This window comes from Petromyzon marinus, unplaced genomic scaffold, assembly GCF_048934315.1.
Source record: "Petromyzon marinus isolate PM22_M1 ecotype Great Lakes invasive population unplaced genomic scaffold, UKy_Petmar_22M1.pri1.0 PM_G_Scaffold_59, whole genome shotgun sequence".
Lineage (NCBI taxonomy): Eukaryota > Metazoa > Chordata > Hyperoartia > Petromyzontiformes > Petromyzontidae > Petromyzon > Petromyzon marinus.
This window is the reverse complement of record NW_027423012.1, coordinates 220,860-365,038: the sequence shown is the minus strand read 5'-3', so window position 1 is coordinate 365,038 and position 144,179 is coordinate 220,860. Positions and strand designations below refer to the sequence as shown.

General features: G+C 50.9%; 3 protein-coding genes across 3 annotated transcripts in view; all 3 read left to right on the top strand.

The window, feature by feature from the left end:
- The first annotated feature begins 37,021 nt into the window (after positions 1-37,021).
- On the top strand, positions 37,022-70,244 carry LOC142918264 (uncharacterized). Its single transcript, XM_076062404.1, has 8 exons — positions 37,022-37,170; positions 39,169-39,254; positions 43,616-43,823; positions 47,984-49,170; positions 54,950-55,142; positions 63,694-63,890; positions 65,727-66,275; positions 69,172-70,244. The coding sequence occupies exons 2-8, from the start codon at positions 39,177-39,179 to the stop codon at positions 69,244-69,246; spliced, it is 2,487 nt and encodes an 828-aa protein (XP_075918519.1). The 5' UTR covers positions 37,022-37,170; positions 39,169-39,176; the 3' UTR covers positions 69,247-70,244.
- Positions 70,245-99,114: 28,870 nt separating this feature from the next.
- Positions 99,115-109,772, top strand: LOC142918263 (uncharacterized). Its single transcript, XM_076062403.1, has 4 exons — positions 99,115-99,605; positions 106,197-106,260; positions 107,716-108,049; positions 109,735-109,772. The coding sequence occupies exons 1-4, from the start codon at positions 99,121-99,123 to the stop codon at positions 109,770-109,772; spliced, it is 921 nt and encodes a 306-aa protein (XP_075918518.1). The 5' UTR covers positions 99,115-99,120.
- A 31,539-nt stretch (positions 109,773-141,311) lies between these two features.
- LOC142918252 (gap junction gamma-1 protein-like) overlaps positions 141,312-144,179 on the top strand; it is a 5,525-nt gene continuing 2,657 nt past the window's right edge. Inside the window, exons 1-2 of the mRNA XM_076062382.1 lie at positions 141,312-141,639; positions 143,079-143,543. Coding sequence (XP_075918497.1) covers positions 141,338-141,639; positions 143,079-143,543 — 767 coding nt within the window. The 5' untranslated portion in view covers positions 141,312-141,337. The remainder of the gene's footprint in view (positions 141,640-143,078; positions 143,544-144,179) is intronic.

Sequence of the window (144,179 nt, the reverse complement as noted above, 5' to 3'; positions counted from 1 at the left end):
TCTGTGTGTCCTGTGTGTGTACAGCGTGTGTCTCTCTGTGTCTGTGTCCTGTGTGTGTACAGCACGTGTCTCTCTGTGTCTGTGTCCTGTGTGTGTACAGCGTGTGTCTCTCTGTGTCTGTCCTGTGCGTGTACAGCGTGTGTCTCTCTGTGTCTGTCCTGTGTGTGTACAGCGTGTGTCTCTCTGTGTCTGTGTCCTGTGTGTGTACAGCGTGTGTCTCTCTGTGTCTGTGTCCTGTGTGTGTACAGCGTGTGTCTCTCTGTCTGTGTCCTGTGTGTGTACAGCGTGTGTCTCTCTGTGTCTGTGTCCTGTGTGTGTACAGCGTGTGTCTCTCTGTGTCTGTGTCCTGTGTGTGTACAGCACGTGTCTCTCTGTGTCTGTGTCCTGTGTGTGTACAGCGTGTGTCTCTCTGTGTCTGTCCTGTGCGTGTACAGCGTGTGTCTCTGTGTCTGTGTCCTATGTGTGTACAGCGTGTGTCTCTCTGTGTGTCCTGTGTGTGTAGAGCGTGTCTCTCTGTGTGTCCTGTGTGTGTACAGCGTGTGTCTCTCTGTGTCTGTGTCCTGTGTGTGTACAGCGTGTGTCTCTCTGTGTCTGTGTCCTGTGTGTGTACAGCGTGTGTCTCTCTGTTTCTGTGTCCTGTGTGTGTACAGCACGTGTCTCTCTGTGTCTGTGTCCTGTGTGTGTACAGCGTGTGTCTCTCTGTGTCTGTGTCCTATGTGTGTACAGCGTGTGTCTCTCTGTGTGTCCTGTGTGTGTCTCTCTATGTCTGTGTCCTGTGTGTGTACAGCGTGTGTCTCTCTGTGTCTGTGTCCTGTGTGTGTACAGCATGTCTCTCTGTGTCCTGTGTGTACAGCACGTGTCTCTCTGTGTCTGTGTCCTGTGTGTCTACAGCGTGTGTCTCTCTGTGTCTGTCCTGTGCGTGTACAGCGTGTGTCTCTCTGTGTCTGTGTCCTGTGGGTGTACAGCGTGTGTCTTTCTGTGTCTGTCCTGTGTGTGTACAGCGTGTGTCTCTCTGTGTCCTGTGTGTGTACAGCGTGTGTCTCTCTGTTTCTGTGTCCTGTGTGTGTACAGCGTGTGTCTCTCTGTGTCCTGTGTGTGTACAGCGTGTGTCTCTCTGTTTCTGTGTCCTGTGTGTGTACAGCGTGTGTCTGTGTCCTGTGTGTGTGCAGCGTGTGTCTCTCTGTGTCCTGTGTGTGTACAGCGTGTGTCTCTCTGTGTCTGTGTCCTGTGCGTGTACAGCGTTTGTCTCTCTGTGTCTGTGTCCTGTGCGTGTACAGCGTGGGTCTCTCTGTGTCTGTGTCCTGTGTGTGTACAGCGTGTGTCTCTGTGTCCTGTGTGTACAGCGTGTGTCTCTTTGTGTCTGTGTCCTGTGTGTGTACAGCGTGTGTCTCTCTGTGTCTGTGTTCTGTGTGTGTACAGCATGTGTCTCTCTGTGTACGTGTGTGTACAGCGTGTGTCTCTCTGTGTCTGTGTCCTGTGTGTGTACAGTGTGTGTCTCTCTGTGTCTGTGTCCTGTGTGTGTACAGCGTTTGTCTCTCTGTTTCCTGTGTGTGTACAGCATGTGTCTCTCTGTCTGTGTCCTGTGTGTGTACAGTGTGTGTCTCTCTGTGTCTGTGTCCTGTGTGTGTACAGCGTGTGTCTCTCTGTGTCTTGTGTGGGTACAGCGTGTGTCTCTCTGTGTGTGTGTGTGTATATACAGCGTGTCTCTCTGTGTCTGTGTCCTGTGTGTGTACAGCGTGTGTCTCTCTGTGTCATGTGTGTGTACAGCGTGTGTCTTTCTGTGTCTGTGTCCTGTGTGTGTACAGCGTGTGTCTCTCTGTATCCTGTGTGTGTACAGCATGTGTCTCTCTGTCTGTGTCCTGTGTGTGTCCAGCGTGTCTCTCTGTGTCTGTGTCCTGTGCGTGTACCGCGTGTGTCTCTCTGTGTCCGGTGTGTGTACAGCGTGTGTCTCTGTGTCTGTGTCCTGTGTGTGTACAGCGTGTGTCTCTCTGTGTCATGTGTGTGTACAGCGTGTGTCTCTCTGTGTCTGTGTCCTGTGTGTGTACAGCACGTGTCTCTCTGTGTCTGTGTCCTGTGTGTGTAGAGCGTGTGTCTCTCTGTGTCTGTCCTGTGCGTGTACAGCGTGTGTCTCTCTGTGTCTGTGTCCTATGTGTGTACAGCGTGTGTCTCTCTGTGTGTCCTGTGTGTGTACAGCGTGTCTCTCTGTCTGTGTCCTGTGTGTGTACAGCACGTGTCTCTCTGTGTCTGTGTCCTGTGTGTGTACAGCGTGTGTCTCTCTGTGTCTGTCCTGTGTGTGTACAGCGTGTGTCTCTCTGTGTCTGTGTCCTGTGTGTGTACAGCGTGTCTCTCTGTCTGTGTCCTGTGTGTGTACAGCACGTGTCTCTCTGTGTCTGTGTCCTGTGTATGTACAGCGTGTGTCTCTCTGTGTCTGTCCTGTGCGTGTACAGCGTGTGTCTCTCTGTGTCTGTCCTGTGTGTGTACAGCGTGTGTCTCTCTGTGTCTGTGTCCTGTGTGTGTACAGCGTGTGTCTCTCTGTCTGTGTCCTGTGTGTGTACAGCGTGTGTCTCTCTGTGTCTGTGTCCTGTGTGTGTACAGCGTGTGTCTCTATGTGTCTGTGTCCTGTGTGTGTACAGCGTGTGTCTCTCTGTGTCTGTGTCCTGTGTGTGTACAGCGTGTGTCTCTCTGTGTCTGTGTCCTATGTGTGTACAGCGTGTGTCTCTCTGTGTGTCCTGTGTGTGTCTCTCTATGTCTGTGTCCTGTGTGTGTACAGCGTGTGTCTCTCTGTGTCTGTGTCCTGTGTGTGTACAGCGTGTCTCTCTGTGTCCTATGTGTACAGCACGTGTCTCTCTGTGTCTGTGTCCTGTGTGTGTACAGCGTGTGTCTCTCTGTGTCTGTCCTGTGCGTGTACAACGTGTGTCTCTCTGTGTCTGTGTCCTGTGGGTGTACAGCGTGTGTCTTTCTGTGTCTGTCCTGTGTGTGTACAGTGTGTGTCTCTCTGTGTCCTGTGTGTGTACAGCGTGTGTCTCTCTGTTTCTGTGTCCTGTGTGTGTACAGCGTGTGTCTCTCTGTGTCCTGTGTGTGTACAGCGTATGTCTCTCTGTTTTTGTGTCCTGTGTGTGTACAGCGTGTGTCTGTGTCCTGTGTGTGTGCAGCGTGTGTCTCTCTGTGTCCTGTGTGTGTACAGCGTGTGTCTCTCTGTGTCTGTGTCCTGTGCGTGTACAGCGTTTGTCTCTCTGTGTCTGTTTCCTGTGCGTGTACAGCGTGGGTCTCTCTGTGTCTGTGTCCTGTGTGTGTACAGCGTGTGTCTCTGTGTCCTGTGTGTACAGCGTGTGTCTCTCTGTGTCTGTGTCCTGTGTGTGTACAGCGTGTGTCTCTCTGTGTCTGTGTCCTGTGTGTGTACAGCATGTGTCTCTCTGTGTACGTGTGTGTACAGCGTGTGTCTCTCTGTGTCTGTGTCCTGTGTGTGTACAGCGTGTGTCTCTCTGTGTCTGTGTCCTGTGTGTGTACAGCGTGTGTCTCTCTGTGTCTGTGTCCTGTGTGTGTACAGCGTGTGTCTCTCTGTGTCTGTGTCCTGTGTGCGTACAGCGTGTGTCTCTCTGTGTCCTGTGTGTGTACAGCATGTGTCTCTCTGTCTGTGTCCTGTGCGTGTACAGCGTGTCTCTCTGTCTGTGTCCTTTGTGTGTACAGCGTGTGTCTCTCTGTGTCTGTGTCCTGTGCGTGTACAGCGTGTCTCTCTGTGTCTGTGTCCTGTGTGTGTACAGCGTGTGTCTGTCTGTGTCTTGTGTGGGTACAGCGTGTGTCTCTCTGTGTGTGTGTGTGTGTGTACAGCGTGTCTCTCTGTGTCTGTGTCCTGTGTGTGTACAGCGTGTGTCTCTCTGTGTCATGTGTGTGTACAGCGTGTGTCTCTCTGTGTCTGTGTCCTGTGTGTGTACAGCGTGTGTCTCTCTGTATCCTGTGTGTGTACAGCATGTGTCTCTCTGTCTGTGTCCTGTGTGTGTCCAGCGTGTCTCTCTGTGTCTGTGTCCTGTGCGTGTACCGCGTGTGTCTCTCTGTGTCCGGTGTGTGTACAGCGTGTGTCTCTGTGTCCTGTGTGTGTACAGCGTGTGTCTCTCTGTGTCATGTGTGTGTACAGCGTGTGTCTCTCTGTGTCTGTGTCCTGTGTGTGTACAGCACGTGTCTCTCTGTGTCTGTGTCCTGTGTGTGTACAGCGTGTGTCTCTCTGTGTCTGTCCTGTGCGTGTACAGCGTGTGTCTCTCTGTGTCTGTGTCCTATGTGTGTACAGCGTGTGTCTCTCTGTGTGTCCTGTGTGTGTAGAGCGTGTCTCTCTGTGTGTCCTGTGTGTGTACAGCGTGTGTCTCTCTGTGTGTCCTGTGTGTGTACAGCGTGTGTCTCTCTGTGTCTGTGTCCTGTGTGTGTACAGCGTGTGTCTCTCTGTGTCTGTGTCCTGTGTGTGTACAGCGTGTCTCTCTGTCTGTGTCCTGTGTGTGTACAGCACGTGTCTCTCTGTGTCTGTGTCCTGTGTGTGTACAGCGTGTGTCTCTCTGTGTCTGTCCTGTGCGTGTACAGCGTGTGTCTCTCTGTGTCTGTCCTGTGTGTGTACAGCGTGTGTCTCTCTGTGTCTGTGTCCTGTGTGTGTACAGCGTGTGTCTCTCTGTGTCTGTGTCCTGTGTGTGTACAGCGTGTGTCTCTCTGTCTGTGTCCTGTGTGTGTACAGCGTGTGTCTCTCTGTGTCTGTGTCCTGTGTGTGTACAGCGTGTGTCTCTCTGTGTCTGTGTCCTGTGTGTGTACAGCACGTGTCTCTCTGTGTCTGTGTCCTGTGTGTGTACAGCGTGTGTCTCTCTGTGTCTGTCCTGTGCGTGTACAGCGTGTGTCTCTGTGTCTGTGTCCTATGTGTGTACAGCGTGTGTCTCTCTGTGTGTCCTGTGTGTGTAGAGCGTGTCTCTCTGTGTGTCCTGTGTGTGTACAGCGTGTGTCTCTCTGTGTGTCCTGTGTGTGTACAGCGTGTGTCTCTCTGTGTCTGTGTCCTGTGTGTGTACAGCGTGTGTCTCTCTGTGTCTGTGTCCTGTGTGTGTACAGCGTGTCTCTCTGTCTGTGTCCTGTGTGTGTACAGCACGTGTCTCTCTGTGTCTGTGTCCTGTGTGTGTACAGCGTGTGTCTCTCTGTGTCTGTCCTGTGCGTGTACAGCGTGTGTCTCTCTGTCTGTGTCCTGTGTGTGTACAGCGTGTGTCTCTCTGTGTCTGTGTCCTGTGTGTGTACAGCGTGTGTCTCTCTGTGTCTGTGTCCTATGTGTGTACAGCGTGTGTCTCTCTGTGTGTCCTGTGTGTGTCTCTCTATGTCTGTGTCCTGTGTGTGTACAGCGTGTGTCTCTCTGTGTCTGTGTCCTGTGTGTGTACAGCGTGTCTCTCTGTCTGTGTCCTGTGTGTACAGCACGTGTCTCTCTGTGTCTGTGTCCTGTGTGTGTACAGCGTGTGTCTCTCTGTGTCTGTCCTGTGCGTGTACAGCGTGTGTCTCTCTGTTTCTGTGTCCTGTGTGTGTACAGCGTGTGTCTCTCTGTGTCTGTCCTGTGCGTGTACAGCGTGTGTCTCTCTGTGTCTGTGTCCTGTGGGTGTACAGCGTGTGTCTTTCTGTGTCTGTCCTGTGTGTGTACAGCGTGTGTCTCTGTATGTCCTGTGTGTGTGTGCAGCGTGTGTCTCTCTGTGTCCTGTGTGTGTACAGCGTGTGTCTCTCTGTGTCTGTGTCCTGTGCGTGTACAGCGTTTGTCTCTCTGTGTCTGTGTCCTGTGCGTGTACAGCGTGGATCTCTCTGTGTCTGTGTCCTGTGTGTGTACAGCGTGTGTCTCTGTGTCCTGTGTGTACAGCGTGTGTCTCTCTGTGTCTGTGTCCTGTGTGTGTACAGCGTGTGTCTCTCTGTGTCTGTGTCCTGTGTGTGTACAGCATGTGTCTCTCTGTGTACGTGTGTGTACAGCGTGTGTCTCTCTGTGTATGTGTCCTGTGTGTGTACAGCGTGTGTCTCTCTGTGTATGTGTCCTGTGTGTGTACAGCGTGTGTCTCTCTGTGTCCTGTGTGTGTACAGCGTGTGTCTCTCTGTGTCCTGTGTGTGTACAGCATGTGTCTCTCTGTCTGTGTCCTGTGCGTGTACAGCGTGTCTCTCTGTCTGTGTCCTGTGTGTGTACAGCGTGTGTCTCTCTGTGTCTGTGTCCTGTGCGTGTACAGCGTGTGTCTCTGTGTCTGTGTTCTGTGTGTGTACAGTGTGTGTCTCTCTGTGTCTGTGTCCTGTGTGTGTACAGCGTGTGTCTCTCTGTGGCTGTGTCTTGTGTGGGTACAGCGTGTGTCTCTCTGTGTCATGTGTGTGTACAGCGTGTGTCTCTCTGTGTCTGTGTCCTGTGTGTGTACAGCGTGTGTCTCTCTGTATCCTGTGTGTGTACAGCATGTGTCTCTCTGTCTGTGTCCTGTGTGTGTCCAGCGTGTCTCTCTGTGTCTGTGTCCTGTGCGTGTACCGCGTGTGTCTCTCTGTGTCCGGTGTGTGTACAGCGTGTGTCTCTGTGTAAATGTCCTGTGTGTGTACAGCGTGTGTCTCTCTGTGTCATGTGTGTGTACAGCGTGTGTCTCTCTGTGTCTGTGTCCTGTGTGTGTACAGCACGTGTCTCTCTGTGTCTGTGTCCTGTGTGTGTACAGCGTGTGTCTCTCTGTGTCTGTCCTGTGCGTGTACAGCGTGTGTCTCTCTGTGTCTGTGTCCTATGTGTGTACAGCGTGTGTCTCTCTGTGTGTCCTGTGTGTGTAGAGCGTGTCTCTCTGTGTGTCCTGTGTGTGTACAGCGTGTGTCTCTCTGTGTGTCCTGTGTGTGTACAGCGTGTGTCTCTCTGTGTCTGTGTCCTGTGTGTGTACAGCGTGTGTCTCTCTGTGTCTGTGTCCTGTGTGTGTACAGCGTGTCTCTCTGTCTGTGTCCTGTGTGTGTACAGCACGTGTCTCTCTGTATCTGTGTCCTGTGTGTGTACAGTGTGTGTCTCTCTGTGTCTGTCCTGTGCGTGTACAGCGTGTGTCTCTCTGTGTCTGTCCTGTGTGTGTACAGCGTGTGCATCTCTGTGTCTGTGTCCTGTGTGTGTACAGCGTGTGTCTCTCTGTCTGTGTCCTGTGTGTGTACAGCGTGTGTCTCTCTGTGTCTGTGTCCTGTGTGTGTACAGCGTGTGTCTCTATGTGTCTGTGTCCTGTGTGTGTACAGCGTGTGTCTCTCTGTGTCTGTGTCCTGTGTGTGTACAGCGTGTGTCTCTCTGTGTCTGTGTGTGTACAGCGTGTGTCTCTCTGTGTCCTGTGTGTGTACAGCGTGTGTCTCTGTGTCTGTGTCCTGTGTGTGTGCAGCGTGTGTCTCTCTGTGTCCTGTGTGTGTACAGCATGTCTCTCTGTGTCTGTGTCCTGTGCGTGTACAGCGTGTCTCTCTGTCTGTGTCCTGTGCGTGTACAGCGTGTGTCTCTCTGTGTCTGTGTCCTGTGCGTGTACAGCGTGTGTCTCTCTGTGTCTGTGTCCTGTGTGTGTACAGCGTGTGTCTCTCTGTGTCTGTGTCCTGTGTGTGTACAGCGTGTGTCTCTCTGTGTCTGTGTCTTGTGTGTGTACAGCGTGTGTCTCTCTGTGTCTGTGTCCTGTGCGTGTACAGCGTGTGTCTCTCTGTGTCCTGTGCGTGTACAGCGTGTGTCTCTCTGTGTCCTGTGTGTGTACAGCGTGTGTCTCTGTGTCTGTGTCCTGTGTGTGTACAGCGTGTGTCTCTCTGTGTCTGTGTCTTGTGTGTGTACAGCGTGTGTCTCTGTGTCATGTGTGTGTACAGCGTGTGTCTCTCTGTGTCTGTGTCCTGTGTGTGTACAGCGTGTCTCTCTGTGTCTGTGTCCTGTGTGTGTACAGCACGTGTCTCTCTGTGTCTGTGTCCTGTGTGTGTACAGCGTGTGTCTCTCTGTGTGTCCTGTGTGTGTACAGCGTGTGTCTCTCTATGTCTGTGTCCTGTGTGTGTACAGCGTGTGTCTCTCTGTGTCTGTGTCCTGTGTGTGTACAGCGTGTCTCTCTGTCTGTGTCCTGTGTGTACAGCACGTGTCTCTCTGTGTCTGTGTCCTGTGTGTGTACAGCGTGTGTCTCTCTGTGTCTGTGTCCTGTGGCTGTACAGCGTGTGTCTTTCTGTGTCTGTGTCCTGTGGGTGTACAGCGTGTGTCTTTCTGTGTCTGTCCTGTGTGTGTACAGCGTGTGTCTCTCTGTGTCCTGTGTGTGTACAGCGTTTGTCTCTCTGTTTCTGTGTCCTGTGTGTGTACAGCGTGTGTCTGTGTCCTGTGTGTGTACAGCGTGTGTCTCTCTGTGTCTGTGTCCTGTGCGTGTACAGCGTTTGTCTCTCTGTGTCTGTGTCCTGTGCGTGTACAGCGTGTCTCTCTCTGTGTCTGTGTCCTGTGTGTGTACAGCGTGTGTCTCTCTGTGTCTGTGTGTGTACAGCGTGTGTCTCTCTGTGTCTGTGTCCTGTGTGTGTACAGCGTGTGTCTCTCTGTGTATGTGTGTGTACAGCGTGTGTCTCTCTGTGTCTGTGTCCTGTGTGTGTACAGCGTGTGTCTCTCTGTGTCCGTGTCCTGTGTCCGGCAAAACAACCCCCTACCTCCTCGCGGTGCCGGACGGGCAACTCTGTCGTGGACAGCGCTGTGGGGGGAGATCCAATTTTGATTGGCTCCTCCCCTCATGGCATATGTGTCCACCACAGGGGCTAAACGGGGGCTCTGGACGGGTGCGAGGGGCTGGTAACCCCTCCACCTTCAATTAATTACCACGAAACTACGAATTAAACTGAAATATGTAACAACTAAGCTTGTGCCGGAGGCCCCGGGGGGCCAGGCGTCTATGACGTCTCCTGGCCAAACCCCAATTGGCGGAGCCAGGAGATTGAATACCTACCCTCGGGGCTACTCCAGAAACAACGAAAAGCCACTACGGTTGGCCACGTGGAATGTTCGAACGCTCACTGCAGAGGAGAGGCTGCCACTCCTCTGTCGGGAGCTGGACCGGTACCGCCTGGATCTATGCGGCATTCAGGAGGTCCGGTGGACCGGCTCTGGCTCCTGCCACCATGAGGGGTGGACAGTCCTCTACTCGGGGCAGCAGACTGCCAAACAACAGGGTGTGGGTCTTCTTTTGAACAAAAGAATGAAGGGGGCGTGGGAGCGTGGCGGTGAGGTGTGGGAAGCTGTAAGCCCCAGGCTACTTTGGGCTCGCCTTCCCATCAACCGGAGGCGAGGAGTGGTGGTCGTGGTTACTTATGCCCCCACCGAAGATGAACATCCGTGGAGGGATGCAGGCAAAGCCGATGAGTCAGATGCCTTCTATGACCTCCTGTCACAGGTGCTGGCTAAAGTGGCCCCTCGGGATAGAGTCATCATGTTGGGTGACTTCAATGCCCGAGTTGGTCATGATACTGGCACCTGGTCTGGAGTGATTGGAGGGCATGGGCCAGATCAGCTCAATAACAACGGTAGGAGGCTGCTAGATTTTTGTGCAGCCCATGGGCTTGTAATTACCAACACGCTGTTCCGGCATCGGCGCATCCACACAACATCATGGATGCATGCCGGGTCCAAGCAAGAACATCTGCTGGACTACATAGTGACGGACCAGCGAATGCGAGCCCATGTCCTTGACACCAGGACCTACCGTGGAGCTGATCTGCCCTCTGACCATCGACTAGTCATCTGTAAGATGCGCCTGCCATTCTTCCACTCCGGTGGTGGGTGTACACCCAGGACCCCATTCCAACCTAAAGTGGCCTGGTCTCAGTTATCTGATGAAAGTTGCAAGCGAGAATTTCATCATCGCTTGCGGCTGGGATTGGCATCGTCCCCGACTCCTCCTGATGTCGAGGGTAAATGGGCGAGGTTTAGGACTGTGACTCATGCAGCTGCAATGGCTGCTTTGGGTACGCGGTCCAGACCTCCCCAGACACCCTGGATGACAGAGGAGTTGTTCAGGATGGTTGAGAAAAAGCGACAGGCCCACTGTCATCGGCTACAGAATCCCACGTCAGAGAATGAGGAGGCTTACCGCAGCCTTCGCTCGGAGGTTCGGAGAGCCGTGAGGCGCTGCAAGGATGGGTGGTGGTCGCGGGTTGCTGAGGAGATGGAGTCTGCCTCAGTGGCCCGTGATCACAAATCTCTATTTAACTCCATCAAAAAAGTAACCTGCAGCGCCACACCTATTACTATCATTAGGGGAAAAAACGGTGATCCAATTTCCGACCCCCAGGAACAGGTTCGCAGATTTGCTGAGCATTTCTGTGAGGTCCTGGGGGAGGGAAAATCCCTCAGCCAGGAAAACATCGTGGCACAAAGTGAGGATGACCCTGCTGAGGCTGCGGTGCCTCAAATATTGGATGAAGTCACCCCCTGTGAGTGGCTGGCTGAGGTGCCATCTGCTGAGGAAGTATTGAAGGCGATCCGGAGTCTGAGACCAGGAAAGGCAGCGGGCAGAGATGATCTCCCAAGCGAAATGCTGAGGGAGGGTGGCGTTTCTGCACAGACTGCCCTATATGACATCATAACAACAGTCTGGACCACTGGACGGGTTCCGCAGGATTGGAAGGATGCCCTGGTGGTCCCCCTTTTTAAGAAGGGGGACCGCACAGACTGTAACAACTACAGGGGCATCTCACTCCTCAGTGTGCCGGGAAAGGTCCTGGCAAGGATTATTCAGCATCGCCTTGCCAGGCATGCTGAGGAGAGGCTTGCGGAGCCCCAATGCGGTTTCAGGAAAGGGCGGTCCTGCACAGATGCATATTTTCTGTCCGTCTGCTACAGCAGAGGTGTAGGGAATTCCAACAAGACCTACATCTCTGCTTTATTGACCTGGTCAAGGCCTATGATACCATCAGTAGGCCTGGGCTCTGGGTCGTTCTTCGTGCTTTTGGAGTACCTGACCCTCTGCTCACGATCATTAAGGACCTTCATGATGGTGAGCGGGCCCGGGTAAAACTACGTGGCCGGGAGTCAGAGCCATTCCCTGTACACCTTGGGGTGCGACAGGGATGTCCTCTGGCTCCCACATTATTTAACATCTATTTTGACCACGTAGTTCGTGAAGCCTTCAATAGCTGTACCGGGGGAATCTCCATATGGTACAGATATAATGGGAGGCTAATCGATGCCCGGGTGCGGTCAAGGGATGGCTCCCTATTGCTCAACCACGTTATGTATGCTGATGACTTGGTAATAGCTGCTCAGTCAGAGGAGGAGTTGGAGACGCTGCTGCTGAGACTGGAGCGTGCCACTAAGAGGTGGGGCCTTACCATCAGCCCCACCAAAACTAAGCACCTGCCTGGGTATTTTGTACCATCGGACACTCCACCCCCACAACTCCCAATCGGTGATGGGGCAGTTGTGGAGAGAGTGGAGAGTTTCCCATACCTGGGCAGTGTGCTTATGACTGGCTCCAGTTTAACAGCAGAGGTCTCACTCCGAATCAGTCGAGCGGCAATATCTTTTCATCGGTTGCGTAACGCTGTGTGGAAGCTACCTGGTCTGTCGCTCCGCACTAAGCTTCAGGTCTTCTCGGCCACGGTCATTCCCTCCCTTCTCTACGCTTGCGAAACGTGGACCCCCCTAATGGAACATCTTCGCCGGTTAGAAACATTTAGGCTGGCCTGCCTACGATCCATCCTGGGTTTAACCAGACTGGATTGTGTGAGGAGCTCACAAATCCTTGAAAGATCTGGGCAGGGTCCCATCGGTGAGCTCCTCCGGCAGGCAAGGCTGCGATGGCTGGGTCATGTAGCCCGCATGCCCAGCCACCGCATGCCGAAACAGCTTTTGTTTGGCCGGATTGAGGGGGCTAAGCGGGCGCGGCATGGGCTAGATAAGAGATGGAGTGATGTGGTACAGGAGGACGTGGAGCTGAGTGGACTTGCCGATGACTGGTACCAGCGGTGTCAAGATCGGCCTCTGTGGAGGAGGCTCGTGAAGGACGCTACTGGGCAGTTGGAGGCAGTCGCCCTCCAACAACAACGGAGGACGGAGGAGCACAGCAGGTTGGCACAGTAGGGGGCACAGGTGGTGCATCAGCCACTCATCTCAGTCAGTCGACCCGTGGCACCTGGGTCTGCCCCGTGACCTCCTGCCAGCGGGCGTTCGACACTTCACGTGGCCTCAAGGTGCACATAGCCTGGCACAAGCGTCGTGGTGACGTCACCGCCACTTAGTGGCGAATGGCGGTTGTTGTTGTTGTGTCCTGTGTGTGTACAGCGTGTGTCTCTCTGTGTCCTGTGTGTGTACAGCATGTGTCTGTCTGTGTCCTGTGTGTGTACAGCGTGTGTCTCGCTGTGTCTATGTCCTGTGCATGTACAGCGTGTGTCTCTGTGTCTGTGTCCTGTGTGTGTACAGCGTGTGTCTCTCTGTGTCTGTGTCCTGTGTGTGTACAGCGTGTGTCTCTCTGTGTCTGTGTCTTGTGTGTGTACAGCGTGTGTCTCTCTGTGTGTGTATGTTTGTGTACAGCGTGTGTCTCTCTGTGTCTGTGTCCTGTGCGTGTACCGCGTGTGTCTCTCTGTGTCCGGTGTGTGTACAGCGTGTGTCTCTGTGTCTGTGTCCTGTGTGTGTACAGCGTGTGTCTCTCTGTGTCATGTGTGTGTACAGCGTGTGTCTCTCTGTGTCTGTGTCCTGTGTGTGTACAGCACGTGTCTCTCTGTGTCTGTGTCCTGTCTGTGTACAGCGTGTGTCTCTCTGTGTCTGTCCTGTGCGTGTACAGCGTGTGTCTCTCTGTGTCTGTGTCCTATGTGTGTACAGCGTGTGTCTCTCTGTGTGTCCTGTGTGTGTAGAGCGTGTCTCTCTGTGTGTCCTGTGTGTGTACAGCGTGTGTCTCTCTGTGTGTCCTGTGTGTGTACAGCGTGTGTCTCTCTGTGTCTGTGTCCTGTGTGTGTACAGCGTGTGTCTCTCTGTGTCTGTGTCCTGTGTGTGTACAGCGTGTGTCTCTCTGTGTCCTGTGTGTGTACAGCATGTGTCTCTCTGTGTCCTGTGTGTGTACAGCGTGTGTCTCTCTGTTTCTGTGTCCTGTGTGTGTACAGCGTGTGTCTGTGTCCTGTGTGTGTACAGCGTGTGTCTCGCTGTGTCCTGTGTGTGTACAGCGTGTCTCTCTGTGTCCTGTGTGTGTACAGCGTGTGTCTCTCTGTGTCTGTGTCCTGTGCGTGTACAGCGTTTGTCTCTCTCTGTCTGTGTCCTGTGCATGTACAGCGTGTGTCTCTGTGTCCTGTGTGTGTACAGCATGTGTCTCTGTGTCCTGTGTGTGTACAGCATGTCTCTCTGTGTCTGTGTCCTGTGTGTGTACAGCGTGTGTCTCTCTGTGTCTGTGTCCTGTGTGTGTACAGCGTGTGTCTCTCTGTCTGTGTCCGGTGTGTGTACAGCGTGTGTCTCTCTGTGTCTGTGTCCTGTGTGTGTACAGCGTGTGTCTCTCTGTGTCATGTGTGTGTACAGCGTGTGTCTCTCTGTGTCTGTGTCCTGTGTGTGTACAGCACGTGTCTCTCTGTGTCTGTGTCCTGTGTGTGTACAGCGTGTGTCTCTCTGTGTCTGTCCTGTGCGTGTACAGCGTGTGTCTCTCTGTGTCTGTGTCCTATGTGTGTACAGCGTGTGTCTCTCTGTGTGTCCTGTGTGTGTAGAGCGTGTCTCTCTGTGTGTCCTGTGTGTGTACAGCGTGTGTCTCTCTGTGTGTCCTGTGTGTGTACAGCGTGTGTCTCTCTGTGTCTGTGTCCTGTGTGTGTACAGCGTGTGTCTCTCTGTGTCTGTGTCCTGTGTGTGTACAGCGTGTGTCTCTCTGTGTCCTGTGTGTGTACAGCGTGTGTCTCTCTGTGTCCTGTGTGTGTACAGCGTGTGTCTCTCTGTTTCTGTGTCCTGTGTGTGTACAGCGTGTGTCTGTGTCCTGTGTGTGTACAGCGTGTGTCTCGCTGTGTCCTGTGTGTGTACAGCGTGTCTCTCTGTGTCCTGTGTGTGTACAGCGTGTGTCTCTCTGTGTCTGTGTCCTGTGCGTGTACAGCGTTTGTCTCTCTGTGTCTGTGTCCTGTGCGTGTACAGCGTGTGTCTCTGTGTCTGTGTCCTGTGTGTGTACAGCATGTGTCTCTGTGTCCTGTGTGTGTACAGCACGTGTCTCTCTGTGTCTGTGTCCTGTGTGTGTACAGCGTGTGTCTCTCTGTGTCTGTGTCCTGTGTGTGTACAGCGTGTGTCTCTCTGTGTCTGTGTCCTATGTGTGTACAGCGTGTGTCTCTCTGTGTCTGTGTCCTGTGCGTATACAGCGTGTGTCTCTCTGTGTCTGTGTCCTGTGTGTGTACAGCGTGTCTCTCTGTGTCTGTGTGTGTACAGCGTCTGTCTCTCTGTGTCTGTGTCCTGTGTGTGTACAGCGTGTGTCTCTCTGTGTCTGTGTGTGTACAGCCTGTGTCTCTCTGTGTCTGTGTCGTGTGTGTGTACAGCGTGTGTCTCTTTGTGTCCTGTGTGTACAGCGTGTGTCTCTCTGTGTCTGTGTCCTGTGTGTGTACAGCGTGTGTCTCTCTGTGTCTGTGTCCTGTGCGTGTACAGCGTGTCTCTCTCTGTGTCTGTGTCCTGTGCGTGTACAGCGTGTGTCTCTCTGTGTCTGTGTCCTGTGTGTGTACAGCGTGTGTCTCTCTGTCTGTGTCCTGGGTCGAACACATTGACGGCCTTCAGGCCAGGAAAGTCACAACGTTTGCACACGAAGGACGCATTCACGCAAGTACCCCATGCTCCGTTTTGAAGTTTTAAAATGAAACATCTTTGAATTGTGTTTTGAATTAGATGATTTTATTTCTTCATTAAAAGCTTGTATCAATTTACATGTGGAAGACTTCATTGAAAAGGACATTTTTTGTGAATTTTCTCTCAACGTTAAGTAGATGGCCTTGCCGGGGGTTCGGTTCGATGCGGACTTTCACCTGTTTGGGATTGCGGGATCGAGATAAGGTGACACGGAGCTGCTGGCCGTGCGAGAAGACCGCCGTCTGCAGATCGATTCCAACGTAATCGAACGTCTGTCCCTGTGCCTCCATCGTCCATGCAGGGGGTGTGTAGGTTTGCAGCGCCCCCTGCATGAAAACAACGGAAAGTGCTGCGCTCATCACAGATAGATAAAGTTGTGCGCTTATATTTAAAATGTTATTTTATAAAGTGATGTTGAAATCGAAAAGTGTTTGGCCAGTTCATGATTGCAATCAGATTGATTCACTTATTATGAACCACATATTTGAGCTTTTGTGGTCCTGTTGAGTTAAAGTTGGAAAAAGTCCGTGACTATAACTTCGCTCAATATTGTAAACGTGTTTCTATTATTTAGTTATTGTTTAATACAAACTACTTCAGATAATGGGTTTCAAGATGTACTGGAATGGCACGTTCGTTGTTCCGGTGTTTAATGGCTTGGAGGTCATGGCAAATGGTGTATGACGTCACAAAGCAGTCCTTACAAGGGCCTCAATGCACGTTGGTGTGTGACGTCTCAAAGCAGTCTTTACAAGGGCCTCAATGCACGTTGGTGTATGACGTCACAAAGCAGTCCTTATAAGGGCCTCAATGCACGTTGGTGTATGACGTCACAAAGCAGTCCTTACAAGGGCCTCAATGCACGTTGGTGTATGACGTCGCAAAGCAGTCCTTATAAGGGCCTCAATGCACGTTAGTGTATGACGTCACAAAGCAGTCCTTATAAGGGCCTCAATGCACGTTGGTGTAGGACGTCACAAAGCAGTCCTTACAAGGGCCTCAATGCACGTTGGTGTATGACGTCACAAAGCAGTCCTTATAAGGGCCTCAATGCACGTTGGTGTATGACGTCACAAAGCAGTCACGAAGCCGTCCCACAGCGCGACAAATGCGGTTTCCTCCTCCACCCCCCTCCCCACCGAAATCTTTGGCCTTTCCGCGGTGAGAGCGTGGAGCGGTTTTGCAATTTTTGCAAAATTTGGGCACAAAGCGGTGGTAATACGACAAAGCTGCAAACGTCACTCACCGACGTGGGGGTTGGCCATGTTGCGCACGCACGCAGTTTTGTTGGGGTCCGTGGCTATCCCGGACTCGCTGACGATGTGCCCCAAGTAGCGAACCGATGTCTGCAGGAGATGACACTCCTGTGGTTTAAACGTAAGATTGGCCGCCCGAACGTTTACCAAACACCGATCGCGACCGCTGCAGCTGCTCCTGGAACATGCATCCGAAGATGATCACGTGGTCCAAATAAATAAGGCACGAGTCCCATTGGAGGCCTGCTAGGACCAGCTGCGTGAGTCGCTGGAACGTGACCGGAGCCGAGTGGAGTCCCATCGGGAGACAATTAAACTGGAACAGAGCCCGAGGTGTTCAGAACGCAGGATTTGGTTTAGAGCTCTCATCAAGAGGCAACTGCCAACACCCCGACGACAAGTCAAGTGTGGTAGAAAACCCACACGGCCGACACGGCATCCAATGAATCATCCATCCGTGGGAGCGGGTGTGCATCTGCCACGGAGACCCTGTTCAATTGGTGGAAATCCACGCGAAGCCGCAGACTCCCATCGTGTTTCTTAACGGGAACAACGAGAGCTCCCCTCGTCGACCGCAGTGGCGAACGTGGTCCTCCTCCTGACGACTGAGCCCGTGTGAATTCTGGCGTACGGAAGCGGCGTTGCCCGTGCCAATGCGGTGCTGCCATCAGGGACGTGCGGCCAAAGTGTCATATTTACCCTGACTGAAAATGTTTTGAAAATTCGCCCCGCCGCTCGCCGGATAAAATCGGAATTCTTGCAGCGCAGCGCGTCCATCCATGATTCGTCCGGCTCGCTCCTCCGCTTCACCGTGGCCACGAGACATCTGTGGTCGCCTCGCCGGCCTCCCCACGACACGCGGCCACTGTGTGGGCCAGAACGGTGCCCGCCTGGATGACCGCAGCACCCAGGCCGACGTTGAACACTCTGAATGGCTACGTATGCATAGTCACACCGTTAGTGTCAGTAGCATAACTCTCAACCACTTATCAGTGCCCTACCTTATTACAGACCAACTCAGACTTTACTGATCACCCCGTGGCCCTTATAAATCTCAACGTTCATCCTATACATTATACTACACTATACACTACACAGCTGTCAACCCCTTATCGGTGCTCTGCCTTATTACAGACCAATTCAGACCTTGTCGATCACCCCGTGCCCCTTATAAATCTCAACGTTCATCCTATACATTATACTACACTATACACTACACAGCTGTCAACCCCTTATCAGTGCCCTAGCTTATTACAGACCAATTTCAGACCTTACTGATCACCCCGTGCCCCTTATAAATCTCAACGTTCATCCTATACATTATACTACACTATACACTACACAGCTGTCAACCCCTTATCAGTGCCCTACCTTATTACAGACCAATTCAGACCTTACTGATCACCCCGTGCCCCTTATAAATCTCAACGTTCATCCTATACATTATACTACACTATACACTACACAGCTGTCAACCCCTTATCAGTGCCCTACCGTATTACAGACCAATTCAGACCTTACTGATCACCCCGTGCCCCTTATAAATATCAACGTTCATCCTATACATTATACTACACTATACACTACACAGCTGTCAACCCCTTATCAGTGCCCTACCGTATTACAGACCAATTCAGACCTTACTGATCACCCCGTGCCCCTTATAAATATCAACGTTCATCCTATACATTATACTACACTATACACTACACAGCTGTCAACCCCTTATCAGTGCCCTACCTTATTACAGACCAATTCAGACCTGACTAATCACCCCGTGCCCCTTATAAATCTCAACGTTAATCCTACAAAGTCCCATCACAAGGAAGAAACACAAACAAATCGACACGGATTTGTATTGTTGTTTGCCCATATTGAAACGGCTGTACGCCCGTACGGGCCTGAGAACTCACTTTGCCTGCGCAAAGACCACGACGGGGTAAAAGCGTGATGGGCTTCTACAGCTCCGCAATAGTCGAGTGTGAATAGTCGCCTAATAGTCGCTATTGGCTATCAGAGGTTCTCCCCCACAACCAGTCAAACAACGTGTGGGCGGTCATCTTGGGTAAGGTGGTGTGTGGTGGCTTCTCCCTTACCAAGATGGCAACCCCCCTCCCACCACGAGTGACGTGGTGTTGATATTTTGTGGGTGTTTTTTAATTGGTCAGCTCCATTGCACGTGACATTGAACTTTATTTCATAGCCCGGATTAAGGCCCATGGTAAATAGCATAGACTAGATAAGGCGCTGCTGCGTTTCAGACTATACCAAGCATAGCCCGGAAGAGGGGGAGGGGCATGAAAAGCATAAAAACTCAAGACGCGCTGAATAAATGTAGCGAATTTGTTTGATGTTTAATTATTTCATCCATAGCGACAAGAAGCAAGAGGGGCTCGCTAGCGTTAGTGAAAGGTGGAGTTTGCTGTGTACCCCCCTAAATTAAAACAATTTAAGTTCGCCGGTTACATTCACCCCTCCCTCGCCCGCTGCCCGTGTTGGTTTCGCCCACACGACCCTCTCCCTCCACCACCAAAGTGTCGCGTTTTGGCGGGAGAAGGCGGCTGTGTGTTCTGAGGAGACTAACAACCACCACCACAACATCTATAATCATAAGTATAACTACTATAATAACAACAACATCTACAATCATAACTATAACACTAATAATAACATCAACAACTTACAACAGCAATAATATAAACAATAATAATATCAACAACTTACAACAGCAATAATATAAACAATTACAATAGTAATAAAAACATGAACTGCTATAATAACTAATACTGTAACATCAACAACTACGACTATAATAAAACAAAAACGTGAACGAGAGCGGGCGACACAACAAGGAGGGCGGTGAGTGAGAGAGTGGAGCCGACCTCTCGCCCTCACAGCCTGAGGCCCACAAAGACGCGCGGGCTCTGTCAGCCTCACGCAGCCCGTCAGGGAGGCTACACGGGGAGACATTTGTGTTGTGTCTGTGTTTCTCTGTGTGTGTGTCTCTGTGTGTCTCTGTCTGTGTCTCTGTGTGTGTCTGTGTGTGTGTCTCTGTGTGTGTGTGTGTCTCTGTGTGTGTGTCTCTGTGTGTGTGTCTCTGTGTGTGTCTCTGTCTGTGTCTCTGTGTGTGTGTGTGTGTCTCTGTCTGTGTGTGTGTCTGTGTGTATCTGTGTGTGTGTCTCTGTGTGTTGTCTGTGTGTGTGTCTCTGTGTGTGTGTGCTGGACTACATAGTGACGGACCAGCGGATGCGAGCCCATGTCCTTGACACCAGGACCTACCGTGGAGCTGATCTGCCCTCTGACCATCGACTAGTCATCTGTAAGATGCGCCTGCCATTCTTCCACTCCGGTGGTGGGTGTACACCCAGGACCCCATTCCGACCTAAAGTGGCCTGGTCTCAGTTATCTGATGAAAGTTGCAAGCAAAAATTTCATCATCGCTTGCGGCTGGGATTGGCATCGTCCCCGACTCCTCCTGATGTCGAGGGTAAATGGGCGAGGTTTAGGACTGTGACTCATGCAGCTGCAATGGCTGCTTTGGGTACACGGTCCAGACCTCCCCAGAGCCCCTGGCTGACAGAGGAGGTGTTCAGGATGGTTGAGAAAAAGCGACAGGCCCACTGCCATCGGCTACAGAATCCCACGTCAGAGAATGAGGAGGCTTACCGCAGCCTTCGCTCGGAGGTTCGGAGAGCCGTGAGGCGCTGCAAGGATGGGTGGTGGTCGCGGGTTGCTGAGGAGATGGAGTCTGCCTCAGTGGCCCGTGATCACAAATCTCTATTTAACTCCATCAAAAAAGTAACCTGCAGCGCCACACCTATTACCATCATTAGGGGAAAAAATGGTGATCCAATCTCCGACCCCCAGGAACAGGTTTGCAGATTTGCTGAGCATTTCTGTGAGGTTCTGGGGGAGGGAAAATCCCTCAGCCAGGAAAACATCGTGGCACAAAGTGAGGATGACCCTGCTGAGGCTGCGGTGCCTCAAATATTGGAAGAAGTCACCCCCTGTGAGTGGCTGGCTGAGGTGCCATCTGTTGAGGAAGTACTGAAGGCGATCCGGAGTCTGAGACCAGGAAAGACAGCGGGCAGAGATGATCTCCCAAGCGAAATGCTGAGGGAGGGTGGCGTTTGTGCACAGACTGCCCTATATGACATCATAACAACAGTCTGGACCACTGGACGGGTTCCGCAGGATTGGAAGGATGCCCTGGTGGTCCCCCTTTTTAAGAAGGGGGACCGCACAAACTGTAACAACTATAGGGGCATCTCACTCCTCAGTGTGCCAGGAAAGGTCCTGGCAAGGATTATTCAGCATCGCCTTGCCAGGCACGCTGAGGAGAGGCTTGCGGAGCCCCAATGCGGTTTCAGGATGGGGCGGTCCTGCACAGATGCCATATTTTCTGTCCGTCTGCTACAGCAGAGGTGTAGGGAATTCCAACAAGACCTACATCTCTGCTTTATTGACCTGGTGAAGGCCTATGATACCATCAGTAGGCCTGGGCTCTGGGTCGTTCTTCGTGCTTTTGGAGTACCTGACCCTCTGCTCACGATCATTAAGGACCTTCATGATGGTGAGCAGGCCCGGGTAAAACTACGTGGCCGGGAGTCAGAGCCATTCCCTGTACACCTTGGGGTGCGACAGGGATGTCCTCTGGCTCCCACATTATTTAACATCTATTTTGACCACGTAGTTCGTGAAGCCTTCAATAGCTGTACCGGGGGAATCTCCATATGGTACAGATATAATGGGAGGCTGATCGATGCCCGGGTGCGGTCAAGGGATGGCTCCCTATTGCTCAACCACGTTATGTATGCTGATGATTTGGTAATAGCTGCTCAGTCAGAGGAGGAGTTGGAGACGCTGCTGCTGAGACTGGAGCGTGCCACTAAGAGGTGGGGCCTTACCATCAGCCCCACCAAAACTAAGCACCTGCCTGGGTATTTTGTACCATCGGACACTCCACCCGCACAACTCCCGATCGGTGATGGGGCAGTTGTGGAGAGAGTGGAGAGTTTCCCATACCTGGGCAGTGTGCTTATGACTGGCTCCAGTTTAACAGCAGAGGTCTCACTCCAAATCAGTCGAGCGGCAATATCTTTTCATCGGTAGCGTAACGCTGTGTGGAAGCTACCTGGTCTGTCGCTCCGCACTAAGCTTCAGGTTTTCTCGGCCATGGTCATTCCCTCCCTTCTCTACGCTTGCGAAACGTGGACCCCCCTAATGGAACATCTTCGCCGGTTAGAAACATTTAGGCTGGCCTGCCTACGATCCATCCTGGGTTTAACCAGACTGGATTGTGTGAGGAGCTCACAAATCCTTGAAAGATCTGGGCAAGGTCCCATCGGTGAGCTCCTCCGGTGGGCAAGGCTGCAATGGCTGGGTCATGTAGCCCGCATGCCCAGCCACCGCATGCTGAAACAGCTTTTGTTCGGCCGGATTGAGGGGGCAAAGCGGGCGTGGCACGGGCTAGAGAAGAGATGGAGTGATGTGGTACAGGAGGACGTGGAGCTGAGTGGACTTGCCGATGACTGGTACCAGCGGTGTCAAGATCGGCCTCTGTGGAGGAGGCTTGTGAAGGATGCTACTGGGCAGTTGGAGGTAGTCGCCCTCCAACAACAACGGAGGGCGGAGGAGCGACGCTCAGAACAACGAGCGGAGCGCCGGGTGGCTAAAGCACAGCAGGTTGGCACAGTAGGGGGCACAGGTGGTGCATCAGCCAGTCATCTCAGTCAGTCGACCCGTGGCACCTGGGTCTGCCCTGTGACCTCCTGCCAGCGGGCGTTCGACACTTCACGTGGCCTCAGGGTGCACATAGCCTGGCACAAGCGTCGTGGTGATGTCACCGCCACTTAGTGGCGAATTGTGGTTGTTGTGTGTCTCTGTGTGTGTTGTGTCTGTGTCTCTGTGTGTGTCTCTGTGTGTGTGTCTGTGTGTGTGTCTCTGTGTGTGCACCACCAGCAGCAGGTGGCACGTGTCCACAGCAGGTGGCACGTGTCCACAGCAGGTGGTGTCACGTGTCCACAGCAGGTGTCACGTGTCCACAGCAGCAGGTGTCACGTGTCCACAGCAGGTGGTGTCACGTGTCCACAGCCCGTGTCTCACCCAGCCTCCCTGGCGCATGACCCAGGCCCTCCTGCTACTCCCAGTGGCCACCAGGAAAGCGGCGGCCGTCGGCGGAGGTCGGAGTCGCCTCATGGAATCGCGACGGTCGATTCAGCGACGGTCGTAAATCGCCGCGTGCGGGACGTAGAATCTCTTCGGCGATTGGTCGATTTCTCATCAAGCAGGATTCGACGGGGAGGAATCGCGCCGACTTTAGATGTCGAGGAATCGATGCGGCGATTGGCTTGCGACGGCAAGCGTCAGCTCAGTGCGTTTCCCGGCAAAACCAAAACCACGAAACCACGTGGTCCAGGTACAGAGAGTCCAGTCCGGGGTACAGAGAGTCCAGTCCGGGGCACAGCGAGTCCAGTCCGTGTACAGTGAGTCCAGTCCGTGCACAGTGAGTCCAGTCCCTGCACAGTGAGTCCAGTCCGGGTACAGTGAGTCCAGTCCGGGTACAATGAGTCCATCACAGACACAGTGAGTCCATCACAGACACAGTGAGTCCATCACAGACACAGTGAGTCCATCACAGACACAGTGAGTCCATCACAGACACAGTGAGTCCATCACAGACACAGCGAGTCCATCACAGACACAGTGAGCCCATCACAGACACAGTGAGTCCATCACAGACACAGCGAGTCCATCACAGACAGTGAGTCCATCACAGACACAGTGAGTCCATCACAGACACAGTGAGTCCAGTCCGGGTACAGTGAGTCCATCACAGACACAGTGAGTCCATCACAGACACAGTGAGTCCAGTCCGGGCACAGTGAGTCCAGTCCGGGGTACAGTGAGTCCATCACAGACACAGTGAGTACAGTCCGGGCATAATGAGTCCAGTCCGTGCACAGTGAGTCCATCACAGACACAGTGAGTCCATCACAGACACAGCGAGTCCAGTCCGGGCACAGTGAGTCCAGTCCGGGCACAGTGAGTCCATCACAGACACAGTGAGTCCAGTCCGGGCACAGTCAGTCCAGTCCAGGCACAGTGAGTCCAGTCCGGGGTACAGTGAGTCCATCAGAGTCACAGTGAGTACAGTCCGGGCACAGTGAGTACAGTCCGTGCACAGTGAGTCCATCACAGACACAGTGAGTCCATCACAGACAAAGTGAGTACAGTCCGGGCATAATGAGTCCAGTCCGTGCACAGTGAGTCCATCACAGACACAGTGAGTACAGTCCGGGCATAATGAGTCCAGTCCGTGCACAGTGAGTCCATCACAGACACAGTGAGTCCATCACAGACACAGCGAGTCCAGTCCGGGCACAGTGAGTCCAGTCCGGGCGCAGTGAGTCCATCACAGACACAGTGAGTCCAGTCCGGGCACAGTCAGTCCAGTCCAGGCACAGTGAGTCCAGTCCGGGGTACAGTGAGTCCATCAGAGTCACAGTGAGTACAGTCCGGGCACAGTGAGTACAGTCCGTGCACAGTGAGTCCAGTTTGGGTACAGTGAGTCCATCACAGACACAGTGAGTACAGTCCGGGCATAATGAGTCCAGTCCGTGCACAGTGAGTCCAGTCCGGGCACAGTGAGTACAGTCCGTGCACAGTGATTATCCGTCGGTATTTAAAATCCGGCGCATCCACACGCCCCACGAAGCTGTCGGAATATCATTATCGATGATCGACCGCACGTCTACGTTGAACTTCTTTTGCACCGTACGTAGCCAACCGCGATAATCGGAGGTGCGGGGGTGGGAGGAAGGACAAACAAGCTAGACACAGCAGAAGCACTTCTAAAGAAATGATACTCGGTTCTATTCGGTAAAGTCACGTAGGTAAAAAATAAAACAACAAAAATCACGACGTTTCAGCCACAACACAAGCGGCCTTCATCAGGTGAAGGGACCAGGCTGTCTCGAAGACTGCGCTGGAGTGAAAGTCTTCGAGACAGTCTGGTCCCTTCACCTGATGAAGGCCGCTTGTGTTGTGGCCGAAACGTCGTGATTTTTGTTTTATTTTTTACCTACGTGACTTTACCGAATAGAACCAAAGAGTATGGATCCTTGCAGTCACGAAAGCTTCAAATCTAGAACTAGAGAAACGAGTTTGTCAATCGAGATGAATTAACAAGTGGCATAGCTCCGGTGGCTTCCTGACGTCGGAAGGGAAGAGCGTTCCAGACGGCCGCAGAAGCGCAGTCCGGAGCGCGTCGCTTGCCGTCGTCATCTGGAAGTTGCGACTCGAATACCGCAAAAGCGTTGCCGCCAGTTTTAATACGAAACGCGCCGAGGTTATTTTGATTTAAAGCTTTCGTGACTGCAGTAATTCATATTCTTGGCTCTTTCGGTAAAGTCACGTTGAAGGGAATGAAATGGTCGTGGTTTTTTTTTGTTTGCCTTTTAAGGGACGGTGTGACCCACCGTCAACTTTGAGCCGAACGAGCCGACTGACGAGAGGTCCCATTTGCCTTTCCCAAATCAGGTCCCGTGACCATGAATGTCCCTCGCACTGCGAGACGCCGCCTGAACCACTGGGCGGGAGAAGACCTGTTCCCCGCCGGGCACGCCTGCACCTCGGACGGCCTCCTCGGCGGCGGCGGGCCGCCGACTTTGCCGGCGGCGGGGGAACAGGCTCGCCAGGGCCGAGCGCGGCGCCCGAAGGATGTTGACGGCACCGTGTCCGGAGAACAGGCGGCGGCGGAGGCGGCGGCGGCGGCGCGTGGAGCCCGGCCGGAACGAGGCGCCGGCGTCGTCGTTGGCCGCAAGTACCCCGAGGGAGCCGCCGCCGCCGCCGCCGCCGGTGCCGCGCGAGACGACTCCGCGGGGTCCCCTCGCGAGTCGGAGAGGCGCGCGGGCGGCGTGGGCGTTGAGGAGCTGGCGACGGGGGCGAGGCGCTCGCGGGGCGAGGAGGACGCGGCCGCCTTGAGGCGGGACGGCGGAGGGAGGAGGAAGGACGACGACGACGTGGCGCGGGTTCACGGGCCGAAGCCCGCGCCGAGCGCGTCGGAAGCGGCCGGGGGCGAGCCGAGGGCTCGCTGCGAGTGCCTGCAGAACGACCTGAGGGTGGGTTTGGCCGCTCGGCACGAGGCGGACGGGCGGGCGACGCGCTGCCGGAAGCTCGAGCGTGAGGTGCAGCAGCTAGAGAAGTCGCTTGGAGCCCTGCAGGAGGTGAGAGGAAGCACGGTAACGTCATCTATCGTGTTGCTCTCTCCTCGCCCGATGTGTTTTGACGGAACTGAATGGTCTAAGTAGGATGTGTGACTGAATATGCCCATAATGCGCCCGATTTTGTCATATCTAAGAAGCTAAGCGGGTTGAGTGTGGATTGTGCCAAGGACTCACGGCGGGGCTGCTCGCTGCATCCCACGTCCATGCTCCTCGCCTTCAGAAAGTCTCGTTGACCATTCTTGCGAAGTATGGTCAAATAACCCCGCACGAACTCCGTGGCGTGGACAGGGCCTCATCCATCCAGTAGATTGACGAAGCGCTTTGCGTGCATTTCCTTTCCGTAAAAAACTAAAATTTAAATTCTGCCTGTTACCAAATCACACTAAATGTACCTGATCTCATCGGATTTCAGAGGCTAAGCAGGGGCGAACGCGGTTAGTACTTGAATTCTAAAACCTTTAGCGGTTCAGAATATGGTGGTGTTTAGTGTGACACTTTTGTACTTGTGGGGTTTCTCTGCGTGCTGTCATTTTTGTTTCCCCACACAGAGCCCAAACACTTGTTGGTGTCGGCAAAGAAGAATTGCAAAGCGGCACGCTCCAGAAAAAGTCTCCAGACTCAGTGTGGGGGGCTTTGTTGAGCGCTATTTCACGCACGTAATTAACATCGTGGTATCCGGGGACTCCTCTACTTACAAACATTCTACTTACGAACTTTCAGCGATAAGAACAAACCCCTGTCCGTATGTCCAGTCGGCCTGTTCGGACCGAGATTCGTAAGTTCAACCTCCCAAGTTGGCATCTACATCTACAGGAGATTACACAACTTGTAAACCCATTCCCCGTGTTGAGTGTACACGCCGTACAACACGTTGGGAATCGACAGGAGTAATGTTTGACTTTTGAACAAATCGACTTACGAACAGACCTCGGGAATCTAACTCGTGTGTAAGTAGAAGAGGCCCTGTAGACTGAAGTAAGGTTAAATATGGGAAAATAATTTTATATATAAGTATGTTGAACGTCTTTTGCGCCGTACGTAGGCAACCGTGCGAATCAGAATATAAAACATACTTAGTGAAGGTTAGTATCTCAAAGCATCAACATAGATAGGTTGGTTTGCAAACGTTAATGCTTGGGGAATTTTCGCGTTAATCTGCTCACAACTGTAACGCAAGGTTGCTTGCTTGTGAATGTTGTGAGTGTAACCCAGGTTGTTTGCTTGTGAAGGTTGTGAGTGTAACGCGGGTTGTGTTTGCTTGTGAAGGTTGTGAGTGTGACGCAGGTTGTGTTTGCTTGTGAAGGTTGCGAGTGTAACGCGGGTTGTGTTTGCTTGTGAAGGTTGTGAGTGTAACGCAGGTTGTGTTTGCTTGTGAAGGTTGTGAGTGTAGTGCAGGTTGTGTTTTGCTAGTGAAGGTTGTGAGTGTAACGCAGGTTGTGTTTGCTTGTGAAGGTTGTGAGTGTAACGCAGGTTGTGTTTGCTTGTGAAGGTTGTGAGTGTAGTGCAGGTTGTGTTTGCTTGTGAAGGTTGTGAGTGTAACGCGGGTTGTGTTTGCTTGTGAAGGTTGTGAGTGTAACGCAGGTTGTGTTTGCTTGTGAAGGTTGCGAGTGTAACGCAGGTTGTGTTTGCTTGTGAAGGTTGTGAGTGTAACCCAGGTTGTTAGCTTGTGAAGGTTGTGAGTGTAACGCAGGTTGTGTTTGCTTGTGAAGGTTGTGAGTGCAACCCAGCGCCAGGCGTCACGGTGCCGCAGGGACCTTCACTCGGCGTGGCTGCGGCAGCGGCAGCAGCTGAGGGCGCTGGAACAGGAAGTGAAGTCTCAGGAGTCTTTGCTGAAGGAGGAGGCCCTGCACGGGAAGATGGGGCTGCGCTACAAATGCGCGCTGGCTGAACTGCAGGCCGGACTCTGGTGGACGCGCGACGAGCTGCAGAGGGAGCGGCAGGCGTCCATGGAGTTGCTTCGACGGCACTTTGTCAACCTGCGGGCTTCCCGGGGTCGATGACTGCGTGGAGATTGTCCGTTGGTAACGTTGTAAGTAAGCGCACGTTAACGTGAAGACGTGTCCCTCGGTCACAGGTAAGTCAGCGGTTCCGGTCGCGTCACGTGGACAGGTTGGTAAAACGCAATGTTTAATTTTAACAGGGCTTATCGTTGTAATAATCTCAAACGAGTGTTGGCGGAGCTCACAAATTGTCGTGAAACGCCCCGTTGCGGTGGCACGGCATTGTGGTGTCGTGCGATGTTGGTGCGGTGTTGTGTAATGGTGTCGGGCGGTGTGCTTCGTGGTGTGGGTACGGTCTGATAGGGTTTCGGTGTGACGGTGTACCGCATAGAGTTGGGTATTTAGATGACCCCGGAATGTGCCCGATCTCGCAAGTGAAGCAGGCCTCGGCCTGGATCTTGGGCAGACGTCCACCACACATGGGCGTGCTATAGGCTGTTGGGCTGACCTTGTGGGTGGCAGTGTAGCAATAACCATTGTTGCACTCTACTCAAACACCTAGCAGTGTATTTCTTACCCGTGTAGTCAATTTTTCAAAGGTAATTTTTTAAATATTTCAACCACTTTATTTCAGAAAAAGACGTTAACAGGAGACCCAAGCGTGCCACTTTTCCCATGATTCCCCATTACGACTCGTTCCACACTCTGCCTCCCCTTAACCTCCATTAGCCCATTCTATTTCAAGCAGCAGCAACAGCAGAAATGATGCAATTCAAGAAACGACGCATTCAGAGATGAGAACGAGCGCTTGTTTGGTTTTGTAGCGAGCGAGATGATGAAACTCGAGCTACAGTTAAATTGTCGATTTAAAGCTTTCGTGACTGCAAGGATAATAAATTGATAAAATAACACAATAATATTCTCACGACGTTTCGGCCACAACACAAGCGGCCTTCATCAGGTGAAGGGACGAGACTGTCTGGAGGACAGTGCTGGAGCGAACACGTGTTCGCTCCAGCGCTGTCCTCGTGTTCACTGCAGCGCTGTCCTCCAGACAGTCTCGTCCCTTCACCTGATGAAGGCCGCTTGTGTTGTGGCCGAAACGTTGTGAGAATTTTTACTGTGTTATTTTATTTTATCAATTTATTATTTTATTCTCATTCTACGTGGTGGTGACTTTACCGAAAGGACCAAAGAAGATCGAGCAGCTACGGTTGTTACTTTCAGGTGGCGGCGTCAAACCCCCCCCCCCCCGACGGGTGACATTCACTTCTTGTTGAGACGGTGGGAACTCGCCACCTCTTGCTCATTGTGTCCCACCCCTTCCCGTCCCGCTGTTGGCGATGGAGACATCGGCATGCTTGCACAACGAGGAGAAAGGAAGATTGTCCAACACTATGAGACCTCCTTTGCCAGTAACAAGATATAATAATAGGTTTTACCCATTTAACTGGCACAAAAAACTGACACCTTTATTCAAGGCATCATGTCTGCAATAACCACAACACAAGCAGTCAAAATGCAAACAAAAAAGACAACTCTGATAATAATATTCACTGTCCTTGAATTTGATTGGTCCACACCCGAGACGGCTTTCTTTAGAGCCTAGTCTCCACTGGTGTTGTACAGCTTTTGGCGTCTTCTGGTCCAACATCAGTGGAGACTAGGCTCTAAGAAAAGCCGTCTCGGGTGTGGACCAATCAAATTCAAGGACAGTGCCAATATTATTATCAGAGTTGTCTTTTTTTTGCATTTTGACTGCTTGTGTTGTGGTTATTGCAGACATGATGCCTTGTATAAAGGTGTCAGTTTTTTGTGCCAGTTAAAAGGGTAAAACCTATTACTATTGTCCAACACGCACACCGGGGCCAGTTACGGCTTGCAGCAACGTCCTGAGGGTGTTAGTCATGGACCTGCTGTGTCAGGTGGGATGTGTGAACAATAGAATATTGTTAGACCACTACTACTACTTGTGGGTTCTTTCAGTCACCTTAAAGGGAAATAATACAATAATAAAAATACAACTTTATAAAATATTATATTTTATTACTTTATAAAACATAATAAAATATTATTTTATTTTGTTTTATTTTTATTATTTTATAAAACGATAAAAATATTATTTTATTTTGTTTTAACTTTATTATTTCCCTTCTACGTAAAAAATAAAAATAAAACATAATAAAATATTATTTTATCTTGTTTTATTTTTATTAATTTATAAAACAATAAAAATATTTTATTTTGTTTTCATTTTATTATTTCCCTTCTACATAAGTAATACAAATAAAAAATAATAAAATATTATTATTTTATTATTTCCCTTCTACATAAGTAATACATATAAAACATAATAAAAGATGATTTAGTTTTTATTATTTTATTAATTCCCTTCTATGTAAATAATACAAATAAAACATAATAAAATATTATTTTTATTTTATTATTTCCCTTCTACGTGGTGACTTTACCGAAATAATCCAAGAAGATGAATCCCTGCAGTCACGAAAACGATTTAATCGATAAATTGTGAGACTTGTGTAGACCTTGGCAGTCGAGCTTGGGTGAAGTCCAGTAAAGTGAACATGGATGGGATTTGACAGGGTAGGCTGAGTAAAAGTTGTCAATAGGTAACTTGAGACTGCACGTGTGGCATAGACTCTGACCCTAGGATTCAACGCACAACACGCTCGTATTTTTGTTCAGAAAAACAAAATATGCATTAAATTTTGATTTAAAGCTTTCGTGACTGCAGGGATTCATATTCTTGGTTCTTTCGGTAAAGTCACCATGTAGAAGGGAAACAATAAAATAATAAAAATATAAAACAATAAAATTCTCACGACGTTTCGACTGCAACACAAGAAGCAATCATCATCAGGTGTGAAAACCACAGCAAGAACAATTTGAAATTTTCTTGCTGTGGTTTTCAAATTTTAAATTTTCTTGCTGTGGTTTTCAAATTTATTCCTGTGGTTTTCACACCTGATGATGATTGCTTCTTGTGTTGCAGTCGAAACGTCGTGATACATTTTATTGTTTTAGATTTTTATTATTTTATTGTTTCCCTTCTACGTGGTGACTTTACCGAAAGAACCAAGAATAAAAATACGCATTGTAAATAATTTCTGTCAATGTTGAGTCAAAGTCTAGGCCCCAGCCAAAGTGTAATGACAAGCTGCCACAGGGCATAACGTCACGAGGTATGATGATGCAGTGCGGTTGGTTCACGACGTTTCCCCCATCGCTGCTGTTTGCTCATTGTGGGAGGTCGTTATGGTACCGATGACATCCGACAGTGCCACAATTTCTGCACTCACAGACAAGGACATCAAAAGACACAGAACCAGAGCCACGCGTACAAACAAAGAACACAACAACAACAAGAACCGCCATTCGCCACTAAGTGGCAGTGACGTCACCACGGCGCTTGTGCCAGGCTATGTGCACGTTGAGGCCACGTGAAGTGAAACCACAAAGGACATCCATAGACGCACACGGTCACACATTTGCACACTGCACGTTTGATGTCACACCAAAAAAAATTGTTATTTCTAACATTGTTTGTACTGAAAAACTGTATAATACATACACATTGAATGTATTGTCAAAAAGTGTCACTCATTGGAGAGTTAACCTGTATTATGGACATTTCTTTGCTGATGAAAAACTTCTCCTTTGAAAAGGCGTTCATTACAAATTGACAGTTTTTTTGCAGCTGTTAAGACTTTGTGCATATGTGGGATAAATAAATCTACGTCCTTTGTGTGTCAAACCATCCCCCCAACTGGTGTCCTACCCCCCCCCCCCCCCCCCTTGGCTAGAAATTATTTTCACGCCTTAAGATGTCGAGACATGCACGGTCAGGGTAGAGGGCGACGCGGTGCGTGTCTCAGCATCTGTCAGCGTCTCTCAGGATCGATGCACGGTCAGGGTATAGGGCGACGCGGTGCGTGTCTCAGCATCTCTCAGGATCGATGCACGGACAGGGTAGAGGACGACGCGGTGTGTGTCTCAGCATCTGCCAACGTCTCTCAGGATCGCTCCGCACCGCCCTGGAGTCAAGAAACACCAAACTCAGGAACGGGTGGCACTGCCCATTGTTTAACAAAAAATCTTTAATTTTACGAATGAAGTGAAAAGGATTGTACGTTAACAATCGCCAGGGGCAGCCGGGGCTGCCGTTCGGGGCCCTGGATTTTGAGTGGTCCACAAAACATCTCCTGCTTTATACCGGTTAACAATTCTGTTGCGCGAGCAGGTCAGCGGTGGCCAATGCGTGGATCGTGATTCATGGGTGGATCGCTAAATATTTTTTGTTTGTGGATCTCGGGATAAGTCGGCACGTTACGCTGTCATAAGCAGACGGAAATTGTCGTGATTGCTGATGGCCCAAAAAAAGTCCCCAAGAATTCACGTTTTAAAACAGCATAATTTCTATCAATATATGGTGCGAGTGCTTGGTATGCCCATGCATGTGGAGTATATTACCATACAGGGTTAAATCCATCGGGGTAATTGTCGGCCGTGGCTGTCCCGCTTGCTGCCCACCTCCAAGCCGATGGATCGTGCCTTTGCTCGCTAGACTTGACCCCAATCATCGACCCGTAACTGCCTCCCGAACGAGCCAGAATCCAGAACCGGCCGTGGCTGCTGCTGACAGACCGTCGCCTTCAGCGCCCTCATAGCGGCTAGCTTCTGGCGTCGACAGAAAACCGGCACGGCGACGACCGGCCTCTCCGCTGCTGCCTTTCACGCTCCTTGGCATCGCGGCCTGCTGCTGAAGTCCGTTCCACTGTGAAGATAATCGACGCGATGTTTTCTACGTGCGGAGGGAAAAACCGGAGGAGCCGGAGAAAAAATCCACGCAACCAGGCGGAGAGAGAGGCCTGCAAAACTCCAAATACGCAGGCCTCGGGATCGCACCGCGAGCTGCGTAACGGGCGAGGTGTGGTTAACACCCCGGCCACTGCGGCGTGCACGCGGCCTGACGCACGTGCCGCTGGACAGTTCCCGCGCGCGTGGAGCCTCCGCGGCGAGCGCGGCCACGAGCGAGCGCGGCCACGAGCGAGCGCGGGGCTGTGGGGGGACCAGGCGGCGTCCAGCGCAGCCTGACCGCCGCACCGCAGGGTGGGCACGGGGGGACGTCGGGTCCACCCTCCCACAGCCGCACGCTCCCGTCGGAGGAGCCGCTCGGGAAGACTCCCGGCTCGAAGGGAGGCCGCGGCACGCGGTAGACTGGGCCCTGTGCCGCACGGACGACGCGCAGCGATTTAGCCGACCGCACCTCTGGTTAGCGCGGTTGGCTGCATACGGTGCAAAAGAAGTTCAACGTACGTACGTACAAGTTTGTCTCCATTAACGCACGTTTTTAAGCCGCGTCTAACGTGACAGACGGTTATTTTAGGTTGACAGGTTTATACTCTTTGTGGTTGCCCGACTCGCTGAGAGAAGGCATCCAAATGCACACATAAGTTCAGCCTCATGGAATCAAGCAACGTTTCTTTAAAGAGATTTGAAGCTTTCGTGACTGCAGGGATCCATACTCTTTGGTTCTATTCGGTAAAGTCACGTAGGTAAAAAATAAAACAACAAAAATCACGACGTTTTGGCCACAACCTTTAAGCTGTGTGCGAGGAAACAAGGTGCCTTGACAAAGGAATTAGCATAAAAATTAGCATTTGATTGGCCGACTTAGCATAGAGGTGTTGTACGTGCGGGTGCACATGCCGGTTGGCGCGGGGGAGGGAGGGTGAGTTTACCTATTGATGGTGTGAAAAGGGAATTTTTAAGAGCTGCGAAAGTTTGGGGTACCATTACTTGAAAAATATACTGTACCATTGAAAATTAGTTTATTGTTTGGTTCGATTTAGAGCAACTTTCCAATGGTTGCTTAATTTGAAACCATTTTGTCGGTTGAAATTGTGTCTGTTTGTAGATCTGAATTGCCTCGTGAACAAATCTGTGATAAAAACCCGTGGGTTTGCAAAGAACCTTGGTATCTAGAATTGACAGGTTTACTTTATTACACACCGGGGGGAAACCCCTGTTGAGACCACAGCTGGTGATAATGCAGGCCAGTTCAGACACGAACGCACAGTCGCAAATCACAAATTCCCACGAAAGTCCGCGAGCTCTGCCCGAGTAAATTTCGGCTCATCATTTCACGGGCCGCATGGCTCACTTCGCCAACGCCGGTGGGCTCCAGCCACTCTGAGCGGGGCCCGACCCTCGGAAAGCCTCGTGGCTTCACGGCGAAGATGCGCGTTTGCTAACGGCGTCTGTCGCTTTATGTCGCCTCACGGATCCGCGTTTTCAACGTTCAAAGAAGTGAATGCGGAAAAATCTCGAAAGCGACGTATAAAAACGAAAACTTGCGGGGGGGGGGGGTAACACCGGCTAACCCCAAACATGCATTGAACCTTCAATTCTGATCACTTCTCCGCCGTGATGGCGAGGAGGGGGGCGGAAGGGAGGGGTCAAGCCAGTGGCCCGGGGGAGAAAACCGAGCTAGGCATGGCCTTCTCAGGAACGGATCTGCACGGCTTGGGTCTGATTGCTTCATGCCCGGAGAAATGCAGCTCGTCATTTTATTACTACTACTACTGCACTTGTGTTCACCGAGTGTCGTGTGACTTGCATAGGAAGATCCTGCCAAGTTGTAATAATAATAGGGGTTTTTCCCCTTTTTTCTGGCAACAAAACTGAAACCTTTTTACAAGGATTCATGTCACTGCATTAACCACAATACCTGCAGTCAAAATGCAAACAAAACTGTTGTATATGTGCCTTTTCCAAAATTGATATTAACAATAATATTTGCGTTATATATATATTTGTAACAAACAAAAAAATAATCAATAAAACCCGTAAGCCAGGCACACGAAAAACCAGATGTCGATCATAAACAGACCATTAAAAAATAAAGAGATAATAAAACTCTCCAGGCGAGGATGTTAGCAGCTATCTGCGAAGATCTCCAGATGAACAAGAGTTTGATGTGCCCTAAGGGAGGTCACGCAGAGGGAAGCCCTCCGCAAGCCAGAAACGAGGACGCCCACGGGTTAAACCATATATATTTTTTTCCTTTGTGATTAAGACAACGGTTCAAATTTAAAATGCAATAACAAGAATAAGCTAAAGTTAGCGGTCCTCGCGCTCACTCCAATCAAGACCAGGCCACCAGATACATCAGTGAATTATTATCCAATAATGAATTCGCTATCAAATGATTTTCACCTTTAATACTTTTACTGTTAAAACAAAGCTTGGAGACAAAATACCGAGTCACATCAAAGGTTATCGAGAAGGAATGAGGCGAACGGGCAAACTTACGAAAGAGTTTAAACAATATCCCAAGCAACCCCGACCACCTTTGTCTCTCTCACAGCGCGGAGAAGCAGGAATTACACCTTATCACAAGGGGCCATCTGGAAAAGCCAGCCGGGTTTGATGAGGAGACACACCCCACCCCACACACGGCAACCAGGCAAACAAAGTTTTAAAGAAAATTGCAATATAATATTAATAATAACAACGTGTTAACCTTAAACGATATTCCATTATAGAACCTTACAGAACCAAGGGATATGGATTCCAACAATCTGGAAACGGACCTCTTAAACTCAGGATGAAAATTATTTTTCTTTCTAATAACTCCATCATATCAATGCGAACCTCGGTAACCCGAGAGGGGTGTCGGGAGGACGTAGTTACAAACACGAGTCTTGGCGAACATGGGACCAAATGGTATTTGAGAAATATAAAGTCGAAAGTATAAAGAGATAGGTACTCCCTACCACCGTTGTCTCTCCCGAAGAGCGCGAGAGAGGAATTTCACGCCAGGGTAAACATCGTTATCGCAGGAGCCATCTGTACACACACGAACTCACACACACAGACCCCGCCCCCCCCCCTTTTCCACTGCGCAGAGAGAATTGTCTTTGAATATAGCGGTCAGCCGCATTTTCAAAAGAGTGAAGTTAAGTCAAGAGTCAAGACAGATCAGCGAGTCAAGACGTCCACGGGACGAGCAGTCGCATGGAGCGGCTGGCTCCGAGCCTCGCTGAGTAGCGAGGATCGCTGAGTCGCGATGTATCAACAAAAGTGAGTCATACAGCAGTGGAGGAAACCTGCTGTCAGCGAACCAGCACGGGCGCGTTCGCGCATCTTCAAGGAGAAAGAGCGTGGCCAGCAACGCCAAGCAAGAGCGTGCAGCAGCTCAGCCAGCAGTGGAGAGAAACTGCTATCAGCGAACCAGCACGGGCGCGTTCGCGCATCTTCAAGGAGAGGGAGCGCGCGCCACCAGCGTGCCATCAGCACCAGCATCAGCACCAGCGCGTGCCAACAGCGCGCCACCAGCGTGCCACCAGCACCAGCGCGTGCCAACAGCGTGCCACCAGCGTGCTACAGCACGCAACTTCGCGTCACCAGGGCTGAGAGGGCAGCGGCCCCGCACTCAACACCCATCGGCGCGACGACGGCGAGCATCGTGCTGACTCATCCAGCCAGCGGTGGACAGAAACTGGCAGTCGTTCGTATGCCCCTCCCCCACACTCCCTTCTCACTCCCCCACTGCTACACAACGAATAAACATTTTTTTTGACAAGGAAATCAACCTAGGTGTTTGCTCAACGCAAGAAATCAACAACCCTCCCATTAAACATACAAGACTCATGATAACTGCGTCAACTATTAGCTGATAACGAAAAACATCGCCACCCATTGAGTTACGTTGATGAGGCAATCAGAATTATTTCAGTCGAACGCTTTAATTGCATAATCGTTGATGAATCAATGAACGAACATCGCCGTGGTACTGTGCTGATGATTTCAAGCATAATAATTTCGCATATCAGAATGTGTTAAGGATTGGATACGAATCAAAGACCGAGTGCCGTGCTGTGTAATCATTCAAGAATACGAGTTTGCATATTATAAGGTTAAGGTTTTGATAGAATAGTTCGCTTGTTTTTAATCTCTCTCTCAACAACTGATCGATTGCGTTACGCGTCGGGAATTAACCACAGGTGCCGCTATCGAGGTGAAACAACGCAATCGTGATGGTATCATGTTAACGCTGTGTTGAAATTCCAACATCCCGAGATTGAGTTTTCATATTATCCAAAAATTAAAGTTAGCTAGAAAATAAAATTGATCAAAGCAGAAGGTTTGTGTGTGATTCTTCCTGAAATTCTGCATAATATTGTTCTGTGTATGAGATCTGAATCCTGGGGACCTATCATAAGCACACTATCACCACACATAATCCATAACACACATAATTCATAATGTTCAATCGAGAGTAATCGTATCCTTATCGATAATACGGAATTAAAGAGCAGAGTTGAATCGACTCTCTCTCATTCACGCTCACAATGCCTGCGTCACTGCATACGATTAATTGCATTATTCCAATTCATAACACAATCCTCGTCACCGAGGCTCGACCTTATAATCCATAATGACCTGCATTATCATAACCACGCCCACTCGCATAAATTAATACGATTATCTCTCGAATCAGCATAATTTATGCGCATAATTACACAATTAACATAATTTCGGATAAATTATGCTGATTTCAAATTTCATTTAATTCTCATTATTTTCATCAATTTTCATAACACCTATATATACAACAGGGGGATGACGTGACTCCCCCCTCCCCCCATCCCCAACGGCCAGAGCGCTCCTAACGGCCGCAAAGAGGATTCGATTGGATGAGTGGGATGATGTCACATGACCCAGGGGGGTTGGGGGGCGGGGTTAAGGGGCTTGCTACATATATAAGTGTGGTGCAGGAGGGAGAATTTGTGGCAGAGTCCTTCTGGAGCGGCGGCAGTGGAGAGAGAGAGGAGCTAGCCGTCCTCAGGGTCCGCGCTCGGGACGCCTGCAGGGTGGAGCTGAGAGCGATCGACGACACAGTCCCCCAAGGCGAGAGAGAGAAACATCTCCCTCGGTCCCGTCGGGCAGCGGCGGCAGCGGCCGCAGAGGTGAGCGGCGGACACGGACAAAGGAGGTCAGTTCGGTCGGCTCGGGCTCAGGCGGTGGACGCACTCTGAGACGGGTAGGTGAGAGAGGAGGAAGGGCTGCTGCTGGCTGGAGGGGGACATACACGGGAAATAAATCTTAGCGCAGACTACTGACTTTGTGACGCATGTGTGTGCGTGTGTGCGTGTGTGTGTGAAGAGCGGTGGGACAGCGATCGGCGTACGACGGTGTGCGTGTGTGTGCATGTGTGAAGAGCGGTTACGGCCTTCATAGGTGCTGCTCCCTAACAGCACTTGCCCCTACAGTCTGTTAAGGTTATATGGGGGATCTTTGTGAAGAGCGGTGGGACAGCGATCGGCGTACCACGCTGTGCGTGTGTGTGGGTGGCTTTAATCAGCATAGGCACCCGTAAATAAATAATTAAACAGAGGGACGTTTGACTTTCACCGCAAGCGAGCGCGCAGAGATTAATTAATTAATTGCTTACCGAGCGCGTGCAGAGATTAATTAATTAATTGCTTACCGAGCGCGCGCAGAGATTAATTAATTAATTGCTTACCCAGCGCGTGCATATTAAACTACCCTACTACGGCTGCCCGCACCCACGCGCCGTGGGTGGTCGCGCGCGTGGGTGGGGGGGTCACGTGGGTGGGGGAGGGCCGTCCAGCGCCCGTTGGCTGTTGACACAACGGCTTAGTATAAATAATAATTAACTCTGAGCAGCCGCCAGCGGCGAGTGGGGGGGGTGGAGGGGTGCTGATGTCACCCCACCCGCTCGCGGGGGAGGGGGGAGGGGAAGATCAGCCCCCCCCACCTAGTGGGGAGTGGGGAGGGGGAGATCAGTCCCCCCCCACCTAATGGGGAGTGTGGAGGGGGGCACTAGCCCCCCACAGATGGAACCAGGGGGGTCGGTGTGTAAATGAGTGGCTGTGTGTGTGTAGTGTGAGGCTGTGTGTGTACTGTGAGGCTGTGTGTAGTGTGAGGCTGTGTGTGTGGTGTGAGGCGTGTGTTGCCCTGGCTTGCCCTGGCTTGCCCCGGCAACGTCACGTGGTGTGCCTCGTCACTGCTGCTGCTGCCACCACAACACGCTTAGAGCTTTAAGGCTTTTCTGTTTATTATTAATCTGTCATTTTCCATGATTAGTCTGTGGTTTTCATTATTAATCTGTCATTGTTGATTATGAGTCTGTCATTAATATGTCATTTTTCATTATTAACCTAATTTGTGTGTATTATTAATCTGTCATTTTTCATTATTAACCTAATTTTTGTTTATTATTAATCTGTCATTTTACGACGGCAAAAACGTGGTAGTCACGGCGACATTTGTCATCAGTGTTGTGAGTAGCCCGCACTGAGAGCACGACTACACACACACAGACATACACAGACACGCAGGTTGTGTGTCTGTGTGTGTGTGGGGTGAGGTTGCACAAGAGACACACACACAGACACACACAGACACACAGAGACACACACACAGGTTGTGTGTGTGTTTGGGGTGAGGTTGCACAAGAGACACACACAGACACACAGAGACACACACAGACACACAGGTTGTGTGTGTGGGGTGAGGTTGCACAAGAGACACAGACACACAGAGGTGGTTGTGTGTGTGGGGTGAGGTTGCACCAGAGACACACACACACAGACACACACACACAGACACACAGAGAGACAGACACATAGAGGTTGTTGTGTGTGTGTGTGGGGTGAGGTTGCACCAGAGACACACACACAGACACACACACAGACACACACACAGACACACACAGACACACACAGACACACAGACACACACACAGACACACACAGGTTATTGTGTGTGTATGTGTGGGGTAAGGTTGCACCAAAGACACACACAGACACACACACATAGAGACACAGGTTGTTGTGTGTCTGTGTGTATCTGTGTGTGTGTCTCTGTGTGTGTCTGTGTGTGTGTGTATGTGTGTGTGTCTCTGTGTGTCTGTATGTGTCTGTCTCTGTGTGTGTGTTAAGGTTGCACCATGTCGAGCCCATTGAAGCTGATCGTGAGCGCCGATTCCAACCGTGGGGGGCAGCGCTACATGGAGGACATCACAGAGGTGGGCGGAGTCTCTGTGTCTGTGTGTCTGTGTGTGTGTGTCTGTGTGTGTGTGTGTCTGTGTGTCTCTGTGTGTGTCTGTGTGTGTCTGTGTGTGTCTCTGTGTGTGTGTCTGTGTGTGTGTCTCTGTGTGCCGGACAGGCAACTCTGTCGTGGACAGTGCTGTGGGGGGAGATCCAATTTTGATTGGCTCCTCCCCTCATGGCATATGTGTCCACCACAGGGGCTAAACGGGGGCTCTGGACGGGTGCGAGGGGCTGGTAACCCCTCCACCTTCAATTAATTACCACGAATTAAACTGAAATATGTAACTAATAAGCTTGTGCCGGAGGCCCCGGGGGGCCAGGCGTCTATGACGTCTCCTGGCCAAACCCCAATTGGCAGAGCCAGGAGATTGAATACCTACCCTCGGGGCTACTCCAGAAACAACTAAAAGCCACTACGGGTGGCCACGTGGAATGTTCGAACGCTCACTGCAGAGGAGAGGCTGCCACTCCTCTGTCGGGAGCTGGACCGGTAATGCCTGGATCTATATGGCATTCAGGAGGTTCGGTGGACCGGCTCTGGCTCCTGCCACCATGAGGGGTGGACAGTCCTCTACACGGGGCAGCAGACTGCCAAACAACAGGGTGTGGGTCTTCTTTTGAACAAAAGAATGAAGGGGGCATGGGAGTGTAGCGGTGAGGTCTGGGAAGCTGTAAGCCCCAGGCTACTTTGGGCTCGCCTTCCCATCAACCGGAGGCGAGGAATGGTGGTCGTGGTTACTTATGCCCGCACCGAAGATGAACATCCGTGGAGTGATGCAGGCAAAGCCGATGAGTCAGATGCCTTCTATGACCTCCTGTCACAGGTGCTGGCTAAAGTGGCCCCTCGGGATAGAGTCATCATGTTGGGTGACTTCAATGCCCGAGTTGGTCATGATACTGGCACCTGGTCTGGAGTGATTGGAGGGCATGGGCCAGATCAGCTCAATAACAACGGTAGGAGGCTGCTAGATTTTTGTAAAGCCCATGGGCTTGTAATTACCAACACGCAGTTCCGGCATCGGCGCATCCACACAACATCATGGATGCATGCCGGGTCCAAGCAAGAACATCTACTGGACTACATAGTGACAGACCAGCGAATGCGAGCCCATGTCCTTGACACCAGGACCTACCGTGGAGCTGATCTGCCCTCTGACCATCGACTAGTCATCTGTAAGATGCGCCTGCCATTCTTCCACTCCGGTGGTGGGTGTACACCCAGGACCCCATTCCAACATAAAGTGGCCTGGTCTCAGTTATCTGATGAAAGTTGCAAGCGAGAATTTCATCATCGCTTGCGGCTGGGATTGGCATCGTCCCCGACTCCTCCTGATGTCGAGGGTAAATGGGCGAGGTTTAGGACTGTGACTCATGCAGCTTCAATGGCTGCTTTGGGTACGCGGTCCAGACCTCCCCAGAGACCCTGGCTGACAGAGGAGGTGTTCAGGATGGTTGAGAAAAAGCGACAGGCCCACTGTCATCGGCTACAGAATCCCACGTCAGAGAATGAGGCTTACAGCAGCCTTCGCTCGGAGGTTCGGAGAGCCGTGAGGCACTGCAAGGATGGCTGGTGGTCGCAGGTTGCTGAGGAGATGGAGTCTGCCTCAGTGGCCCGTGATCACAAATCTCTATTTAACTCCATCAAAAAAGTAACCTGCAGCGCCACACCTATTACCATCATTAGGGGAAAAAACGGTGATCCAATCTCCGACCCCCAGGAACAGGTTTGCAGATTTGCTGAGCATTTCTGTGAGGTCCTGGGGGAGGGAAAATCCCTCAGCCAGGAAAACATCGTGGCACAAAGTGAGGATGACCCTGCTGAGGCTGCGGTGCCTCAAATATTGGAAGAAGTCACCCCCTGTGAGTGGCTGGCTGAGGTGCCATCTGCTTGCCAGGCACGCTGAGGAGAGGCTTGCGGAGCCCCAATCCGGTTTCAGGAAAGGGCGGTCCTGCACAGATGCCATATTTTCTGTCCGTCTGCTACAGCAGAGGTGTAGGGAATTCCAACAAGACCTACATCTCTGCTTTATTGTCCTGGTCAAGGCCTATGATACCATCAGTAGGCCTGGGTTCTGGGTCGTTCTTCGTGCTTTTGGAGTACCTGACCCTCTGCTCACGATCATTAAGGACCTTCATGATGGTGAGCGGGCCCGGGTAAAACTACGTGGCCGGGAGTCAGAGCCATTCCCTGTACACCTTGGGGTGTGACAGGGATGTCCTCTGGCTCCCACATTATTTAACATCTATTTTGACCACGTAGTTCGTGAAGCCTTCAATAGCTGTACCGGGGGAATCTCCATATGGTACAGATATAATGGGAGGCTAATCGATGCCCGGGTGCGGTCAAGGGATGGCTCCCTATTGCTCAACCACGTTATGTATGCTGATGATTTGGTAATAGCTGCTCAGTCAGAGGAGGAGTTGGAGACGCTGCTGCTGCTGAGACTGGAGCGTGCCACTAAGAGGTGGGGCCTTACCATCAGCCCCACCAAAACTAAGCACCTGCCTGGGTATTGCGTATCATCGGACACTCCACCCCCAGAACTCCCAATCGGTGATGGGGCAGTTGTGGAGAGAGTGGAGAGTTTCCCATACCTGGGCAGTGTGCTTATGACTGGCTGCAGTTTAACAGCAGAGGTCTCACTCCGAATCAGTCGAGCGGCAATATCTTTTCATCGGTTGCGTAACGCTGTGTGGAAGCTACCTGGTCTGTCGCTCCACACTAAGCTTCAGGTCTTCTCGTCCACGGTCATTCCCTCCCTTCTCTACGCTTGCGAAACGTGGACCCCCCTAATGGAACATCTTCGCCGGTTAGAAACATTTAGGCTGGCCTGCCTACGATCCATCCTGGGTTTAACCAGACTGGATTGTGTGAGGAGCTCACAAATCCTTGAAAGATCTGTTCAGGATCCCATCGGTGAGCTCCTCCGGCAGGCAAGGCTGCGATGGCTGGGTCATGTAGCCCGCATGCCCAGCCACCGCATGCCGAAACAGCTTTTGTTTGGCCGGATTGAGGGGTCTAAGCGGGCGCGGCACGGGCTAGAGAAGAGATGGAGTGATGTGGTACAGGAGGACGTGGAGCTGAGTGGACTTGCCGATGACTGGTACCAGCGGTGTCAAGATCGGCCTCTGTGGAGGAGGCTCGTGAAGGATGCTACTGGGCAGTTGGAGGCAGTCGCCCTCCAACAACAACGGAGGGCGGAGGAGCGACGCTCAGAACAACGAGCGGAGCTCCGGGTGGCTAAAGCACAGCAGGTTGGCACAGTAGGGGGCACAGGTGGTGCATCAGCCAGTCATCTCAGTCAGTCGACCCGTGGCACCTGGGTCTGCCCCGTGACCTCCTGCCAGCGGGCGTTCGACACTTCACGTGGCCTCACGGTGCACATAGCCTGGCACAAGCATCGTGGTGACGTCACCGCCACTTAGTGGTGAATGGCGGTTGTTGTTGTTGTCTCTGTGTGTGTGTGTCTCTGTGTGTGTGTCTGTGAGTGTCTCTGTGTGTCTCTGTGTTTGTCTCTGTGTGTGTGTCTGTGTGTGTGTCTCTGTGTGTGTGTGTGTCTCTGTGTGTGTCTCTGTGTGTGTGTCTGTGTGTGTGTCTGTGTGTGTGTCTCTGTGTGTGTCTGTGTGTGTGTGTGTGTCTGTGTGTGTGTCTCTGTGTGTGTTTCTGTGTGTGTGTCTCTGTGTGTGTGTCTGTGTGTGTGTGTGTCTGTGTGTGTGTCTCTGTGTGTGTGTCTGTGTGTGTCTCTGTGTGTCTCTGTGTGTGTCTGTGTGTGTGTCTGTGTGTCTCTGTGTGTGTCTGTGTCTGTGTGTGTCTCTGTGTGTGTCTGTGTGTGTGTCTGTGTGTCTCTGTGTGTGTGTCTCTGTGTGTCTCTGTGTGTGTCTGTGTGTGTGTGTCTCTGTGTCTCTGTGTGTGTCTCTGTGTGTGTCTCTGTGTGTGTGGGGAGCGATAGTGTAGCGGTTAGCGCGCTGCACTATGAACCTGGCGACCCGGGTTCGATTTCCGCTCACGGCCAACGCCCAGTGACGATTATCTCAACCGGTCCTGGGCCTCCCCCTAGGTCGATTCGGCCTCAAACGAGTACCTGGTGCGGTGCGTGAACATCGCCACTGGGGAGACAAAGGCGGCCGGGCGTGGTGCCGGCCACCCACCCCCTCGTGTGCCCTCGCGGCCATCGCGGGCGCCGCTCGCTAACGGCACTTGCCTCCACGGTCCGCTAAGGCTGCACGGGGGATCTTTGTCCTCTTTGTCCGCCGGGTCGCCGGTCGAGGCCTAGGACCGACCCACAATGCACCGCTCGCGTCACGTGACGTTCCCCTCGCCGCCCCGTGCCCACAGGTCTCCACCGAGGGCGACGGGGATGCCATCTTCCTGGCCGTGTTCGACGGCCACGGCGGCCCCCAGGCCGCTCGATTCGCCCGCCGCTGCCTCTGGCCCTCGATCCGCGCCCAGCCCGGGCTGTGGGGCGCCGCCGACCCCGCGGGAGTTTGCCACGCCATCCGTGACGGCTTCCTGGCGTGCCAGCGCGCCATGTGGGAGGAGCTGGGTGGGTCTCACGTGCGCTGCGCTATACACTACACTATACACTACTTTACTATATACTACACTATACACTACTATACACTACTATATACACTACACTATACACTACTATACTATACACTACACTACTATACACTACTATATACACTACACTATACACTACACTATACACTACACTATACACTACTATACACTACACTATACACTACTATACACTACACTATACACTACACTATACACTACACTACTATACACTACTGTACACTACACTATACACTACACTATACACTACACTACTATACACTACACTATATACTACACTATACACTACTATACATTACTATACACTACACTATACACTACACTACTATACACTACTATACACTACACTATACACTACTATACACTACTATACACTACACTACTATACACCACACTATACACTACTATACACTACTATACGCTACACTACTATACACTACACTACTATACACTACACTACTATACACTACACTATACGCTACACTATACACTACACTATAGACTACTATACACTACTATACACTACACTATACACTACACTATACACTACTATACACTACACTACACTATATACTACACACTACTATACACTACACTATACACTACACTATACACTACACTACGATACACTACTATACACTACACTATACACTACTATACACTACTATACACTACACTATACACTACTATACGCTACACTACTATACACTACACTATACACTACTATACACTACTATACACTACACTATACACTACTATACGCTACACTACTATACACTACTATACACTACTATACACTACACTACTATACACTACACTACTATACACTACACTATACACTACACTATAGACTACTATACACTACTATACACTACACTATACACTACACTATACACTACTATACACTACACACTACACTACACACTACATTACACTATACACTACACTAAATTAACGTTTTGTTCCACCATTTGAACCTCGTTTGCCTGTAGCACAAAATGATAAAAAAAAATTAACCCTTTCATCTGGCAACAAAACTGACACCAATGTTTTTCGTGTACAAGGAGTCATTGTTTGTGCATTGAGCACAATAGCTGCGGTCGGAATGCAAACAAAAAACAGGCAGCTCTGATAATGTATTGGCGGTGGAATTGATAAGTCCACACCCGAGACAGCTTCCCTTAGAGCCTCGTCTCACACGCGGTGTTAGACCAGGTGATGATGATGACGTCTCACACTTGCGGTGTTAGACCAGATGATGATGACGTCTCACACTTGCGGTGTTAGACCAGGTGATGATGACGTCTCACACTTGCGGTGTTAGACTAGATGATGATGACGTCTCACACTTGCGGTGTTAGACCAGGTGATGATGACGTCTCAGACTTGCGGTGTTAGAGCAGGTGATGATGACGTCTCACACTTGCGGTGTTAGACCAGACGATGATGACGTCACACACGCGGCGTTAGACCAGGTGATGATGACGTCTCACACTTGTGGTGTTAGACCAGGTGATGATGATGACGTCTCACACTTGCGGTGTTAGACCAGATGATGATGACGTCTCACACTTGCGGTGTTAGACCAGGCGATGATGATGACGTCTCACACTTGCGGTGTTAGACCAGATGATGATGATGACGTCTCACACTTCTGATGTTAGACCAGATGATGATGACGTCTCACACTTGCAGCGTTAGACCAGGTGATGATGATGACGTCTCACACTTGCGGTGTTAGACCAGGTGATGATGACGTCTCACACTTGCGGTGTTAGACCAGGTAATGATGACGTCTCACACACGCAGTGTTAGACCAGATGATGATGATGTCTCACACTTGCGGTGTTATACCAGGTGATGATGACGTCTCACACACGCAGTGTTAGACCAGGTGATGATGACGTCTCACACAGGCGGTGTTAGACCAGGTAATGATGACGTCTCACGCTTGCGGTATTAGACCAGATGATGATGATGACGTCTCACACTTGCGGTGTTAGACCAGGTGATGATGACGTCTCACACTTGCGGTGTTAGACCAGGTGATGATGACGTCACACACACGGTGTTAGACCATATGATGATGACGTCTCACACTTGCGGTGTTAGACCAGGTGATGATGACGTCTCACACTTGCGGTGTTAGACCAGATGATGATGACGTCTCACACTTGCGGTGTTAGACCAGGTGATGATGACGCCAAAAGGCGCAACATTTTGTCGCGTGATTGGGGCCAAATGTAGCTGATAGAGGCAAAATAAACATTGAAATTGGTTTAATTTGTTGATCAGGGAAGGCTCTAAGAAAAGCCGTCTCGGGTGTGGACCAATAAAATTCAAGGACAGTGCCAATATTATTATCAGAGTTGTCTCTTTTGTTTGCATTTTGACTGCTTGTGTTGTGGTTATTGCAAACATGATGCCTTCAATAAAGGTGTCAGTTTTTCTGCCAGTTAAAAGGGTAAAACCTATTACTATATCTTGTTACTGGCAAATGAGGTCTCATAATGAATTTGATCTTCTCCGATGGATGCTGCTTGATTGCGGAGAGTCAAGAAACGTGAGTGTGCCTGATGCTGTCTGAAGTTACTTAGGAAATAACGAAGAGCAAAGAGAAGTGGTAGAGTTACCAATAAATTGATCAGAGTCTAATTTTATTTTGTCTCAATGTAATGGCAGGGAATATTGACAGAAATAATGTCATCAAACACTTCGCTGCATTTCACTGTAGCACTGCATTAATGGCAGTGAATGTTGCACAATACATTTATTTCACCCATGGCTAATGTGTAAGAGATTCTCGCAACATTTTTCATATTTGATATATTTTTGTTCAATAACATTGAAAATTGTAAAACGTTTCAAAATACAAAAAAAAACTTTTACAATTTAATTTTTGTTATAACAAATTTAATAACATAAAATTCCGAGCAACAATTGTCCATCTTACCTTCCAGAGATTTTTTTGGCACACCACCCACCCACTCAATCACTGACCCACCCACCCACTCACACAGTCACTCACCCACTCAGTCACTCACACAGTCACTCACCCACTCAGTCACTAACCCACCCACACAGTCACTCACCCACCCACTCACACAGTCACTCACCCACTCAGTCACTCACCCACCCACACAGTCACTCACCCACTCAGTCACTAATCCACCCACACAGTCACTCACCCACCCACTCAATCACTCACCCACCCACCCACCCACTCACACAGTCACTCACCCACTCAGTCACTCATCCACCCACACAGTCACTCACCCACTCAGTCACTCACCCACCCACCCACACAGTCACTCACCCACTCAGTTACCCACCCACCCACCCACACAGTCACTCACCCACCCACCCAATTACACAGTCACTCACCCACTCAGTCACTCACCCACCCACTCACTCACACAGTCACTCACCCACTCAGTCACTCACCCACCCACCCACTCAATCACTCACCCACCCACCCACACAGTCACTAACCCACTCAGTCACTCACCCACCCACTCAGTCACTCACCCATCCACCCACCCACTCACACAGTCACTCACCCACTAATTCACCCACCCACTCAATCACTCACCCACCCACTCACTCACACAGTCACTCACCCACTCAATCACTCACCCACCCACACAGTCACTCACCCACCCACCCAATTACACAGTCACTCACCCACTCAGTCACTCACCCACCCACTCACTCACACAGTCACTCACTCACTCATCCACCCACCCACTCAATCACTCACCCACCCACCCACACAGTCACTAACCCACTCAGTCACTCACCCACCCACTCAATCACTCACCCACCCACTCACACAGTCACTCACCCACCCACCCACCCACTCAATCACTCACCCACCCACCCACTCAGTCACTAACCCACTCAGTCACTCACTCACCTACTCAGTCACTCACCCACCCACCCACTCACACAGTCACTCACCCACTAAATCACTCACCCACCCACACAGTCACTCACCCACTCAGTCACTCACCCACCCACTCAATTACTCACCCACCCACTCACACAGTCACTCAATCACCCACCTACCCACCCACTCAGTCACTCACCCACACCTCTGTCTAACCCCCCCCCCCCCCACAGTTAACTGGCCGCGCACACCGCAGGGTCATCCCAGCACGGCAGGCACCACGGCTTGCTGCTGCCTCATCAGGGGCGGTGACGAGCTCTACGTCGCCCACGTGGGAGACTCGCGAGCCGTCATCGCCCAGCGGCACCCCCGGGGAGGGGGCACCCCCGCAGACGGACCTCCCCCCCCTTCAACGCACCCCGTCTATTCATTGGCCCCCCCTTCCTCACTGCGACCCATTTATTCAGCGGGCCCCCCTTCTTCCTTGCGCCCCATTTATTCAGCGGACCCCCCTTCGGACATGGGCCCCCCTTCTGTGAAGGCCCACCTAGCCTGGGACGGAACCCCACCTACGCATGGCCAAGTCGTGGCGGACTTCATAGCGGCCATCGGCCAAGCCGTGGCAACACCGCAACCACCGCCACTGTCACAACCACCACAACTACAACCACAACCACCACTGTCACAACCACCACAACCACCACCACCACTGTCACAACCACCACCACCACTGTCACAACCACCACCACCACTGTCACAACCACCACCACTGTCACAACCACCACCACCACGGCCACCACTGTCACAACCACCACCACCACTGTCACAACCATCACCACCACGGCCACCACCACTGTCACAACCACCACCACCACTGTCACAACCACCACCACTGTCACAACCACCACCACCACGGCCACCACCACTGTCACAACCACCACTGTCACAACCACCACCACCACTGTCACAACCACCACCACTGTCACAACCACCACCACGGCCACCACTGTCACAACCACCACCACCACCACTGTCACAATCACCACCACGGCCACCACCACTGTCACAACCACCACCACCACCACGGCCACCACCTCTGTCACAACCACCACCACCACTGTCACAACCACCACCACCACCACTGTCACAACCACCATCACCACCGCCACCACCACCACTGTCACAACCACCACCACCACCACTACAACCACCGCCACGGCCACCACTGTCACAACCACCGCCACCACCATGGCCACCACTGTCACAACCACCACCGCCCCGGCAGGAGGTGGACAAGGAGGAGGTGGTGGACGAGGTGGAGGAGGAGGTGGACGAGGTGGTGGATGAGATGGAAGAGGAGGAGGTGGACAAGGAGGTGGTGGTGGACAAGGAGATGGACAAGGTGGTGGAGGTGGACGAGGTGGTGGATGAGGAGGTGGACGAGGTGGAGGAGGAGGTGGTGGACGAGGTGGTGCCGCTACTTGCCGTGGCGTTGACGCGCGACCACAAGCCGGAGGATCCAGTGGAGATGGAACGCATCGAGAGGCTGGGCGGGCGGTAAGACATTCGTGTGTATGTGTGTGTGTGCCTATGATACCATCAGTTTAATTCGTGGTTTCGTGGTAATTAATTGAAGGTGGAGGGGTTACCAGCCCCTCGCACCCGTCCAGAGCCCCCGTTTAGCCCCTGTGGTGGACACATATGCCATGAGGGGAGGAGCCAATCAAAATTGGATCTCCCCCCACAGCGCTGTCCATGACAGAGTTGCCCGTCCGGCACCGCGAGGAGGTAGGGGGTTGTTTTGCCATCAGCCAGTCATCTCAGTCAGTCGACCCGTGGCACCTGGGTCTGCCCCATGACCTCCTGCCAGCGGGCGTTCGACACTTCACGTGGCCTCAGGGTGCACATAGCCTGGCACAAGCGTCGTGGTGACGTCACCGCCACTTAGTGGCGAATGGCGGTTGTTGTTGTTGATGATACCATCAGTAGGCCTGGGCTCTGGGTCGTTCTTTGTGCTTTTGGAGTACCTGACCCTCTGCTCACGATCATTAAGGACCTTCATGATGGTGAGCGGGCCCGGGTAAAACTACGTGGCCGGGAGTCAGAGCCATTCCCTGTACACCTTGGGGTGCGACAGGGATGTCCTCTGGCTCCCACATTATTTAACATCTATTTTGACCGCGTAGTTCGTGAAGCCTTCAATAGCTGTACCGGGGGAAACTCCATATGGTACAGATATAATGGGAGGCTGATCGATGCCCGGGTGCGGTCAAGGGATGGCTCCCTATTGCTCAACCACGTTATGTATGCTGATGATTTGGTAATAGCTGCTCATTCAGAGGAGGAATTGGAGACGCTGCTGCTGAGACTGGAGCGTGCCACTAAGAGGTGGGGCCTTACCATCAGCCCCACCAAAACTAAGCACCTGCCTGGGTATTTTGTACCATCAGACACTCCACCCCCACAACTCCCAATCGGTGATGGGGCAGTTGTGGAGAGAGTGGAGAGTTTCCCATACCTGTGCAGTGTGCTTATGACTGGCTCCAGTTTAACAGCAGAGGTCTCACTCCGAATCAGTCGAGCGGCAATATCTTTTCATCGGTTGCGTAACGTTGTGTGGAAGCTACCTGGTCTGTCGCTCCACACTAAGCTTCAGGTCTTCTCGGCCACGGTCATTCCCTCCCTTCTCTACGCTTGCGAAACGTGGACCCCCCTAATGAAACATATTCGCCGGTTAGAAACATTTAGGCTGGCCTGCCTACGATCCATCCTGGGTTTAACCAGACTGGATTGTGTGAGGAGCTCACAAATCCTTGAAAGATCTGGGAAAGGTCCCATCGGTGAGCTCCTCCGGCGGGCAAGGCTGCGATGGCTGGGTCATGTAGCCCGCATGCCCAGCCAACGCATGCAGAAACAGCTTTTGTTCGGCCGGATTGAGGGGGCTAAGCGGGCGCGGCACGGGCTAGAGAAGAGATGGAGTGATGTGGTACAGGAGGACGTGGAGCTGAGTGGACTTGCCGATGACTGGTACCAGCGGTGTCAAGATCGGCCTCTGTGGAGGAGGCTCGTGAAGGATGCTACTGGGCAGTTGGAGGCAGTCGCCCTCCAACAACAACGGAGGGCGGAGGAGCGACGCTCAGAACAACGAGCGGAGCGCCGGGTGGCTAAAGCACAGCAGGTTGGCACAGTAGGGGGCACAGGTGGTGCATCAGCCAGTCATCTCAGTCAGTCGACCCGTGGCACCTGGGTCTGCCCCGTGACCTCCTGCCAGCGGGCGTTCGACACTTCACGTGGCCTCAGGGTGCACATAGCCTGGCACAAGCGTCGTGATGACGTCACCGCCACTTAGTGGCGAATGGCGGTTGTTGTTGTTGTGTGTATGTGGAGCCAGGAGATTGAATATCTACCCTCGGGGCTCCTCCAGAAACAACGAAAAACCACTACGGGTGGCCACGTGGAATGTTCGAACGCTCACTGCGGAGGAGAGGCTGCCACTCCTCTGTCGGGAGCTGGACCGGTACCGCCTGGATCTATGTGGCATTCAGGAGATCCGGTGGACCGGCTCTAGCTCCTGCCACCATGAGGGGTGGACAGTCCTATACTCGGGGCAGCAGACTGCCAAACAACAGGGTGTGGCTCTTCTTTTGAACAAAATAATGAAGGGGGCGTGGGAGCGTGGCGGTGAGGTGTGAGAAGCTGTAAGCCCCAGGCTACTTTGGGCTCGCCTTCCCATCAACCGGAGGCGAGGAATGGTGGTCGTGGTTACTTATGCCCCCACCGAAGATGAACATCCGTGGAGGGATGCAGGCAAAGCCGATGAGTCAGATGCCTTCTCGGACCTGTCACAGGTGCTGGCTAAAGTGGGCCCTCGGGATAGAGTCATGATGTTGGGTGACTTCAATGCCCGAGTTGGTCATGATACTGGCACCTGGTCTGGAGTGATTGGAGAGCATGGGCCAGATCAGCTCAATAACAACGGTAGGAGGCTACTAGATTTTTGTGCAGCCCATGGGCTTGTAATTTCCAACACGCTGTTCCGGCATCGGCGCATCCACACAACATCATGGATGCATGCCGGGTCCAAGCAAGAACATCTGCTTGACTACCTAGTGACGGACCAGCAGATGCGAGCCCATGTCCTTGACACCAGGACCTACCATGGAGCTGATCTGCCCTCTGACCATCGACTAGTCATCTGTAAGAAGCGCCTGCCATTCTTCCACTCCGGTGGTGGGTGTACACCCAGGACCCCATTCCAACCTAAAGTGGCCTGGTCTCAGTTATCTGATGAAAGTTGCAAGCGAGAATTTCATCATCGCTTGCGGCTGGGATTGGCATCATCCCCGACTCCTCCTGATGTCGAGGGTAAATGGGCGAGGTTTAGGACTGTGGCTCATGTAGCTGCAATGGCTGCTTTGGGTACGCGGTCCAGACCTCCCCAGAGACCCTGGCTGACAGAGGAGGTGTTCAGGATGGTTGAGAAAAAGCGACAGGCCCACTGTCATCGGCTACAGAATCCCACGTCAGAGAATGAGGAGGCTTACCGCAGCCTTCGCTAAGAAGTTCGGAGAGCCGTGAGGCGCTGCAAGGATGGGTGGTGGTCGCGGGTTGCTGAGGAGATGGAGTCTGCCTCAGTGGCCCGTGATCACAAATCTCTATTTAACTCCATCAAAAAAGTAACCTGCAGCGCCACACCTATTACCATCATTAGGGGAAAAAACGGTGATACAATCTCCCACCCCCAGGAACAGGTTTACAGATTTGCTGAGCATTTCTGTGAGGTCTTGGGGGAGGGAAAATCCCTCAGCCAGGAAAACATCGTGGCACAAAGGGAGGATGACCCTGCTGAGGCTGCGGTGCCTCAAATATTGGAAGAAGTCACCCCCTGTGAGTGGCTGGCTGAGGTGCCATCTGTTGAGGAAGTACTGAAGGCGATCCAGAGTCTGAGACCAGGAAAGGCAGTGGGCAGAGATGATCTCCCAAGCGAAATGCTGAGGGAGGGTGGCGTTTGCGCACAGACTGCCCTATATGACATCATAACAACAGTCTGGACCACTGGACGGGTTCCGCAGGATTGGAAGGATGCCCTGGTGGTCCCCCTTTTTAAGAAGAGGGACAGCACAGACTGTAACAACTACAGGGGCATCTCACTCCTCAGTGTTCCGGGAAAGGTCCTGGCAAGGATTATTCAACATCGCCTTTCCAGGCACGCTGAGGAGTGGCTTGCGGAGCCCCAATGCGGTTTCAGGAAAGGGCAGTCCTGCACAGATGCCATATTTTCTTTCCGTCTGCTACAGCAGAGGTGTAGGGAATTCCAAAAAGACCTACTTTTTTGCTTTCTTGACCTGGTCAAGGCCTATGATACCATCAGTAGGCCTGGGCTCTGGGTCGTTCTTCGTGCTTTTGGAGTACCTGACCCTCTGCTCAAGATCATTAAGGACCTTCATGATGGTGAGCGGGCCCGGGTAAAACTATGTGGCCGGGAGTCAGAGCCATTCCCTGTACACCTTGGGGTGCGACAGGGATGTCCTCTGGCTCCCACATTATTTAACATCTATTTTGACCACGTAGTTCGTGAAGCCTTCAATAGCTGTACCGGGGGAATCTCCATATGGTACAGATATAATGGGAGGCTGATCGATGCCCGGGTGCGGTCAAGGGATGGCTCCCTATTGCTCAACCACGTTATGTCTGCTGATTTGGTAATAGCTGCTCATTCAGAGGAGGAGTTGGAGACGCTGCTGCTGAGACTGGAGCGTGCCACTAAGAGGTGGGGCCTTACCATCAGCCCCACCAAAACTAAGCACCTGCCTGGGTATTTTGTACCATCGGACACTCCACCCCCACAACTCCCAATCGGTGATGGGGCAGTTGTGGAGAGAGTGGAGAGGTTCCCATACCTGGGCAGCGTGCTTATGACCGGCTCCAGTTTAACAGCAGAGGTCTCACTCCGAATCAGTCGAGCAGCAATATCTTTTCATCGGTTGTGTAACGCTGTGTGGAAGCTACCTGGTCTGTCGCTCCACAGTAAGCTTCAGGTCTTCTCGGCCACGGTCATTCCCTCCCTTCTCTACGCTTGCAAAAAGTGGACCCCCCTAATGGAACATCTTCGCCGGTGTGAAACATTTAGGCTGGCCTGCCTACGATCCATCCTGGGTTTAACCAGGCTGGATTGTGTGAGGAGCTCACAAATCCTTGAAAGATCTGGGCAAGGCACCATCGGTGAGCTCCTCCGGCAGGCAAGGCTGCGATGGCTGGGTCATGTAGCCCGCATGCCCAGCCACCGCATGCCGAAACAGCTTTTGTTCGGCCGGATTGAGGGGGCTAAACGAGCGCGGCATGGGCTAGAGAAGAGATGGAGTGATGTGGTACAGGAGGACGTGGAGCTGAGTGGACTTGCCGATGACTGGTGCCAGCGGTGTCAAGATCGGCCTCTGTGGAGGAGGCTTGTGAAGGACGCTTCTGGGCAGTTGGAGGCAGTCGCCCTCCAACAACAACGGAGGGCGGAGGAGCGACGCTCACAACAACGAGCGGAACGCCGGGTGGCTAAAGCACAGCAGGTTGCTACAGTAGGGGGCACAGGTGGTGCATCAGCCAGTCGTCTCAATCAGTCGACCCGTGGCACCTGGGTCTGCCCAGTGACCTCCTGCCCGCGGGCGTTCGACACTTCACGTGGCCTCAGGGTGCACATAGCCTGGCACAAGCGTCGTGGTGACGTCACCGCCACTTAGTGGCGAATGGCGGTTGTTGTTGTGTGTGTGTATATATGTGGGTGTATGTGTGTGTGTATGTGTGTGTGTATGGGTGTATGGGGAGGAGTAGTTTAGTGGTTAGCGCGCTGTGCTACGAACCTGATGACCCGGGTTCGATTCCCGCTCACAGCCAACACCAGTCACGATTATCTGAACCGGTCCAGGGCCTCCCCTAGGTCGACTAAGCCTCAAATGAATACCTGGTACGGTGTGTAAACATCGCCACTAGGGAAACAAAGGCGGCCGGGCGTGGTGCTGGGCACCCACCCCCTCGTGTACCGTTCTGGCCTCCGTAGGTGCTGCTCGCTAACAGCACTTGCCCCTACAGTCTGTTACAGGCTACACGGGGGATCTTTGTCTTTGTGTGTGCTCGCTAACAGCACTTGCCCCTACAGTCTGTTACAGGCTACACGGGGGATCTTTGTCTTTGTGTGTGCTCGCTAACAGCACTTGCCCGTACAGTCTGTTAAGGCTACACGGGGGATCTTTGTCTTTGTGTGTCTGCCCACCAGGGTGATGGGGAAGCCAGGGGGGCCTTGCCGTGTGGCCTGGAGGAGGCCCCTTGTGGCTCACTGCGGCCCTGGGCAGCAAAGCTCAGCCACGGAGGACATCCCCTTCCTGGCCGTGTCACGCTCCCTCGGTACACACACACACACCTACACACACACCTATACACACCTACACACATACACCTACACACACACCTACACACACACACACACACCTACACACACACACACCTACACACACCTACACACACACCTATACACACCTACACACCTACACACACACACACACACCTACACACACACACACACACCTACACACACACCTACACACACCTACACACACACCTATACACACACCTACACACACCTACACACACCTACACACACACCTACACACACACCTACACACACACCTACACAACAACAACAACAACCGCCATTCGCCACTAAGTGGCGGTGACGTCACCACGACGCTTGTGCCAGGCTATGTGCACCCTGAGGCCACGTGAAGTGTCGAACGCCCGCTGGCAGGAGGTCACGGGGCAGACCCAGGTGCCACGGGTCGACTGACTGAGATGACTGGCTGATGCACCACCTGTGCCCCCTACTGTGCCAACCTGCTGTGCTTTAGCCACCCGGCGCTCCGCTCGTTGTTCTGAGCGTCGCTCCTCCGCCCTCCATTGTTGTTGGAGGGCGACTACCTCCAACTGCCCAGTAGCATCCTTCAAGAGCCTCCTCCACAGAGGCCGATCTTGACACCGCTGGTACCAGTCATCGGCAAGTCCACTCAGCTCCACCTCCTCCTGTACCACATCACTCCATCTCTTCTCTAGCCCGTGCCGCGCTCGTTTAGCCCCCTCAATCCGGCCGAACAAAAGCTGTTTCGGCATGCGTTGGCTGGGCATGCGGGCTACATGACCCAGCCATCGCAGCCTTGCCCGCCGGAGGAGCTCACCGATGGTGCCTTGCCCAGATCTTTCAAGGATTTGTGAGCTCCTCACAAAATCCAGCCTGGTTAAACCCAGGATGGATCGTAGGCAGGCCAGCCTAAATGTTTCACACCAGCGAAGATGTTCCATTAGGGGGGTCCACGTTTCGCAAGCGTAGAGAAGGGAGGGAATGACCGTGGCCGAGAAGACTTGACGCTTAGTGCGGAGCGACAGACTAGGTAGCTTCCACACAGCGTTACGCAACCGATGAAAAGATATTGCCGCTCGACTGATTCGGAGTGAGACCTCTGCTGTTAAACTGGAGCCGGTCATAAGCACACTGCCCAGGTATGGGAAACTCTCCACTCTCTCCACAACTGCCCCATCACCGATTGGGAGTTGTGGGGGTGGAGTGTCCGCTGGTACAAAATACCCAGGCAGGTGCTTAGTTTTGGTGGGGCTGATGGTAAAGCCCCACCTCTTAGTGGCACGCTCCAGTCTCAGCAGCAGCGTCTCCAACTCCTCCTCTGAATGAGCAGCTATTACCAAATCATCAGCATACATGACGTGGTTGAGCAATAAGGAGCCATCCCTTGACCGCACCCGGGCATCGATCAGCCTACCATTATATATGTACCATATGGAGATTCCCCCGGTACAGCTATTGAAGGCTTCACGAACTACATGGTCAAAATAGATGTTAAATAATGTGGGAGCCAGAGGACATCCCCGTCGCACCCCAAGGTGTACAGGGAATGGCTCTGACTCCCGGCCACGTAGTTTTACCCGGGCCCGCTCACCATCATGAAGGTCCTTAATGATCATGAGCAGAGGGTCAGGTACTCCAAAAGCATGAAGAACAACCCAGAGCCCAGGTCTACTGATGGTATCATAGGCCTTGACCAGGTCAAGAAAGCAGATATGTAGGTCTTTTTGGAATTCCCTACACCTCTGCTGTAGCAGACGGACAGAAAATATGGCATCTTTGCAGGACCGCCCTTTCCTGAAACCGCATTGGGGCTCCGCAAGCCTCTCCTCAGCGTGCCTGGCAAGGCGATGTTGAATAATCCTTGCCAGGACCTTTCCCGGCACACTGAGGAGTGAGATGCCCCTGTAGTTGTTACAGTCTGTGCGGTCCCACTTCTTAAAAAGGGGGACCACCAGGGCATCCTTCCAATCCTGCGGAACCCGTCCAGTGGTCCAGACTGTTGTTATGATGTCATATAGGGCAGTCTGTGCACAAACGCCGCCCTCCCTCAGCATTTCGCTTGGGAGATCATCTCTGCCCGCTGTCTTTCCTAGTCTCAGACTCCGGATCGCCTTCAGTACTTCCTCAACAGATGGCACCTTAGCCAGCCACTCACAGGGGGTGACTTCTTCCAATATTTGAGGCACCGCAGCCTCAGCAGGGTCATCCTCACTTTGTGCCACGATGTTTTCCCGATTGAGGGATTTTCCCTCCCCCAGGACCTCACAGAAATGCTCAGCAAATCTGCAAACCTGTTCCTGGGGGTCGAAGATTGGGTCACCGTTTTTTCCCCTAATGATGGTAATAGGTGTGGCGCTGCAGATTACTTTTTTGATGGAGTTAAATAGAGGTTTGTGATCACGGGCCACTGAGGCAGACTCCATCTCCTCAGAAACCCGCGACCACCACCCATCCTTGCAGCACCTCATGGCTCTCCGAACCTCCGAGCGAAGGCTGCGGTAAGCCTCCTCATTCTCTGACATGGGATTCTGTAACTGATGACAGTGGGCCTGTCGTTTTTTCTCAACCATCCTGAACACCTCCTCTGTCAGCCAGGGTCTCTGGGGAGGTCTGGACCGCGTACCCAAAGCAGCCATTGCAGCTGCATGAGTCACAGTCCTAAACCTCGCCCATTTACTCTCGACATCAGGAGGAGTCAGGGACGATGCCAATCCCAGCCGCAAGCAATGATGAAATTCTCGCTTGCAACTTTCATCAGATAACTGAGACCAGGCCACTTTAGGTTGGAATGGGGTCCTGGGTGTACACCCACCACGGGAGTTGAAGAATAGCAGGCACATCTTACAGATGACTAGTCGGATGGTCAGAAGGCAGATCAGCTCCACGGTAGGTCCTGGTGTCAAGGACATGGGCTCGCATCCGCTGGTCCGTCACTATCTAGTCCAGCAGATGTTCTTGCTTGGACCCGGCATGCATCCATGATGTTGTGTGGATGCGCCGATGCCGGAACAGCGTGTTGGTAATTACTAGCCCATGGGCTGCACAAAAATCTAGCAGCCTTCTACCGTTGTTATTGAGCTGATCTGGCCCATGCCCTCCAATCACTCCAGACCAGGTGCCAGTATCATGACCAACTCGGGCATTGAAGTCACCCAACATGATGACTCTATCCCGAGGGGCCACTTTAGCCAGCACCTGTGACAGGAGGTCATAGAAGTCATCTGACTCATCGGCTTTGCCTGCATCCCTCCACGGATGTTCATCTTCGGTGGGGGCATAAGTAACCACGACCACCATTCCTCGCCTCCAGTTGATGGGAAGGCGAGCCCAAAGTAGCCTGGGACTTACAGCTTCCCACACCTCACCGCCATGTTCCCACGCCCCTTTATTCTTTTGTTCAAAAGAAGAGCCACACCCTGTTGTTTGGCAGTCTGCTGCCCCGAGTAGAGGACTGTCCACCCCTCATAGTGGCAGGAGCCAGAGCCGGTCCACCGGACCTCCTGAATGCCACATAGATCCAGGCGGTACCGGTCCAGCTCCCGACAGAGGAGTGGCAGCCTCTCCTCCGCAGTGAGTGTTCGAACATTCCACGTGGCCACCCGTAGTGGTTTTTCATTGTTTCTGGAGGAGCCTCGAGGGTAGATATTCAATCTCCTGGCTCCGCCAATTGGGGTTTGGCCAGGAGACGTCATAGACGCCTGGCCTCCCAGGGCCTCCGGCACAAGCTTATTAGTTATATATTCTTAATTCGTGGTTTAGTGGTAATTAATTGAAGGTGGAGGGGTTACCAGCCCCTCGCATCCATCCAGAGCCCCCGTTTAGCCCCTGTGTGTGTATGTAGAGGAGCCAATCAAAATTGGACCTCCCCCCACAGCACTGTCCACGACAGAGTTGCCCGTCCGGCACACACACCTACACACACACCTACACACACCTACACACACACCTATACACACACCTACACACACCTACACACACCTACACACACACCTACACACACACCTACACACACCTACAACAACAACAACAACAACCGCCATTCGCCACTAAGTGGCGGTGACGTCACCACGACGCTTGTGCCAGGCTATGTGCACGCTGAGGCCACGTGAAGTGTCGAACGCCCGCTGGCAGGAGGTCACGGGGCAGACCCAGGTGCCACGGGTCGACTGACTGAGATGACTGGCTGATGCACCACCTGTGCCCCCTACTGTGCCAACCTGCTGTGCTTTAGCCACCCGGCGCTCCGCTCGCTGTTGTGAGCGTCGCTCCTCCGCCCTCCGTTGTTGTTGGAGGGCGACTGCCTCCAACTGCCCAGTAGCATCCTTCACGAGCCTCCTCCACAGAGGCCGATCTTGACACCGCTGGTACCAGTCATGGGCAAGTCCACTCAGCTCCACGTCCTCCTGTACCACATCACTCCATCTCTTCTCTAGCCCGTGCCGCGCCCGCTTAGCCCCCTCAATCCGGCCAAACAAAAGCTGTTTCGGCATGCGGTGGCTGGGCATGCGGGCTACATGACCCAGCCATCGCAGCCTTGCCTGCCGGAGGAGCTCACCGATGGGACCCTGCCCAGATCTTTCAAGGATTTGTGAGCTCCTCACACAATCCAGTCTGGTTAAACCCAGGATGGATCGTAGGCAGGCCAGCCTAAATGTTTCTAACCGGCGAAGATGTTCCATTAGGGGGGTCCACGTTTCGCAAGCGTAGAGAAGGGAGGGAATGACCTTGGCCGAGAAGACCTGAAGCTTAGTGCGGAGCGACAGACCAGGTAGCTTCCACACAGCGTTACGCAACCGATGAAAAGATATTGCCGCTCGACTGATTCGAAGTGAGACCTCTGCTGTTAAACTGGAGCTAGTCATAAGCACACTGCCCAGGTATGGGAAACTCTCGACTCTCTCCACAACTGCCCCATCACCGATTGGGAGTTGTGGGGGTGGAGTGTCCGATGGTACAAAATACCCAGGCAGGTGCTTAGTTTTGGTGGGGCTGATGGTAAGGCCCCACCTCTTAGTGGCACGCTCCAGTCTCAGCAGCAGCGTCTCCAACTCCTCCTCTGACAGAGCAGCTATTACCAAGTCATCAGCATACATAACGTGGTTGAGCAATAGGGAGCCATCCCTTGACCGCACCCAGGCATCGATTAGCCTCCCATTATATCTGTACCATATGGAGATTCCCCCGGTACAGCTATTGAAGGCTTCACGAACTACGTGGTCAAAATAGATGTTAAATAATGTGGGAGCCAGAGGACATCCCTGTCGCACCCCAAGGTGTACAGGGAATGGCTCTGACTCCCGGCCACGTAGTTTTACCCGGGCCCGCTCACCATCATGAAGGTCCTTAATGATCGTGAGCAGAGGGTCAGGTACTCCAAAAGCACGAAGAACGACCCAGAGCCCAGGCCTACTGATGGTATCATAGGCCTTGACCAGGTCAATAAAGCAGAGATGTAGGTCTTGTTGGAATTCCCTACACCTCTGCTGTAGCAGACGGACAGAAAATATGGCATCTGTGCAGGACCGCCCTTTCCTGAAACCGCATTGGGGCTCCGCAAGCCTCTCCTCAGCGTGCCTGGCAAGGCGATACTGAATAATCCTTGCCAGGACCTTTCCCGGCACACTGAGGAGTGAGATGCCCCTGTAGTTGTTACAGTCTGTGCTGTCCCCCTTCTTAAAAAGGGGGACCACCAGGGCATCCTTCCAATCCTGCGGAACCCGTCCAGTGGTCCAGACTGTTGTTATGATGTCATATAGGGCAGTCTGTGCACAAACGCCACCCTCCCTCAGCATTTCGCTTGGGAGATCATCTCTGCCCGCTGCCTTTCCTGGTCTCAGACTCCGGATCGCCTTCAATACTTCCTCAGCAGATGGCACCTCAGCCAGCCACTCACAGGGGGTGACTTCATCCAATATTTGAGGCACCGCAGCCTCAGCAGGGTCATCCTCACTTTGTGCCACGATGTTTTCCTGGCTGAGGGATTTTCCCTCCCCCAGGACCTCACAGAAATGCTCAGCAAATCTGCGAACCTGTTCCTGGGGGTCGGAAATCGGATCACCGTTTTTTCCCCTAATGATGGTAATAGGTGTGGCGCTGCAGGTTACTTTTTTGATGGAGTTAAATAGAGATTTGTGATCACGGGCCACTGAGGCAGACTCCATCTCCTCAGCAACCCGCGACCACCACCCATCCTTGCAGCGCCTCACGGCTCTCCGAACCTCCGAGCGAAGGCTGCAGTAAGCCTCCTCATTCTCTGACGTGGGATTCTGTAGCCGATGACAGTGGGCCTGTCGCTTTTTCTCAACCATCGTGAACAACTCCTCTGTCATCCAGGGTGTCTGGGGAGGTCTGGACCGCGTACCCAAAGCAGCCATTGCAGCTGCATGAGTCACAGTCCTAAACCTCGCCCATTTACCCTCGACATCAGGAGGAGTCGGGGACGATGCCAATCCCAGCCGCAAGCGATGATGAAATTCTCGCTTGCAACTTTCATCAGATAACTGAGACCAGGCCACTTTAGGTTGGAATGGGGTCCTGGGTGTACACCCACCACCGGAGTGGAAGAATGGCAGGCGCATCTTACAGATGACTAGTCGATGGTCAGAGGGCAGATCAGCTCCACGGTAGGTCCTGGTGTCAAGGACATGGGCTCGCATTCGCTGGTCCGTCACTATGTAGTCGAGCAGATGTTCTTGCTTGGACCCGGCATGCATCCATGATGTTGTGTGGATGCGCCGATGCCGGAACAGCGTGTTGGTAATTACAAGCCCATGGGCTGCACAAAAATCTAGCAGCCTCCTACCGTTGTTATTGAGCTGATCTGGCCCATGCCCTCCAATCACTCCAGACCAGGTGCCAGTATCATGACCAACTCGGGCATTGAAGTCACCCAACATGATGACTCTATCCCGAGGGGCCACTTTAGCCAGCACCTGTGACAGGAGGTCATAGAAGGCATCTGACTCATCGGCTTTGCCTGCATCCCTCCACGGATGTTCATCTTCGGTGGGGGCATAAGTAACCACGACCACCATTCCTCGCCTCCGGTTGATGGGAAGGCGAGCCCAAAGTAGCCTGGGGCTTACAGCTTCCCACACCTCACCGCCACGCTCCCACGCCCCCTTCATTCTTTTGTTCAAAAGAAGACCCACACCCTGTTGTTTGGCAGTCTGCTGCCCCGAGTAGAGGACTGTCCACCCCTCATGGTGGCAGGAGCCAGAGCCGGTCCACCGGACCTCCTGAATGCCGCATAGATCCAGGCGGTACCGGTCCAGCTCCCGACAGAGGAGTGGCAGCCTCTCCTCTGCAGTGAGCGTTCGAACATTCCACGTGGCCAACCGTAGTGGCTTTTCGTTGTTTCTGGAGTAGCCCCGAGGGTAGGTATTCAATCTCCTGGCTCCGCCAATTGGGGTTTGGCCAGGAGACGTCATAGACGCCTGGCCCCCCGGGGCCTCCGGCACAAGCTTAGTTGTTACATATTTCAGTTTAATTCGTAGTTTCGTGGTAATTAATTGAAGGTGGAGGGGTTACCAGCCCCTCGCACCCGTCCAGAGCCCCCGTTTTGCCCCTGTGGTGGACACATATGCCATGAGGGGAGGAGCCAATCAAAATTGGATCTCCCCCCACAGCGCTGTCCACGACAGAGTTGCCCGTCCGGCACCGCGAGGAGGTAGGGGGTTGTTTTGCCGGACACACCTACACACACACCTACACACACACACCTACACACACACACTTACACACACACACACCTACACACACACCTACACACACCTACACACACACCTACACACACACACCTATACACACCCGTGGCACCTCCTGGCGACCTCCTGCCAGCGGGCATTCGACACTTCATCTGGCGTTAAAAGTGCACGTAGCCTGGCACAGGCGCCCTGGTTATGTCATCGCCACCTAATGGCGAATGGCGGTTGTTGTGAAACGTGTGTTCATGTATATGTGTGTGTACGCATAGGTGTGTTTACGTGTGTGTTTACGAGTGTGTGTATGTGTGTGTACGTGTGTGTGTGTACGTGTGTGTGTATACGTGTGTGTGTACGTGTGTGTACGTGTGTGTACGTGTGTGTGTGTGTGTACGTGTGTGCGTGTGTGTACGTGTGTGCGTGTGTACGTGTGTGTGTACGTGTGTCCGTGTGTGTACGTGTGTATGTACGTGTGTGTGTACGTGTGTGTGTACGTGTGTGTGTGTACGTGTGTGTGTACGTGTGTGTGTGTACGTGTGTGAGTGTGTACGTGTGTGTGTGTACGTGTGTGTGTGTACGTGTGCACGTGTGCGTGTGTGTACGTGTGTGTGTGTGTACGTGTGTGTGAGTGTGTACGTGTGTGAGTGTGTACGTGTGTGAGAGTGTGTGTGTACGTGTGTACGTGTGTGTGTACGTGTGGGTGTGTGTGTGTGTACGTGTGTGTGTGTGTATGTGTGTGTGTGTGGTACGTGTGTGTGTACGTATGTGTGTGTACGTGTGTGTGTACGTGTGTGTGTGTGTGTGTACGTGTGTGTGTGTGTGTGTTGGCGATATCCCACAGGGGACCTCTGGAGCTACGACTTTGCGAGCGCCCAGTTTGTGGTCTCTCCCGAGCCGGACGTCAGCGCCTACAGGCTGGACCCAGGGCACCACCGCTACCTGGTGCTGGCCACCGACGGAGTCTGGGATGTCCTCACGCCCACAGAGGCCGTGGCGCTCTGTCATCGTGCGGACGCACAGCAGCAGCAGCGAGCACGGGCACGTCTACATACACACACACACGTCTACATACACACAAACGTCTACATACACACACACACGTCTACATACATACACACACACGTCTACATACACTCACACACGTCTACATACACGCACACACGTCTACATACACACACACACGTCTACATACACACACACACACACGTCTACATACACACACACACATATACACACACGTATACACACACACACGTCTACATACACGCACACACGTCTACATATACACACACGTCTACATACACACACACATCTACATACACACACACACACGTCTACATACACACACACACGTCTACATACACACACACACGTCTACATACACACAAACGTCTACATACACACACACACGTCTACATACACACACACACATCTACATACGCACACACACGTCTACATACACACACACACGTCTACATACACACACACACGTCTACATACACACACACGTCTACATACACACACGTCTACATGCACACACACACACGTCTACATACACACACACGTCTACATACACACACACACACGTCTACACACACACACACGCCTACATACACACACACGTCTACATACACACACACACACGTCTACATACACACACACTATACACTTACACACGTCTACATACACACACACACGTTTACACACACACACACGTCTACATACACACACACACTATATATACACACACACACACACGTCTACATACACACACACGTCTACATACACACGTCTACACACACACACGTCTACATACACACACACGCGTCTACATACGCACACACGTCTACATACACACACGTCTACATACACACACACGTCTACATACACACACACGTCTACATACACACGTCTACACACACACACGTCTACATACACACACACGTCTACACACACACACTATACATACACACACACACGTCTACATACACGCACACACGTCTACATACACACACACATCTACATACACACACACACGTCTACATACACTCACACACGTCTAAATACACGCACACACGTCTACATACACACACACACACGTCTACATACACACACACACACGTCTACATACACACACATATACACACACGTCTACATACACACACACACGTCTACATACACACACAAGTCTACATACACACACACGTCTACATGCACACACACACGTCTACATACACACACACGTCTACATACACACACACACACGTCTACACACACACACGCCTACATACACACACACACGTCTACATACACACACACACACGTCTACATACACACACACTATACACTTACACACGTCTACATACACACACACACGTCTACATACACACACACGTCTACACACACACACTATACATACACACACACACACGTCTACATACACGCACACACGTCTACATACACACACACATCTACATACACACACACACGTCTACATACACACACACACGTCTACATACACACACACACGTCTACATCCACACACACACATCTACACACACACACGTCTACATACACACACACACACGTCTACATACACACACACGTCTACATACACACGTCTACACACACACACGTCTGCATACACACACACACGTCTACACACACACACTATACATACACACACACACGTCTACATACACGCACATACGTCTACATACACACACACATCTACATACACACACACGTCTACATACACACACACACGTCTACATACACACACACACGTCTACATCCACACACACACGTCTACATCCACACACACACATCTACACACACACACGTCTACATGCACTTACACGTCTCATCCTGCAGGCCAGCGGTGGTGGTGGTGCCGGTGGTGGTGGTGGTGATGTCGGTGGTGGTGCCGGTGGTTGTGCTGGTGGTGGTGCCGGTGGTTGTGCCGGTGGTTGTGCTGCTGGTGGTGCCGGTGGTTGTGCTGCTGGTGGTGCCGGTTGTTGTGCCGGTGGTGCCAGCAGCAGCAGCAGCGGTGTAGACCTGACGCTGGCGCAGGCGCTGGTGGCGGAGGCGCTGTCCCGCTGGCACCGGCTCGGCACCAAGGCCGACAACGTGAGCGCCGTGGTGGCGCGGCTGTGCCCGTCGGCGGCGTCGCCGGCGCCCCGGCTCGGTGCCGACGGCGCCGCCGGCGCCGTGCTCGTTGCCGGCGGAGGAGGAATGGTCGCTGGTGGTAGTGGTGGTGGCGCCGTCCGTGCGTCAGCCCTGGCCAGGAGTGGAACCGAGGTTCTACGAGGGCCGGGCACCGAGGAGCTACCCAGCAACAACAGCAGCAGCAGCAACAACAACAGCAACAGCAGCAGCGGCAACAGCAGCAGTGGGAAGTTCACTCCACTGCTGGCTGACCTGGTGAGGGCACCGTTACGATGCGTGGTGTGTGTGTGTACATGTGTATGTGTGTATGTGTGTGCGTGTGTACGTGTGTTTGTGTGTATGTGTATTTGTGTGCGTGTGTATGTGTGTTTGTGTGTATGTGTGCGTGTTTGTGTGTGTGTACGTGTGTACGTGTGCGTGTGTGTGCGTGTGTTTGTGCGTGTGTGTACGTGTGTTTGTGTGTATGTGTGTACGTGTGTGTGTGTTTGTGTGTATGTGTGCGTGTTTGTGTGTGTACGTGTGTGTGTATATGTGTTTATGTGTGTTTGTGTGTATGTGTGCGTGTTTGTGTGTGTACGTGTGTGTGTGTGTATATGTGTTTGTGTGTGTATGTGTTTGTGTGTATGTGTGTTTGTGTGTATGTGTGTGTGTTTGTGTGTACGTGTGTGTGTGTGTGGATGTGTACGTGTGTGTGTACGTGTGTTTGTGTGTAAGTGTGCGTGTGTTTGTCTGTCCAGCGAAACGATCCCCTACCTCATTGGTGTCGGACGGTAATGCTGTGACTCTGTGTGTGGTGAGTCTATGGGTCTTTGTGTGTGGTGAGTCTATGGGTCTCTGTGTGAGTGAGTCTATGGGTCTCTGTGTGTGGTGAGTCTATGGGTCTCTGTGTGTGGTGAGTCTATGGGTCTCTGTGTGTTGTGAGTCTATGGGTCTCTGTGTGTGGTGAGTCTCTGGGTCTCTGTGTGTGGTGAGTCTATGGGTCTCTGTGTGTGATGAGTCTATGGGTCTCTGTGTGTGGTGAGTCTATGGGTCTCTGTGTGTGGTGAGTCTATGGGTCTCTGTGTGAGTGAGTCTATGGGTCTCTGTGTGTGGTGAGTCTATGGGTCTCTGTGTGTGGTGAGTCTATGGGTCTCTGTGTGTGGTGAGTCTATGGGTCTCTGTGTGTGGTGAGTCTATGGGTCTCTGTGTGTGGTGAGTCTATGGGTCTCTGTGTGTGGTGAGTCTATGGGTCTCTGTGTGTGGTGAGTCTGTGGGTCTCTGTGTGGTGAGTCTATGGGTCTCTGTGTGTGGTGAGTATATGGGTCTCTGTGTGTGATGAGTCTATGGGTCTCTGTGTGTGGTGAGTATATGGGTCTCTATGTGTGGTGAGTCTATGGGTCTCTGTGTGTGGTGAGTCTATGGGTCTCTGTGTGATGAGTCTATGGGTCTCTGTGTGTGGTGAGTCTATGGGTCTCTGTGTGTGGTGAGTCTGTGGGTCTCTGTGTGTGGTGAGTCTATGGGTCTCTGTGTGTGGTGAGTCTATGGGTCTCTGTGTGTGGTGAGTCTATGGGTCTCTGTGTGTGGTGAGTCTATGAGTCTCTGTGTGTGGTGAGTCTATGGGTCTCTGTGTGTGGTGAGTCTATGGGTCTCTGTGTGTGGTGAGTCTATGAGTCTCTGTGTGTGGTGAGTCTATGGGTCTCTGTGTGTGGTGAGTCTATGGGTCTCTGTGTGTGGTGAGTCTATGAGTCTCTGTGTGTGGTGAGTCTATGGGTCTCTGTGTGTGGTGAGTCTATGGGTCTCTGTGTGTGGTGAGTCTATGGGTCTCTGTGTGTGATGAGTCTGTGGGTCTCTGTGTGTGGTGAGTCTATGGGTCTCTGTGTGTGGTGAGTCTATGGGTCTCTGTGTGTGGTGAGTCTATGGGTCTCTGTGTGTGGTGAGTCTATGAGTCTCTGTGTGTGGTGAGTCTATGGGTCTCTGTGTGTGGTGAGTCTATGGGTCTCTGTGTGTGGTGAGTCTATGGGTCTCTGTGTGTGATGAGTCTGTGGGTCTCTGTGTGTGGTGAGTCTATGGGTCTCTGTGTGTGGTGAGTCTATGGGTCTCTGTGTGTGGTGAGTCTATGGGTCTCTGTGTGGTGAGTCTATGGGTCTCTGTGTGTGGTGAGTCTATGGGTCTCTGTGTGTGGTGAGTCTATGGGTCTCTGTGTGGTGAGTCTGTGGGTCTCTGTGTGTGGTGAGTCTATGGGTCTCTGTGTGTGGTGAGTCTGTGGGTCTCTGTGTGGTGAGTCTATGGGTCTCTGTGTGTGGTGAGTCTATGAGTCTCTGTGTGTGGTGAGTCTATGGGTCTCTGTGTGTGGTGAGTCTATGAGTCTCTGTGTGTGGTGAGTCTATGGGTCTCTGTGTGTGGTGAGTCTATGGGTCTCTGTGTGTGGTGAGTCTATGGGTCTCTGTGTAGTGAGTCTGTGGGTCTCTGTGTGTGGTGAGTCTATGGGTCTCTGTGTGTGGTGAGTCTATGGGTCTCTGTGTGTGGTGAGTCTATGGGTCTCTGTGTGTGGTGAGTCTGTGGGTCTCTGTGTATGGTGAGTCTATGGGTCTTTGTGTGTGGTGAGTCTATGGGTCTCTGTGTGTTGTGAGTCTATGGGTCTCTGTGTGTGGTGAGTCTATGGGTCTCTATGTGGTGAGTCTATGGGTCTCTGTGTGTGGTGAGTCTATGGGTCTCTGTGTGTGGTGAGTCTATGGGTCTCTGTGTGGTGAGTCTATGGGTCTCTATGTGTGGTGAGTCTATGGGTCTCTGTGTGTGGTGAGTCTATGGGTCTCTGTGTGTGGTGAGTCTGTGGGTCTCTGTGTGTGGTGAGTTTATGGGTCTCTGTGTGTGGTGAGTCTATGGGTCTCTGTGTGTGGTGAGTCTATGGGTCTCTGTGTGTGGTGAGTATATGGGTCTCTATGTGTGGTGAGTCTATGGGTCTCTGTGTGTGGTGAGTTTATGGGTCTCTGTGTGATGAGTCTATGGGTCTCTGTGTGTGGTGAGTCTATGGGTCTCTGTGTGTGGTGAGTCTATGGGTCTCTGTGTGTGGTGAGTCTATGGGTCTCGGTGTGTGGTGAGTCTATGGGTCTCTATGTGTGGTGAGTCTTTGGGTCTCTGTGTGTGGGTAACTCCCCACCCCCTCCCTTTCCAGGGCTGCAGCCAGGAGGAGATTCCCAGCAAGCGCAGCCGCAGGAGCGGTCCTCACGAGGGCACCGCCTCAGACTAGCACCTCAGACTAGCGCCGCAGACTAGTACCTCAGACTAGCGCCTCAGACTAGCACCTCAGACTAGCGCCTCAGACTAGCGCCTCAGACTAGCGCCTCAGACTGGTGCCTCAGACTAGCACCTCAGACTGGCGCCTCAGACTAGCGCCTCGGACTAGCGCCTCAGACTAGTGCCTCAGACTAGTGCCTCAGACTAGCGCCTCAGACTGGTGCCTCAGACTAGCACCTCAGACTAGCGCCTCAGACTAGCGCCTCAGACTTGCGCCTCAGACTAGCGCCTCAGACTAGCGCCTCAGACTAGCGGGGACCCTGGTAGAGGGACCCCGGTAGATGGACCCTGGGACCCTGGTAGAGGGACCCTGGTAGAGGGACCCTAGTAGTGGGACCCTGGTAGAGGGACCCTGGTAGAGGGACCCTGGTAGTGGGACCCTGGTAGGGGGACCCTGGTAGAGGCCTGGTAGTGGGACCCTGGTAGTGGGACCCTGGTAGTGGGACCCTGGTAGTAGGACCCTGGTAGAGGGACTCCGGTAGAGGGACCCTGGTAGTGGGACCCCGGTAGAGGGACCCCGGTAGAGGGACCCTGGTAGAGGGACCATGGTAGAGGGACCCTGGTAGAGGGACCCTGGTAGAGGGACCCTGGTAGTGGGACCCTGGTAGAGGGACCCCGGTAGAGGGACCCCGGTAGAGGGACCCTGGTAGAGGGACCCTGGTAGAGGGTCCCTGGTAGAGGGACCCTGGTAGAGGGACTCCGGTAGAGGGACCCTGGTAGTGGGACCCCGGTAGAGGGACCCCGGTAGAGGGACCCTGGTAGAGGGACCATGGTAGAGGGACCCTGGTAGAGGGACCCTGGTAGAGGGACCCTGGTAGTAGGACCCTGGTAGAGGGACCCCGGTAGAGGGACCCCGGTAGAGGGACCCTGGTAGAGGGACCCTGGTAGAGGGTCCCTGGTAGAGGGACCCTGGTAGAGGGACCTTGGTAGTGGGACCCTGGTAGAGGGACCCTGGTAGAGGGACCCTGGTAGAGGGACCCCGGTAGAGGGACCCTGGTAGAGGGACCCTGGTAGAGGGACCCTGGTAGAGGGACCCTGGTAGTGGGACCCTGGTAGAGGGACCCTGGTAGAGGGACCCCGGTAGAGGGACCCTGGTAGAGGGACCCTGGTAGTGGGACCCTGGTAGGGGGACCCTGGTAGAGGGACCCTGGTAGAGGGACCCTGGTAGAGGGACCCCAGTAGAAGGACCCCGGTAGAGGGACCCCGGTAGAGGGACCCTGGTAGAGGGATCCTGGTAGAGGCCTGGTAGTGGGACCCTGGTAGTGGGACCCTGGTAGAGGGACCCTGGTAGAGGGACCCTGGTAGAGGGACCCTGGTAGAGGGACCCTGGTAGTGGGACCCTGGTAGAGGGACCCTGGTAGAGGGACCCTGGTAGAGGGACCCTGGTAGTGGGACCCTGGTAGAGGGACCCTGGTAGAGGGACCCTGGTAGAGGGACCCTGGTAGTGGGACCCTGGTAGAGGGACCCTGGTAGAGGGACCCTGGTAGAGAGACCTCGGTAGAGGGACCCTGGTAGAGGGACCCTGGTAGAGGGACCCTGGTAGTGGGACCCCAGTAGAGGGACCCTGTTAGAGGGACCCTGGTAGTGGGACCCCAGTAGAGGGACCCCGGTAGAGGGACCCCGGTAGAGGGACCCTGGTAGTGGGACCCCAGTAGAGGGACCCCGGTAGTGGGACCCCGGTAGAGGGACCCTGGTAGAGGGACCCTGGTAGAGGGACCCTGGTAGGGGGACCCCGGTAGAGGGACCCTGGTAGAGGGACCCTGGTAGAGGGACCCTGGTAGAGGGTCCCCGGTAGAGGGACCCTGGTAGTGGGACCCTGGTAGAGTGACCCTGGTAGAGGGACCCTGGTAGGGGGACCCCAGTAGAGGGACCCTGGTAGTGGGTCCCCCTCGTCCGCGTGCCACTCTCGTCACGTCCCGGTCGTTGGCGGCGATGGCGACGACGTCGCGAGTGAAGGTTTTGTTTTTGGCGTGAGGGAGAGCTGCCCAGGTCCTGGGGGGCTGTCCCCCCTCCTCCTCCCCCCCCAATCCTCCCCCCCCCCCGGTTGCCGTAGCCCCCCACGAAACTCTTTAGTCGGACGTGGCGGCGGTGTGGACGACGACGGTGGCGAAGGTGGCGAAGGTGGCGAAATTGGCGAAGGTGGCGAAGGTGATTCACGCGAACACGGAGGAGCGCGATGATGGGTGGTGGCGGCGTCTCTCTCCAGGGCGATGTCTCGTCTCTCTCTGGGCGTACGATCCGCATGGCTAGCGCATCGATGTTAGGGGTTTGATCGCTGTGTGTGTCTGTGTGTGTGTCTGTGTCTGTGTGTGTGTCTGTGTGTGTCTGTGTGTGTGTCTGTGTGTGTGTGTGTGTCTGTGTGTGTGTCTGTGTGTGTCTGTGTGTGTGTGTGTCTGTGTGTGTGCGTCTGTGTGTGTGTCTGTGTGTGTGTGTGTCTGTGTGTGTGTCTGTGTGTGTGTCTGTGTGTGTGTCTGCGCGTACACTTATTTGTTAATTGTTTTAAATAAGTATTAAATAGTTGTTGACGATTTTGCTGCGTTTGAAATTGTTCATTTGTTTGGGCTGCCAGAATTGAGGCCCATTTTGCTTAGTCGTAACGTGTGTAAGTTAGACCTTACGTATCGCTTGATTGATGAATGATCGCGAGCGTTATCGGTTCTAGTTAACGTAAGCTCTGCAGTGATTCTCACAGTGCTAAGATATTCGTATTGTCCCTCTCAGTCACGGCGGGGCTGTTTAGTGCTTATCATAGACGTGATAAGTCGGGCAATACAAATGATAGCCAGGATAAGATTCAGACTTTAAATCCTAGTCTGGATAGGTAATATAATGAATTTCGTAGATAGAATGAGTATGGTAATACAAATGATAGCTGAAACATGTGTTAAGGGGCCGTCCATAAATGACGTAACCCAGCTGGGGGGGTGGGGGAGAGGTCAGACATTTGTGACGATGTGTGAGGAGGTGGGGGGGGTGTTTGAGAAATGTGACGTCACGTCAAAATGCGCAACTTTAAATAAACACGTCCTGCTGAATTAAAGAGTAAACAGACTTCTTAATAAACGTTTCCTGATGACAGTGAACACACACCCAGCATGCACGTGCCTTGACACTCACTACAGTCAGGACACAGCAAGAACATTTATTTGATGAAGTGGGAGAGAGATGCTGTGGTAAGAGGTTATACAGTTTTGATTTAAAGCTTTCATGACTGCAGTAATTCATATTCTTAGTTTTTTCGGTAAAGTCACGTTGAAGAGAAACAACAAAATAATAAAATATATATAAAACAATAAAAAATTCTCACGACGTTTCGACCATAACTCAAACGGTCATCTTCAGGTGTGTTGGTTTGCATAAACACCTGAAGATGACCGTTTGAGTTATGGTCGAAACGTCGTGAGAATTTTTTATTGTTATATATATTTTATTATTTTGTTGTTTCTCTTCAACGTGACTTTACCGAAAAAACTAAGAATGTAGGTTATACAGTGTCGGTAAGAGAGGGGGGTAGGGGGAGGGGAGCGTCCACGCAATTCTTGCTGTGGTTTTCCCAATGATGATGATGGACGCTTGTGTTACAATCGAAACGTCATTTATTTTATTTGATTACCTACGTGACTTTACCGAAAGAACCAAAGAGCATGTTTCCTCTTTGCGATAAGATATCATTAAACCTGGGTACAATGTATATGTGTGTGTGTGTGCACCCTAGTGGAGATAATGCATACTAGAATTTAAATAAAAACCTAGTGGCATTTGGTACGCTTCGTACCAAGACAGTTATATATCCATACGGTTTTATTTTCTGGGTGAGATCACTTCAATACAAATGTGCCGTTAAACCCGCCAACCAATTGGTATGGTGTCACGTAAATAGAACGTGGACAATTCCTTACTAGTACAGCACAGCGGTATGTTTCAGTGTAAATAGAACGTGGACAATTCCTTACTAGTACAGCACACCGCTGTGTTTGAGGGTAAATAGAACGTGGACAATTCCTTACTAGTACAGCACAGCAGTATGTTTCAGTGTAAATAGAACGTGGACAATTCCTTACTAGTACAGCACACCGCTGTGTTTGAGGGTAAATAGAACGTGGACAATTCCTTACTAGTACAGCACACCGCTGTGTTTGAGGGTAAATAGAACGTGGACAATTCCTTACTAGTACAGCACACCGCTGTGTTTGAGTGTAAATAGAATGTGGACAATTCCTTACTAGTACAGCACACCGCTGTGTTTGAGTGTAAATAGAACGTGGACAATTCCTTACTAGTACAGCACACCGCTGTGTTTGAGGGTAAATAGAACCTGGACAATTCTTTACTAGTACAGCACGCCGCTGTGTTTGAGGGTAAATAGAACGTGGACAATTCCTTACTAGTACAGCACACCGCTGTGTTTGAGGGTAAATAGAACGTGGAGAATTCCTTACTAGTACAGCGCACCGCTGTGTTTGAGGGTAAACAGAACGTGGACAATTCCGTACTAGTACAGCACACCGCTGTGTTTGAGTGTAAATAGAATGTGGACAATTCCTTACTAGTACAGCACACCGCTGTGTTTGAGTGTAAATAGAACGTGGACTATTCCTTACTAGTACAGCACAGTGGTGTGTGTGAGGGTAAATATAACGTGGACAATTCCTTACTAGTACAACACACCGCTGTGTTTGAGTGTAAATAGAACGTGGACATTTCCTTACTAGTACAGCACACCGCTGTGTTTGAGGGTAAATAGAACGTGGACAATTCCTTACTAGTACAGCACACCACTGTGTTTGAGGGTAAATAGAACGTGGACAATTCCTTACTAGTACAGCACACCGCTGTGTTTGAGGGTAAATAGAACGTGGACAATTCCTTACTAGTACAGCACACCGCTGTGTTTGAGGGTAAATAGAACGTGGACAATTCCTTACTAGTACAGCGCACCGCTGTGTTTGAGGGTAAATAGAACGTGGACAATTCCTTACTAGTACAGCACACCGCTGTGTTTGAGGGTAGATAGAACGTGGACAATTCCTTACTAGTACAGCACACCGCTGTGTTCTAGGGTAAATAGAACGTGGACAATTCCTTACTAGTACAGCACAGCAGTGTGTGTGAGGGTAAATAGAACGTGGACAATTCCTTACTAGTACAGTACACCACTGTGTTTGAGTGTAAATAGAACGTGGACAATTCCTTACTAGTACAGCACACCGCTGTGTTTGAGGGTAAATAGAACGTGGACAATTCCTTACTAGTACAGCACACCGCTGTGTTTGAGGGTAGATAGAACGTGGAGAATTCCTTACTAGTACAGCACACCGCTGTGTTTGAGGGTAAATAGAACGTGGACAATTCCTTACTAGTACAGTACACCGCTGTGTTTGAGTGTAAATAGAACGTGGACAATTCCTTACTAGTACGGCACACCGTTGTGTTTGAGTGTAAATAGAACGTGGACAATTCCTTACTAGTACAGCACACCACTGTGTTTGAGGGTAAATAGAACGTGGACAATTCCTTACTAGTACAGCACACCGCTGTTTTTGAGTGTAAATAGAACGTGGACAATTCCTTACTAGTACAGCACAGCGGTGTGTGTGAGGGTAAATAGAACGTGGACAATTCCTTACTAGTACAGCACACCGCTGTGTTTGAGGGTAAATAGAACGTGGACAATTCCTTACTAGTACAGCACACCGCTGTGTTTGAGGGTAAATAGAACGTGGACAATTCCTTACTAGTACAGCACACCGCTGTGTTTGAGTGTAAATAGAATGTGGACAATTCCTTACTAGTACAGCACACCGCTGTGTTTGAGTGTAAATAGAACGTGGACAATTCCTTACTAGTACAGCACACCGCTGTGTTTGAGGGTAAATAGAACCTGGACAATTCTTTACTAGTACAGCACGCCGCTGTGTTTGAGGGTAAATAGAACGTGGACAATTCCTTACTAGTACAGCACACCGCTGTGTTTGAGGGTAAATAGAACGTGGAGAATTCCTTACTAGTACAGCGCACCGCTGTGTTTGAGGGTAAACAGAACGTGGACAATTCCGTACTAGTACAGCACACCGCTGTGTTTGAGTGTAAATAGAATGTGGACAATTCCTTACTAGTACAGCACACCGCTGTGTTTGAGTGTAAATAGAACGTGGACTATTCCTTACTAGTACAGCACAGTGGTGTGTGTGAGGGTAAATATAACGTGGACAATTCCTTACTAGTACAACACACCGCTGTGTTTGAGTGTAAATAGAACGTGGACATTTCCTTACTAGTACAGCACACCGCTGTGTTTGAGGGTAAATAGAACGTGGACAATTCCTTACTAGTACAGCACACCACTGTGTTTGAGGGTAAATAGAACGTGGACAATTCCTTACTAGTACAGCACACCGCTGTGTTTGAGGGTAAATAGAACGTGGACAATTCCTTACTAGTACAGCACACCGCTGTGTTTGAGGGTAAATAGAACGTGGACAATTCCTTACTAGTACAGCGCACCGCTGTGTTTGAGGGTAAATAGAACGTGGACAATTCCTTACTAGTACAGCACACCGCTGTGTTTGAGGGTAGATAGAACGTGGACAATTCCTTACTAGTACAGCACACCGCTGTGTTCTAGGGTAAATAGAACGTGGACAATTCCTTACTAGTACAGCACAGCAGTGTGTGTGAGGGTAAATAGAACGTGGACAATTCCTTACTAGTACAGTACACCACTGTGTTTGAGTGTAAATAGAACGTGGACAATTCCTTACTAGTACAGCACACCGCTGTGTTTGAGGGTAAATAGAACGTGGACAATTCCTTACTAGTACAGCACACCGCTGTGTTTGAGGGTAGATAGAACGTGGAGAATTCCTTACTAGTACAGCACACCGCTGTGTTTGAGGGTAAATAGAACGTGGACAATTCCTTACTAGTACAGTACACCGCTGTGTTTGAGTGTAAATAGAACGTGGACAATTCCTTACTAGTACGGCACACCGTTGTGTTTGAGTGTAAATAGAACGTGGACAATTCCTTACTAGTACAGCACACCACTGTGTTTGAGGGTAAATAGAACGTGGACAATTCCTTACTAGTACAGCACACCGCTGTTTTTGAGTGTAAATAGAACGTGGACAATTCCTTACTAGTACAGCACAGCGGTGTGTGTGAGGGTAAATAGAACGTGGACAATTCCTTACTAGTACAGCACACCGTTGTGTTTGAGGGTAAATAGAACGTGGACAATTCCTTACTAGTACAGCACAGCGCTGTGTTTGAGGGTAAATTGAACGTGGACAATTCATTACTAGTACAGTACACCGCTGTGTTTGAGTGTAAATAGAACGTGGACAATTCCTTACTAGTACAGCACACCGCTGTGTTTGAGGGTAAATAGAACGTGGACAATTCCTTATTAGTACAGTACACCGCTGTGTTTGAGTGTAAATAGAACGTGGACAATTCCTTACTAGTACAGCACAGCGGTGTGTGTGAGGGTAAATAGAACGTGGACAATTCCTTACTAGTACAGCACACCGCTGTGTTTGAGTGTAAATAGAACGTGGACAATTCCTTACTAGTACAGCACACCGCTGTGTTTGAGGGTAAATCCACAACATTTACTATTTGAGGACGACGTTTCACCAGTGATTACAGCCGGCATCATCAGGCGACAGCCAGATTTGGCTCCCCAACACACAGCCGGTGTCGTGCTGCACTCGTAACGAATTGGCACGTCTTGTTCACGTGACAAACCTCCCTGTTTGGCTGTCGGGTGGTGGCGGGTTTCACGACACACATTTAAGTGATCTAACTCCCCCCCCAAAAAACCCCCTCATGGATAAAATTGGTCGCAAAAGCTTCCTACTGCTACCACGTGTTCAAGTGTTTATACATTTCGTTTATTTTGACGGTAACTTTTTTTTTTACGTCTGTTGCAGTCGTGAAAAACCGAACATTAAAACGTTAATAACGGACATGAATACCGAGTCTGTGGTTTTCTCTCCCGTGATGGAACGTTCATATATCGCGACAATCGTCGTACCTAATAGCGAGAACTGGTATCGTACCGTGCACAACGACACCACGACAACACTCGTCACAACCCAGCTGGTACAGCAGGTTATGGTTGCAGCTTGTTGTGCTAAGTGCCTCCTGTAAAGCTGCCCTCTTGCATTTTTTGAAGCAATGACAGCTGAAAAGAAATCACTGGAAGTCTTAGAGCAGGGGTGGGGAACATTTTTTCTGCCAAGGGACATTCGGATATTTATAACATCATCATTCGCAGGGCCATACAAAATCATCAATTTAAAAATTTGCCCGTTATTATTTGGTCAAACATTTAATTAACTCGCCCCCTAATGCGATGGGCTGGAACTGCTTCTCTTTGGTGAGGCGTGTGATGATGTTAGCTGGTATTGATGATGTTAGCTGGTATTGATGTTAGCTGGTATTGATGATGTTAGCTGGTATTGATGATGTTAGCTGGTATTGACGATGTTAGCTGGTATTGACGATGTTAGCTGGTATTGATGATGTTAGCTGGTATTGACGATGTTAGCTGGTATTGATGATGTTAGCTGGTATTGATGATGTTAGCTGGTGTTGACGATGTTAGCTGGTATTGACGATGTTAGCTGGTATTGATGATGTTAGCTGGTATTGACGATGTTAGCTGGTATTGACGATGTTAGCTGGTATTGATGATGTTAGCTGGTATTGATGATGTTAGCTGGTATTGATGATGCTAGCTGGTATTGATGATGTTAGCTGGTGTTGACGATGTTAGCTGGTGTTGACGATGTTAGCTGGTATTGACGATGTTAGCTGGTGTTGACGATGTTAGCTGGTATTGACGATGTTAGCTGGTGTTGATGATGTTAGCTGGTGTTGACGATGTTAGCTGGTATTGACGATGTTAGCTGGTATTGACGATGTTAGCTGGTATTAACGACTTAAATTTACAGCACAATTGTGGAGTTCTGACAATGCGCCCCCACGTGCACCACCGTCTAAAGTTACAGATGTATTAATTTCCGGCCTGTCTGCTTGCAGGCCAAGGACAGCAAATGTAGCGGAAGCCAACCAACGGGTTTTGGGGCGTGACTGCCTCGCCCAATGGGGGTCATTTAATGGCACGTCAATCAAAACCAAGAGCCGCAAGCCGCCGTGCACTTTGTCTCTCGGGACGGATGATCCCGGTGCACGCAAAAAAACACGGAAATAAACAAAACGAGAGGATCGACGGGGAGACCTGGGAGGGGTCGCGAGGGACACACGAGAGAGAGGGAGGCAAGACGAGCCGGAGGGGTCGAGTCGATGAAGACAGAGGACGAGAGAAGCCGGACCGGCCAAGCTCGCCAGGCTGAGAGTAGCCCTGTGTGGCCCTGCGTAGCTGCCTAGGGTAGGGCCGCTAGGGGGTTAAGCGCGGTCCGTACGTCGGCACGCTTGACCCCCCGGGGGCTGCTGAGACACGGCGAGACACGGCAGCCGGGAGGGGTGAAACGGGGAGAGTAGGGAAGGAGAGCAGTGAATAGGATCGGGAAGGAGAGTAGTGAATAGGATCGTGAAGGAGAGTAGTGAATAGGATCGGGAAGGAGAGTAGCAATAGGATCGGGAAGGAGAGTAGTGAATAGGATCGTGACGGAGGGTAGTAATAGGATCGGGAAGGAGTGTAGTAATAGGATCGCGAAGGAGAGTAGTAATAGAATCGGGAAGGAGAGTAGTGAATAGGATCGTGAAGGAGTGTAGTAATAGGATCGGGAAGGAGAGTAGTGAATAGGATCGTGACGGAGGGTAGTAATAGGATCGTGAAGGAGTGTAGTAATAGGATCGCGAAGGAGAGTAGTAATAGAATCGGGAAGGAGAGTAGTGAATAGGATCGTGAAGGAGTGTAGTAATAGGATCGGGAAGGAGTTTAGTAATAGGATCGTGAAGGAGGGTAGTAATAGGATCGTGAAGGAGTGTAGTAATAGGATAAGGACGAGGCGAGTGAGGGAGCGAACGAGCGACGGGCCTAGCAGGCGAGTGTTGTGTAACGAACTGTGATAAAGTGGCCCGGACAGAAGACAAGAAATCGTCTTTATTTTCCACGCTGCAGGTAAGCACGAAGAGGCATACAGCAGCACGCATCAACTGGTTCAAGGCCAGCGTGCTTTGTCAACAATCTCGGCAAAAGCACCGGCGCTTGTGTCGCCGCAGAGTATCTCCTATGGGGATGGAAAAATAAAAAAATTAATGCGGTCAAGCAATTGGCTTATTGCCCCCCCCCCCCAATCACTTTCGACTCAAGAGTTAACTCAGCATCTGGCTGTGATCGTGCTGCTGCACGCTGAGCGGCTGTCCAAGAGAAGCAAACAGCGGCTTCTTGACACCACCACCACCGCTACCCCCAGCACCACCACTCTCGGTGTCAGCGTCGGCTGATTGACGTCGTTTGGATGCTCACCGAGGAGCAGCGGCAGCGGCAGCTTGCCGCTCCGCATGCTCCAGGTCAAGCTCCATCCGCTGCAGCTTGCTGCCACTCCGGATGCTCCAGCCGCTGCTGCCGCTGCTGCTCCCGAAGATCCAGCTGCTCCAGCCGCTGCTGCTCCCGGAGCTCCAGCTGCTGCGGCCGCTGATGCTGCCGGTGCCTCAGCACCAGGTGCAGCTCCAGGTGCGGGTCCAGCTGCTGCTCCTCAAACTCAAGCCGCTGCTGCTGCTGCTGCTCCAGCTGATGCTGCTGCTACAGCAGCTCCAGCTGCTGCTGCAGCTCCAGCTCCAGCTGCTGCGCCAGCTGCTGCTGGTGCCGCAGCTCCAGCGGCTGCTGCTGCTGCTGCTGAAGTTGCAGCGGCTGCTGCTGCAGCTGCTGCTGCAGCTCCAGCTCCTGCTGCTGCTGCTGCTCCAGCGCCTGCTGGTGCCGCAGCTCCAGATGCTGCTGCTGCTCCTGCTGCTGTTGCCGGAGCTCCGCCTGCTCCAGCCACTCGTGGTGCTGAAGCCTCGTCACCAGGTGCAGCTCCAGGCTCGCGTCCAGCTGCTGGAAAAGCAGCTCCTCCTGCTGACGCCTCAGCTGCTGCTGCTGCTGCTGCAGCTCCAGCCGCTGCTGCTGGAATTCCAGCTGCTGCTGCTGCAGCTCCAGCTGCTGCTGCAGCTGCGGGAGATAACGCAGGAGCTCTAGGCAATACACTCCCCTATTCATCATCATCATGCAGTAACAAGCAGCAGCATCATCAGCAGCAGCATCCATCATCACCCATCATCATGCAGTAACAAGCATCATCATCAGCAGCAGCATCCATCATCATCATGCAGTAACAAGCAGCATCATCATCATCAGCAGCATCCATCATCACCCATCATCATTCAGTAACAAGCATCATCATCATCAGCATCCATCATCACCCATCATCATTCAGTAACAAGCATCATCATCAGCAGCATCATCACCCATCATCACGCAGCAACAAGCAGCATCATCATCAGCAGCAGCAGCAGCAGCACCATCATCACCCATCATCATGCAGTAACAAGCAGCATTATCATCATCATCAGCAGCATCCATCATCACCCAACATCATGCAGTAACAAGCAGCATCATCATCAGCAGCAGCAGCATCATCATCACCCATCATCATGCAGTAACAAGCAGCATCATCATCAGCAGCAGCAGCATCATCATCACCCATCATCATGCAGTAACAAGCATCATCATCAGCAGCAGCAGCATCGCTGTTTGCCTTTTCCGAAAATGTAACGAAGAATGATTCTGCCCGTTTGGGTGTCATCAGGACGTAGCGCGGGGGCGTGGAGAGGGAGCACACCGCTCACGGCCCGCTGCATCACCCCTCGCTACAGACACAGAGAGATAACACAGAGACAACAACAACAACAACAACAACCGCCGTTCGCCACTAAGTGGCGGTGACATCACCACGACGCTTGTGCCAGGCCATGTGCACCCTGAGGCCACGTGAAGTGTCGAACGCCCGCTGGCAGGGGGTCACGGGGCAGACCCAGCAGGTGCCACGGGTTGACTGACTGAGATGACTGGCTGATGCACCACCTGTGCCCCCTACTGTGCCAACCTGCTGTGCTTTAGCCACCCGGCGCTCCGCTCGTTGTTGTGAGCGTCGCTCCTCCGCCCTCCGTTGTTGTTGGAGGGCGACTACCTCCAACTGCCCAGTAGCGTCCTTCACGAGCCTCCTCCACAGAGGCCGATCTTGACACCGTTGGTACCGGTCATCGGCAAGTCCACTCAGCTCCACGTCTTTCTGTACCACATCACTCCATCTCTTCTCCAGCCCGTGCCGCGCCCGTTTAGCCCCCTCAATCCGTCCGAACAAAAGCTGTTTAGACATGCGGTGGCTGGGCATGTGGGCTACATGACCCAGCTAACGCAGCCTTGCCTGCCTGGAGGAGCTCACCGATGGGACTTTGTCCAGATCTTTCGAGGATTTGTGAGCTGCTCACACAATCCAGCCTGGTTAAACCCAGGATTGATCGTAGGCAGGCCAGCCTAAATGTTTTTAACCGGCGAAGATATTCCATTAGGGGGGTCCATGTTTCACAAGCGTAGAGATGCGGAGCGACAGACCATGTAGCTTCCACACAGCGTTACGCAACCGATGAAAAGATAATGCCGCTCGACTGATTCGGAGTGAGACCTCTGCTGTTAAACTGGAGCCGGCCATGAGCACACTGCCCAGGTATGGGAAACTCTCCACTCTCTCCACAACTGTCCCATCACCGATTGTGAGTTTCGGGGGTGGAGTGGCCGATGGTACAAAATACCCAGGCAGGTGCTTAGTTTTGGTGGGGCTGATGGTAAGGCCCCACCTCTTAGTGGCACACTCCAGTTTCAGCAGCAGCACCTCCAACGCCTCCTCTGAGTGAACCCCAATTACCAGGTCGTCGGCATACATAACGTGGTTGACCAATAGGGAGCCATCCCTTGACTGCACCCGGGCATCGATCAGCCTCCGATTGTATCTGTACCAGATGGAAATTCCTCTGGTACAGCTACTGAAGGTTTCACGAACTACGTGGTCAAAATAGATGTTAAATCATGTGGGAGCCAGAGGACATCCCTGTCGCACCCCAAGGTGTACAGGGAATGGCTCTGACTCCCAGCCACGTAGTTTTACCCGGGTCCGCTCACCATCATGAAGGTCCTTAATGATCGTGAGCAGAGGGTCAGGTACTCCAAAAGCACGAAGAACAACCCAGAGCCCAGGCTTACTGATGGTATCATAGGCCTTGACCAGGTCAATAAAGCAGAGATGTAGGTCTTGTTGGAATTGCCTACACCACTGCTAACACAGAGACACACAGAGACACACAACATAGACACACAGACAGACAGAGAGAGAGACAACACAGAGACACAGAGAGAGAACACAGAGACAGACACAAAGAGAGAGAGACACAGCAACAACACAGAGAGAAACACAGAGAGAGAGAAACACAGCAACAACACAGAGACACAGAGAGAGTTCATAGTTCATAGTTCATTTATTTGGTATAGCCCTGTGAGACATTCTATCGCTCGCCGAAATATTGACAAGTGCGTGCCCGAGAGCGTTGCGATCGCGAATTTCGCAAACGACATTCAGCGGAGTTGTGCAGGGTGGCCGTGCGGTGGCCGGCTGCGGCCGCGCCGTTGAACTCGGCGCGCCCCAGGGTTCCGTCCTTGAACGTCGTGGCCGACGTCGCTCGGCGAGCGACGTCACGCGAGCGACGTCACGCGAGCGCCCCCCGTTGATCCGTCGCGCGGGTTGAGGGCCCGAGACTCCCCCCCCCTGGAGTCGTGGGGGGGCTCGCGGAATTCACCTCGTGGGTTTAGCTTCACGAGCCTCCCGGCGGGAGGGGGTAGGGGGCTACTGACGTGGTGGGGTGGAGTGGAACGATGCGAGCAGCTGGATACATTGGCCCCCCTCCTCCTCCACCACCACCTCCCGTTGTTGTTACGATGGAGCACGATTAACACGCCGCCGTGCAGGAAGTCCACGCTCGTGTTGCGAGGCACTCGCTCGCCATCGGTGTAACGGTGCTCAGCAGCCTTCTGTGAAATCGAGGCAGGCCGCGTTTTCCACTCGGAGGAGGAAACTCCCTGCGATGGATGTTCAGGCTGCTGCTGCTGCTGACAGCTGAATGCAGCCGCAGCTTTTCGCTGGCGAGCAGCACACACAGGAAGCATTGAGCGGACAGGAGAGTTGTGGGGGGTGGGGTGGTGGTGGGGGGTGGGGTGGTGGTGGTGGTGGTGGGGGTGATGGTGGTGACGGTGGTAGTGGTGGTGGTGGTGTGGGTGGTGGTGGGGGTGGTGGTGACGGTGGTGACGGTGGTGGGGGTGATTGTGGTGGTGGTAGTGGGGGGTGGTGGTGGGAACACATCAAAATTAAACAGCTAGATGGCGAATCGGTCAGAGGCGGAGCCAACTCCACTTTGAATCGAACATTTTCCTTTCCGTGGTCATTGTGCGCTCGACAAAAATTCTGGAATGTTCCAGACGATGGGGAAATCGAGACCGGCAAAATTTTTTGCGTTTTTATTTTTTTTCTACAAAGGGTGAGGAGAGGCGAGGGGGGGAATGCCGCGTCAAATTTCAGAAATGCGCTTAAAAAATATTTTTTTACGTAGATAAAATTTCGCAAAAAAAGCACGCAAGCTCCTTGCTTTGCAGCACGAGCCATCAAAACCTGCACTCTTTGGTTCTATTCGGTAAAGTCACCACGTAGGTAAAAAAATAAAACAACAAAAATCACGACTTTTTGATTTAAAGCTTTCGTGACTGCAGTAATTCATATTGTTAGTTCTTTCGGTAAAGTCACCACGTTGAAGGGAAACAATAAAATAATAAAATATATAAATATAAAAATTCTCACGACGTTTCGACCACAACACAAACGGTCGTGAGAATTTTTGTATTGTTTTATATATACTTTATTATTTTATTGTTTCCCTTCAACGTGACTTTTCCGAAAGAACTAAGATTATAAAAATCACGACGTTTCGGCCACAACACAAGCGGCCTTCATCAGGTGAAGGGACGAGACTGTCTGGTAGGACAGCGCTGGAGTGAAAGAGCCATGTTCAGATCACGGCCTTTAAGCTGTGTGAGAGGAAACAAAGCGCCTTGACAAAGGAATTAGCATAGAATTTAGCATTGAAATGGCTGAGTGATTAGCTTGTGACTGTTCACAGAAAAGGCTATGTTAAAGTTAAAGCATACACATCCGCAGAGGCACCCCTTGACAAAGGAATTAGCAAAGAATTTAGCATTGAAATAGCTGAGTTAAAGTATACACATCCGCAGAGGCACCCCTTGACAAAGGAATTAGCATAGAATTTAGCATTCAAATAGCTGAGTTAAAGTATACACATCTGCAGAGGCACCCCTTGACAAAGGAATTAGCATAGAATTTAGCATTGAAATAGCTGAGTTAAAGAATACACATCCGCAGAGGCACCCCTTGACAAAGGAATTAGCATAGAATTTAGCATTGAAATAGCTAAATTAAAGTATACACATCCGCAGAGGCACCCCTTGACAAAGGAATTAGCATAGAATTTAGCATTGGTTCTATTCGGTAAAGTCACCACGCAGGTAAAAAAAATGAAACAACAAAAATAACGACGTTTCGGCCACAACACAAGTGGCCTTCATCGGGTGAAGGGCCCGGGCTGTCTGGAGGACAGCGCTGGAGTGAAACACGGCCACGCTCAGACCGCGGACCTTTAAGCTGCGTGAGAGGGATATAAGGTGCCTCAACAAAGGAATCAGCATAAAAAAAAATAGCATTTAATTGGCGGATTTAGCATGATGAAAGGTGTAGAGAGGGTGAACATGCGGGTGCACATGCACACGCATGTGCTGCGAAAGTTTGTGGTACCACTACTTGAACAATTGGCGGACTTAGCATCAAAACCTGTACGGCAACAGGCCCACGAAATGTCATCGAAAAGCGACGCTTTTTTTTGTCATAAAATTTGTGCAAAACTCCCCAACTCGACGTCAGTGGAATTTTGTTTCGGGTATGTCGAGATTAACCGATAAACTTCTACGTACAGTGAGGGAAAAAAAGTATTTGATCCCCTGCTGATTTTGTACGTTTGCCCACTGACAAAGAAATTATCAGTCTATAATTTTAACGGTAGGTTTATTTGAACAGTGAGAGACATAATAACAGCAAAATAATCCAGAAAAACGCACGTCAAAAATGTTATAAATTGATTTGCATTTTAATGAGGGAAATAGGTATTTGACCCCCTCTCAATCAGAAAGATTTCTGGCTCCCAGGTGTCTTTTATACAGGTAACGAGCTGAGATTAGGAGCACAACTCAAGGGAGTGCTCCTAACCTCAGCAGGTGTCTTTTATACAGGTAACGAGCTGAGATTAGGAGCACAACTCTTAAAGGGAGTGCTCCTAATCTCAGCTTGTTACCTGTATAAAAGACACCTGGTAACGAGCTGAGATTAGGAGCACAACTCTTAAAGGGAGTGCTCCTAATCTCAGCAGGTGTCTTTTATACAGGTAACGAGTTGAGATTAGGAGCACAACTCTTAAAGGGAGTGGTCCTAATCTCAGCAGGTGTCTTTTATACAGGTAACGAGCTGAGATTAGGAGCACAACTCTTAAAGGGGGGGGGAGGGGAGTGTCAAGACAATTGAACAATTTATTTCAATAAATACAAAATAACTATCCTCAGAATGTTGCCGGACGATCTAGTCGTAACGAATTTCCGCAAATGGTTGTTGTTATTTTACCTTCGACTACTGGGGATTAACACGACGCAGAAATGCCTCCGAGGTAAACAAAACTCACGATGATGATGTCTGACCTGCAATTAAGCGTCCCCATTAAAGACCACGATCATCATCATCATCGCAAATCGTTAACACCATCAACCATCTTATTCTTAGCTCTTTCGGTAAAAGTCACGTTGAGTGAGTGGTGAGTGGGTGGTGAGTGGGTGAGTGAGTGGGTGGTGAGTGGGTGGTGAGTGAGTGAGTGGGTGGTGAGTGGGTGGTGAGTGAGTGAGTGGGTGGTGAGTGGGTGGTGAGTGGGTGAGTGGGTGGTAAGTGAGTGGTGAGTGAGTGGTGAGTGGGTGGTGAGTGGGTGAGTGGGTGATGAGTGGCGAGTGAGTGGTGAGTGGGTGGTGAGTGAGTGGGTGGTTAGTGAGTGGATGAGTGGGTGAGTGGGTGAGTGAGTGAGTGGGTGAGTGGGTGAGTGAGTAGGTGGTGAGTGAGTGGTGAGTGGGTGGTGAGTGAGTGAGTGAGTGGTGAGTGGGTGGTATGTGAGTGAGTGGGTGGTGAGTGGGTGGTGAGTGAGTGGTGAGTAGGTGGTGAGTGGTGAGTGGGTGGTGAGTGAGTGGGTGGTGAGTGAGTGGGTGGTGAGTGAGTGGTGAGTAGGCGGTGAGTGGTGAGTGGGTGGTGAGTGGGTGAGTGGGTGCTGAGTGGTGAGTGAGTGGTGAGTGGGTGGTGAGTGAGTGGGTGGTGAGTGAGTGGGTGGTGAGTGAGTGGGTGAGTGAGTGGGTGGTGAGTGGGTGGTGAGTGAGTGGTGAGTGGGGCGTGAGTGAGTGAGTGGTGAGTGGGTGGTGAGTGAGTGGGTGGTGAGTGGGTGATGAGTGAGTTGTGAGTAGGTGGTGAGTGAGTGGTGAGTGGGTGGTGAGTGGGTGGTGAGTGAGTGGTGAGTGAGTGGTGAGTGGGTGGTGAGTGGGTGGTGAGTGGGTGAGTGGGTAGTGAATGAGTGAGTGGTGAGTGGGTGGTGAGTGCGTGAGTGGGTGGTGAGTGGGTGGTGAGTGAGTGGTGAGTAGGTGGTGAGTGAGTGTGTGGGTGGTGAGTGAGTGAGTGGGTGGTGAATGAGTGAGTGGTGAGTGGGTGGTGAGTGAGTGAGTGGGTGGTGAGTGGGTGGTGAGTGGGTGGTGAGTGGGTGAGTAGGTGGTGAGTGAGTGGTGAGTGGGTGGTGAGTGAGTGAGTGAGTGGTGAGTGGGTGGTGAGTGAGTGGTGAGTAGGTGGTGAGGGAGTGGTGAGTGGGTGGTGAGTGGGTGAGTGGGTGGTGAGTGGCGAGTGAGTGGTGAGTGGGTGGTGAGTGAGTGGGTGGTGAGTGGGTGGTGAGTGGGTGAGTGGGTGAGTGAGTGAGTGGGTGAGTGGGTGGTGAGTGAGTGAGTGGTGAGTGAGTGAGTGGTGCGTGAGTGAGTGAGTGGTGAGTGGGTGGTGAGTGGGTGAGTGGGTGGTGAATGAGTGGTGAGTGGGTGGTGAGTGAGTGGTGAGTAGGTGGTGAGTGAGTGGTGAGTGGGTGGTGAGTGGGTGAGTGGGTGGTGAGTGGCGAGTGAGTGGTGAGTGGGTGTTGAGTGAGTGGGTGTTGAGTGAGTGGGTGGTGAGTGGGTGAGTGGGTGAGTGAGTGGGTGAGTGGGTGAGTGAGTGGTGAGTGAGTGGGTGGTGAGTAGGTGGTGAGTGAGTGAGTGGTGAGTGAGTGGTGCGTGAGTGAGTGAGTGGTGAGTGGGTGGTGAGTGAGTGGGTAGTGAGTGGGTGGTGAGTGAGTGAGTGGTGAGTGGGTGGTGAGTGAGTGCGTGGTGAGTGGGTGGTGAGTGAGTGGTGAGTGGGTGGTGAGTGAGTGCGTGGTGAGTGGGTGGTGAGTGAGTGGTGAGTGGGTGGTGAGTAGGTGGTGAGTGGGTGAGTGGGTGGTGAGTGAGTGGTGAGTGGGTGGTGAGTGAGTGAGTGGGTGGTGAGTGGGTGGTGAGTGAGTGGGTGGTGAGTGAGTGAGTGGGTGGTGAGTGAGTGGTGAGTGGGTGGCGAGTGAGTGGTGAGTGGGTGGTGAGTGGGTGGTGAGTGGGTGAGTGGGTGAGTGAGTGAGTGGGTGAGTGGGTGAGTGGGTGGTGAGTGAGTGAGTGGTGAGTGAGTGAGTGGTGCGTGAGTGAGTGGTGAGTGGGTGGTGAGTGGGTGAGTGGGTGGTGAATGAGTGGTGAGTGGGTGGTGAGTGAGTGAGTGGGTGGTGAGTGGGTGGTGAGTGAGTGGGTGGTGAGTGGGTGGTGAGTGGGTGAGTGGGTGAGTGAGTGAGTGGGTGAGTGGGTGAGTGGGTGGTGAGTGAGTGAGTGAGTGGTGAGTGAGTGAGTGGTGCGTGAGTGAGTGAGTGGTGAGTGGGTGGTGAGTGGGTGAGTGGGTGGTGAATGAGTGGTGAGTGGGTGGTGAGTGAGTGAGTGGTGAGTAGGTGGTGAGTGAGTGGTGAGTGGGTGGTGAGTGGGTGAGTGGGTGGTGAGTGGCGAGTGAGTGGTGAGTGGGTGGTGAGTGAGTGGGTGTTGAGTGAGTGGGTGTTGAGTGAGTGGGTGGTGAGTGGGTGAGTGGGTGAGTGAGTGGGTGAGTGGGTGAGTGAGTGGTGAGTGAGTGGGTGGTGAGTGGGTGGTGAGTGAGTGGTGAGTGAGTGGTGCGTGAGTGAGTGAGTGGTGAGTGGGTGGTGAGTGAGTGGGTAGTGAGTGGGTGGTGAGTGAGTGAGTGGTGAGTGGGTGGTGAGTGAGTGCGTGGTGAGTGGGTGGTGAGTGAGTGGTGAGTGGGTGGTGAGTGAGTGCGTGGTGAGTGGGTGGTGAGTGAGTGGTGAGTGGGTGGTGAGTGGGTGGTGAGTGGGTGAGTGGGTGGTGAGTGAGTGGTGAGTGGGTGGTGAGTGAGTGAGTGGGTGGTGAGTGAGTGGTGAGTGGGTGGTGAGTGAGTGAGTGGGTGGTGAGTGAGTGGTGAGTGGGTGGCGAGTGGGTGGTGAGTGGGTGGTGAGTGGGTGAGTAGGTGAGTGAGTGAGTGGGTGAGTGGGTGAGTGGGTGGTGAGTGAGTGGTGAGTGAGTGAGTGGTGCGTGAGTGAGTGAGTGGTGAGTGGGTGGTGAGTGGGTGAGTGGGTGGTGAATGAGTGGTGAGTGGGTGGTGAGTGAGTGAGTGGGTGGTGAGTGGGTGGTGAGTGAGTGGTGAGTAGGTGGTGAGTGAGTGGTGAGTGGGTGGTGAGTGGGTGAGTGGGTGGTGAGTGAGTGGGTGTTGAGTGAGTGGGTGTTGAGTGAGTGGGTGGTGAGTGGGTGAGTGAGTGAGTGGGTGAGTGGGTGAGTGAGTGGTGAGTGAGTGGGTGGTGAGTAGGTGGTGAGTGAGTGAGTGGTGAGTGAGTGGTGCGTGAGTGAGTGAGTGGTGAGTGGGTGGTGAGTGGGTGAGTGGGTGGTGAGTGAGTGGTGAGTGGGTGGTGAGTGAGTGAGTGGGTGGTGAGTGGGTGGTGAGTGGGTGGTGAGTGGGTGAGTGGGTGGTGAGTGAGTGGTGAGTGGGTGGTGAGTGGGTGGTGAGTGGCGAGTGAGTGGTGAGTGGGTGGTGAGTGGGTGGTGGAAGGGTGAGTTGGTGGTGAGTGGGTGGTGAGTGAGTGGTGAGTGAGTGGGTGGTGAGTGAGTGGTGAGTGGGTGGTGAGTGAGTGGTGAGTGGGTGGTGAGTGAGTGAGTGGGTGGTGAGTGGGTGGTGAGTGAGTGGTGAGTGGGTGGTGAGTGAGTGGTGAGTGGGTGGTGAGTGGGTGGTGAGTGAGTGGTGAGTGGGTGGTGAGTGAGTGGTGAGTGGGTGGTGAGTGAGTGAGTGGGTGGTGAGTGGGTGGTGAGTGAGTGGTGAGTGGGTGGTGAGTGAGTGGTGAGTGGGTGGTGAGTGAGTGGTGAGTGAGTGGGTGGCGAGTGAGTGAGTGGTGAGTGAGTGGGTGGTGAGTGAGTGGTGACTGGGTGGTGAGTGAGTGGGTGGTGAGTGGGTGGTGAGTGGTGAGTGGGTGGTGAGTGGGTGGTGAGTGAGTGAGTGGGTGGTGAGTGGGTGGTGAGTGGGTGAGTGGGTGGTGAGTGAGTGGTGAGTGGGTGGTGAGTGGGTGAGTGGGTGGTGAGTGGCGAGTGAGTGGTGAGTGGGTGGTGAGTGGGTGGTGGAAGGGTGAGTTGGTGGTGAGTGGGTGGTGAGTGAGTGGTGAGTGAGTGGGTGGTGAGTGAGTGGTGAGTGGGTGGTGAGTGAGTGAGTGGGTGGTGAGTGGGTGGTGAGCCAGCCACACAGTCACTTTCACACACACACACAGTCACACACACAGTCACGCACACAGTCACGCACACAGTCACGCACACAGTCACTATCACACACAAAGATAAAGACAAAGATCCCCCATATAGCCTTAACAGACTGTAGAGGCAAGTGCTGTTAGCGAGCAGCACCTATGAAGGCCGGAACGGTACACGAGGGGGTGGGTGGACAGCACCACGCCCGACCGCCTTTGTCTCCTTAGTGGCAATGTTTACACACCGCTCCAGGTACTCATTTGAGGCTGAGTCGACCTAGGGGAGGCCCGGGACCGGTTCAGATAATCGTCACTGGTGTTGGCTGTGAGCGGGAATCGAACCCGGGTCGCCAGGTTCATAGCGCAGCGCGCTAACCGCTACACTATCGCTCCCCACACACAGTACACACACAGTCACACACACACAGTCACATACACAGTCACACACAGTCACACACACAGTCACACACACACACAGTCACACACAGTCACACACACAGTCACACACACGCAGTCAGTCACTTTCACACACACACACAGTCACACACACACACAGTCACACACACACACAGTCACACACACAGTCAGTCACACACAGTCACACACACACACAGTCACACACACACAGTCACACACACAGTCACACACACAGTCACACACACACAGTCACACACAGTCACACACACAGTCACACACACAGTCACACACACACACAGTCACACACACACACAGTCACACACACAGTCACACACACAGTCACACACACACAGTCTCACACACACAGTCACACACACACAGTCACACACAGTCACACAGTCACACACACACAGTCACACACACGCAGTCACACACACACACAGTCACACACACACAGTCTCACACACACAGTCACAAAGATAAAGACAAAGATCCCCCATATAGCCTGTAACAGACTGTAGGGGCAAGTGCTGTTAGCGAGCACCTATGAAGGCCAGAACGGTACACGAGGGGGTGGGTGGCCAGCACCACGCCCGACCGCCTTTGTCTCCCTAGTGGCGATGTTTCCACACCGCACCAGGTACTCATTTGAGGCTGAGTCGACCTAGGGGAGGCCCGGGACCGGTTCAGATAATCGTCACTGGTGTTGGCCGTGAGCGGGAATCGAACCCGGGTCGCCAGGTTCATAGCGCAGCGCGCTAACCACTACACTACCGCTCCCCACACAGTCACACACACAGTCACACACACAGTGGGGAGGGGGAGGTCAGCCCCCGTGCACCTAGCCTGGCACAGGGAGGTCAACACGTGACAACTGGGTCTGCCCACGTGACCTCCTCGTGCACCTAGCCTGGCACGGGGCAGTCACCTTCTGTAACGGAAAGCCATCTTCCGTGATGGGTTTTCATTCCACCAATCAAAAGAGGGGTTGGGGGGGGTGACGCGGCAACGCCGGCAGCCAATCGGTGGAGCGCCTCGCGACAGCAGGGGGCGTCTGAGGTCGCCGTGGTGTTGAGAGACGCTCGGACATCGCCAAGCAACAACAACAACTACTACTTTTATATCTACTACTGCTACCTTGTGAGTATTACTACTGTTATTATCACTACTGCTACCCTGTGAGTATCACAATCACAACTAATACTACTTATATATCTACTGTTGCTACCTTGTGAGTATTACTACTGTTATTATCACTACTGCTACCCTGTGAGTATCACCACAACAACAACAACTACTACTTATATATCTACTGCTGCTACCTTGTGAGTATTACTACTGTTATTATCACTACTGCTACCCTGTGAGTATCACAATCACAACTAATACTACTTATATATCTACTGCTGCTACCTTGTGAGTATTACTACTGTTATTATCACTACTGCTACCCTGTGAGTGAGTTGTGAGTGGGTGGTGAGTGAGTGAGTGGGTGGTGAGTGGGTGGTGAGTGAGTGGTGAGTAGGTGGTGAGTGGTGAGTGGGTGGTGAGTGGGTGGTGAGTGGCGAGTGAGTGGTGAGTGGGTGGTGAGTGAGTGGGTGAGTGAGTGGGTGGTGAGTGGGTGAGTGGGTGGTGAGTGAGTGGGTGAGTGAGTGGGTGGTGAGTGGGTGAGTGGGTGAGTGAGTAAGTGGGTGAGTGGGTGAGTGAGTGGTGAGTGAGTAGGTGGTGAGTGGGTGGTGAGTGAGTGGTGAGTGAGTGGTGAGTGAGTGAGTGGGTGGTGAGTGGGTGGTGAGTGAGGGAGTGGTGAGTGGGTGGTGAGTGAGTGCGTGGTGAGTGGGTGGTGAGTGAGTGGTGAGTGGGTGGTGAGTGAGTGGTGAGTGGGTGGTGAGTGGGTGGTGAGTGGGTGAGTGGGTGGTGAGTGAGTGGTGAGTGGGTGGTGAGTGAGTGAGTGGGTGGTGAGTGGGTGGTGGGTGGGTGAGTGGGTGAGTGGGTGAGTGAGTGGTGAGTGAGTGGGTGGTGAGTGGGTGGTGAGTGAGTGAGTGGTGCGTGAGTGAGTGAGTGGTGAGTGGGTGGTGAGTGAGTGAGTGGGTGGTGAGTGGGTGGTGAGTGAGTGAGTGGTGAGTGGGTGGTGAGTGAGTGCGTGGTGAGTGGGTGGTGAGTGGTGAGTGGGTGGTGAGTGAGTGGTGAGTGGGTGGTGAGTGGGTGGTGAGTGGGTGAGTGGGTGGTGAGTGAGTGGTGAGTGGGTGGTGAGTGAGTGGTGAGTGAGTGGGTGGCGAGTGAGTGAGTGGTGAGTGAGTGGGTGGTGAGTGAGTGGTGAGTGGGTGGTGAGTGAGTGGTGAGTGGGTGGTGAGTGAGTGAGTGGGTGGTGAGTGGGTGGTGAGTGGTGAGTGAGTGGGTGGTGAGTGGGTGGTGAGTGAGTGAGTGGGTGGTGAGTGCGTGGTGAGTGGGTGGTGAGTGGGTGAGTGGGTGGTGAGTGAGTGGTGAGTGGGTGGTGAGTGGGTGAGTGGGTGGTGAGTGGCGAGTGAGTGGCGAGTGAGTGGTGAGTGGGTGGTGAGTGGGTGGTGAGTGGCGAGGGAGTGGTGAGTGGGTGGTGAGTGGGTGGTGAGTGGGTGAGTGGGTGGTGAGTGGGTGGTGAGTGAGTGAGTGGGTGGTGAGTGGGTGAGTAGGTGGTGAGTGAGTGGTGAGTGAGTGAGTGGGTGGTGAGTGGGTGGTGAGTGGTGAGTAGGTGGTGAGTGAGTGGTGAGTAGGTGGTGAATGAGTGAGTGGTGAGTGGGTGGTGAGTGGGTGGTGAGTGAGTGGTGAGTAGGTGGTGAGTGAGTGGTGAGTAGGTGGTGAATGAGTGAGTGGTGAGTGGGTGGTGAGTGGTGAGTGGGTGGTGAGTGGGTGGTGAGTGGCGAGTGAGTGGTGAGTGGGTGGTGAGTGAGTGGGTGGTGAGTGAGTGGGTGGTGAGTGGGTGAGTGGGTGAGTGAGTGGGTGAGTGGGTGAGTGAGTGGTGAGTGGGTGGTGAGTGGCGAGTGAGTGGTGAGTGGGTGGTGACTGAGTGGTGAGTGGGTGGTGAGTGGGTGAGTGGGTGGTGTGTGAGTGGTGAGTGGGTGGTGAGTGAGTGAGTGGGTGGTGAGTGGTGAGTGAGTGGTGAGTGGGTGGTGAGTGAGTGGTGAGTGGGTGGTGAGTGAGTGGTGAGTGAGTGGGTGGCGAGTGAGTGAGTGGTGAGTGAGTGAGTGAGTGGTGAGTGGGTGGTGAGTGGGTGAGTGGGTGGTGAGTGGCGAGTGGGTGGTGAGTGGGTGGTGAGTGGGTGGTGAGTGGCGAGGGAGTGGTGAGTGGGTGGTGAGTGGGTGAGTGGGTGGTGAGTGGGTGGTGAGTGAGTGAGTGAGTGGTGAGTGGGTGAGTAGGTGGTGAGTGAGTGGTGAGTGGGTGGTGAGTGAGTGGTGAGTGGGTGGTGAGTGAGTGAGTGGGTGGTGAGTGGGTGGTGAGTGGGTGAGTGGGTGGTGAATGAGTGAGTGGTGAGTGGGTGGTGAGTGAGTGAGTGGGTGGTGAGTGGGTGGTGAGTGAGTGGTGAGTAGGTGGTGAGTGAGTGGTGAGTAGGTGGTGAATGAGTGAGTGGTGAGTGGGTGGTGAGTGAGTGGGTGGTGAGTGAGTGGGTGGTGAGTGGGTGAGTGGGTGAGTGAGTGAGTGGGTGAGTGGGTGAGTGAGTGGTGAGTGGGTGGTGAGTGGCGAGTGAGTGGTGAGTGGGTGGTGAGTGAGTGGGTGGTGAGTGAGTGGGTGGTGAGTGGGTGAGTGAGTGGTGAGTGAGTGGGTGGTGAGTGGGTGGTGAGTGAGTGAGTGGTGCGTGAGTGAGTGAGTGGTGAGTGGGTGGTGAGTGAGTGAGTGGGTGGTGAGTGGGTGGTGAGTGAGTGAGTGGTGAGTGGGTGGTGAGTGAGTGCGTGGTGAGTGGGTGGTGAGTGGTGAGTGGGTGGTGAGTGAGTGGTGAGTGGGTGGTGAGTGGGTGAGTGGGTGGTGAGTGAGTGGTGAGTGGGTGGTGAGTGAGTGAGTGGGTGGTGAGTGGGTGGTGAGTGAGTGGTGAGTGGGTGGTGAGTGAGTGGTGAGTGGGTGGTGAGTGAGTGGTGAGTGAGTGGGTGGCGAGTGAGTGAGTGGGTGGTGAGTGAGTGAGTGGTGAGTGGGTGGTGAGTGAGTGGTGAGTGGGTGGTGAGTGAGTGGGTGGTGAGTGGGTGGTGAGTGGTGAGTGAGTGGGTGGTGAGTGGGTGGTGAGTGAGTGAGTGAGTGGGTGGTGAGTGGGTGGTGAGTGGGTGGTGAGTGGGTGAGTGGGTGGTGAGTGGTGAGTGGGTGGTGAGTGGCGAGTGAGTGGTGAGTGGGTGGTGAGTGGGTGGTGGAAGGGTGAGTTGGTGGTGAGTGGGTGGTGAGTGAGTGGTGAGTGAGTGGGTGGTGAGTGAGTGGTGAGTGGGTGGTGAGTGAGTGGTGAGTGGGTGGTGAGTGAGTGAGTGGGTGGTGAGTGGGTGGTGAGTGAGTGAGTGGGTGGTGAGTGGGTGGTGAGTGGGTGGTGAGTGGGTGGTGAGTGAGTGAGTGGGTGGTGAGTGGGTGGTGAGTGGGTGGTGAGTGGGTGAGTGGGTGGTGAGTGGGTGGTGAGCCAGCCACACAGTCACTTTCACACACACACAGTCACACACACAGTCACTATCACACACAAAGATAAAGACAAAGATCCCCCATATAGCCTTAACAGACTGTAGGGGCAAGTGCTGTTAGCGAGCAGCACCTATGAAGGCCGGAACGGTACACGAGGGGGTGGGTGGACAGCACCACGCCCGACCGCCTTTGTCTCCTTAGTGGCAATGTTTACACACCGCTCCAGGTACTCATTTGAGGCTGAGTCGACCTAGGGGAGGCCCGGGACCGGTTCAGATAATCGTCACTGGTGTTGGCTGTGAGCGGGAATCGATCCCGGGTCGCCAGGTTCATAGCGCAGCGCGCTAACCGCTACACTATCGCTCCCCACACACAGTACACACACAGTCACACACACACAGTCACATACACAGTCACACACAGTCACACACACACAGTCACACACACAGTCACACACACACACAGTCACACACACAGTCACACACACGCAGTCAGTCACTTTCACACACACACAGTCACACACACACACAGTCACACACACACAGTCACACACACAGTCACACACACAGTCACACACACACAGTCACACACACAGTCACACGCACAGTCACACACAGTCACACACACACACAGTCACACACACAGTCACACACACACAGTCACACACACAGTCACACACAGTCACACACACAGTCACACACACACAGTCACACACACAGTCACACACACACAGTCTCACACACACAGTCATACACACACACAGTCACAAACACAGTCACACAGTCACACACACACACAGTCACACACACGCAGTCACACACACACACAGTCACACACACACAGTCTCACACACACAGTCACACACACAGTGGGGAGGGGGAGGTCAGCCCCCGTGCACCTAGCCTGGCACAGGGAGGTCAACACGTGACAACTGGGTCTGCCCACGTGACCTCCTCGTGCACCTAGCCTGGCACGGGGCAGTCACCTTCTGTAACGGGAAGCCATCTTCCGTGATGGGTTTTCATTCCACCAATCAAAAGAGGGGTTGGGGGGGGTGACGTGGCAACGCCGGCAGCCAATCGGTGGAGCGCCTCGCGACAGCAGGGGGCGTCTGAGGTCGCCGTGGTGTTGAGAGACGCTCGGACATCGCCAAGCAACAACAACAACTACTACTTTTATATCTACTGCTGCTACCTTGTGAGTATTACTACTGTTATTATCACTACTGCTACCCTGTGAGTATCACAATCACAACGAATACTACTTATATATCTACTGCTGCTACCTTGTGAGTATTACTACTGTTATTATCACTACTGCTACCCTGTGAGTATCACAATCACAACTAATACTACTTATATATCTACTGCTGCTACCTTGTGAGTATTACTACTGTTATTATCACTACTGCTACCCTGTGAGTATCACAATCACAACTAATACTACTTATATATCTACTGCTGCTACCTTGTGAGTATTACTACTGTTATTATCACTACTGCTACCCTGTGAGTATCACAACAACCGCAACTACTTATATATCTACTGCTGCTACCTTGTGAGTATTACTACTGTTATTATCACTGCTGCTACCTTGTGAGTATCACAACAACTACTTATATATCTGCTGCTGCTACCTTGTGAGTATTACTACTGTTATTATCACTACTGCTACCCTGTGAGTATCACAACAACATCAACTTATATATCTACTGCTGCTACCTTGTGAGTATTACTACTCGTATTATCACTGCTGCTACCCTGTGAGTATCACAACAACAACTACTTATATATCTACTGCTGCTACCTTGTGAGTATTACTACTGTTATTATCACTACTGCTACCCTGTGAGTATCACAACAACAACAACTGGTGTGGTAGTTGTTGTTGTAAGCGGTAGACATTACTCACCGCCATTCAGCAACACCGCCAGGCCTCTGTGTGGTAGAGTCACCACGCTTTGTGTAGACACAGTGGTGGCCGTGTGGCTGTGTGTGTGTAGCCCGCACGCCCAGAGCCCACATGGCAAACACAGCTGCTGTTAGGGCGGTCTATGGTGCAGTGTTGAGTCTATGGTACAGTGTTGAGTCTATGGTGCAGTGTTGAGTCTGTGGTGTAGTGTTGAGTCTATGGTGCAGTGTTGAGTCTATGGTTCAGTGATGAGTCTATGGTGCAGTGTTAGTCTATGGTGTAGTGTTGAGTCTATGGTGCAGTGTTGAGTCTATGGTTCAGTGATGAGTCTATGGTGCAGTGTTAGTCTATGGTGCAGTGTTGAGTCTATGGGCAGTGTTGAGTCTATGGTGCAGTGTTGAGTCTATGGTGCAGTGTTGAGTCTATGGTGTAGTGTTGAGTCTATGGGTAGTGTTGAGTCTATGGTGCAGTGTTGAGTCTATGGTACAGTGTTGAGTCTATGGTGCAGTGTTGAGTCTATGGTGTAGTGCTAGTCTATGGTGCAGTGTTGAGTCTGTGGTGCAGTGTTGAGTCTATGGTGCAGTGCTGAGTCTATGGTGCAGTGTTAGTCTATGGGTAGTGTTGAGTCTATAGTGTAGTGTGAGTCTATGGTGTAGTGTTAGTCTATGGTACAGTGTTGAGTCTATGGGTAGTGTTGAGTCTATGGTGCAGTGTTGAGTCTATGGTGCAGTGTTGAGTCTATGGTGCAGTGTTGAGTCTATAGTGCAGTGTTGAGTCTATGGTACAGTATTGTGTATGGTGCAGTGTTGAATCTATGGTGTAGTGTTGAGTCTATGGTGTAGTGTTGAGTCTATGGGTAGTGTTGAGTCTATGGGTAGTGTTGAGTCTATGGTGCAGTGTTGAGTTTATGGTGCAGTGTTGAGTCTATGGCGCAGTGTTGAGTCTATGGTGCAGTATTGAGTCTATAGTGTAGTGTGAGTCTATGGTGTAGTGTTTGTCTATGGTGCAGTGTTGAGTCTATGGTGCAGTGTTTGTCTATGGTGCAGTGTTGAGTCTATGGTTCAGTGTTGAGTCTATGGTGTAGTGTGAGTCTATGGTGCAGTGTTGAGTCTATGGTGGAGTGTTGAGTCTATGGTGCAGTGTTGAGTCTATGGGTAGTGTTGAGTCTATGGGTAGTGTTGAGTCTATGGTGTAGTGTTTGTCTATGGTGCAGTGTTGAGTCTATAGTTCAGTGTTGAGTCTATGGTGTAGTGTGAGTCTATAGTGCAGTGTTGAGTCTATGGTGCAGTGTTGAGTCTATGGTGCAGTGTTGAGTCTATGGGTAGTGTTGAGTCTATGGGTAGTGTTGAGTCTATGGTGTAGTGTTTGTCTATGGTGCAGTGTTGAGTCTATGGTTCAGTGTTGAGTCTATGGTGTAGTGTGAGTCTATGGTGCAGTGTTGAGTCTATGGTGCAGTGTTGAGTCTATGGTGCAGTGTTGAGTCTATGGGTAGTGTTGAGTCTATGGGTAGTGTTGAGTCTATGGTGTAGTGTTTGTCTATGGTGCAGTGTTGAGTCTATGGTTCAGTGTTGAGTCTATGGTGTAGTGTGAGTCTATGGTGCAGTGTTGAGTCTATGGTGCAGTGTTGAGTCTATGGTGCAGTGTTGAGTCTATGGGTAGTGTTGAGTCTATGGGTAGTGTTGAGTCTATGGTGTAGTGTTTGTCTATGGTGCAGTGTTGAGTCTATGGTGCAGTGTTGAGTCTATGGTGCAGTGTTGAGTCTATGGTGTAGTGTTGAGTCTATGGTACAGTGTTGAGTCTATGGTGGTGGTGACGGTGGTGCGTGTGGTGGTGGTGGTGGTGACGGCGGCGGTGGTCGCAGTGTATGCAGGTTGCAGGATGGCCTCGAGCGAGGGCAGCGTCGGACCGTGCCCCTGCCGCCGCTCTGCGTCCGGCGGCGGCGTCAGAGCCGCCGCCACGAACGACGCGGCCGCGGCCGTCGCCGCCGCCTTCAGCGACTTCGTCCGCGTGAGGTTTGGCGACGTCGACAGCTTCGGCGATTCCGACGGCGCCGACTGCAGCGACTCCGGCGGCGTCGCCTTCAGCGACAGGAGCGCCGACTGCGACGGTGTCGGCGTCCCCTACGGCGACATCATCGGCGACGTTGACGGCTTTGGCTTCGGCGACGTCAACAGCGCCGGCGACATGGACAGGATTGGCGACGACGATGACGACGATGGTGGTGGTGGTGGTGTTGAGTGCCGTGGCGGTCACGGCGGTGGTGAGCGCGGTGACGGTGGCCGTGGTGGTGCCGGATTGAACGAGGACTCTGACAGCTCCGTCCCCACAGTGCCGGAGAAGACGCGCAAACGGCAACACCAGAGGTACACTTACACACACACACACTTACACACTTACACACACACACACTTACACACACACACTTACGTACACACACCAACACACACTTACACACACACACTTACACACACTTACACACACACCAACACACACACACTTACACACGCACACTTACACACACTTACACACACTTACACACACACTTACAGACACGCTTACATACACTTACACACACACACTTACACACACACACTTACACACACTTACACACACACACTTACACACACACACTTACGTACACACACTTACACACACTTACACACACACACTTACACACACTTACACACACACACCAACACACACACTTACACACATACACTTACACACACTTACACTTACACACACTTCCACACACTTACACACACTTACACACACTTACATACACTTACGCACACTTACACACACTTACACACACACACTTACGTACACACACTTACACACACTTACACACACACACTTACACACACTTACACACACACACCAACACACACACTTACACACATACACTTACACACACTTACACTTACACACACTTACACACACTTACACACACACTTACATACACTTACGCACACTTACACACACTTACACACACACACTTACGTACACACACCAACACACACTTACACACACAAACTTACACACACTTACACACACACACTTACACACACACACACACTTACACACACACTTACAACAACAACAACAACAACCGCCATTCGCCACTAAGTGGCGGTGACGTCACCACGACGCTTGTGCCAGGCTATGTGCACCCTGAGGCCACGTGAAGTGTCGAACGCCCGCTGGCAGGAGGTCACGGGGCAGACCCAGGTGCCACGGGTCGACTGACTGAGATGACTGGCTGATGCACCACCTGTGCCCCCTACTGTGCCAACCTGCTGTGCTTTAGCCACCCGGCGCTCCGCTCGCTGTTGTGAGCGTCGCTCCTCCGCCCTCCGTTGTTGTTGGAGGGCGACTGCCTCCAACTGCCCAGTAGCATCCTTCACGAGCCTCCTCCACAGAGGCCGATCTTGACACCGCTGGTACCAGTCATCGGCAAGTCCACTCAGCTCCACGTCCTCCTGTACCACATCACTCCATCTCTTCTCTAGCCCGTGCCGCGCCCGCTTCGCCCCCTCAATCCGGCCAAACAAAAGCTGTTTCGGCATGCGGTGGCTGGGCATGCGGGCTACATGACCCAGCCATCGCAGCCTTGCCTGCCGGAGGAGCTCACCGATGGGACCCTGCCCAGATCTTTCAAGGATTTATGTGCTCCTCACACAATCCAGTCTGGTTAAACCCTGGATGGATCGTAGGCAGGGCAGCCTAAATGTTTCCAACCGGCGAAGATGTTCCATTAGGGGGGTCCACGTTTCGCAAGCGTAGAGAAGGGAGGGAATGACCGTGGCCGAGAAGACCTGAAGCTTAGTGCGGAGCGACAGACCAGGTAGCTTCCACACAGCGTTACGCAACCGATGAAAAGATATTGCCGCTCGACTGATTCGGAGTGAGACCTCTGCTGTTAAACTGGAGCCAGTCATAAGCACACTGCCCAGGTATGGGAAACTCTCCACTCTCTCCACAACTGCCCCATCACCGATTGGGAGTTGTGGGGGTGGAGTGTCCGATGGTACAAAATACCCAGGCAGGTGCTTAGTTTTGGTGGGGCTGATGGTAAGGCCCCACTTACACACACTTACACACACACTTACACACACTTACACACACACTTACATACACTAATGCACACTTACACACACTTACACACACACTTACGTACACACACCAACACACACTTACACACACAAACTTACACACACTTACACACACACACTTACACACACACACACACACTTACACACACACTTACACACACTTACACACACACTTACACACACTTACACACACACTTACATACACTTACGCACACTTACACACACTTACACACAACAACAACAACAACAACCGCCATTCGCCACTAAGTGGCGGTGACGTCACCACGACGCTTGTGCCAGGCTATGTGCACCCTGAGGCCACGTGAAGTGTCGAACGCCCGCTGGCAGGAGGTCACGGGGCAGACCCAGGTGCCACGGGTCGACTGACTGAGATGACTGGCTGATGCACCACCTGTGCCCCCTACTGTGCCAACCTGCTGTGCTTTAGCCACCCGGCGCTCCGCTCGCTGTTGTGAGCGTCGCTCCTCCGCCCTCCGTTGTTGTTGGAGGGCGACTGCCTCCAACTGCCCAGTAGCATCCTTCACGAGCCTCCTCCACAGAGGCCGATCTTGACACCGCTGGTACCAGTCATCGGCAAGTCCACTCAGCTCCACGTCCTCCTGTACCACATCACTCCATCTCTTCTCTAGCCCGTGCCGCGCCCGCTTCGCCCCCTCAATCCGGCCAAACAAAAGCTGTTTCGGCATGCGGTGGCTGGGCATGCGGGCTACATGACCCAGCCATCGCAGCCTTGCCTGCCGGAGGAGCTCACCGATGGGACCCTGCCCAGATCTTTCAAGGATTTATGTGCTCCTCACACAATCCAGTCTGGTTAAACCCTGGATGGATCGTAGGCAGGGCAGCCTAAATGTTTCCAACCGGCGAAGATGTTCCATTAGGGGGGTCCACGTTTCGCAAGCGTAGAGAAGGGAGGGAATGACCGTGGCCGAGAAGACCTGAAGCTTAGTGCGGAGCGACAGACCAGGTAGCTTCCACACAGCGTTACGCAACCGATGAAAAGATATTGCCGCTCGACTGATTCGGAGTGAGACCTCTGCTGTTAAACTGGAGCCAGTCATAAGCACACTGCCCAGGTATGGGAAACTCTCCACTCTCTCCACAACTGCCCCATCACCGATTGGGAGTTGTGGGGGTGGAGTGTCCGATGGTACAAAATACCCAGGCAGGTGCTTAGTTTTGGTGGGGCTGATGGTAAGGCCCCACTTACACACACTTACACACACACTTACACACACTTACACACACACTTACATACACTAACGCACACTTACACACACTTACACACACACTTACGTACACACACCAACACACACTTACACACACAAACTTACACACACTTACACACACACACTTACACACACACACACACACTTACACACACACTTACACACACTTACACACACACTTACACACACTTACACACACACTTACATACACTTATGCACACTTACACACACTTACACACAACAACAACAACAACCGCCATTCGCCACTAAGTGGCGGTGACGTCACCACGACGCTTGTGCCAGGCTATGTGCACCCTGAGGCCACGTGAAGTGTCGAACGCCCGCTGGCAGGAGGTCACGGGGCAGACCCAGGTGCCACGGGTCGACTGACTGAGATGACTGGCTGATGCACCACCTGTGCCCCCTACTGTGCCAACCTGCTGTGCTTTAGCCACCCGGCGCTCCGCTCGCTGTTGTGAGCGTCGCTCCTCCGCCCTCCGTTGTTGTTGGAGGGCGACTGCCTCCAACTGCCCAGTAGCATCCTTCACGAGCCTCCTCCACAGAGGCCGATCTTGACACCGCTGGTACCAGTCATCGGCAAGTCCACTCAGCTCCACGTCCTCCTGTACCACATCACTCCATCTCTTCTCTAGCCCGTGCCGCGCCCGCTTAGCCCCCTCAATCCGGCCAAACAAAAGCTGTTTCGGCATGCGGTGGCTGGGCATGCGGGCTACATGACCCAGCCATCGCAGCCTTGCCTGCCGGAGGAGCTCACCGATGGGACCCTGCCCAGATCTTTCAAGGATTTGTGAGCTCCTCACACAATCCAGTCTGGTTAAACCCAGGATGGATCGTAGGCAGGCCAGCCTAAATGTTTCTAACCGGCAAAGATGTTCCATTAGGGGGGTCCACGTTTCGCAAGCGTAGAGAAGGGAGGGAATGACCGTGGCCGAGAAGACCTGAAGCTTAGTGCGGAGCGACAGACCAGGTAGCTTCCACACAGCGTTACGCAACCGATGAAAAGATATTGCCGCTCGACTGATTCGGAGTGAGACCTCTGCTGTTAAACTTAACACTTACACACACACACTTACGTACACACACCAACACACACTTACACACACACACTTACACACACTTACACACACACCAACACACACACACATACACTTACACACACTTACACACACTTACACACACACTTACACACACTTACGCACACTTACACACACTTACACACACACACTTACACACACACACTTACACACACACACTTACACACACATTCTCTGGTTCTTTCCAGAGAATGTGTGTGTACACACATCAGGCAAAGGGGGTCAGCCTCTAAAGGCAAACTGTTTATAAAGGTTGAAAATGGGCGTGGCCCAAGTGTCGTCAGCAGCATGGGCGGGGCAGTTTATGTTAATGTAGCCCAGGTGTCAGCAGCATGGGCGGGGCAGCTTATGTTAATGTGCCCAGGTGTCAGCAGGATAAGCGGGGCAGCTTATGTTAATGTAGCCCAACTGTCAGCAGCATGACACTTTGGGTGTCTTTGTGGGTGAGTGTCACTGTGGGTGTCACTGAGTGTCACTGTGGGTGTTACTGTGGGTGTCACTGTGGGTGTCACTGTGAGTGTCACTGTGAGTGTCACTGTGGGTGAGTGTCACTGTGAGTGTCACTGTGGATGAGTGTCACTGTGAGTGTCACTGTGGGTGTCACTGAGTGTCACTGTGGGTGAGTGTCACTGTGAGTGTCACTGTGGGTGTCACTGAGTGTCACTGTGGGTGTTACTGTGGGTGTCACTGTGGGTGTCACTGTGAGTGTCACTGTGGGTGAGTGTCACTGTGGGTGAGTGTCACTGTGAGTGTCACTGTGAGTGTCACTGTGAGTGTCACTGTGAGTGAGTGTCACTGTGGGTGAGTGTCACTGTGTATGAGTGTCACTGAGTGTCACTGTGAGTGTCACTGTGAGTGTCACTGTGGGTGAGTGTCACTGTGAGTGTCACTGTGAGTGTCACTGTGGGTGAGTGTCACTGTGGGTGAGTGTCACTGTGAGTGTCACTGTGGGTGAGTGTCACTGAGTGTCACTGTGGGTGAGTGTTACTGTGGGTGAGTGTCACTGTGTGTGAGTGTCACTGTGAGTGTCACTGTGAGTGTCACTGTGGGTGAGTGTCACTGTGAGTGTCACTGTGAGTGTCACTGTGGGTGAGTGTCACTGTGAGTGTCACTGTGAGTGTCACTGTGGGTGAGTGTCACTGTGGGTGAGTGTCACTGTGAGTGTCACTGTGGGTGAGTGTCACTGAGTGTCACTGTGGGTGAGTGTTACTGTGGGTGAGTGTCACTGTGTGTGAGTGTCACTGTGAGTGTCACTGTGAGTGTCACTGTGAGTGTCACTGTGAGTGTCACTGTGGGTGAGTGTCACTGTGAGTGTCACTGTGGGTGAGTGTCACTGTGAGTGTCACTGTGGGTGAGTGTCACTGAGTGTCACTGTGGGTGAGTGTCACTGTGAGTGTCACTGTAGGTGAGTGTCACTGTGGGTGAGTGTCACTGTGTATGAGTGTCACTGAGTGTCACTGTGAGTGTCACTGTGAGTGTCACTGTGGATGAGTGTCACTGTGGGTGAGTGTCACTGTGAGTGTCATTGTGGGTGAGTGTCACTGTGAGTGTCACTGTGGGTGAGTGTCACTGAGTGTCACTGTGGATGAGTGTCACTGAGTGTCACTGTGGGTGAGTGTCACTGTGAGTGTCACTGTGGCTGAGTGTCACTGTGAGTGTCACTGTGAGTGTCACTGTGAGTGTTACTGTGAGTGTCACTGTGGGTGAGTGTCACTGTGAGTGTCACTGTGAGTGTCACTGTGACTGAGTGTCACTGAGTGTCACTGTGGCTGAGTGTCACTGTGAGTGTCACTGTGAGTGTCACTGTGGCTGAGTGTCACTGTGAGTGTCACTGTGAGTGTCACTGTGGCTGAGTGTCACTGTGAGTGTCACTGTGAGTGTCACTTTGAGTGTCACTGTGAGTGTCACTGTGAGTGTCACTGTGAGTGTCACTGTGGCTGAGTGTCACTGTGAGTGTCACTGAGTGTCACTGTGGCTGTGTCACTGTGAGTGTCACTGTGAGTGTCACTGTGGCTGAGTGTCACTGTGAGTGTCACTGTGAGTGTCACTGTGGCTGAGTGTCACTGTGAGTGTCACTGTGAGTGTCACTGTGGCTGAGTGTCACTGTGAGTGTCACTGTGAGTGTCACTGTGGCTGAGTGTCACTGTGAGTGTCACTGTGAGTGTCACTTTGAGTGTCACTGTGAGTGTTACTGTGAGTGTCACTGTAAGTGTCACTGTGAGTGTCACTGTGGCTGAGTGTCACTGTGAGTGTCACTGAGTGTCACTGTGGCTGTGTCACTGTGAGTGTCACTGTGAGTGTCACTGTGGCTGAGTGTCACTGTGGCTGAGTGTCACTGTGAGTGTCACTGTGAGTGTCACTGTGAGTGTCACTGTGAGTGTCACTGTGGCTAAGTGTCACTGTGAGTGTCACTGTGTCACTGTGAGTGTCACTGTGAGTGTCACTGTGAGTCTCACTGTCACCCTGGTTGTCCACAGCTCCGTCTCCGGCAGGAGGAAGAGAACGATGACTCAGATCACGCCGTCTGCAGCGTGCCCACAGGTGTGGGGGTGTGTGTGTGTGACCCTGTGTGTGTGTGACACTACGTGTGTGTGGGGGTGTGTGCGTGTGTGTGACCCTGTGTGTATGTGGGGGTGTGTTTGTGACCCTGGGTGTGTGTGGGGGTGTGTGCGGGTGTGTGTGACACTACGTGTGTGTGACCCTGTGTGTGTGTGTGTGGGTGGTTGTCTGTGTGTGTGTGACCCTGTGTGTGTGTTTGTGACCCTGCGTGGGTGTGTGTGACTGTGTGTGTGACCCTGTGTGTGTGACCCTGTGTGTGTGTGACCCTGTGTGTGTGTGGGGGTGTGTGTGTGTGACCCTGCCTGGCACAAGCGTCGTGGTGACATCACCGCCACTTAGTGGCGAATGGCGGTTGTTGTTGTTGTTGACCCTGTGTGTGTGTGTTTGTTAGATATATTTTGTCACGTGATTTTGTGGTAATTTATTTAAGGTGGAGGGGTTACCAGCCCCTCGCACCCATCCAGAGCCCCCATTTAGCCGCTGTGGTAGCTACAAACGCCTTGAGGGGAAAAGCCAATCGGAATTGGCCCTCCCCCCACAGCACTGTCCACGACAGCATTGCCCGTCCGGCACTACGAGGATGTAGGGGGTTGTCTCCTCGGCCACGGTCTTTCCCTCCCTTCTCTACGCTTGCGAAACGTGGACCCCCCTAACGGAACATCTTCGCCGGTTATAAACACTTAGGCTGGCCTGCCTACGATCCATCCTGGGTTTAACCTGGCTGGATTGTGTTAGGAGCTCACAAATCCTTTAAAAGATCTGGGCAAGGTCCCATCTGTGAGCTTCACCGGCAGGCAAGGCTGCGTTGGCTGGGTCATGTAGCCGCATGCCCAGCCACCGCATGCCCAAACAGCTTTTGTTCGGCCGGATCGAGGGGGCTAAACGGGCTCGGCACCTCCTGCCAGCGGGCGTTGGACACTTCACGTGGCCTCAAGGTGCACATAGCCTGGCACAAGCGTCGTGGTGACGTCACGTAGCCACGAAGTTATGTCGCCGCCACTTAGTGGCGAATGGCGGTTGTTGTGACCCTGTGGGTGTATGTGACTGTGTGTGTGTGGGGGTGTGTGGGTTGGTGCCTGTGTGTGTGACCCTGTGTGTGTGTGGGTTGGTGCCTGTGTGTGTGACCCTGTGTGTGTGTGTGGGTTGGTGCCTGTGTGTGTGACCCTGTGTGTGTGTGGGTGTGTGTGGGTTGGTGCCTGTGTGTGTGACCCTGTGTGTGTGTCTGTGTCTGTGTGGGGGTGTGTGTGACCCACCACGGTGGTGGTGGTGGTCGGGGTGGTGGTGGTGGTGATGGTGACGATAGTGGCGATGGTGGTGATGATATCGGTGGTGGCGATGCCGATGGTGGTGACGGTGGTGGCGATGGTGGTGGCGATGGCGGTAGTGGTCACACTGAGGAGCGCTGGGCACCAGCCCTCGTCTCTCTGCCTCCCACAGGTCCACTGCCGCCACTGTACGGGGGAGGCCGAGACGCCTGCACGTGGAAGAGGAGCTGGCGCCGGTGATGGTGGTGATGGTGGAAGTGGTGGTGGTGGTGGTGATGGTGGTGGTGGTGGTGGAAGTGGTGGTAGTGGTGGTGATGGTGGTAGTGGTGGTGGTGATGGTGGTGTTGGTGGTGGTGATGGTAGTAGTGGTGGTGCTGGTGGTAGTTGTGGTGCTGGTGGTGATGGTGGTGCTGGTGGTGGTGCTGGTGGTGATGGTGGTGGTGATGGTGGTGGTGGTGGTGGTGGTGATGGTGGTGGTGGTGGAAGTGGTGGTAGTGGTGGTGATGGTGGTAGTGGTGGTGGTGATGGTGGTGTTGGTGGTGGTGGTAGTGGTGGTGCTGGTGGTGGTGCTGGTGGTGATGGTGGGGGTGATGGTGGTGATGGTGGTGGTGCTGGTGGTGGTGCTGGTGGTGATGGTGGTGGTGGTGATGATGGTGGGGGTGATGGTGGTGATGGTGGTAGTGATGGTGTTGCTGGTGAGAAAATGGAGGAGGAGGAGGAGGAGGAGGAGGAGGAAGAGGAGGAGGGTGAGGAGGAAGAGGTGAGGGTCAGGACGCACACACTCACCCACGTGTGTGTGTGTAGGTGTGTGAGTGTGTAGGTGTGTGAGTGTGTAGGTGTGTGTGTGTGTAGGTGTTTGTGTGTAGGTGTGTGAGTGTGTAGGTGTTTGTGTGTGTGTGGTGTGTAGGTGTTTGTGTGTATGTGTGTGTGTGTGGTGTGGTTTAACTCGTGGTTTCGTGGACCCCCCTAATGGAACATCTTCGCCGGTTAGAAACATTTAGGCTGGCCTGCCTACGATCCATCCTGGGTTTAACCAGACTGGATTGTGTGAGGAGCTCACAAATCCTTGAAAGATCTGGACAAAGTCCCATCGGTGAGCTCCTCCGGCGGGCAAGGCTGCGATTGCTGGGTCATGTAAGCCCGCATGCCCAGCCAACGCATGCCGAAACAGCTTTTGTTCGGCTGGATTGAGGGGGCTAAGCGGGCGCGGCTCGGGCTAGAGAAGAGATGGAGTGATGTAGTACAGGAGGACGTGGAGCTGAGTGGACTTGCCGATGACTGGTACCAGCGGTGTCAAGATCGGCCTCTGTGGAGGAGGCTCGTGAAGGATGCTACTGGGCAGTTGGAGGTAGTCGCCCTCCAACAACAACGGAGGGCGGAGGAGCGACGCTCACAACAACGAGCGGAGTGCCGGGTGGCTAAAGCACAGCAGGTTGGCACAGTAGGGGGCACAGGTGGTGCATCAGCCAGTCATCTCAGTCAGTTGACCTGTGGCACCTGGGTCTGCCCCGTGACCTCCTGCCAGTGGGCATTCGCCACTTCACGTGGCCTCAGGGTGCACATAGCTTGGCACAAGCGTCGTGGTCATGTCACCACCACTTAGTGGCGAATGGCGGTTGTTGTTGTGTGGTGTGGGAAGCTGTAAGCCCCAGGCTACTTTGGGCTCGCCTTCCCATCAACCAGAGGCGAGGAGTGGTGGTCGTGGTTACTTAAGCCCCCACCGAAGACGGACATCTTTTGGGAGGATGCAGGCAAGGTCGATGAGTCAGATGCCTTCTATGACCTCCTGTAACAGGTGCTGGCTAAAGTGGCCCCTCGGGATAGAGTCGTCTTGTTTGGTGACTTCAATGCCCGAGTTGGTCATGATGCTGGCAACTGGTCTGGGGTGATTGGAAGGCATGGACCAGATCAGCTCAATAACAACGGTAGGAGGCTGCTATTTTTGTGGAGCCCATGGGCTTGTAATTACCAACACGCTGTTCCGGCATCGGCGCATCCACACAACATCATGGATGCATGCCGGGTCCAAGCAAGAACATCTGCTGGACTACATAGTGACAGAACAGCGGATGCGGGCCGATGTCCTTCATACCAGGACCTACCGTGGAGCTGATCTGCCGACTGACCATCGACTTGTCATCTGTAAGATGCGCCTGCCATTCTTCCACTCCGGTGGTGGGTGTACACCCAGGACCCCATTTCAACCTAAGGCGGCCTGGTCTCAACTAGTTGATGAAAGTTGCAAGCGAGAATTTCATCATCGCTTGCGGCTGGGGTTGGCATCGTCCCTCACTCCTCCAGATGTCGAGGGTAAATGGGCGAGGTTTAGGACTGTGACTCATGCAGCTGCAATGGCTGCTTTGGGTACGTGGTCCACACCTCCTCAGAGACCCTGGCTGACAGAGGACAAGTTCAGGCTGGCTGAGAAAAAGCGACAGGCCCACTCTCATTGTCTACAGCATTCCACGTCAGAGAATGAGGAGGCTGGCCGCAGCCTTCTCTCGGAGGTTCGGAGAACTGTGAGGCGCTGCAAGGATGGGTGGTGCTCGTGGGTTTTTGAGGAGATGGAATCTGCCTCAATGGCCCGTGATCACAAATCGCTCTTTAATTCCATCAAAAAGTAACCTGCAGCGGCACACCTATTACCATCATTAGGGGAAAAAAACGGTGATCCAATCTCCAACCCCCAGGAACAGGTTTTCAGATTTGCTGAGCATTTCTGTGAGGTCCTGGGGAAGGTGAAATCCCTCGGCCTGGAAAACATCATGGGACAAAGTGGGGATGACCCTGCTGAGGCTGAGGTGCCGCAAATATTGGAAGCAGAAGTCACCCCCTGTGAGTGGCTGGCTGAGGTGCCATCTGTTGAGGAAGTACTGAAGGCGATCCAGAGCCTGAGACCAGGAAAGGCACCGGGCAGAGATGATCTCCCAAGCGAAATGCTGAGGGATGGTGGCATTTGTGCATAGACTGCCCTACATGACATCATAACAACAGTCTGGACCACTGGATGGGTTCTGCAGGATTTGAAGGATGCCCTGGTGGTCCCCCACTTTGTAGTAAGGGGACCGCACAGACTGTAACAACGACAGGGGCATATCACTCCTCAGTGTGCCTGGAAAGGTCCTGACAAGAATTATTTAACATCGCTTTGCCAGGCACGCTGAGGAGAGGCTTGCAGAGCTCCAATGTGGTTTTAGGAAAGGGCGTTGCTGCACAGATGCCATATTTTCTTTCCGTCTGCTAAAGCAGAGGTGTAGGGAATTCCAGCAAGACCTACATCTCTGCTTTATTGACCTGGTCAAGGCCTATGATACCATCAGTAGGCCTGGCTCTGGGTTGGTCTTCGTGCTTTTGGAGTCCCTGACCCGCTGCTCACGATCATTAAGGACCTTCAAGATAGTGAGCGGGCCTGGGTAAATTTACGTGGCCGGGAGTCGGATCCATTCCCTGCTCACTTTGGGGTGCGAGAGGGATGTCATTTGGCTTCGACATTATTTAACATCTATTTCGACCACATAATTCGCGAAGCCTTCAATAGCTATACCGGAGGAATTTTCATCTGGTACAGATACAATGGGAGGCTGATCGATGCCCGGGTGGCTCCCTATTGCTCAACCATGTTATGTATGCCGATGATCTGGTAATTACTGCTTACTCAGCGGAGGAGTTGGAGGCGCTGCTGCTGAAACTGGAGCTTGCCACTAAGAGGTGAGGACTTACCATCAGCCCCACTAAAACTATGCACCTGCCAGGGTATTTTGTACCATCGGGCACTCAACCCCCACAACCCAATTGGTGATAGGGCAGTTGTGGAGAGAGTGGAGAGTTTCCCATACCCGACCAGTGTGCTCATGACCGGCTCCGGTTAAACAGCAGCGGTCTCCAAATCAGTTGAGCGGCATTATCTTTTAATAGGTTGCGTAACGCTGTGTGGAAGCTACCTGGTCTGTCGCTCCGCACGAAGCTTCGGGTCTTCTCAGCCACGGTCATTCTCTCCCTTCTCTATGCTTGCGAAACGTGGTCCCCCCTAATGGAACATCTTTGCCAGTTAGAAACATTTAGACTGGCCTGCCTATGATCCATCCTGGGTTTAACTAGGCTGGGTTGTGTGAGGAGCTCACTTATCCTTGAAATTTCTGGACAAAGCCCCATCGGTGAGCTCCTCCGGTAGGCAAGGCTGCGTTGGCTGGGTCATGTAGCCTGCATGCACAGCCACCGCATGCCCAAACAGCTTTTGTTTGTCCGGTTCGAGGGGGCTAACCGGGCGATGCACGGGCTAGAGAAGAGATTGATTGATGTGGTACAGGAGGATGATGAGCTCCAACAACAACGCTCACAACAAAGCGGAGCGCTGGGTTGGCTAAAGCACAGCAAGTTGGCACAGTAGGGGGCACAGGTGGTGCATCAGCCAGTCATCTCAGTCAGTCGACCCGTGGCACCTGGGTCTGCCCTGTGACTTCCTGTCAGCGGGCGTTCGACACTTCACGTGGCTTCAACGTGCACATAGCCTGGCACAAGCGTCGTGGTGATGTCACCGCCACTTAATGTTGTTGTTGAGTTGTAGGTGTGCAGATGTTTGTGTCTATGTGTGTGTGAGTGTATAGGTGTTTGTGTGTGAGTGTGTATGGGTCTCGGAGTCTCTGGGTCTCTGTGTGAGTGTGGATCTCGGTGAGCTTTTTGTGTGAGTCTCTGGGTGTCTGTGTGAGTCTCTGTGTCAGTCTATGGGTGTCTGCATGAGTCTCTGTGGCAGTCTATGGGTGTCTGTGTGAGTCTATAGGTGTCTGCGTGAGTATGTCAGTCTATGGGTGTTTGTGTGAGTCTATGGGTGTCTGTGTGAGTCTCTGTGTAAGTCTATGGGTGTCTGTGTGAGTCTCTATGTCAGTCTATGGGGGTTTGTGTGAGTATATGGGTGTCTATTTGAGTCTCTATGTCAGTCTATGGGTGTTTGTGTAAGTCTATGGGTGTTTGTGTCAGTCTATGTGTGAGTCTATGGGTGTTTGTTTGTCTATGGGTGTTTGTGTGAGTCTCTGTGTCAGTCTATGGGTGTTTATGTGAGTCTATGGGTGTTTGTGTGAGTCTCTGTGTGAGTCTGTGGGTCTCTGTGTGAGTCTATGGGTGTTGGTGTGAGTCTATGGGTGTTTGTGTGAGTCTCTGTGTGAGTCTGTGGGTCTCTGTGTGAGTCTATGGGTGTTTGTGTGAGTCTATGGGTGTCTGTGTGAGTCTCTGTGTGAGTCTATGGGTGTTTGTGTGAGTCTCTGTGTGAGTCTATGGGTGTTTGTGTGAGTCTATGGGTGTTTGTGTGAGTCTCTGTGTGAGTCTGTGGGTCTCTGTGTGAGTCTATGGGTGTTTGTGTGAGTCTCTGTGTGAGTCTATGAGTGTTTGTGTGTCTATGGGTGTTTGTGTGAGTCTATGGGTGTCTGTGTGAGTCTCTGTGTGAGTCTCTGTGTGAGTCTCTGGGTGAGTCGATGGGCCTCCGTAGCAGGTGAGGTAGACAACATATTCTAGCCACTGTCTCATTGTCACCTCTCCTCCGCCCCCCTTCCCAGGTGCTGCGTGGCAACCACAGCCTTGGTGAGTAGCACCGTAACTATACACTACACTATACACTACACTATACACTACACTATACACTACACTATACACTACACTACTATACACTACACTATACACGACACTATACACTACACTATACACTACACTATACACTATATACTACACTACACACTACACTATACACTACACTATATACTACACTACACACTACACTATACACTACACTATACACTACTATACACTACACTATACACTACACTATACACTACACTATACACTACACTATACACTACACTATACACTACTATACACTACACTATACACTACTATACACTACACTATACACTACTACACTATACACTATACACTACACTATACACTACACTATACACTACATTACACTATACACTACACTATACACTACTACAATACACTCTACACTACTATACACTACACTATACACTACACTATACACTACTACACTACACTATACACTACACTATACACTACACTATACACTACACTATACACTACACTATACACTACTACATTATACACTACACTCTACACTACACTATACATTACACTACACTATACACTACACTATACACTACACTATACACTACTACACTACACTATACACTACACTCTACACTACTATATACTACACTATACACTACGCTATACACTACTACACTATACACTACACTATACACTACTACACTACATATACACTACACTATACACTACACTATACACTACTACACTATACACTACACTATACATTACACTATACATTACACTACACTATACACTACACTATACACTACACTATACACTACTACACTACACTATACACTACACTATACACTACTATATACTACACTATACACTACACTATACACTACACTCTACACTATACACTACACTATACATTACACTACACTATACACTACACTATACACTACTACACTATACACTACACTATACACTACTACACTACACTGTCTAACTGGAGGTGTTGTGTCTGACCCCCACCCGTGTCTAACTGGAGGTGTTGTGTCTTCCCACCAACCCCCGTGTCTAACTGGAGGTGTTGTGTCTGACCCCCCTGTGTCTAACTGGAGGTGTTGTGTCTGACTCCCACCCCCCGTGTCTAACTGGTGGTGTTGTGTCTGACCCCCCTCCGTGTCTAACTGGAGGTGTTGTGTCTGACCACCAACCCCCGTGTCTAACTGGAGGTGTTGTGTCTGACCCCCCTGTGTCTAACTGGAGGTGTTGTGTCTGACTCCCACCCCCCGTGTCTAACTGGAGGTGTTGTGTCTGACCCCACCCCCCGTGTCTAACTGGAGGTGTTGTGTCTGACCCCGTGTCTAACTGGTGGTGTTGTGTTTGACCCCCCCCGTGTCTAACTGGAGGTGTTGTGTCTGACCCTACCCCCGTGTCTAACTGAAGGTGTTGTGTCTGACCACCAACCCCCGTGTCTAACTGGAGGTGTTGTGTCTGACCCCCACCCCCCCCCCCTGTCTAACTGGAGGTGTTGTGTCTGACTCCCACCCCCCGTGTCTAACTGGAGGTATTGTGTCTGACTCCCACCCTCCGTGTCTAACTGGAGGTGTTGTGTCTGACTCCCACCCCCTGTGTCTAACTGGAGGTGTTGTGTCTGCCCCCACCCCCCGTGTCTAACTGGTGGTGTTGTGTCTGAACCCACTCCCCGTGTCTAACTGGAGGTGTTGTGTCTGACCCCCCGTGTCTAACTGGTGGTGTTGTGTCTGACCCCCACCCCCCATGTCTAACTGGAGGTGTTGCGTCTGACCCACCCCCCGTGTCTAACTGGAGGTGTTGTGTCTGACCACCAACCCCCGTGTCTAACTGGAGGTGTTGTGTCTGACCCCCTCGTGTCTAACTGGAGGTGTTGTGTCTGACCCCCCCGTGTCTAACTGGAGGTGTTGTGTCTGACTCCCACCCCCCTTGTCTAACTGAAGACACCCAGAGGCTGCGTCTGATGCTGTCTTTGCCACAGCCAAGTACCAGCGGTGGTAACCACAGCGGCAACGAGGTGAAGACGGCCTAGCCCTGTGTCTGTGTGTCTGTGTGTGTGTGTGTCTGTGTGTGTGTCTGTCTGTGTGTCTGTGTGTGTGTGTGTCTGTCTGTGTGTCTGTGTATCTGTGTGTGTGTGTCTGTGTGTGTGTGTCTGTGTGTGTGTGTGTGTCTGTGTGTGTCTGTGTATGTCTGTGTGTGTGTCTGTGTGTGTCTGTGTGTGTGTGTCTGTGTGTGTGTGTCTGTGTGTGTGTCTGTGTGTGTGTCTATGTGTGTGTGTGTCTGTGTGTGTGTGTCTGTGTGTGTGTCTGTGTGTGTGTGTCTGTGTGTGTGTCTGTGTGTGTGTCTGTGTGTGTGTCTATGTGTGTGTGTCTGTGTGTGTGTGTCTGTGTGTGTGTCTGTGTGTGTGTGTGTCTGCTGAGACTGGAGCGTGCCACTAAGAGGTGGGGCCTTACCATCAGCCCCACCAAAACTAAGCACCTGCCTGGGTATTTTGTACCATCGGACACTCCACCCCCACAACTCCCAATCGGTGATGGGGCAGTTGTGGAGAGAGTGGAGAGTTTCCCATACCTGGGCAGTGTGCTTATGACTGGCTCCAGTTTAACAGCAGAGGTCTCACTCCGAATCAGTCGAGCGGCAATATCTTTTCATCGGTTGCGTAACGCTGTGTGGAAGCTACCTGGTCTGTCGCTCCGCACTAAGCTTCAGGTCTTCTCGGCCACGGTCATTCCCTCCCTTCTCTACGCTTGCGAAACGTGGACCCCCCTAATGGAACATCTTCGCCGGTTAGAAACATTTAGGCTGGCCTGCCTACGATCCATCCTGGGTTTAACCAGACTGGATTGTGTGAGGAGCTCACAAATCCTTGAAAGATCTGGGCAGGGTCCCATCGGTGAGCTCCTCCGGCAGGCAAGGCTGCGATGGCTGGGTCATGTAGCCCGCATGCCCAGCCACCGCATGCCGAAACAGCTTTTGTTTGGCCGGATTGAGGGGGCTAAGCGGGCGCGGCACGGGCTAGAGAAGAGATGGAGTGATGTGGTACAGGAGGACGTGGAGCTGAGTGGACTTGCCGATGACTGGTACCAGCGGTGTCAAGATCGGCCTCTGTGGAGGAGGCTCGTGAAGGATGCTACTGGGCAGTTGGAGGCAGTCGCCCTCCAACAACAACGGAGGGCGGAGGAGCGACGCTCACAACAGCGAGCGGAGCGCCGGGTGGCTAAAGCACAGCAGGTTGGCACAGTAGGGGGCACAGGTGGTACATCAGCCAGTCATCTCAGTCAGTCGACCCGTGGCACCTGGGTCTGCCCCGTGACCACCTGCCAGCGGGCGTTCGACACTTCACGTGGCCTCAGGGTGCACATAGCCTGGCACAAGCGTCGTGGTGACGTCACCGCCACTTAGTGGCGAATGGCGGTTGTTGTTGTTGTGTCTGTGTGTGTGTGTCTGTGTGTGTGTCTGTCTGTGTCTGTGTGTGTCTGTGTATTTGTGTCTGTGTGTGTCTGTGTGTGTGTGTCTGTGTGTCTGTGTGTGTGTCTGTGTGTGTGTGTCTGTGTGTCTGTGTGTGTGTGTCTGTGTGTGTCTGTGTGTGTGATCCCAAGTTCGATTCCCGCTCGCTCACAGCCATCAACACCATCAGTGACAGCCATTTTTAGAATCGGTCCTGGGCCTCCCCTAGGTCGACTCAGCCTCAAATGAGTACCTGGTGCGATGTGTAGTCAACATCGCTAGCACTGGGGAGACAAAGGCGGCCGGGCGTGGTGCTGGCCACCCACCCCCTCGTGTGCCATTCCGGCCTTCATAGGTGCTGCTCGCTAACAGCACTTGCCCCTACAGCCTGTTCCAGGCTACACGGGGGATCTGTGTCTTTATATGTACGTACATACGTACCGCTGGTGACGATGGTCACGGTGGTGATCACGATGGTGATGATGATGACGATGATGATGGTGATAGTGGTGGTGATGATGATGATGATGGTGGTGATGATGATGACGATAATGACGATGATGATAATGATGACGATAATGGTGGTGATGATGATGATGACGAAGATGATGACGATGATGATAATGATGATGATGATAATGGTGGTGATGATGATGGTGATAATGGTGGTGATGATGCCGATGATAATGGTGGTGATGATGATGACGATAATGGTGATGATGACGATGATGATGATGGTGGTGGTGATGATGATGACGACGATGATGACGATGATGATAATGATGACGATGATAATGGTGGTGATGATGATGGTGATAATGGTGGTGATGATGACGATGATGATGATGGTGGTGATGATGATGACGATAATGGTGATGATGACGATGATGATGATGGTGGTGATGATGATGACGAAGATGATGACGATGATAATGATGACGATAATGGTGGTGATGATGATGGTGATAATGGTGGTGATGATGACGATGATGATGATGGTGGTGATGATGATGACGATAATGACGATGATAATGATGACGATGATAATGGTGGTGATGATGATGACGAAGATGATGACGATGATGATAATGATGACGATGATAATGGTGGTGATGATGATGATGACGAAGATGATAATGATGACGATGATAATGGTGGTGATGATGGTGATAATGGTGGTGATGATGCCGATGATAATGGTGGTGATGATGATGACGATAATGGTGATGATGACGATGATGATGATGGTGGTGATGATGATGACGAAGATGATGACGATGATGATAATGATGACGATGATAATGGTGGTGATGATGATGGTGATAATGGTGGTGATGATGACGATGATGGTGGTGGTGATGATGATGACGATAATGACGATGATAATGATGACGATGATAATGGTGGTGATGATGATGACGAAGATGATGACGATGATGATAATGATGACGATGATAATGGTGGTGATGATGATGTTGATAAAGGTGGTGATGATGACGATGATAATGGCAGTGATGATGATGACGAAGATGATGATGATAATGGTGATGATAATGACGATGATGATGATGACGATGGTGATGCTGGTGATGGTTTTGATGTTTCTTTAGGATTATCTGCGTGACGATCCTGTGTACCAGCTCAGTGTTGAGGAAACAAGAAGACTCGCCACACACAGATACTCAGCCAGCCTCGACCAGACGTCAACACAGTACTCATTACTCTCATCGTCATCACAATCAACATCATCGTCGTTATCATCACCATCATCATGTCCATCATGATCATCATGATCATCATCGTCACACACTCACACACACACTCTCATACTCACACACTCAAACTCACACACACACACATACTCACATACTCACGCACTCACTCTCATACTCACACAGTCACTCACATACACACTCAATTAAACACACTCACTCACTCATACTCACATACTCACACAATTAAACACACACTCACACACACACTCTCATACTCACACAGTCACTCACATACTCACACACTCATATACTCACACTTACATACTCACACACTCACACACACATACTCACACACTCACATACACACACTCATACACACTCACACACACTCACACACACTCACATACTCACACACTCACACACACCCACACACTCACACACACACATACACACACATACACACTCACACATGCACACACATACACACACATACACACACACCCACACACTCACACACACACATACACACACATACACACTCACACATGCACACACATACACACACATACACACACACACATACAAAGACAAAGACAAAGATCCCCCGTATAGCCTTAACAGACTGTAGGGGCAAGTGCTGTTAGCGAGCACCTATGAAGGCCGGAACGGTACACGAGGGGGTGGGTGGCCAGCACCACGCCCGACCGCCTTTGTCTCCCTAGTGACGATGTTTACACACCGCACCAGGTACTCATTTGAGGCTGAGTCGACCTAGGGGAGGCCCGGGACCGGTTCAGATAATCGTCACTGGTGTTGGCCGTGAGCAGGAATCGAACCCGGGTCGCCAGGTTCATAGCGCAGCGCGCTAACCGCTACACTATCACTCCCCACACATACACACACATACACACATACACTCACATACACACACATACACTCACACACACATACACACACACATACACACTCACACTCACATACACACACACTACACACATACACACACACATACACTCACACACACATACACACACACTCACACACATACACACATACACACACATACACACAAACACATACACACATACACACACTCACACATTCATTTCCCCCCCCCTCTCGCCCCCCAGCTGCATCATTTGCCTGGAGGTGCTTGTGGATGGAGCCGTGATGTGCAGGCTGCCCTGCCAGCATGCACACTTCCACGCAGCCTGCATCCACACCTGGCTACAGGTGATGCCCACCAGCTCGTGGTGGTGGTGACGATGTTGATGATGTTGATGATGCTGGTGATGATGATGTTGTTGTTGTTGGTGATGCTGGTGATGCTGGTGATGATGATGATGCTGGTGATGATGATGATGCTGGTGATGATGATGTTGTTGTTGGTGATGCTGGTGATGCTGGTGATGATGATGTTGTTGTTGATGATGCTGGTGATGATGATGTTGTTGTTGTTGGTGATGCTGGTGATGATGATGTTGTTGTTGATGATGCTGGTGATGATGATGTTGTTGTTGTTGGTGATGCTGGTGATGATGATGTTGTTGTTGTTGGTGATGCTGGTGATGCTGGTGATGGTGATGTTGTTGGTGATGCTGGTGATGATGATGATGTTGTTGTTGATGATGCTGGTGATGATGATGTTGTTGTTGATGCTGGTGATGATGATGTTGTTGTTGATGATGCTGGTGATGATGATGTTGTTGATGATGCTGGTGATGCTGGTGATGATGATGTTGTTGTTGATGATGCTGGTGATGATGATGTTGTTGATGATGCTGGTGATGATGATGTTGTTGTTGATGATGCTGGTGATGATGTTGTTGTTGATGATGCTGGTGATGATGTTGTTGTTGATGATGTTGTTGTTGATGATGCTGGTGATGCTGGTGATGATGATGTTGTTGTTGGTGATGATGATGTTGTTGTTGATGATGCTGGTGATGATGATGTTGTTGTTGATGATGCTGGTGATGATGATGATGATGTTGTTGATGATGCTGGTGATGCTGGTGATGATTATGATGTTGTTGTTGATGCTGGTGATGGTGATGTTGATGATGCTGGTGATGATGATGATGATGATGCTGGTGATGATGATGTTGTTGTTGATGATGATGCTGGTGATGCTGGTGATGATGTTGTTGATGATGCTGGTGATGCTGGTGATGATGATGTTGTTGTTGATGATGCTGGTGATGATGATGTTGTTGTTGATGCTGGTGATGATGATGATGTTGTTGATGATGCTGGTGATGATGATGTTGTTGTTGGTGATGCTGGTGATGATGATGTTGTTGTTGGTGATGCTGGTGATGATGATGTTGTTGTTGATGATGCTGGTGATGATGATGTTGTTGTTGGTGATGCTGGTGATGATGATGTTGTTGTTGATGCTGGTGATGATGTTGTTGATGATGCTGGTGATGATGATGATGATGTTGTTGATGATGCTGGTGATGATGATGTTGTTGTTGGTGATGCTGGTGATGATGATGTTGTTGTTGGTGATGCTGGTGATGATGATGTTGTTGTTGGTGATGCTGGTGATGATGTTGTTGTTGGTGATACTGGTGATGATGATGTTGTTGTTGATGATGCTGGTGATGATGATGTTGATGTTGGTGATGCTGGTGATGATGATGTTGTTGTTGATGATGCTGGTGATGCTGGTGATGATGATGTTTGTTGTTGTTGATGCTGGTGATGATGATGTTGTTGTTGATGATGCTGGTGATGATGATGTTGTTGTTGTTGATGATGCTGGTGATGATGATGTTGTTGTTGATGATGCTGGTGATGATGATGTTGTTGTTGATGATGCTGGTGATGATGATGTTGTTGATGATGCTGGTGATGATGATGTTGTTGTTGTTGATGCTGGTGATGCTGGTGATGATGATGTTGTTGTTGATGATGCTGGTGATGATGATGTTGTTGTTGTTGATGCTGGTGATGATGATGTTGTTGTTGATGATGCTGGTGATGATGATGTTGTTGTTGATGATGCTGGTGATGTTGTTGTTGTTGGTGATGTTGATGATGCTGGTGATGATGATGTTGTTGTTGGTGATGCTGGTGATGATGATGTTGTTGTTGATGATGCTGGTGATGATGATGTTGTTGTTGTTGATGCTGGTGATGCTGGTGATGATGATGTTGTTGTTGATGATGCTGGTGATGATGATGTTGTTGATGATGCTGGTGATGCTGGTGATGATGATGTTGTTGTTGATGATGCTGGTGATGATGATGTTGTTGTTGATGATGCTGGTGATGATGTTGTTGATGATGCTGGTGATGATGATGTTGTTGTTGATGATGCTGGTGATGATGTTGTTGATGATGTTGTTGTTGATGATGCTGGTGATGATGATGTTGTTGTTGGTGATGCTGGTGATGATGATGTTGTTGTTGATGATGCTGGTGATGATGATGTTGATGATGCTGGTGATGATGATGTTGTTGTTGTTGGTGATGCTGGTGATGATGTTGTTGTTGATAATGCTGGTGATGATGATGTTGTTGATGATGCTGGTGATGATGATGATGTTGTTGTTGGTGATGCTGGTGATGATGATGTTGTTGTTGGTGATGCTGGTGATGATGATGTTGTTGTTGGTGATGCTGGTGATGATGTTGTTGTTGGTGATACTGGTGATGATGATGTTGTTGTTGATGATGCTGGTGATGATGATGTTGGTGATGCTGGTGATGATGATGTTGTTGTTGATGATGCTGGTGATGCTGGTGATGATGATGTTGTTGATGCTGGTGATGATGATGTTGTTGTTGATGATGCTGGTGATGATGTTGTTGTTGTTGATGATGCTGGTGATGATGATGTTGTTGTTGATGATGCTGGTGATGGTGATGTTGTTGTTGATGATGCTGGTGATGATGATGTTGTTGTTGTTGATGCTGGTGATGCTGGTGATGATGATGTTGTTGTTGATGATGCTGGTGATGATGATGTTGTTGTTGTTGATGCTGGTGATGCTGGTGATGATGATGTTGTTGTTGATGATGCTGGTGATGATGATGTTGTTGTTGATGATGCTGGTGATGATGATGTTGTTGTTGGTGATGTTGATGATGCTGGTGATGATGATGTTGTTGTTGGTGATGCTGGTGATGATGATGTTGTTGTTGATGATGCTGGTGATGATGATGTTGTTGTTGTTGATGCTGGTGATGCTGGTGATGATGATGTTGTTGATGATGCTGGTGATGATGATGTTGTTGTTGATGATGCTGGTGATGATGATGTTGTTGTTGTTGGTGATGTTGATGATGCTGGTGATGATGATGTTGTTTTTGGTGATGCTGGTGATGATGATGTTGTTGTTGATGATGCTGGTGATGATGATGTTGTTGTTGTTGATGCTGGTGATGCTGGTGATGATGATGTTGTTGTTGATGATGCTGGTGATGATGATGTTGTTGATGATGCTGGTAATGATGATGTTGTTGATGATGCTAGTGATGATGATGTTGTTGATGATGCTGGTGATGATGTTGTTGATGATGCTGGTGATGATGATGATGATGCTGGTGATGTTGATGTTGTTTTTGGTGATGCTGGTGATGATGATGTTGTTGTTGATGATGCTGGTGATGATGATGTTGTTGTTGTTGATGCTGGTGATGCTGGTGATGATGATGTTGTTGTTGATGATGCTGGTGATGATGATGTTGTTGATGATGCTGGTAATGATGATGTTGTTGTTGATGATGCTGGTGATGATGATGTTGTTGATGATGCTGGTGATGATGTTGTTGATGATGCTGGTGATGATGATGTTGTTGTTGATGATGCTGGTGATGATGTTGTTGTTGATGATGTTGTTGTTGATGATGCTGGTGATGCTGGTGATGATGATGTTGTTGTTGGTGATGCTGGTGATGATGATGATGTTGTTGTTGATGATGCTGGTGATGATGATGTTGATGATGCTGGTGATGATGATGTTGTTGTTGGTGATGCTGGTGATGTTGTTGTTGTTGATGCTGGTGATGATGTTGTTGTTGTTGGTGATGTTGGTGATGATGATGTTGTTGTTGATGATGCTGGTGATGATGATGTTGATGATGCTGGTGATGATGTTGTTGTTGGTGATGCTGGTGATGATGTTGTTGTTGTTGATTCTGGTGATGATGTTGTTGTTGTTGGTGATGTTGGTGATGATGATGATGTTGTTGTTGTTGATGATGCTGGTGATGATGATGTTGATGCTGGTGATGATGATGTTGTTGTTGGTGATGCTGGTGATGATGATGTTGTTGTTGATGATGCTGGTGATGATGTTGTTGTTGTTGGTGATGCTGGTGATGATGATGTGTGTCTCTCTGTCTCTCTCTGTCTGTGTCTCTGTGTTTGTCTCTCTCACTCGGTCTGTGTGTCTGTGTCTCTCTGTGTGTATCTGTCTCTGTGTGTATCTGTCGATGATGCTGGTGATGATGTTGTTGTTGTTGGTGATGCTGGTGATGATGATGTGTGTCTCTCTGTCTCTCTCTGTCTGTGTCTCTGTGTTTGTCTCTCTCACTCGGTCTGTGTGTCTGTGTCTCTCTGTGTGTATCTGTCTCTGTGTGTATCTGTCTCTCTCCTACTCTCTCTCTGTCTCTCTCTCTGTCTCTGTGTGTATCTCTCTGTTTCTGTGTGTCTCTGTGTGTCTCTCTCTGTCTCTCTGTCTTTCTCTCTGTCTGTCTGTCTGTTTCTCTGTCTCTCTCTGTTTCTCTCTCTGTCTCTGTGTCTCTGTGTGTCTTTCTGTCTCTCTCTCTCTGTGTGTCTCTCTCTGTCTCTGTGTTTGTCTCTCTCACTCGGTCTGTGTGTGTCTCTCTCTCTGTGTCTCTCTCTGTCTCTGTGTCTCTCTCTCTGGCTCTGTGTCTCTCTCTGTCTCTGTGTGTCTCTGTGTGTCTTTCTCTGTCTCGCTCTGTTTCTCTGTGTCTCTCTCTGTGTCTCTCTCTGTCTCTCTCTGTCTGTGTCTCTATCTGTGTCTCTGTCTCTCTCTCTGTCTCTCTGTGTCTCTCTGTGTCTCTCTCTTTCTCTCTGTGTGTCTCTCTCTCTGTCCGTCTCTCTGTCTCTGTGTCTGCCTCTCTATCTCTGTGTGTCTCTCTGTGTGTCTGTCTGTGTGTTTCTGTGTGTGTCTGTGTGTGTCTGTGTGTCTGTGTATGTGTGTCTGTGTGTGTGTGTGTCTGTGTGTGTGTCTGTGTGTTTCTGTGTGTGTCTGTGTGTGTGTCTGTGTGTGTGTGTCTGTGTGTATGGGGAGCGGTTGTGTAGCGGTTAGCGCTACGCTGCGCTATGAACCTGGCGACCAGGGTTCGATTCCCGCTCACGGCCAACACCAGTGACGATTATCTGAACCGGTCCCGGGCCTCTCCTAGGTCGGCTCAGCCTCAAATGAGTACCTGGTGCGGTGTGTAAACATTGCCACTAGGGAGACAAAGGCGGTCGGGCGTGGTGCTGGGCACCCACCCCCTCGTGTACCGTTCCGGCCTTCATAGGTGCTCGCTAACAGCACTTGCCCCTACAGTCTGTTAAGGCTATATGGGGGATCTTTGTGTGTGTGTGTACGTGTGTGTGTGTACGTGTCTGTGTGTGTGTGTCTGTGTGTGTGTGTGTATCTGTGTGTGTGTGTGTCTGTGTGTGTGTGTATCTGTGTGTGTGTGTCTGTGTGTGTGTGTCTATGTGTGTGACTGTGTCTGTGTGATTGTCTGTGTGTGTCTGTGTGTGTGTGTCTGTGTGTGTCTGTGTGTGTGACTGTGTCAGTGTGTGTGTGTGTCTGTGTGTGTGTGTGTGACTGTGTCTGTGTGTGTGTGTGTGTCACTGTGTGTGTGTCTGTGTGTGTGTGTGTCTTAGGAGAGTGGCGTGTGTCCGGTGTGCCGTGACATCGTCATCGTACACTGAGGAGGAAGCTGCAGCTCCAACAAACCCTCAAAGTCTCCCTCACCACCAGTGTCTCACTGCCCAGTGTGATGGTAGTTGTGGTGACGATGATGGTGGTGGTGATGGTGACGATGATGACGATGGTGGTGGTGGTGACGATGGTGATGATGGTGATGGTGGTGACGATGGTGATGATGATGATGACAATGATGATGATGATGGTGATGATGGTTTGTTAGCCCCTGCCTCTGGTGATACAGGCTGCTTCAAACACAAAAAAGAAAGTAGTAGTAGTGGTGGTAGTTTTGATAGTTGTGGTAGTTGTGGTAGTGGTGGTGGTGGTAGTAGTGGTAGTGGTGGTAGTTGTGGTAGTAGTGGTAGTGGTGGTAGTGGTGGTAGTTGTGGTGGTAGTGGTAGTAGTAGTGGTAGTAGTGGTGGTAGTTGTGGTAGTTGTGGTAGTAGTGGTAGTGGTGGTAGTTGTGGTAGTAGTGGTAGTGGTGGTAGTTGTGGTGGTAGTGGTGGTAGTGGTGGTAGTGGTGGTAGTTGTGGTGGTAGCGGTGGTAGTAGTGGTAGTCGTAGTGGTGGTAGTTGTGGTAGTTGTGGTAGTGGTGGTAGTAGTGGTAGTGGTGGTAGTGGTGGTAGTGGTGGTGGTGGTAGTGGTGGTAGTGGTAGTAGTTGTGGTAGTAGTAGTAGTGGTGGTAGTTGTGGTGGTAGTGGTGGTGGTAGTAGTGGTGGTAGTAGTGGTGGTAGTTGTTGTGGTAGTTGTGGTAGTGGTGGTAGTTGTGGTGGTAGTAGTGGTGGTAGTTGTGGTAGTAGTGGTGGTAGTTGTGGTAGTAGTTGTGGTAGTTGTGGTAGTGGTAGTGGTAGTAGTGGTGGTAGTAGTGGTAGTAGTGGTAGTGGTGGTAGTTGTGGTGGTAGTGGTAGTAGTGGTGGTAGTTGTGGTAGTTGTGGTAGTGGTAGTAGTTGTGGTAGTTGTGGTAGTGGTGGTGGTGGTGGTAGTAGTGGTAGTGGTGGTAGTTGTGGTAGTAGTGGTGGTAGTGGTGGTAGTTGTGGTGGTAGTGGTGGTAGTGGTGGTAGTTGTGGTGGTAGTGGTAGTGGTGGTAGTAGTGTTAGTAGTGGTGGTAGTAGTGGTGGTAGTTGTGGTAGTTGTGGTAGTGGTGGTAGTAGAGGTAGTGGTGGTAGTGGTGGTAGTGGTGGTGGTGGTAGTGGTGGTAGTGGTGGTGGTAGTAGTTGTGGTAGTAGTAGTAGTGGTGGTAGTTGTGGTGGTAGTAGTTGTGGTAGTTGTGGTAGTAGTAGTAGTGGTGGTAGTTGTGGTAGTTGTTGTAGTAGTTGTGGTAGTGGTAGTAGTTGTGGTAGTGGTGGTGGTAGTGGTAGTAGTGGTGGTAGTAGTGGTGGTAGTTGTGGTAGTGGTGGTAGTTGTTGTGGTAGCAGTGGTGGTAGTTGTGGTAGTGGTAGTAGTGGTAGTAGTAGTTGTGGTAATTGTTGTGGTGGTAGTTATGGTAGTTGTGGTAGTTGTAGTGGTGGTAGTTGTGGTAGTAGTAGTTGTGGTAGTAGTTGTGGTAGTGGTGGTAGTAGTTGTAGTAGTTGTGGCAGTTGTGGTGGTAGTGGTGGTAGTAGTTGTGGTAGTAGTAGTTGGGGTAGTAGTAGTTGTGGTAGTAGTAGTTGTAGTGTTAGTAGTAGTAGTTGTGGTAGTAGTAGTTGTGGTATTAGTTGTAGTGGTGGTAGTAGTTGTGGCAGTTGTGGTGGTAGTGGTGGTAGTAGTGTATAGTAGTGTATAGTCTAGTGTACAGTAGTGTGTAGTGTAGTGTATAATAGTGTAGTGTAGTAGTATAGTGTAGTGTATAGTAGTGTATAGTGTAGTGTATAGTAGTGTATAGTGTAATGTATCGCGTAGTGTATAGTAGTGTATAGTGTAGTGTATAGTATAGTGTATTGTGTAGTGTATAGTAGTGTAGTGTATAGTGTAGTTTATATTGTAGTGTATAATAGTGTATAGTGTAGTGTATAGTAGTGTATAGTAGTGTATAGTGTAGTGTATAGTAGTGTAGTGTATAGTGTAGTGTTTAGTGTATAGTGTAGTGTATAGTAGTGTATAGTGTAATGTATTGTATAGTGTAGTGTTTAGTGTAGTGTATAGTGTAGTGTATAGTAGTGTATAGTGTAGTGTATATTGTAGTGTATAGTGTGGTGTATAGTGTAGTGTATAGTGTAGTAGTGTATAGTGTAGTGTAGTAGTGTATAGTGTAGTGTATAGTAGTGTATAGTGTAGTGTATAGTGTAGTGTATAGTAGTGTATAATGTAGTGTATAGTGTAATATATAGTATAGTGTATAGTAGTGTATAGTGTAGTGTATAGTGTAGTGTATAGTAGTTTATAGTGTAGTGTGTAGTAGTGTATAGTAGTGTATAGTGTAATGTATCGTGTAGTGTATAGTAGTGTATGTGTAGTGTATAGTAGTGTAGTGTTGTGTATAGTGTAGTGTATAGTAGTGTATAGTGTAGTCTATAGGAGTGTATAGTGTAGTGTATGGTGTAGTTTATAGTGGTGTATAGTGTAGTGTATAGTAGTGTATAGAGTAGTGTAAGGTAGTGTATAGTGTAGTGTATAGTAGTGTAGTGTATAGTGTAGTGTTTAGTGTAGTGTATAGTGTAGTATATAGTAGTGTATAGTGTAGTGTAGTCTGTAGTGTATAGTGTAGTGTATAGTGTAGTCTTTAGTGTATAGTGTAGTGTGTAGTTTATAGTGTAGTGTATAGTAGTGTGTAGTGTAGTGTATAGTGTAGTGTATAGTAGTATAGTGTGGTGTGTAGTGTATAGTGTAGTGTATAGTAGTGTATAGTGTGATGTATAGTAGTGTAGTGTATAATAGTGTTGTGTATAGTGTAGTGTATAGTTAAGTGTATAGTAGTGTACAGTGTAGTGTATAGTAGTGTACAGTGTATAGTGTATAGTATACTGTAGTGTATAGTGTAGTGTATAGTGTAGTTTATAGTAGTGTATAGTAGAGTGTAGTGTATATGGTAGTGTATAGTGTAGTTTATAGTGTAGAGTATAGTAGTGTATAGTGTAGTGTATAGTAGTGTATAGTGTAGTGTATAGTGTGGTGTAAAGTGTAGTGTATAGTAGTGTATAGTGTAGTGTATAGTAGTGGTGTGTATAGTAGTGTAGTGTATAGTGTAGTGTATAGTATAGTGTAGTGTATAGTGTATTGTATAGTAGTGTGTAGTGTATAGTGTAGTGTATAGTGTAGTTTATAGTAGTGTATAGTGTAGTGTTTAGTGTATAGTAGTGTATAGTGTAATGTATTGTATAGTGTAGTGTTTAGTGTAGTGTATAGTGTAGTGTATAGTGTAGTGTATAGTAGTGTATAGTGTAGTGTATATTGTAGTGTATAGTGTGGTGTATAGTGTAGTGTATAGTGTAGTAGTGTATAGTGTAGTAGTGTATAGTGTAGTGTATAGTAGTGTAGTGTGTAGTAGTGTATAGTGTAGTGTATAGTAGTGTATAGTGTAGTGTATAGTAGTGTATAATGTAGTGTATAGTGTAATATATAGTATAGTGTATAGTAGTGTATAGTGTAGTGTATAGTAGTGTATAGTGTAGTGTATAGTAGTTTATAGTGTAGTGTGTAGTAGTGTATAGTGTAGTGTATAGTAGTGTATAGTGTAATGTATCGTCTAGTGTATAGTAGTGTATGTGTAGTGTATAGTAGTGTAGTGTTGTGTATAGTGTAGTGTATAGTAGTGTATAGTGTAGTCTATAGTAGTGTATAGTGTAGTGTATGGTGTAGTTTATAGTGGTGTATAGTGTAGTGTATAGTAGTGTATAGAGTAGTGTATAGTAGTGTAGTGTGTAGTGTATAGTGTAGTGTATAGTGTAGTATATAGTAGTGTATAGTGTAGTGTAGTCTGTAGTGTATAGTGTAGTCTTTAGTGTATAGTGTAGTGTGTAGTTTATAGTGTAGTGTATAGTAGTGTGTAGTGTAGTGTATAGTGTAGTGTATAGTAGTGTATAGTGTAGTGTATAGTAGTATAGTGTGGTGTGTAGTGTATAGTGTAGTGTATAGTGTAGTGTATAGTAGTGTATAGTGTGATGTATAGTAGTGTAGTGTATAATAGTGTTGTGTATAGTGTAGTGTATAGTAGTGTACAGTGTAGTGTATAGTAGTGTACAGTGTATAGTGTATAGTATACTGTAGTGTATAGTGTAGTGTATAGTGTAGTTTATAGTAGTGTATAGTATAGTGTAGTGTATATGGTAGTGTATAGTGTAGTTTATAGTGTAGAGTATAGTAGTGTATAGTGTAGTGTATAGTAGTGTAGTAGTGTATAGTGTAGTGTATAGTGTGGTGTATAGTGTAGTGTATAGTAGTGTATAGTGTAGTGTATAGTAGTGGTGTGTATAGTAGTGTAGTGTATAGTGTAGTGTATAGTATAGTGTAGTGTATAGTGTATTGTATAGTAGTGTGTAGTGTAGTGTATAGTGTAGTTTATAGTAGTGTATAGTGTAGTGTATAGTAGTGTATAGTAGTGTATAGTGTAGTGTATAGTAGTGTAGTGTCATGTATAGTAGTGTAGTGTGTAGTGTGTAGTGTATAGTAGTGTATAGTGTAGTGTATAGTAGTGTAGTGTATTATAGTTTATAGTGTAGTGTGTAGTAGTGTATAGTGTAGTGTATAGTAGTGTATAGGGTAGTGTATAGTGTAATGTATCGTATAGTGTAGTGTACAGTAGTGTATAGTGTAGTGTATAGTAGTGTAGTGTATAGTGTAGTTTATAGTGTAGTGTATATTAGTGTATAGTGTAGTGTACAGTGTAGTAGTATAGTGTAGTGTATAGTAGTGTAAAGTGTAGTGTATAGTAGTGTTGTGTATAGTGTAGTAGTGTATAGTGTAGTGTATAGTAGTGTATAGTGTAATGTATCGTGTAGTGTATAGTGTAGTGTATAGTAGTGTATAGTGTATTGTATAGTAGTGTATAGTGTAGTGTATAGTAGTGTATAGTGTAGTGTATAGTGTAGTGTATAGTAGTGTAGTGTATAATAGTGTAGTGTATAGTAGTGTAGTGTGTAGTGTAGTGCATAGTAGTGTAGTGTATAGTGTAGTGTATAGTGTAGTGTATAGTGTAGTGTATAGTGTAGTGTATAGTGTAATGTATAGTAGTGTGTAGTGTAGTGTAGTCTGTAGTGTATAGTGTAGTGTATAGTGTAATGTATAGTGTAGTGTATAGTGTAGTGTATAGTGTAATCTATAGTGTAGTGTTTAGTGTAGTGTATAGTGTAGTATATAGTGTAGTGTGTAGTAGTGTATAGTGTAGTGTATAGTAGTGTATAGTGTAGTGTGTAGTAGTGTATAGTAGTGTATAGTGTAGTGTATAGTGTAGTGTATAGTAGTGTATAGTATTGTATAGTGTAGTGTATAGTAGTGTATAGTGTAGTGTATAGTAGTTTCGTGTATAGTAGTGTAGTGTGTAGTGTAGTGTATAGTGTATTGTATAGTAGTGTAGTGTATAGTGTAGTGTATAGTAGTGTATAGTGTAGTATAGTGTAGTGTATAGTAGTGTAGTGTATAGTAGTGTAGTGTATAGTAGTGTATAGGGTAGTGTATAGTGTAGTGTACAGTAGTGTATAGTGTAGCGTATAGTAGTGTAGTGTATAGTGTAGTTTATAGTGTAGTGTATAGTAGTGTATAGTGTAGTGTATAGTGTAGTTCATAGTAGTGTATAGTGTAGTGTATAGTGTAGTGTATAGTAGTGTATAGTAGTTTAGTGTGTAGTGTATAGTAGTGTATTGTGTAGTGTATAGTAGTGTATAGTGTAGTGTACAGTAGTGTAGTGTAATGTGTAGTGTATAGTAGTGTAGTGTATAGTGTAGTGTATAGTAGTGTAGTTTATAGAGTAGTGTATAGTGTAGTAATGTATAGTGTATAGTAGTGTAGTGTATAGTGTAGTGTATAGTAGTGTAGTGTATAGTAGTGTAGTGTATAGGAGTGTAGTGTATAGTAGTGTAGTGTATAGTAGTGTAGTGTATAATGTAGTGCATAGTAGTGTAGTGTATAGTGTAGTGTATAGTGTAGTGTATAGTAGTGTATAGTGTACTGTGTAGTGTAGTGTATAGTAGTGTAGTGTATAGTGTAGTCTATAGTGCAGTGTATAGTGTAATGTATAGTAGTGTAGTGTATAATAGTGTAGTGTATAGTGTAGTGTATAGTGTAGTGTATAGTAGTGTAGTGTATAGTGTAGTGTGTAGTGTAGTGTTTACTGTAATGTATAGTGTAGTGTATAGTGTAGTGTTTAGTGTAGTATATAGTGTAGTGCATAGTAGTGTTGTAGTGTAGTGTATAGTGCAGTGTATTGTGTGTAGTGTACAATGTAGTGTATAGTGTAATGTATAGTAGTGTATAGTGTACAGTGTGTAGTGTATAGTGTAGTGTATAGTGTGTAGTTTATAGTGTAATGTATAATAGTGTGTAGTGTATAGTGTAATGTATAGTAGTGTATAGTGTAGTGTATAGTGTAATGTATAGTGTAGTTTATAGTGTAGCGTATAGTGTAATGTAGAGTAGTGTATAGTGTACTGTATAGTGTGGTGTGTAGTGTAATGTATAGTAGTGTATAGTGTAGTGTATAGTAGTGTATATTGTAGTGTATAGTGTAGTGTATAGTGTAAATTAGAACAGCATTAGAACAGCAGCAGCAGCAGTGTATCACTGCAGTGTATCACTGCTGCTGCTGCTGTCAGTGACATTTACTCCACGTGGGGTTGATAATGACCTCAAGCAAGAGGACCACAATGCAGCTATTTAGGAAATGCTGCTTATCCACACATAGCCGTTTTAAAATAAAACGTGTGCATTTTGTGTGCAACGTACGGGTTTTTAGCATGCCCTATTTTTTGGTTTTGATTTCGGTATTTTTTGCTCTTTGACAGCTTTGTTGATTGGAACTGAAAAGCTTGGTGACATTTTAGATAGGGGCTGCACCGTGCGTGGCGTGCCTGAGATGGTTATAACACGTGTGTCACTGGTGAGTGATTGGTGAGGGAGTTGGTGAGTGAGTTGATTATAACACGTGTGTCACTGGTGAGTGATTGGTGAGGGAGTTGGTGAGTGAGTTGGTTATAACACGTGTGTCACTGGTGAGTGATTGGTGAGGGAGTTGGTGAGTGAGATGGTTATAACACGTGTGTCACTGGTGAGTGATTGGTGAGGGAGTTGGTGAGTGAGTTGGTTATAACACGTGTGTCACTGGTGAGTGATTGGTGAGGGAGTTAGTGAGTGAGATGGTTATAACACGTGTGTCACTGGTGAGTGATTGGTGAGGGAGTTGGTGAGTGATTGGTGAGGGAGTGAATGGTGAGTGAGTTGGTGAGTTGGTGAGTTGGTGAGTGAGTTGGTTATAACACGTGTGTCACTGGTGAGTGATTGGTGAGGGAGTTGGTGAGTGAGTTGGTGAGGGAGTGATTGGTGAGTGAGTTGGTGAGTTGATGAGTGAGTTGGTCAGTGAGTGAGCTAACCACTGCACCACCACTCCCCACTCACACACACACAACGTGCACTATCCACTGCACCACCACTCCCCCCACACAAATTATTTCGCAACTCAATGCTGCCGTCTTGTGGTAAATAACTAGAATCTCACTCACCAACTCACCCACTCACCCACCCACCCATTCATCCACTCACTCACCAACTCACTCACCCACCCACCCATTCATCCACTCACTCACTCACCCACACAACAACAACCGCCATTCGCCACTAAGTGGCGGTGACGTCACCACGACGCTTGTGCCAGGCTATGTGCACCCTGAGGCCACGTGAAGTGTCGAACGCCCGCTGGCAGGAGGTCACGGGGCAGACCCAGGTGCCACGGGTCGACTGACTGAGATGACTGGCTGATGCACCACCTGTGCCCCCTACTGTGCCAACCTGCTGTGCTTTAGCCACCCGGCGCTCCGCTCGCTGTTGTGAGCGTCGCTCCTCCGCCCTCCGTTGTTGTTGGAGGGCGACTGCCTCCAACTGCCCAGTAGCATCCTTCACGAGCCTCCTCCACAGAGGCCGATCTTGACACCGCTGGTTCCAGTCATCGGCAAGTCCACTCAGCTCCACGTCCTCCTGTACCACATCACTCCATCTCTTCTCTAGCCCGTGCCGCGCCCGCTTAGCCCCCTCAATCCGGCCAAACAAAAGCTGTTTCGGCATGCGGTGGCTGGGCATGCGGGCTACATGACCCAGCCATCGCAGCCTTGCCTGCCGGAGGAGCTCACCGATGGGACCCTGCCCAGATCTTTCAAGGATTTGTGAGCTCCTCACACAATCCAGTCTGGTTAAACCCAGGATGGATCGTAGGCAGGTCAGCCTAAATGTTTCTAACCGGCGAAGATGTTCCATTTGGGGGGTCCACGTTTCGCAAGCGTAGAGAAGGGAGGGAATGATCGTGGCCGAGAAGACCTGAAGCTTAGTGCGGAGCGACAGACCAGGTAGCTTCCACACAGCGTTACGCAACCGATGAAAAGATATTGCCGCTCGACTGATTCGGAGTGAGACCTCTGCTGTTAAACTGGAGCCAGTCATAAGCACACTGCCCAGGTATGGGAAACTCTCCACTCTCTCCACAACTGCCCCATCACCGATTGGGAGTTGTGGGGGTGGAGTGTCCGATGGTACAAAATACCCAGGCAGGTGCTTAGTTTTGGTGGGGCTGATGGTAAGGCCCCACCTCTTAGTGGCACGCTCCAGTCTCAGCAGCAGCGTCTCCAACTCCTCCTCTGACTGAGCAGCTATTACCAAGTCATCAGCATACATAACGTGGTTGAGCAATAGGGAGCCATCCCTTGACCGCACCCGGGCATCGATTAGCCTCCCATTATATCTGTACCATATGGAGATTCCCCCGGTACAGCTATTGAAGGCTTCACGAACTACGTGGTCAAAATAGATGTTAAATAATGTGGGAGCCAGAGGACATCCCTGTCGCACCCCAAGGTGTACAGGGAATGGCTCTGACTCCCGGCCACGTAGTTTTACCCGGGCCCGCTCACCATCATGAAGGTCCTTAATGATCATGAGCAGAGGGTCAGGTACTCCAAAAGCACGAAGAACGACCCAGAGCCCAGGCCTAAACTCACCCACACACCCACTCACCCACCCACATACCCACCCACTCACCCACCCACCCATTCATCCACTCACTCACCCACACACCCACTCACCCACCCACTCACCCACCCACCCATTCATCCACTCACTCACTCACCCACACACCCACTCACCCACCCACATACCTACCCACTCACCCACCCACTCACCCACCCACCCACCCATTCATCCACTCACCAACTCACCCACTCACCCACCCACCCATTCATCCACTCACTCACTCACCCACATACCCACCCACTCACCCACCCACTCACCCACCCACTCACCCACCCACCCATTGATCCACCCACCCACCCATTCAGCTTTGTTGATTGGAACTGAAAAGCTTGGTGACATTGTAGATAGGGGCTGCACCGTACGTGGCATGCCTGAGATGGTTATAACACGTGTGTCACTGGTGAGTGATTGGTGAGGGAGTTGGTGAGTGAGTTGGTGAGGGAGTGATTGGTGAGTGAGTTGGTGAGTGAGATGGTTATAACACGTGTGTCACTGGTGAGTGATTGGTGAGGGAGTTGGTGAGTGAGTTGGTGAGTGAGTTGGTTATAACACGTGTGTCACTGGTGACTGTGCACATTTACGAGTGTTCATGCGTGTTTCGGCAGTAAAGGGAGTTTGTCTCTCTGTCTCTCTCTCTCTTAAGTTGTACGTCTCGTTTGAAACGACACCCTCAGTTACAACTACATCACCAAACTGCGCCCAGCCACACATCACTAAAGTACACTACACACTACACTACACCACACTACCACACCACTCCACCACTGCAGTACACTACACACCACACTACACCACAATACCACACCACTACACCACTGCAGTACACTACACACTACACTACACCACAATACCACACCACTACAGTACACTACATACTACACTACACCACAATACCACACCACTTCACCACTGCAGTACATTACACACCACCACTACCCCACAACACCACACCACGACTGTAACACGTACCACTACTACACCACACCATTACACACCACTACTACACCACACTACACACTACACCACACAACACCACCACACCACACAACACCACAACTCCACTACACCACACTACACCACACCACCACACTACACCACACCACACTACACCACTACTACACCACACTACACCACACCACAACTGTAACACGTTGTACCACCACTACTACACTACTACTACACCACACTACACCACACCACGACTGTAACACTTTGTACCACCACCACCACTACACCACGACTGCCCCGCGTACATTCTGACGGATTCTCACCCTGGACACCGACCGATGAGACGCTTCCCTTGGCGCCAGGGGCAGATGTGGTACAATAAAAGCGACCGGCGAAGGAATCCCCAGGTCTTGTCGGTGTTAGTTTGACACGTCCCCGTTGGCTGTCGCGACCAACGTCAACTCGTACAGCGAGCAGGAAACCGGGCGGAAAGTTCCTCCAGGATTTTATAATGACGACGACGATGAGCAGAGCTCTAAACTTATCGGCAAACTCTTACCAATTTGGCACGCGCACGCAGAGACAAAGATCCCCCGTGTAGCCTTAACAGACTGTAGGGGCAAGTGCTGTTAGCGAGCACCTATGAAGGCCAGAACGGTACACGAGGGGGCGGGTGGCCGGCACCACCCCTGGCCGCCTTTGTCTCCCCAGTGGCGATGTTTACACAACGCACCAGGGTACTCATTTAATGCCGAGTCGACCTAGGGGAGGCCCGGGACCGGTTCAGATGATCGTCGCCGGCGGCGTCGGCCGTGAGCGGGAATCGAACCCCGGGTCACCACCACCTGACACACACCACGTGACACACACCACCTGACACACCACCTCACACACACCACCTCACACTCACCACCTCACACGCACCACCTCACACACCACCTCACACACACCACCACACACACCACGTGACACACCACCTCACACACACCACCTGACACACCACGTGACACACCACCTCACACACACCACCTCACACACACCACCTGACACACACCACCTGACACTGTTGTATCTAGGCCCCTTTTCCATCTTAATGTTAACAGGTAATTTTCCGATACATATAGATACATGTTTCTATTGTTTTTTTAATATAATAATGAATAAAAACACCAAACCAGGCCTCCGCATGGCATGTGGAGGTTCTCTTTACCATGACCCACTAATACGATTTTGACATTAAGAGCCCTCCCAGGGTCAGAGGGAGCAGATAGAGAGCAGAGCACAGCGGATTGCAAGGGGCTGACGTAAACACACCAAGCCAGGGTCACTGGGAGTTTGCGTTAGCCTAGATATAGTTCAGTCAAAAAGCTGATTGGTTCTACATTACTATTAAAGTAACTTAACATCGGAATTCAACGACAGGGTAGGCTAAAGTTATTGATCTTCACACCAACTTCAATTGAACCCTGCCAATAGCTACATCAATGTAACCATCAACCGTCTATTGGTTTAACATTAAATCTATTTTCATATTTTAATAATTTTTATACGACTGGACCCAAAGCCTATAACAATCAGGTTTTCCGAAGTCAACATGAATGTTCTAACCCAGACATGAGCGAATAATGAGCAGAGTGGATATAAGGTTGGAGAAGAAAGGAAAATAAGCGCAGCAAACTGCAAACGTAGGCAAAAAGCCAGGAACAACCAACCAACCTAACAACAGCAAGCCGGGGCTAGACAGGCCATCAAATTAGATAAATCCCGGGGTCAGAGGTCACAGACCAAGTGCTGAGAGGCAGACGAAAACCAGAACTGACTCCAGGGCTAACCCGCCCTCACCTACACGGAGTGATGGAAATTAATGAGGCCTTGAATTGGCGGCGTCAGCGAAAACAGCGGTCACCACGCGCTAGAGAGAGTGAGGGCCAAAGAGTGTAGAGAGACTGAAAAGAGAATAAGGGCGGGACCTTAGAGTGTCAACGCATTTCAGCGAAAATACCAGGCTAATAAAAATCACAGTGCATTATTTCCTACTTAACATTCGTGTTGGCACCATTCACCGAGGCTTACACAAAACATAAACTGCATAATGACTTGGGCGGTGTTAAACCCAAGGTTGGAAAAAAAGGGAGATTCCGGCCGTCTTTGTATCCCCGCAGCGCGGGGTAGGAGTGTGTATACGCTCGGGGGGAAAACCTTCCCTTGACATTAAGTACAATACCACAACGGAAGCTAACCCAGACCTTGGGTTACATACAGAGCATAACTGTGAAACTGTGAGGGATAAATGTTAACTTTAAAAACCTTAACCGTTTCTTGGTGCGTCGGTGAAAGTCGGAGGGAATATCGCCCCTCCCTCCAGGTTGTGTACCCAGACAGAGAGGCGCCTTCGAGACAATTTATAACATTTGATTGTTTTACTTGTGGGTTTTATGGAAGGAGGGTGACAACGGAATATGCACACAAGAACACACACTGACACACACTGACACACACACGGACGCAGATACATACGGACAAACCCTGACACAGCAAAAATCGGAAGAAACCCCGCCTTGTGGGCAGGGTCCGAGTGAAGGGATTTTTGGGCATAAAAAGAGGATCCTGAACATTGAAACCTCAGTTCGACCGGGGGGATCGACTCAGGAGCGAGCTGCGGCCAACGGGTCGGCTCGACTCGTCCGCAGTTCATCGGAAACTCAGCTGAGTTCGATCGGCTCACCGGAGCCGGCCATCGGGGGCTCGACTCATTGGAGCAGCTCCCCATCTCATCTGCAGGCGGGCAAGACCCGCTTGACAGCTCAACTCGCCCCTGCGTGGGTCAGCCTCTGCCGATACGGAGGTCTCTGCTGCCGCCGGGGTGGTGAGGGTCGCTGTTTGGCGACAAGGCTGCGTGCACACCATGCATCGCCAGCCGAGTGCGCACCCGGGTCAACACTCAACCACCGTGCACGCTGCGAGCGAGCTGTGGCGCCATCTACCGACCGTATCCTGACCTGCAGCAGCGTATCGACGACATCCGAATCCGTTCAACACGGTGACCGCCGAATCGACTGATACGTATGACGCGCACCGCCCCCTCACCACACGACAAGCAGGCGTCTGTTTGACACGAAGTTCGACTCCGAACACTGACTATTCAAAACAATTCATGTCACTCAAACATACACGGGTCCTTAAACCAGAAGCCAACACTCAAGTCTATCGGGCATCAGTGGCTGTGAAGGCGTCACGACGAGACCGAGTGTTCATACATGTGTCGTTATAAGCATATCCATAGTTGTCCTCTTTACTATTTAGTGGGCTGTACTCTTAATCGCATAAATATTCAACAGATCCATCAATACGAATTTACTTTTGACACCTTCTCCCGTAGAGCCACGCTCTTGTGGGGAAGGGTGTGTCCCACCAGATCCTCATCAGGCGATCTGGTCCACAATTAATTAAAACTTGGTATCAGGTGAGGTCTTCAGGAGAAAGGAGCACCCCATCGCATGCCCTTACTCCAAGCCATTATGTAGTCAGATAATCTGCCGATGTATCTGTTGAGATTTGTGCCTTTGAGAATAATAACTGTTTTAATTGTTTTTCTTATCATCGTATAATCTTTAAAGTACCTTTCGTTCGTAATCGCCGCACGTTCTCACGTACTCTACAGAATAATCACCTGTTCTGTGACCCAGTGTGCTAACAACGTGATAAGGGTTGCATATGATCTATGATCAATAACGATTGCGATACTGCGGGAATAATTCAAGTATAATCATTCATTATAAGTTACGTTTTTTGTTTAGTATAGCATTTCCATGTTCTAATAACTCTCTCTTTCACTAATAACCATCGCTTCATGCGGGGACCATGTGTTATCAAAGTGAAATTGTACAGTCATTGATGATACTGTCTCATTGATGATACTGTTAAACTGACTAACCTCTATGGGGAGGATACTTTTCTTAAAACCAGAAAATTGGAGAAGCTTCGCATTAAGCGGATGAAATTGATATCTTCACTGGCGTTCCTCAAAAGGTGCAGAGATTCAAAGGTAATACCAAACGCAGTTAAAATAACACATCACATAAAGTCTTCTAAAGCTAACCAAATACTACACAAAGCTAGCAAATTATTATTAATAGAGACAATACAGCACAATAGGAGTGAATTATCTTCTTTGGTTCTTTCGGTAAAGTCACGTAGAATGAGAATAAAATAATAAATTGATAAAATAAAATAACACAATAATATTCTCACGACGTTTCGGCCACAACACAAGCGGCCTTCATCAGGTGAAGGGAGCGAGACTGTCTGGTAGGACAGCGCTGGAGTGAGAGAGCCACGTTCAGATCACGGCTTTTAAGCTGTGTGAGAGGAACAAAGAGCCTTGACGAAGGAATTAGCATAAAATTTAGCATTGAAAAGGCTGAATGATTAGCTTGTGACTGGTCACAGAAATAGCTATGTTAAAAGTCAAAGCATACACATCCGCAGAGGCACCCATTGTTAAAAGGAATTAGCATAGAATTTAGCATTGAAATAGCTAAATTAAGGCATTCGCTTGTAACTGCTACAGAAATAGTTACGTTGAAGTCAGAGCATACACATTCACCGAGGCACTTAGTACAAATCAAAACAGGAGAATTTAGCATTGAAATAACTAGGCGAATTTAGCATTGAAATAACTGGGTGATTTGCTAGTGACTGGTCACAGAAATGACTACAAATCTGAGCTATTCACAGTACTATATAGTGAACCAATAAAAACTAAAATATAAATTACCTTCATGTTATCAATAAACTCTATATTCTCCAATCAGCTAAGCTACCAACCATAAGTCGTTATATATCACAATGCTATATGGCGAAAAAATGGGTGGATTCTTACCCTCAAATTTCCGTACCACGGATAGCTACGGGCCCCGTTCAGACGGACGAGTTCGTCCATGGTCGGAACAGAGGAGGGGGAGAGAGACAGCTGCGAAGCCCTAGTATACTCCATGTTGTAAACCATACCATTAACCGTGGTGTGAGAGGTATTAAGAGGCAATGCTGGCGAAAGAGCTGCGGTCTGAAGGTCATCGTAAAATTACAATTAATTAAGAACAGAAATGATTTAACACATCTTTCCAGTGGTTACTGAGCCTGAATCCATCTTCTCGGTTGAAATTGTCTCTGTGCTTGTATATGTGAATGGCCTCATGAACGAATCTCTCATGGTAGCCAGTTGGTTTGCAAAGAACCTCCGTCTTGGAGAAGTCAATGTCATGTGAGCCCACTGAATTGTAACAGTGATCTGCCACGGCAGAGGAGTTCGTCTTACCGTGTTTCAAGTCTGCTTTATGTTCGCGGATGCGATCCGAGATATGTCTTTTGGTTTCTCCAATGTAGCTACTACCACAGAGGCACTTTAGTTTGTAAACGCCCGGGTACTGTATGTCTGGAAGAGCATCTTTTACAGATGGAAGTAAATCACGGATTTTGTGTACTGTGTTGAATCGGACCTGGATCTTGTGTTTATTCAGGATTTTGGAGATCTTTTTAGTGACCCCTGCAATGTAGGGTAAGGTGATGGTTTTGAGTGGCTCCACAAGAGGATCCTTCTTCATGACTGGAGTGATGGCTTTGCGGATTGTGTAGTCGGAGTAGCCATTAGCCCTGAGAGCCTGGTGTACGTGTTTGAGTTCACTGGTAATGTGTTCCTGGTCGGAAATGCATTGGGCTCTATGGTATAGAGTCTTGATGAGGCAGTTCTTCTGGGATGGATGGTGGTGGGAATCCGGTTTCAAGTAAGCATCTGTATGGGTAGCTTTCCTGTAGACAGAGTGGCTCATTGAACCATCATGTCTCCTTTTAATTAAGACATCCAGAAAGGGTAGTTTGCCATCTTTTTCGACCTCCATGGTAAATCTGATGGGCAAACGGGATAGGTTTTTTTTATTATCTCTAAAAGTCTTTAAGTTGAAGGTTTGTAAGTAGAGTAGTGCCTGTACAAACTCGGGTGAACGTTTCCCCGCAGCGGCATCGCTGCATCTGACTGGCGGCCACGATGAGCTGGGGCTACCTCACGCAGCTGCTGGAGGAGGTTCATCGGCACTCCACCTTCCTGAGCAAGCTGTGGATCACCACCTTCCTCATCTTTCGCATCATTCTCACGACGGTCGCCGGCGAGTCCATCTACTACGACGAGCAGGGCAGCTTCTCGTGCAACACGGAGCAGCCCGGCTGCGAGAACGTCTGCTACGACAGCTTCGCCCCACTCTCCCAAGTCCGCTTCTGGGTGTTCCAGATCATCGCGGTCGCCACGCCCACCATCATGTACCTCGGCTTCGCCGTGCATCTCATCACCAGGTGCGGAGGTACCCGGAGGGAGTTTTCACAGCGGGGGAGCTACGGTGGAAATTTGAATGGCTGCCCGCAGTTGGAAATGTTTTAATTTGTTTTTTAATTAGGCTGCGCCGTCGATTTGGTCACGAGTTTGAACGGTGAAAGGGCCGGCAAGGTTTCCCCTTGACTTAGGAACGGAGTTCCGTTCCCGAGCCCCCTGTCAGTATGTCCGAACGGCTAGTTCAGTTCAGGAGGGCGAATGTGCGCTGTGTTTAAACACGCATATGGTCAGCGTCGTAAAATATATTCTGCGGTTCAACAGCAAAAAGGGAAGCATTGTTAAACTCTTCAACAATAAGAAATATAATACATTTGCATGCGATATTATAATTGCATAGTGTATCTATATGTATAAAAGGGAAATTTGTGAATGTGTTCAAAATGTTTAGCGTACTTCCTGACATTTAACAAACTTGAGATTTGCCATGTGGGTACTTTCCATACTGTGCACCATGCAAACATTATAAAAATAGACTTGTTTTTTTTTGGGGGGGGTGGGGGGGGAATGATGATGAAGTGTGGCGAGAATCGATATCTGGTGAGCTTTTGTGGTATCAATTAAACGGGAATAGGCCGATTCTAAAGAAATCTACAAACTTCAATTCCTTTGCGCGATCTAAAGAATCGAATCTTGGCGCACGAGCGTACGTTTTTTTTCCGCTGCGCTAATTTTTATGAATGAGGTAATGATCATCGTTTTTTTTTCATTTGTATATGTTATGTTTTTAAGTTTTGAGAAGTTTTTCAATATATTTTCCCCCGGGCAACGCCGGGTGCTTCCCGCTAGTAGTAAATAAAGCGTAAAATAAAGGAAGGTAAATATTTTCACTTACCTCGAGTCCCGATGCTGGCTTGCTTGTAGCGCACAGACATCTACACCAACAACCGCCGTTTGCCACTAAGCGGTGGTGACGTCACCACGGTGCTTGTGCCAGGCTACGTGCACGGTAAGGCCACGCACACACAGACACACGCGGACGCACACGGGGCCACACGCGCACAAAGACAAAAATCCCCCATGTAGCCTTCACAGGCTGTCGGGATAAGCGCTGCTCGTGAGCGGCGCCTCAAAGCACACGAGGGGGGTCTATGGCCAAAGCCACGCCGGGCTGCATTTTTCTCCCCAGTTGGCAAAGTTTTTACAAATCGCATCAGCTACTCATTCGAGGCTGAGTCGACCTAGGGTAGGCCCAGGACCGATTCAGATCATTGCCACCGGCACGGACACTTTAAGTGGTCTCTCAGAGGCGACGATCAGAAGTGAAAGTGGAATCCCGGACAGCCTCGTAGCTGTCGCTGTTCGTCGTAATGTCGCGTTTCATAGCGAGTGCATATTTCCATTTGCTCGCGACGTTTCACACTGAGGGGTGAAACTTAAACGCCGCCGCTCTCTGTCGTGGTAGGATCGAGTACAAGCGAGACGAACAAACCAAGCGAGCCAAGCGAGCCGGCGGCCCCGACCGCGTGGTTGAATGCACGGAGAAAGAGGAGGAGAAGGTGGAGGAGGTGGAGGGTGAAGAAGATGGCAAGGGGAAGCAGCACAACGAGCGGTGGTGGATCAAGACGGACGGCCTGATGGTGGCCTACACCCTCCAGCTGCTGGCCCGCACGCTGGCCGAGGTTGGCTTCCTGGTGGGGCAGTACCTGATGTATGGCTCGGAGGTGGCCCCGCGCTTCAAGTGCGTCCGTGACCCCTGCCCGAATAGCGTCGACTGCTTTGTGTCGCGCCCCACAGAGAAGACCGTCTTCCTTCTGGTCATGTACGCAGTCGCCGGTCTCAGCCTCCTGCTCGAACTGTCCGAGATTGCCTACCTAGGGCTGGGCACCATCCACGACTCACTGAGCGGGAGGCACCGGCTACGGAGCAGGTGGGGGGCCTCGCTGGCGCGGTTGGCCACGGTCGGGGGGGGGGGGAGGTGCGGAAGAAGTTCGGCGCGCGTGCGACCGACTGTGTCGGAGGTTGTCGGCTTCGGTGTTGGATCGCGAGAAACTAAAGCGTCGTCTCGTCAAAGCCGTCAACTTGTAGTAGCGACGTTGCGTCACGTAAACGAAACGTGCCGGGTCGCTACCGGCTCGACACTCGCCGGCTGCGTGTCAGAGAGTGACCCCCAACTACGCCGACGATTCGAGTTTCCGTGATGTTTCGCCGATGATGACAACAGCAAAAGCATCATGGGACCTCCCTTGCCAATAACAAAATATAAGAATTTGTTTTACCCTTTTCTAGCAGTAAAACAGCTGTGTGAACGTGATAACACCAAACGTAAACCTCTTGCAAGGAATCATCTCACTGCATTGGCCACACACACGGTACTTGTAATGAACATGCAAACAGAAACACGCTCTGGTAGTCTATGATGATGATGCATTGTCTTTGAAACTGATTGTTCCACACCAGAGACAGCTTTCTTTAGAGCCTCGTGTGTCTCACCCCGAGCTGTCAATGTCTTCATAGTGGCATTGTCCTCTCATCTAACACTGTTTGAGACTAGGCTCTAAACAAA

What these genes read in the sequence shown, in the direction of transcription:
- LOC142918264 (XM_076062404.1), top strand. Translation starts at nt 39,177, where the DNA reads ATGTCGAGCCCATTGAAGCTGATCGTGAGCGCCGATTCCAACCGTGGG. An exon ending in AGGTGGTGGAGGTGGACGAG is followed by an intron (nt 49,171 to 54,949) that starts GTGGTGGATGAG and finishes GCTCGCTAACAG; the next exon opens with CACTTGCCCGTACAGTCTGT. An exon ending in AGCAGCAGCAGCGAGCACGG is followed by an intron (nt 63,891 to 65,726) that starts GCACGTCTACAT and finishes CTCATCCTGCAG; the next exon opens with GCCAGCGGTGGTGGTGGTGC.
- LOC142918263 (XM_076062403.1), top strand. Translation starts at nt 99,121, where the DNA reads ATGGCCTCGAGCGAGGGCAGCGTCGGACCGTGCCCCTGCCGCCGCTCT. An exon ending in CGTCTGCAGCGTGCCCACAG is followed by an intron (nt 106,261 to 107,715) that starts GTGTGGGGGTGT and finishes TGCCTCCCACAG; the next exon opens with GTCCACTGCCGCCACTGTAC. An exon ending in TGGTGGTAGTGGTGGTGATG is followed by an intron (nt 108,050 to 109,734) that starts GTGGTAGTGGTG and finishes GTGTACACCCAG; the next exon opens with GACCCCATTTCAACCTAAGG.